The sequence below is a fragment of the Vidua macroura genome, chromosome 11, assembly GCF_024509145.1.
Source record: "Vidua macroura isolate BioBank_ID:100142 chromosome 11, ASM2450914v1, whole genome shotgun sequence".
NCBI classification, from domain to species: domain Eukaryota; kingdom Metazoa; phylum Chordata; class Aves; order Passeriformes; family Viduidae; genus Vidua; species Vidua macroura.
In genome coordinates this window covers 2,282,246-2,397,818 of record NC_071581.1, presented here as the reverse complement: position 1 = coordinate 2,397,818, position 115,573 = coordinate 2,282,246, and the positions used below count along the sequence as shown (strand labels likewise).

General features: G+C 43.2%; 3 protein-coding genes and 1 long non-coding RNA gene across 5 annotated transcripts; 1 reads left to right on the top strand and 3 right to left on the bottom strand.

Moving 5' to 3' along the window:
• Nucleotides 1-2,259: 2,259 nt before the first annotated feature.
• Nucleotides 2,260-7,428, bottom strand: LOC128813005 (uncharacterized). Its single transcript, XM_053987748.1, has 3 exons — nt 7,144-7,428; nt 5,927-5,962; nt 2,260-4,916 (listed from the first exon to the last, which is right to left on the bottom strand). Exons 1-3 carry the CDS (start codon nt 7,426-7,428, stop codon nt 3,456-3,458), a joined length of 1,782 nt encoding a protein of 593 aa, XP_053843723.1. The 3' UTR covers nt 2,260-3,455.
• A 277-nt stretch (nt 7,429-7,705) lies between these two features.
• On the top strand, nt 7,706-10,766 carry LOC128812998 (uncharacterized). Its single transcript, XR_008438888.1, has 3 exons — nt 7,706-8,538; nt 10,103-10,236; nt 10,679-10,766. It is a non-coding gene; the product is annotated as an uncharacterized LOC128812998 (long non-coding RNA).
• On the bottom strand, nt 9,221-64,683 carry BEAN1 (brain expressed associated with NEDD4 1). 2 transcript variants are annotated; one of them, XR_008438885.1, is made up of 5 exons: nt 34,971-35,176; nt 31,945-32,031; nt 25,291-25,500; nt 23,038-23,179; nt 9,221-12,622 (listed from the first exon to the last, which is right to left on the bottom strand). XR_008438885.1 is itself a non-coding variant. In XM_053987735.1 (5 exons), the coding sequence occupies exons 1-5, from the start codon at nt 64,598-64,600 to the stop codon at nt 12,526-12,528; spliced, it is 549 nt and encodes a 182-aa protein (XP_053843710.1). In that variant the 5' UTR covers nt 64,601-64,683; the 3' UTR covers nt 9,221-12,525. The 2 variants fall into 2 exon arrangements, 1 of the variants encoding a protein (XP_053843710.1); XM_053987735.1 differs by lacking the exons at nt 31,945-32,031; nt 34,971-35,176 and adding exons at nt 63,361-63,435; nt 64,576-64,683.
• Nucleotides 64,684-86,210: 21,527 nt separating this feature from the next.
• CDH5 (cadherin 5) lies at nt 86,211-114,479 on the bottom strand. Its single transcript, XM_053987676.1, has 12 exons — nt 114,372-114,479; nt 99,791-99,992; nt 97,248-97,536; nt 97,045-97,161; nt 96,181-96,345; nt 95,601-95,788; nt 93,647-93,900; nt 92,933-93,075; nt 91,812-91,936; nt 90,202-90,310; nt 89,643-89,888; nt 86,211-88,863 (listed from the first exon to the last, which is right to left on the bottom strand). Exons 2-12 carry the CDS (start codon nt 99,977-99,979, stop codon nt 88,370-88,372), a joined length of 2,319 nt encoding a protein of 772 aa, XP_053843651.1. The 5' UTR covers nt 99,980-99,992; nt 114,372-114,479; the 3' UTR covers nt 86,211-88,369.
• Between the last annotated feature and the right edge of the window lie 1,094 nt (nt 114,480-115,573).

The window sequence follows — 115,573 nt, the reverse complement described above, 5'->3', positions numbered from 1 at the left end:
GGAAATGATTCCTCTTGTCAGCTCAAACACTGAGGCCCATGCAGAGCCCTTGGGTGGAGCCTCCCTGGCAGGAGTCAGGGGCATTCTGAGGCCTGGGTGGTCTCAGTGCCCCTCTGGCTCTTGCCCACTCGTGCTCCTGTGCTGTGTGGGCACCATGGACCTGAGCAGGAATCTGGCTCCAGGAAGGTGCTGCCCTACCCTCTGCTCCTTTGTTCCCCTTTCCAGGCACATCCTGAGTGGCCATCAGGTGCCTGAGGCATTGACTCCTTCCTGCCCAGGCTTTACACATTTCATACCAGAGGCGGGATGTTCATTATTTTATTATTGGAGGCAGCAAATGAAGTACATCGAGTTAAAGTAGCTTTGTTAAGCAGATCTTACCAGTTTGAAATGGTGTTTTGCTCTAATCCTGCCCACATTAATTGCACCTTCATTGAGTTCAGAAGTTCTTTCTGCTCTACGGGACATCACAATATAGCTTAGTTCTGAAGAGAACTGTGCACTGGTAGTCCCACTGAATTCAGTGCAAAAAAAAAAAAAAAAACCCACAGTTTTTGTAAGTGACTGCAGAATGGCCATGAGGGTTTTTTAGCTTTTTATAGAGAGCTTATTTTATTTGTTCATGAGAACCCCAGCCCTGTTCTGACTGAGCTGAGGAATAGTGAAAATACAGGGTGCATGTATTTGTTTGACTGTGTTTGTTATTCTTTTCAAATGTTTCTAAAAACATCCTAGAATTAACTGATTTCTTAGCTGGTTTGCATTCTTTGATTTTACTTCTTTTTATAAAGAAAAACACAGGTGTTGTTTTGGGTTTATGTTACAATCAGTTTATTATGACCTGTAAGTACTTGGAGAGTAGAGAAAACCAGTGGGGTTTCATTCCTGAACTTGTCAAAAGAAATGCAGAGTTGCCCTTCACTTGTGCTTTACCCTCTGGGAGTTGCCTTCAAGGGAATCCTTTCCCTGCAGCACTCAGACTGCTCTCACATTGATTTTCTGGGTAATTTTAGGGGAATGATCACAGAAGTACAGAATTTATTATTCCCCTACTGGTTTTGGTTGGTTTAGCTGGAACAAGCAAGGCTTCATTAGCACTTTGATCACTTTATACAGATATTTGTCAGGCACTTAGTGCAGGACAGAAACAGTTATGTGGCTTTTCAACAATATGTGATGGTGCTGCTTCTGTAGGGTTGTGGTTTGCCTAAAACCCATTGCACTGAAAGAGCTCCCAGTCAGGAATTGCAGCTCCTGTCCAGTTATTCTGATCAGCTGTTTCTTTTCTAAATCTGCAACTTAATAACAGTAATTGCACAGAGAGAGCATTTCCTAGTGAAGTACTAAGCTAATACTAAAGCTTGTGATTCCAGGAATGCCATTCTCCTGCTCTCTTGTAAATCTTTAGAATTCCAGCTTAAAAGTAAGATTTTGTGTGCAGTTGCTTACTGCAGCTTCTTTGTAGGGGGATACCAGATATTCTTGAAACTTTCAAAACTTCTTCTTCTCTAAGAGTCCAAAAGAACGACTTCTTTGGAAATGGTTCTGTATGTTTGAAGCTCAGTCATCTGCAGCTTGTTCTGAATTCTAATTTCACTACGGGCACACGTTTTGCACAGCACAGAAGATGTCACTTAATGGTTTAGTACAGAGAATCTTACAGCCCAAAGGATGCCACTGTTATTGTCAGGACACAGCCTGTGAACACTTTTTGTTCCTAACACCCATTTCTCACAAGCCCACCCAGAGCTGAAGGCAGTCCTGTCCTCTGGTGTTACCTTGGGCAAATTCTGTTTCTCTTAACATTGCTGGAATCAGGGGATGACAGAATTTCAACCATTAGTTCTTCAAAAAGCAAATCTTTATATTTTAGTTCCTGAGGTTTTTCTAGTCTAATCCATGTGTGCTCCTCTGAATTTTTCTGGGATGAAAGTAAGTTATGAACAATTCACACAAAATTAGTTTCAGATAATATTTTAACTGTACATGAAAGGCATTTTTCGGCATTTAGAACTGAGCTCCATATTAGCCACTGTGAAGAAAATTAACTCTACCCCAGCCCAAATCAGCACGCATTTCAGTGCTACTGAAAAAGCTACTTGAAGCAGTATTAAAGTGTCTTTCTAGGTAACAAGTGTATCATAGAATCCCAGAATTTTTAGGGTTGGAAGGGGCCTGTGGAGGTCACCCAGTCAACCCCCCTGCCCAGGCAGGTGACACAGGAGCGTGTCCAGGTAGCTTTGGAATGTCCCAGAGACTCCATAGCCTCCCCGGGCATCTGCTCCAGGGCTCTGCCCCCTCCAGGAAAACAAATTCTTCCTCTTGTTGGGATGAAATATTTTTGTGTTTTAGTTTAGGAAAACTGCTCCTTGTCCTGCTGCTGGGCACCACCCTCTGACACCCTCTGGAGGTATTTGTATAAAGAAGCACTGGAGACTGTGCCTAAGCACAGCAGCAGTGTGCTTTCCTAAATTCATCCAGAGCTGTGTGTGACACAGGCTTTCAGTGCTGGGACCCTAGCTTCCAGCTGATTCAACACTCCTGAGCTTTCCACACAGCACTCCCACATGCAGGATATCCCTGATCCTGCCTCTGCTGCTTACTGGGATGCTTTTCTGAGCAGATTTTTTCTCCTGCCATTAAAATGGTGAAGAATGAGACTTTTTTTCTCTTCATTTTAGTGAGATCAACTGGCCTGCAGAAAAATTCTGTGCAGAATTAAGTGTCAGGAGCAGGGGCAAGGGAAATGGCAGCTGTAGCTGGACCTCTCCCTGCTGGTGGCAGTGAACAGTTACAGTGCTCAAGGCTTCTCATGGAAATTGTGGTGGTGGCCACAAAATACTTTGGTAACAAATGGTTGTATATTGATAAGATATAAAACCTATAACACAGGTTAATCCCTCTACAAAACAAAGTGTGCACAGTGCTGTTTCCCTCTTTAAAGCTAAGGGAATGTTATCAAACTTTCTAAACCTGTTTTCAACTGAAGTCAGGAGGAAGATTAGCTCAGACAGCTTCAAAGGAATGCAGAGAGTTAAGAGAAGCACAGTCCCGTATGGCATTTCTAAACTTCTTCCAGTTTAGAAGAATTTACCTTGTACTGGAAGAGTATTCCAGTAATAGGTCTGTGAAGGGAAAAAAGAGAAGTAGGATGTGCCCAGCTGAAGAAACTTGTCTGGCATTAAGAACAGACAGAAGGAATCTGACTGATGAATTAAATGGATTTAAATTTATAGAAGTTTGCCTACCCTTTAAAAAGGTGACCATTCAGGTTTCCTTGTGAGAGGAACCATTAGGAATTTGTGTAACTCCTGCTATTTACTGTCCCAAAGCAGTGATGTGGTTTGGGTTTTAGAACTGTTGTGACAAAGCTAATCATCTCCCTGACAACAGAATCAAGGCCACAGATGAGAGGACAATCCCCCCCAGGTCATGACAGATAAAGCACTATGGACTCAGGTGTGATGGCACAGCACTGCCTGCTCGGTTCTGTCAATGATGACATAAGGCTCCTGGCTGTCAGTCTCTTGGGAATTGCAGTGCTCCAGCTTCCCTTCCCTGCCTCCAGCAGAGTCACCTGCAGGCTGCACCAGGCTCCTCCTGCTCCCGTGTGAGGGCGGCACATCAATGCTTTTGGGGGGGATGTAAGTGAGGTTGGGGGGCTCTCTGATATGCCTGAAGCACTCAGAAGCTGGGTGTCCCTTAGCAGGATCCATGAACAGTCTCTGGCTGCCAGAAGCAGCTGTGGAATCCTCTGTGTGCCCAGCAGTACAGCACAGAGCTGAAGGTGGCTCAGGGTGTGACGACGCTCTCTTGTGCAGCTCAGCATCAGTCAGGTATGTATGTTTTATTTGGGAGTGATTCAATTCTTTAATGTGCCTGTCACTTCCTTCTGCATAGGCCACTGCCTCAGGCTGGCCACTTTCCTCTACTGGATACATAAGTTCTTCCTGAGCATCCTTCATTTGTAGTTCTGTGAAGGTTAAAGACATCTTGCAAACGTCCTCTTCCCTGGGGACGCAGCAGTTTTGCACAGAGGAAAAGTCCCTGTAGGGCAGAGACTTCAGCTCAAAGGGTTCATCACCAGGGGCTGGGTCTATGCAATTTATGGCATCATTAATTTCTGCTTCAATTGATCCTTCTGGGACTCCTGGAGCTTCAAACTCCAAGGTGGTTTTGCTGTCACAGGAGCTGTCAGCAAACATGGCAAAGGCTGGGGGGCCGCTGGGTCCCGGGGACAGAGGCGCAGGCCCCAGGGCTCGTGCAGCCAACTCTGCAGCCCCTGCCAAGGCACACTCCTCACTCAGCCTGGCTCTTGGCTCCTTTTCCAAAGCCTTTGGAGAGAGACTCTCACTGAAGATTGGTGTTTGTGCTATGACTATGTCACTGTATTTGATCAGGAAGTCCTCGCTGTCTGAGCCCTTGCCCGGGAGATGCGCCTGGAGGCTGCCAGGGGACGCAGCAGCTGCTGACTGAGCCACGTCCCCTTTGATCCTTGCATTCCCAGCAGCTTCAAAGGATGCAGCACAGGTAGCTGAACGCTTCTGCTGGGGGACAAGGTACAAAGGTGTCTCACTGCTCCCTTCATTTCCCAGGCTTTCAGTGTCTCCTCTCTGGGGTGTCTGATGTTCCTCATCCTCCTCTCCTCGATGCCGATGTGTCTGTGTGCCCTGCTGCAGGCTCTTCTCCAAATTGCCATGTGTTTCTTCATTTGTCATCTCAAGGATGGCTTCACACTCGATTCTTGCCAGGAATATCTCAAATGCAGTCTGCTTTGTCTCCTCATTGTTTCTCTTTTTGACAAGTGAAAACTCTGTTGGTGTAGTTGCAACATAACCTATTTTCTCCAGGACTGCTTTCACAATGTCCTCTGGCAGCACTGGCTGGATGTAGTAGACAAAATTCCCAGTGAAGGTCTGGAACAGAACACAACATGGAAAAGCTGGTGAACACTGGGGGAAGGGGTGCAGGGAGATGTGAAACCGCTGATTTCCTAAAGATCAAAAATACTTCAAAACTTGCTTACAGCTTTAAAAAAAGCCGTGTTCTACAAGTCTGAGTTTTGAATTGCAGTGAGTGAGGCTTTTCTAACAGCACTGTTTTGGCAGCCTCTCGAGCATTGTAGCTTTTCTACAGCACATCAGTTCCAGTGAAGCTGTGCCAGTTTAAAACTGCTGGGGTCTTGGCTAAGAGTACCAGTATTCAAGAAAAGGAAAAGAATAAGGAAATAATTTTAGTCAAACTAGAGAAACTCAGAAATAAACCTTTTTGTGTTCTACTGAACCTAAGCTTTTGAAGCAAACAGAGATTATAGAATGAATCACTGAGGTCTTTTCCTAAAGAAAAAGACATGATGCACTCACTGTGAATCCCATTTCCGAACTGCAACATTTTCTTTTTCCATGGTTCATGCTGTGAACTTTACTACCCTTGAATTAAACTGCCATTTTTTAAAAGCAGCTTTCTTAAGAGAGACTATTCTAACAGAAATATTGTCCAAACACCTCTCATTGCACAAGCTGTCTCCAAAACACCAATAAAATGTTGCTGCTGTGCAACAACTTAAAAACTGTTCAAAGTTTGCTTGGTTTTAGAGCTACCCCAGGCACAAGGCCTAGTTTGTAACATGGAAGTGGTTTTTGGTTTTGTCTGAAACCAAACAGTGGTTTCAGTGACAGAAGAGACTATTCTGAGCTGGGCATGACCAACTCCTGGCAAGTCAGAACAGAACAGAGGTGGGAATGCAAAGTCAGGATTTCCAGGAGTGGAGTACCTTGTTTTCAGGCTGCCCAGCTTGGGCCAGACCAAGGCTGACCCCTGAGCATTGGTGCCACAAGCAGGAGGCTCAGGAGAACAAAACTAACCCCCAGAATAGCCACAATATAATTCTCAAATAAATCTGTTAACAGTGCCCTGCACTCCTCACCTTCTGTTCCTTCTCGAGGTGGGGCAGCTGCAGGCACTGCAGGGACATCAGAGCAGGTGAGAGGCAGGACATGGGAAATACTATTCCATGTATTTCAGTAGCTTTTAATCAAATCTGTACATGCACAAGGTACTGGTTGTTCTCCAACTTGTGCCTTGCAATAGAATTATTTCAGGCCTGCAGCAGGCTGTCTTACACTTTGGGTTGCCCACAGTGGTCTTCAAAGTTTAATTTTAATGCAGCCTAGGATTCTTGTGTTAGGAAAAGCTGAACCCACTAAGTGTAGACCTGGCTATCTTATGTTTTGCCCTGTTTTAGGGAGATGAATGAGAAGAACAGGAATTTACAACTGCTGGAAAATCCACAGGTGAGACCTAAGTGCAGGAAGAATCAAAGAAATGGCTTTTTTTTCCTCACCAGCACTTGTTGTCAAAGCAAGGGCAATAAGTCAGCATTTGGGTATTTGGGGAGTCTGTTTAAATTTGGGATGTGTGAAGACAACTGTGGCTGTGTCTCCTGGGCAATGAGACGTTCTCAGTGTGCTGGGGAAGTGGGGTAACCGTGACCACCCTGCTGCAAAAACCAGCAGCATTTCCTCTTTCCAAGGGGCTGTCCCTGCCCACTCCACCAGCTACAGGTTCTGAGCTGGGCTCAGGGACCAGAGAGGCACTGGCTCCCCTGGCCTTTGGCACCAGGCCACTGCAGATGGCCACGGCTGAAAACATCCCTGCTTATAGGCAGATTCTGGTCAGAGCTTAGTGTGATGAAAGGCAAAGCCTTTCAGAGTAGCTTTTACCTTCCCTGCTGTCTCACCACAACGAGGAGCTCCGCTCCCAGCTCCCGGAGCTGCTCAGCACTCAGGGCCTCAGCAAGGACAAGGCCTGCGAAGGCCAATGAACACCTCAGAGCAGCCCTGCACCGCGCTGGGCACCCTGCCCCGAGCTGGATGTGTCCCTGGCCCCGCTCCCTGTCCCAGGCTGGATGTGTCCCTGGCCCCGCTCCCTGTCCCAGGCTGGATGTGTCCCTGGCCCCGCTCCCTGTCCCAGGCTGGATGTGTCCCTGGCCCCGCTCCCTGTCCCAGGCTGGATGTGTCCCTGACGCCGCTCCCTGTCCCAGGCTGGATGTGCCCCTGGCCCCGCTCCCACCTCGCGGTGCCGCTGCCAAGCCCTGGCCCGGGGAAGCGGCCCTGTAGCCCCGGGCGGGCGGCAGTGCCGTACCTTGAGGGAGCGGATCTCCCGGCGCCAGGGGCACAGCAGGAGGTTGACGCAGAGCAGCTCCAGCAGCTCCAGCGCCTTGAGCAGGTCGCGCAGGGCGCGGCCGCCCTGCGCCCGCCGGCAGCGCTCGGCCACGCCGCGCACGTCCAGGGCCCCGCGGCGCCCTGGGCCCAGCAGCCGCCGCGCCCGGGCCTTGAGCGCAGGGTCGGCACAGGCCGCGGGCTGTCCCTGCGCCGCGCGGGCCGCCAGTGCCGACACGTACTCCCGCAGCAGCGCCGGCTCCGCCATGGCGCCAGACCCGCCCCGCGCGCCCGCTCCGCGCCACCATTGGCCGGCACCGCCCGCGCGCCGGGCAGCCATTGGTGCTCCCGCCTGTCAGTCAGGCCGGGGGCGGAACCCCGCGAACCGAAAGTGAAAGTGGGAGGAGGGGGAGGGTGAGGGCTGCGCGCGGGGCGGGGCCGGGCCGGGCCGGGCCGGGCCGGGTTTGGCCGGGCCGGGTTTGGCTTGTCTTGTCGCGACAGGGGCGTTGAGGGGAGGGCGGAGCGTGGGAATGTCCCGGGCCGTCGGTGGCTCCGCGGCGCACAGCGGCAATTCTCACACCGCAGGGCGCTGTTTCTGTACTTTAACTTGGTTTGCGCGAAGCAAGAAGCTGCTGGTAACTCACCAAAAGCTCCCCAGTCATCAAAGTTTACGCTATTTGTACATTTTATCAGAGGTATCAGCAGCCATTGGTCACAAATGTATAACTCCTGTGTTGATTAGTCCTCAGACCCCTCTTTGCTGGTTATGTCTCTAGCTGGCAGAGGTTTGTGCCCTGCCGTGGGGTTAAATGAGCTCTGTGCCTGTGACAAGTGCCCTGCACTTGGGTTAAATGGAGCTTGGATCCAGCAGCTGGAAAACACACCTGTGTTCCAGGTGCTTTTCTAACCTTGATTTTTGGAATCTGAATTTTCAAGTCACCACCTGTGGCCACCATGATGTTGTGCACCTGTGTGACTTCACAAATTGGGAAATGTTCTCAGATATGATGATTATTATTTTAATTCACAGAAGTCTATAGTCATAATTTCACATAGAAATTATTTCTGTAGTTTAAGGAGGGGAATAATTTGTCAAACTGTACCAAGACCAGTTAGATCAGTTGGATGTAGTTTCCATTCAGGAAATATATCTTTACTCACCTTGCTGTGCTAAAAAATGATCTGTTTGAATGTTTCTGGGATGATTGGCGTATTATTTCCTGGCTTTTCATCTTTTCCCTTGGTGATACGTTGCCATTTTCAGTGTGCTGACTTCAGTAATTTGACTCTGCCCTTCTTGAGCTTGGACACTGGCTTGTCCCCCAGAGCAGGAGGGACCTGACTGCTCCAGTGCTTATTCCTGTGGCCTCTGACAAAGGTAAAATCCAAATGTAAGTGACTGAAGCACAGAGTTGCTTCCTCAGCAGTTGCTCAGTTGTGGCTGGTCCCAGAGACGTAAAATAAAAAAGCACAGAAGCCAACCCAGACACTTGTGTGTTCTTTACTAAAAGTTCTGTATAAGATCAGTATACTAAAAATTGAAGCAGAAGAGATGACTACAGAAATACAGGGTTGTTATCAGGTAGCAAGAAACAGCATGTCCAGGTTTCTTTCTGATTTTACCCATGTAATAAAACAAAGGCCTGTGTTAAGCCTGGGTTTTAGCACTGGTATTTGAATTATGCAAGGGTTTAGAATAATTGCAGGAGATTAATTTCTCAAGAGCGACATCACTCTGCCAACGTTGCTGAGATTTATCCAAGAGCTGCAATATTTTCAAGAAATGAAAGCATGTTCTTACTGAGTCATTACGAGGAATTTCAACACTTGCAGTAGCAGCACTGGAAGCTGTTGGAGCAGCTTCAGAGCTGCAAACTCTCTGTAGTGTTTCACAGCTAATTTTTTCCTTTCTAGTGCTGTCTGTTTGGATTTATAAGCTTCGCCCACCCCCAAGCTGTTCTGGATATCACTCAGTTAAAAAGATTAACAAGAGCAGAAAATGCTAAACCACTCCTGCAAGTGATGGTGGTAAGATATCACAGAAGGAAGTGCATTCTGCCTTCAATTCAGTTTGGTTTTTAATTATATATGTTTGTAATGAATCACAAAACCCAAGTATTCAGTGGTAATTCACAAAAATGCTACAGTGTGGATGTGGATGTTTTGGTTGGCTCCCATATCCATGTGACAGCAGCTGGGATGATTTGGATTATCCTGTGATAACAGGATGACAGAATTTTGTGGAGTGGTCCACACCACCAGAGGGAGCAGGCAGAGGTGTGTAAGAAATGCTGCCAAACCCAGAGCACAGTGTCAGGGACACTTCACTGTTACTGAAGGAAGAAAGAAAGACTTGGATTCATTTTTACAATTTTACCAATGCATTGCTAACATTAGGTAAAATGTAAATCTCCCATTCTCATCAGAAGTCTACTTAAAGTCAGCTCGTTTTGTAAACCACAGATACAGAGTTGGTGGAAGGGCAGGAAATCCCTGTTAAAAAGGTTAAAAGTCAAACCAAAGGGTTTCCCACCGTGCAGAGAAACTGAGCATCAGTAACGGGGTAGGGACTTGTCTGCCATATGTGAAAAGCACTCTGTGCCTGTCTGCAGAAGAGCCTGCAGCTTGGTCATGTTACTTGGAAGAGCCTCACTTTCAGGGGAAAAAAAAATCCCATTTCCCTTCTAATAGGGGTTCATTGGATTCCCCCAGCCCCCCCCAGCAGCAGCCCGAGGTCCCAGAGCCTGGCCCTGCTGTTCCAGGGCAGGAACAGCTCTGCAGGAGCCACAGGCAGAGCCAGCCCTGAAAGACAATCCCATTCTGCACAGACCACCCTGTGCCTCCCTCTCTGCTCACTCCCCTGCCAATAAACCTGACTGGGGCACTTCTGTGCATCTCTGCCCCCTCAGAGCTGGGGTAGAGGGCTGTTTCTCTCATTGCAGGGTGCTCTGCATACCACAAAACTGTTTAAAGGAATACTTTATGGAGAGGAGCAGTTCTCTCTGTTAAAAACACAAATGTGAAATAGAGCCTTACCTTCTAGCAATGCCTGCCAGCAGTTCTGCAATGGAAAATGGTGAGTTTTTGTTCTTTTGAGTATAATATACTGAGAGTACTGAAAATCTTGCTGAACTGCAAAAGAATTGTCTCATTTTAGCAAAATACATATTTACTGTCATCTTCTTAGCAAAAAATGCATGCTTACCTTATAGCTCATCATGTGCATAATTCTCAGTAATGGTATAATTTATATAGCAGTAAGAATCATATAATTACTTCCCATCTAAGTATTAATTATAATTGTGTCAATCTTTGGAGTGTTGAATTATGATTACAGTTGAAAATTATTCAGTATTTACAGAAAATCCAAGTGCAATTTTAATAATTTGGATGCTGCTTCCTTTTAAACACCATTATATATTTACTATACTCAGCTTTACATATCCTTTAGTGGGGATAGAAAATGAAGTCAGTTTTCTCTGTGTAAAAAAACTTTTTTTTTTTAAATTTTATTTTAGTGAAAATGCCTCTAAGAAATTTCCTGGAGCTGAGCCTGTGATAACTCTGCTCCCCTGCCACAGGTCCTTGGCTCCTGTCCCGGTCCCAGAGGGAGCCCAGGCTTGTGGATGCCCCAAGGGCTGGCTGGAGCTCCATCCCTGCTGTTGATGTGCTGGCAGTCATTTCTGCTTCCTGCTAGCACCCAGACTCACCCAGGGGCTTTCCATTATACACAGAACTTAAAAATTACTTAAAAATGTAGAGTGCAAGTGTTTCCTGCAACAACACGTTTCAAAACAACACAGCAAAGAAGTTTTCCAGGGGAAAGTCCCAAGGAAAACACAGGTTTGAGCTCTCCTTGCTCTCTTGTGGGTTGTGTGTCCTCAGCCAGATACACAGAAGCTTTCAGATGAGGACTAGGACTATTTCAGATGAGGATTGAGACTAGTTCAGATGAGGAATGGGGCTTTCCAGGCAGAAGTGAACAACAGGATCCCAACTTTGTTTCATTTCAGGCAACATTTTTTTGCTGGGCCATACAAAGGAAGTGGGGGAAGTAGATCTTCCTGTCCCACACGTGGATTTCCCCAGCTCGAGGTGAGCAGACAGAAGCTCTGGGGATGCGCTGTCTTTCAAACGCGGATCCAGCCCTGGGAGCTGTGCCCAGGCGGTGCCTGGCCAGCGGCTCCCGGGAGGGGAAAAGGAGCAAGGGGTGCCCATGAGGGGCAGGGTCCCCGCTGCCCTGCCCGCCCCAGAGCCAGTGCCCGCTCTGGGAGCCCCTCGGTGCCACACTCGGTCTCTGGCCGGGCTGGTGCAGGGGAGGCTCCGTGGGAGCAGCGAGTGCAGCCCCGGCCGGCGCTGGGGACAAGGTGCTGCTGTGCCCTGGCCCTGCTGTGCCTGAGCTGAGCACCCACTGCCCTGCCTTCCCTTGACTGCAGCAAGGCCCGTGAAGGACGCGCAGCTCCAGCGCACACAGCTGTGCTGCAGCTCCTGCCGGTAGAGCCAGCTGCACTGTGGGCACCCACTGCCACCTCTCCACCATTTGTGGATGGTTTCGTTTGAGGAAGGCTTGCAACAGGCTTTGCAATGACCTGGAAAGCCTTCTACCAAAGGAATAATGTGAATATTAAAATATTATTATTATTTTCTTTTGCTTCTACATGGTACTGATAATATTTTTTTTTTGCCAGTGCTTTGCCTACTGAAACACACAAAGAGTTTTTTAAAAATGCTTTGTTGTCAATACACTGAATGAGCTGTACTAGTGACACCTACAATGACAACAAAAGCCTCTTCTTTTTCCTCCTGTTCTAAAACATGCAAAGTATCATAAAATCAACAAGTAGGCTTGACTCGATAACACTTATCTTCATTATGAGTGGCTGATTTCAATGGGTTCTGCAATGCTTCAGAAAGGTCAGATGCACTGCTTGTCTCTGCTGCTCTTTTATGCTGTGTGATGCCATGGAACACTTTGAAGCACAAACAGGGAAATTTAGGTAAACTTGCAAAATTCACTGTAAAAAGAAAAATCCCATAGTTTAGAAGATATAAATTTGGTAAAACTTCCAGAGGTTTTATTCTTCCATTGGTCTGAGTTCTTCAGAAGAATTGAAGGCAAGAGCCACTGTCATTGCCATGACCTGGGGTCTGCTGGCCAGCGGGACAGGTTCCATGTTCCTGCCGGAGCAGGCTGTGCTCACACGCCGCTGTCCCGCACAGTGGAGCAGCCTCCGCACTGCGAGATCACCGCGAGGGCCGGGCTGGGCTGCTGCAAGTCCTGCAGCCTCACTGCAGCATGTGCAGCCCGGCCTGCAGTCCCACAGGCTGCTTCCTCTTCCTGCCTGATACAGATATTTCTGGGTATTTAATTTCTTTGGCAAGGGTCCGTAAGGGAATATGGGGGGGGATCATCTGTGGGAATATATATTTGTGTTGCTCCGGGCCCCACACATTCGTCGTAGCTGAAAGAAAAAAAGAAATATTCATTAAATTCCCGGGAAAAAAATGCCACAGTACATTACTTCAGCATAACAGAGGCAAGTAAAGTGAGAAGAAAACGAGTGTCTGGTGTTTTGTTCCTCAGCCCACATCCTTGCTGACCCTGCCATGTCAGAACTCAGGAATATAGCACTTAAAACCAGAGATAATCCCAGAGGGGCACAGTCACCGTAAGTGCAAAGCAGCCAGGGCTCATTCCTGCTCTCACCTGCCTGTAAGAGCCGCGTTAGAAAAACCTGGGGGAAAGGAAGCGGTGTTGCTGTTTCAGTTGTGAAATGAGGCACGGAGAGCTCGTGATGGACTCCATAGCAGATGCCACTCTGTGCTGTCCTGACTGCAGCCTCTGGAGCTCAGCCAGCAGCCCTGGGTGGGCAGTCCGGGTGGGAGGTGAGTGCTGCCAGGGGCTGTGCTGGATAACCTGGAGAATGGGGCTGGTCACTCTGGGACTGGGCATGGTGCCCATCGTGTTCCTCCCAAAGCAGCTGGACTGGGGGGGTTTCCATGTGGAGCCAGCTCGGGGGCACCCAGGCTCTGTGGTTCTGTGTGTGCCACCAGGCTCAGCCAGGGAAACTGCTCCCTCCTCACTCTGCTCTGGGCTCCCTGGCTACAGGCAAGAGCCCTAAAGAGTCATAATATCATGATGTTAAATGCTAGACCTGCTTTGTGGCTGATGTTTAACCATTCCAACATCATTTTTACTCCAATCCTGAAGAAGGAAATGTTTCCTATTAAAAAAAAAAAACCAACAAACCCTTTCTCTACTGAGTTAACCTGAAAAATGTTTCTGCTGGAGCCAGACAAATTAAGAACCTATTTCCTCAGCCACACTAACTGCAGAGCAATTAAGGTCTGGGATATTTACTGAAAATTGGAATATTGAGCATGTGTCTTCTCAGCAGACTGCAGGCACACCCTGTGCCCCTGTACCTGTGTTATTGACAGGCTGCACCAAGGTCCCAAACCCCAGTCTGAGTGATGGAAATGGTTCTTGGGGAGGGGAGAGGTAAGAAAGTGAAATCAGAGTGATACATAACTAAACTCAAATATCCATGGGTGTTTTTATTTTTACCTCCATTTCATCTTACTTTTATATTCATCAGGATAATGGCTTTAAATTAAGACTAGAAAATTTCGATTTCCCAATCAGAAAATAACATTTAAGAACCCAAGTCTGTTCTGAAAACCCTGAATAGGACTGCTAGATATTTCAGAAAAGTCTCAGCATGTTAGGAAGTAGAATTGAGTTTTTTTACAGCATGTGGAAAAGATGTCACTCCAGCATCTACTGAAAACACTGAAGCTTTCAAACATACATGGTATTGTTTGAAAAGTTCTTAGACCTCCATCAGAGATTGAGGACCTGATGTCCTCAACTCTCCTTGAGCTCCATGAGGGTAAAGAAAAGCCACTTCTTGCAGGATTCCTGTGACCTGCATCTTTACTTAATTTACATTTTGCTGGCCCAAAGCCCAGTGACTTTATTTAAAATCTCTCCACAGGTTTTGACTGACTTAATCAGGCTAACAGAGAGCACTCACTGGGTCTGTTAGCACAGGGGAAATGTTTCCATTCAGAAAAGCCCACAGCAATGGGACTTTCAAGGTGGAGAATTTGGAATCCTTCTGCCAAGACACAAAAGGGAAGAAGCTTCTTTGTCTCCTGCTTCTGGGAAATCTGCCACTGACCTAAAGGAGAATTGGGCACAGTGGTGACTGTTTCCTGCTGCTGTTACCTGATCATCTGCAGATGATTCCTCTGCCTTGGGTTTAATTTAATGCCTTTCCTGGACCACAGCTCAGATTTGTAGAACTGAACTGCTGGCTGGGATAAACAGGAAAAAGATCCCTTGGGAAGGAGACTTTGAAGGGTCAAATAAATGGTTGTGAGTTATGGTATTGAGGAGTTGGCATTTTAGTGTTTAGTTCTAAATACCAATGTATTTGTGTTGGGGCATTTTATTCTTCATACATATGATGAATAAAAATAATTATCTAGTTTTTTCTCCAAAATCAAGTAATGTTCTTTCCTCTCATTTTTGGCAATTAAGATCACATTTTAAAAACTGAGTAAGATAGTAAAAAACACATGCCAGACTTTCAATTAAGCAGCTTTTTGGCAGCTTCACAGCTGTGCCTACAGATTGCTGCGGCCACAGAGAGAATTACAAATAATTCAAATAGTTGTGGGGTTTTTTTTTTAATACCTTTTGTATTTCATTATCAGTTTATGATCTTGATGTTCATTTCCTGTTTCTTTTCTATGCATGGGATCTTTGCTTGTAGAGCTGACATTACAAACAGCTCCTGCTCTGTTTCTGCAGATAAGGTTCCTGGCGCTCTTTGGTGAGGGCAGAATGGACATGAATTAAGGTCAAAAAAGAGACTTCAACTGTATTTTTTCCTCTGTTTCCAAGTGTTTTGTGGGTTTTAAAATTTTTTTTGTTTGGGGTTTTTGTTTTTCTTTGTTTGTTTGTTTTGTGGTGTGATTTTTTCTCCCCTGTAAGTTTAACAGCCTTAGTACTTTGGTTGTGCTTTCTGACTGCTGTTATAGAGGCATTCCGGTAGGATAAATAATGCATTATCAACTCTATGAGCATGAATTTTATTTTGCAGTCTCTCCTTCAAAGAGACTTCAATATGTAAACTTATATGACTTTACAAGATCTTTTTTATTAAGAGAATCTAAGCAAGTATTGTAAGAAGTAACACCAAGTTGGACAGGCATCCACTGTATGGTGGTGTTTGGGAAACCATTCCTCAAAAGATTTGAAGGATTACTTAAAAAAAAATTTCAATAGCAATAATTTCTTGCAGATGATTAGCAAGTATTGATGTGAGTGATGCTGGACTAAAACCTCACTGCTATTTTAAAATAAAGCCAAACCTTGATCCCTAATCTGGAGCTAAAAAGACAAAAAAATTTGGGGGTGGTGGCATGGGGGGGAAGGTTGGGAGCTTTGTTTTGGTTTGGTTTTTTATTTTGTATTTTATGTGTGAGTTTTTTGTGGGCTAGATTTTTCCTGGTTTGGCTGTCTCAGTCAGAAGCTCCCAGTTTAGCTGGGGAGCACCAGGAACACCAGGGAAGTGGAAATGGGGGAGACAGAGGAAGGGGGGGAGGTCTGAGACTGCAGCTCACAAATCATCAAATTGCAACCTCAGGAACTGCTAAGGGAGTGATACCCACAAAGGGGTGTGTGATGTGTGTGTGTACATATACATATGTGTGTATAGGTATATTTATATGTTTCTATGTGTACATTTACATATATATATATGTTTTGCAACTGAAAATGCAGGACAATGAAGTGGAAAAACAAAAATACTTGTTCATCTTTTATAAAACCCACCACAATAGTTGTATTTTATCTGTCAGATTCACTTCTGTGAAGATATTGGACATGTAAAAAGTAGCTCAGGCTTGAAATTCACTACAGCAGTCACAGGAAAATCCTTTTAGACAGCAAAGAAAATGCTTTTGGAAAGTCTTGTGTTACCATAACATAAATAAAGGAGCACAGGAACTCATTACACTGCATCTTGTGGATACCAGCCCTGAAAAAATCCTTGGCAGTAGTATTTGTGGTGAATCCACTTTAATCCACTGCTTTCTAAAACTTGTATTATCTGGAGGGATAATTATCTGGGGTTCAGTATCAGCAGGCAGTGGTGAGAAGGAAGGGGTTACTGACCATGAAATGTGCTGCTCTCAGCATGGGTTTGGGCCTTGTTTTTGTTGTAATACCTGCACTGCTGTCTTTAGACACATGATTGAGTTTTTAAGGGATAATTTCCCTAGGAAAAGCAAGGAAGGCTGATGTCTGTGTGCATCCTACTGCAGGTAAATGTGATCTGCAGGGAGGGGAATGGTGCTCAAAAATGGCAGCAGCTCTCTAAGATGACCTTGCTGACTCAAAGCATGGCAGGATAGGCAATAACTTTGTGAATTTGTTGGGTCTCATTGCAGTAAGTATCAGGATGGGTTTGTTGCCAGGGAAATCCCAAAAAGCTTCTTTAACTGGCTGTCATTCATAAATTAAGAGCCCCTCTCTGGGGCAGGAAGAAGGTTCTGCTGACAGAAATTTTAAAGATGCAAACAAGAAGAAGTGAAAAAAGGGCAGAGCTGGGAATGAAGAATTCTTTGTGCAGTAGATGTCTCGTGGTTGACTTTGTTCGTTTGTTGTACGTTCTGACTCTGCTGAAATTGCTCCTGTTGCACTATTTCCATTTTGTGTTCTTTTGAAAAAGGCAAACAGAACCCCTGAATTTGGAACATCTGTGTGCTGGCAGGCTGGAGTTGTGATGGAACAGCACAAAGGATGTTTCCATGATGTTGTTACCTACCAGAAAACCCGAAATTAGAACAATTGTGCTGTAACTCTCTGCAAGAAGGTTCAGATGAAGAACGCAATGATGAGTTTGATGCTCGTGTAGGCAGTTGAGCTGATGATGCTGAACTCTGCTTCTGTGATGGCACAATTTGCTCACAGCCAGCTTTGTAGGAGAGCAGCCTGGAAATCTGTCCATGTGTCCTTTGAGGTGTGTTTTCCTAGAATACCTATTTTCTTTGGTGATTTATTATTACCATGGGGAAATGTATCAGTTTTGACAGAACTGCTTCTCTAATGACATTGTAATGAGCTAGGACATTTTTCTAGGTTTATTTTTGATCCTGACACTTTCCATTTGAGATTCTAATTATATACATATTTAGATACATATTTATTTTAATGTTTTTAAATAGTAAAAAATGTAACCCAAGGTGTTGTTCAAGTAAACATCTAGGGCTTAATTAACTTAACTATTGAAGAGACAGGAAAGGTGGAATTTAGGTTTTTCTGTCTTTTTTTCTGTTCATAGTTATTTCTGGAATTTTCAATTCCTCAGAACAACAACAGGACTAAAAGGCTGCATCTCTGTTCTGCACTCTGTGTCAAGATAATCTTGAGGAAGTTATGACTTTGATGGATAAATATTCCTGAGGAAAAATGAAATTCAATGTAAGCTGTTTTCATGAAACCATATATCAGACAACATTTGGAACCAATATAAAGCAGTTTCATCATAATTGTGCAGCTTTAAATGATTGAAATAAATGTTTTAAATAAAACAAGTCATTCTAGGATGAAGATTTCATATGATACAATTCAGCCTGGCATTAATTTTATACACAGTAAGAACTACTTGATCATCAGCAGTGTTTGGTCTCTGGATTTCTGTAAGCATTATAAAATCAAGGATGCTGGGCAGTGACTGAATAACAAGAATCAGTTAAGTAAAAATTTGTAGCTTCCCAAGCCATGGAATTAATCCACAAACAGGATTCTGAACACCACCACCAATTCTTGCGTGTCACCAGAACCTGCTGATGTCTGAGGAAGTTTTCCATTTGACCAGTTTTAGGATCATATTCCTAGAAAGGGCTTTGCTTTAATTATTTCAGGAATGAATTCTGAGCAGGTGAAGGAAATACTGGCTGCAATATGCAACTGGGAAATCAGAGAAAAATACTCTGGTTTTTAAGTACAGTCATTAAAGATTTGAAAGCTTTAGGTTGTGGTTGCTCTGCATGGCAGTGTAGATTTCTGGTTAGAAATCCTTGGTGCTTCCCTTCCACCAGGGGTTGCTGCTTTCACTGCTGCAGGGGTTTTTTATGCAGCAATAATTTGCAGTGGAATTGTAAAGAGAGGCTGGTCAGAAGGTGCAGCCTCCCCAAAGACTTTTGTGATGACAGAAAGCAAAAGGAATTTTGTGCCTCAGCCTCCCAACACACAAGCTGAGGTGTGAGAGCATTTTTGACTACAAAGACAAGAAAAAGAGAAAGGTATAGATAATAAAAAGGAATGGAAATGCCACAGAAAGAAACGCTCATAAAACATCTGTAAACAAAGTTAAGCTTGAAATAAGAAATTTGCCAAAATAATTAGGAATTTATTTGTTTCTATCCCTAATACTGATGAGGAACAGCACTGGGATGTGAAGGGAGGGGCTTTAGAGCGTTTGGAATTTGGAATTAAAAGAATTGAGCGTTTTAGCTCATGTCATGATATCTAACGGAATAATAAACCTGTCATATTTCCAGTGGCATTTTTTACCTTACTAACTGAAAATCTCAGTGGGGGTATGGAAGTAAGAGCTGAACTTAACCCCAAATGTCCATCTCATGCTTTGCCAGCTGTCACTGTAATGTGGCAAAAGCTCCTCACCTGGTTTGCAGTCAGGAAATCAGCCTTAGCAAAGGAATACAGCACAATATAGCAAGATGTTGTGTCAGTTCCCTGCAAGCCTAATTCTGCCTTTCATGAAAATCCAGGAGGCTGGCTTGGCTAACTTGTATCCTCAGAAGTGGGGGATGGAAAAGAATGTCTTAAAAAAGAAAGTCCCTTAAGTAGGCTTTTTAAAATATATATTTAAAGGGAAATTAGTGTCTGACTTTAAGACAGGAGCATTTCCTTTTGCCATTTTAAAGTAATTTTTAAATTGATTTGCCCATTTAAACAATGCAGGCTGACCGTGGTTATTGAGAATACTGGGATTTATCAAGACTAAATAAGACAATTTTGTCTAGAACAGATCCTATGTAAATTAGGCAGGGTGACCAGCTGAGGAAGAGTGAGCCCACAAACAAACCCTCACACAATGTGATTTAAGATGAATGCTGGGATAGAGGGGGCTGAATGGTTTTTATCTTTGTGTGCTCTGTGGGGAACATTCAGTGTGAAGTTTGGAGAGGATTTCTGTGGCTTCCATTGAAACCATTCCTGCAGGTGAATCCCTGCATCCTCCTGAGCAGTCATTCCTCAGCTATGTTCTGTGTCAGACACTCATGAGTCTCAGATGCAAAAGGCAATCATCTTGGTTGCCTAAAGCTCTGTACATGCCCTTAATATCCAATCACTAAGGAGTGAAAAAGCACTTATGCAGTGGGGTGAAATGCATTTTCCCTGGCTACAAGGTGAGAAGTTGATAAAATTCCTTTCCTGCTGTGAAATCTCCTCATTGCTTAGATTTTACTGACTCTCCTCAAGAAAATGTAATAGCTTTTAATTTACTTGGACTTTGGTTGGTACTGTAATTCAATCCATTTCAAACATGTGAGCTCAACTTACTTTTAACTAGCTTTCTTATTACATATTTGTAAGAAGATAATTAGCAATGCTCTCTACAAGTGTGTGTTACAAAGAACTCAGCACAGTGAACATGAGCTCATGATTTCTGTCTATAAAGGTTTCATCCCCACAGTGTCAACAGTGAATATTGAACAAAATGGCAGATAATGGATTTACAGGCTTTCCAGTGTTTCTTTCCAAGCCATATTGATCCTGATGATAGGTAAGATGTGCCAGGGAGATCGTGCTTGTCTTCTGTCCTGGTTGGATGTGTTCAGTTTGCTCATTTGGAGGGATTAGAATTCTGTGTTTTAGAACTGTTGGGAGATCACTTGGATCATCTTTCTCACACTGAGTTTCTTAGAAACAAAAGCTTTGCCATGTCTGGTGACACAGACTATGAAACATTAACTTCCAGCCCTGCTGCAAGTATCTGTACATATCAGAAATATGCTCTGAAATACAAACCCTTCATATTCTGAAACTCTTTGGCTCATACCCCCTGTATTTTGTCTTTATATTTCCCATCTACACCTCATGTAAAATCAATGTGACAGATGCTAGCACAGATCTGAGATTCATTAAAAAGTCATTAACTGTCCTAAAGGGATGTTTATAGATAGCAGCACTGTATATTTTGGGCTGTCAAAACAAATTGACCAAATGGCTTCTCTGTAACCACCCTGCAACTACAGCAGGCTAATGACAAAATTCCATGCCTGGCATCCCTCTAAATCTAATGCAAGAAGGAGGTTCGTGAAGTGTCTGTGGGGATAATCACATTGAGTCACAAATGAAAATTGTGATTCAGAGATCAGAGCAAATACTAATATCCCAAGGCATTTTTCATAGATTGATTTACCAGCAACATTTTTTCTATAAATAGTATTTTATATAAACAGTTATTGGACTTCCAGCTGGAGAGCTGGGAGTGGACAGGCCTGAACAGGGAGCTCCCTCAGCCACAGACATGGGGACTGACTCTGTATTTCATCAGCCCTGCCCTTAAATCCCTCTTCCACTAATTTTGTGGTTTAAAGCTCAGCTATAAAATCTAACTAACCACCCCTTGGCCAAATAAAGGTGTTGTGCTTTCTCCTGAAACCATTTCTGGAGTGTGGTCTGGCAGGAGTGGTGTAAGGAGCTTCACACTCCTGTCTGGGTGCTGGAATGCAGGTGGCCTTGAAGCACCAGGTGGATAAAGGAAATTATCCTGGCAGCACCCACTGCTTTTAAGTCACTGAACTCTCTCACTTCCAAGATTTTTAAGGGTTATTTACCAGTGCAGTTGCTTTCCTCGCTGCTCTTCATTTCTGTTCTGCTGATGCCACAGCTGCATTATTAGCTTTTGGCCATGCTAGTTTAGCTTTAAATTACATCTTGCCCTCCAGGAATTAGGAGGAGGAATTACATTCATTTAGGCAGTGCTATGTTTCAGTAAACCTACTCTTCAAAATATTATCATATGCAATGAGATTGATCCCAGGGAGTTAATATTTTAAATGCACAAGGTCACGCATGTCTTATTTCTGCTTCCAGGCTGTGTTACACCATGCAAGAGAATATAAAGGGAGATGTACAGGAATTTTTCAGGCTTTACATAATGCAGTAATTCAGACAGTGCCTCTCGCCCAGTGCTTTTCTGAACCATTACAATGGTCTGGAGAATGCATTAATAGCAAGTTTGAAAGTGTCCATGTAGCTTTGCTTTCAGCCATCTGCTTTCCCTGAAGTTCCCCAAGTTGTGTTGCTAAGATATAAAATTTACTAAGATTTTGATGATTTGCCAAAACTACTTTTTCTAAAATATTTAACTGCAATGGCAGTGAGAAAACAGCCAAACCCTTCACAATAATCTTTACTTTAGACCTGTGATGCAGAACTGTAATTACTGGGATGAGCAGTGTTTTCCAGTGTGGCCAGAGTGGATCCTCAGGGACACAGTCCACTCAGCCCAGCAGGGAACCTGGAGGAGGCAGTGGCTGGACACCTTTGTGTGTCCCAGAATATTCTGAGAACAGGTAGGACACAATTAACCCCTGCCAGTCTTTGCAGAATTTACTGCAAACTGTGGGTAATCTGTGCTGTCCTGTGTCACTCATATCTCCTTCAAACACAACTCCACAGAAATGTAAAAACCTTCTCTGTGTCTGTTTCAAACTGGAAATGGAAGCAGCCTTTGGTATACTCTTTGATGATCTGTCTGCTAAAGAAATATATTGTCAGTTTGTTCTCAGGAATCTGGCCAGCTGCCCACTCAGAGTCTTGCTTAGGTGTCAGCTGGTTGCCTTTTATTAGTAAAGACTTGTAGGTGTGGGCCCAAAATCCAGTCTAAATTCCTAAGTGGATTTATATGAAATTCTACACATTTAGATGCCAGGCACTGAGTAATTTCTCACATGTGAGCTTTCTGCTAAAATATTTACACACAATCCCTAAAAGCCCACTAGTTATATAGGATGAGTTGGTAATACATATCTGCTGCTTGTAGAACATGCATAGAATAAACAAAGCGAAGATCCATGTCTGGTGTGCTCATAGTGCTGAGCTGCTCTATATCACACTCAGAAAAGGGCTGGTCTTATAGTGCTTTGACTCAAAAAGAGTCTTCTTAAAAGGAAGAAAAAAAAGAAAAAGAAAGGGGGGCATGGCTGTTCAACCTCTGTTTGCTGATTGTAAGACACAGCACTACAGAAAGCTTGAAGTGATGTTCTGCTTAAAATGATTTCTGTTGGTTCATTGGAGGGAGTAACTGAATTCCTTCATTTCTGGACCTCAAGGAGCCTGAGGCACATAAAGGAGATGCCCATGGCCCAAAGTGCAGCTCCTGTGGCTCAAGAGGCTGTTTCTGTACCCTGTGAATGTGGGCACACCATTTAGGAGCTGCTGTATAATTTCTGGAATTTTGTTTTTCTGTTTCCTCTGAACACTCTCAAGGTCAGTAATAAATGTAACTTGGAAGTTCTTGGGAAAAGTATGCATTTTTTGACTTTGAAACTTTGACTTGTAAATGCATTTCTTTCAAAGAAAGATTTTAAGTAATTCCACTTGTGTGTTTCATTAGTGTATGATACATTTTAATGTGAATATCACTGAATGAGAATTTCTGTCCACATCTTTATTTAGTAAAACTGTATTCTGCTAAGGAAAACTTGAACTTACACTCAAGCTAAACAAGGTCTGTCTGTATTCAGAGCTTGTGTGAGCTGAATTTTTGCAGTAGGCTTTGCCAGTGCAGGACTGTAACCCTGAGAATGTCAGGCAAGTGCTTACCATGGAGGTGGATCAGGATACATGATGTTCACCTGAGAAAGTACATCCAGGTAGGAGTCAAAAGCACAGGCTGGGGGGAACTCCTCGCTGCAGGTGGATCTCAGCTCTGCAGAGGAGCCGCCGTGGGAGAAACCATCTGGAGCTGCAAAACAAGAATTTATATTGGCTGCTCTTCCCCTCTGTGCTGGATCCTCTGTCACTCATTTATAACACCACCACAAGTCAGAAAACAAACCCTTTCTGAGGCAAAGGAGTTGTGGGTATTTTGGAACAATCACTTTTCATGGGATGTTCTTATTTCTTTAGGAGTAAATGAAGCCCATCTGTAGATGAACTGTGGTGTTCCAGGCTTGGCACAGGGCCTGTGCCTTTAGTGCTGTTCTGCCACGCAGCTGGAAGTTCCAAAGACTTTCTTGGGCCTCAAAGGCCAAAAAGGAGTGTGGGTTCTACCATGTGCAACTTCAGATGTTTGGGGGGTAGCTGAAATTCCAGCAGTTGCATCCGTGGGAAGTTTGTCCATTCTGGGAGGGGTGTAAAAGGAGGGGCAGGGGTTTAATTGCTGAGAAAATGTTGCTCTCAACAAGCACCAACAAAAATGGGGAAAGGTGGAAAGTAGCACAGAAAAATCCTCCTGCTGCCTGCTTCAGGGATTTCTTAATGCTTCCATGCAAGTGCTTCCCAGCTCCACAAATACTGAGAGTTTAGTGCTATTTTCTGTGTTGGAGGATAATTAGTGTATGTGTGTGTCCATGTAACATAGTGTGGCACAGTTTAGTTTAGGATTATTCTTTTGAATATCTCCCCAAATATGCTTTTCTTTTCCATTTCTCTAGAATTGTTATATCTAACAAGGAGTTTGAAAATTTTCCTTTCTGTTTTTACCTGGCTCTAGGCTTTTTCAAGGAGATTAAATTATCAGAGTAGTAGATTTAAGCACAGTGATTAAGCTTAATGGTCATTATTTTATCATGCCAAAATATTGGGTCAAACAGTAACTCCAGTTTGGGTTTAACTATTTAATCCTCAATGTAGCTGCTGAAAATTAGGAAAATTGATATTACTGTAATAGTAGACATTAGTTTTCTGGATTTTGTTTTTATTTTTCCTCTGTAGGTTGCCACGGGAGTTTGCATTTCAATTCTTTTGGACTCTAAATTTTATTCCCAACATATAGACATTATTAGCTTATCTAAATATTTCTGGAAAAGCCAAAAAGAAATTATTCCTTGCTCTAAGGGGACAAACTGATCCTAGGAGATTTGTTTAGTTTAGACATAAAAATTCCTGGTCCAAATAATTAAATGAAGTTCAATTTACTTCAATGAATACTTAATTTACCTCAGTGAAAACATGATTTAAGCCAACGCATTTTTATGTGGCTCACTATTATTGGCTTTACTATATAAATAAAAAAACCCTCAATGATATGCACAGAACTGCACTCATTAGAAGCTGCAGGTAGAGGAGCTTGCTCACAGTGGATGTGGCTGTTGATGCTCCACCATTTATCACTGGAATTTTTACTGTCTGAAGAATTACACAGTAACTTTTAAAACTGTTTTTTCCCTTAAACAGAAATAATCTTCTGTCATTTCCTTGAAAAAGCAAAGCCCAAAAGGGCTCAAAAGACTACTCTAAAAATATATTGATATTATTTGATATTCCCCTTGATGTCCCTTAATATTCCCAAATTATCTTTAAGGTTTTTTGTTATGTGTTAGTTTTGTTTCATGGGTTTTATTTTGGTTAGGAGGTAGGAATTGGCACTTTTTTGAGTCTCTAACGATGATGGCTGTGGTTACACGGATGTCATCAATGACACTGTTAATGATGGCGACAATTTAATGATCTTTGGGTGCCCTGTTGTTCTGTTTCCAGGCAGATATTCACTTTTGCCCTCAGACAAACAGCATTTGCCCAGTGATTGTTGTAGGCTGGCGCACTTGGCTGAAATGAGAACAGCTCTGCCTTTCCAAGAAATAGAAATTACAGCAAATGCTGCACCGAGGCTGTAGGGGGATGTGAAAATGCAACAGAGAATAAATCTCATCCCATACCGAGGGAAATGAGCTGCTCAGGAGGTGCTGTCAGCACTGGCCGAGTTCTGCTAACCACGATCTATGTGGAACCCAGCGCAGAGCTGCCATTACCCCGCCAAGCTGCCGTGACCGATCCCATGATTCGATGTCATTTCCCAGCCCTGCCCGCGGCCGGCTGTGCTCGCTGCGCTCGCTCCCGGTCAGGCTCCCTTACCGTCCGCAGCGGCCCTGCCCGGGCGCGGCCGGCCGGCCCTGCTGTCCCTGCGCAGGCTGCCCACCACGATGGTGGCGGAGGACAGGAGCAGCACCAGCCCGATGACCACCCCTGCCACCAGCAGCGGGGACACCAGCAGGCTGCTGTCACCGCCGTGCTCCCCGCGGCTCGGGAAGGCGCTGGAACCGCTGCTCTGGTTCGAGGCAATTGCTGTGCAAAAGAATGAGAGAGAGAGAGCGAGAGAGGAGAAATGTGTCACTTGTCACAGGGGTCCACAGAGCCTCACACACAGCCACTGCACCGAGCCCTGCTCTTGGGGAAATCCCGGCCATTCCCTGATTCCTGGGGCTGCCAGGAGCTGACTCCAGGGGGACACGGGCAGTAGCTGCCCGGTTTATCGGGAGTATCCAGCTGGAGCCAGTGCTGCATGATCCGTAATTCCAATGGCTTCTTCTTGCCAAGATTCCTTGTGCCATGGACTGACCGATGCTGAAAGAACTGAAGTGCACAAGGAGCAAAGTGGAAATTCCAAAAGGTGAGCTGCAAGAGGAACAGAGGAATTGCCTGTTGTCAGGGGTATAAGAAGGCTCCAGGGTTTTGCAGAGAAAATTTTGGGCAAGAATGAGCCACAGGAGCCTGCTTTTGTGGCACACAACTTGCTTTGGTTTGTGAGAGGAATCAGCATCCCAATGAACTGATCTGTAGTGCGGGAAGAGACTCATCCAGAGTGGGATTGTTTGGTTGCAAATGCTTTACTCTGGTTAAAAAAAATCTTTAAATGTATTATTCGTGTTCAATAATAAATCTTCTTAAAGGAGAATAACTCCAGTAATTTATTGCCAAGTCAAACATGCTTTTGAGACAAGCCACAGAGACAGTATCAAAGATTAAACAATAGCATTCCCTTAGAGAAACAACTGATAGCATGATTATACATGGGAATTAATCATCAGGGGATGTATTTATGGGGGATTGCATTACTAATGAGGGGAAGGTAAATAGAAGAAATTATGGGGAAAATTATTCAGGATTTTAGCAGATAGAATCCCCCTCTCACCTCCTAAAAAAGAAAAAACCTCCCATTAGCTACTCAGCATCAGTTAACCAAAATTCTATTGATGCAGAAAAATTGCTGGAGATGCTAGCTACCAAGCTTGGCTGTTGAATCTGGCCTGGATGTATTTTTTTATCTGGCTTTGTGCCAGTTGAACAGATACAGAATTTATTTCCTGATGAAATCAGGGATAACAAAATTTTCTCTTTTGAGTATTCTGTGGAGTGAGTATGTGTTTGAGGAAGTGCAGTGCTGTTTACAAGGATAGATGTTATCAGAGAGTTCTCAGTAAGGTTTGCTCTTTTCCTTTGGGAGACACCTCTTGATGTTTTACAGCCACAATAAGTTTAGAAAGAAGACAATGGCTCCAAGCCGATGTATGCTATCATCAGCTGATGCTTGAGACTGAGAGAACCAACTAGAAACATACACATGACACCAGGGGAATTAGCAGGTAGAGGAGTATTGTTAATTTTCTGGAAGCACTTGACTGTTAGCTGAGGATCTTCATAGGATCTGGCATTTAGGACAGACATCAAAGAAATGTGCTGAGCTTTCACCAAGTATCTTGTGCCAAAAACCAAGACTGAATTTTCTGAGAATTGATCTGATGCTGTAGTGTTAAATCAAAGGTTATGGACAAATGTCCTACTTAATACTCAGTGCAAAGAAGTTTTGGGTATGGGATATGTTTCAGGGATAAGGCCTTGTGCTAGAACTCAAATTCCAAAACTTTGCAAAATTGGAATTGTGTTTCTCATTTGTACATTTTTTTTTTAGCTATCTCTGTTGGTAAGGTGTCCAACACCCTCACTGGCTTTCTATGGCCTTGTTTTTTTCAGATTTTTTCAAATTCTGCCTTTGAGAGATGCAAATATCACAGCAGTGGCAGTTTAAATCCTGGCTGCAGGATTAACACCTGAACTGGAAGTAGTGGCAGGTAATTTATTCGTAATTTTGGCTGACGTTATAGGTAAAACAAGAATCAACTTCATTGTCAGCATGATGAGAACGTGAGCCTGGGGTGTGAGGTTGCCCCACACACTGTCAGGCTTGCACTCGTCAATTTAATGTCAAAACGCAATGATATGGAATTGGTGGTAACTGCTGTCAGGTGGGGAGGAAGGAGGCTGCAGTGAGTGCTTTCAGATCTTTAAAAACTTGGGACAAATTTGGAATGATCCTTTAAACAGGAAGGGCCTGGCTAAGGAGATTTATCTTTTATTTTTTCCAGTTGTGGAAGCCATCTGGAATATCTACACTCTGACTGTTTGGGAGATTCCTGTGGTGCCACCCAGTGTGAGCACTTATATTGGGACCTGTTTCGCTTTATAGAAGTTTACAGCTTCAAACCACTTCAGACAGACAATACTCTCTTCCACTAGTATTGAGGTGGTGTGGTTTAGTTCAAGACACCCCATTTATCCACCACATTCTCAGGGCTTCCTTGGCTGTCCCAAGTCCTGTATGTTTTATCTATTGTTTCTCACCAGTATGAATCTTTCTGGGTTTTTTTTTATGCTTTTAATCTAACTGAACCCAGTCCCTCATATTAGACAAGTTATAGTGCAACATTGCTTTTATTAGAAGAAATGAATGAGTCCCCTTAGCCCAGCTCCTGACACAAAATGTACTTAATAAACTTCTCCTGTGGCACCTTTTTCAGTTTGACACTGTGAGTCTGATCCTCCGGACTTTACTACTGTGACAAACAACAGCAGAATGAAATGCTGCATTGATATAAATTCTTTGGGTCTGAATTTTGGGGGCGTGAAAAGAGATATTTATATTACTTTTGGCCAAAAAACACATTGTAATTTTTCTTCTCTTATCCAAAACCATCTTCTTTTGATAAACTGTGCATTTCTCCATGTATAAATGCTATGGTTTTCCTTCAGAATAGAAGTTCTGCAAATATATGTGAAGCCCATAAATACAACATCACTAACAGAGTGCTAATACTTTTGTTTTGAGGTAAATTGTATCTGTTCTCATGAAACTGTAAATTATAAACAATATATACATAAATATGAATATTTTATATCCAATCCTCTAAGTATGAATTATGTTGGATGTACACACCATGGCTTTTATCCATGACAGGAGCTGTGTACTACTGTACACAACTGGCACAGGGCTGGCAGAACACTGACTTTAGAGTGTGCACCAGTGCAGAATTCCTGGACTGTCCAGTATCAGACAATAAATTAGCATTTTCAAAAATCCCGTAAATATCACAATATATTACTTTACTCAGTGCTCCTGCATCTCAACAAACCAATTGGAAAGTAACTGAAGGAGCTGTAGAACAGCCTGACTTTTTGGGTGCATATTGTTCTTTCTCAGTCCTGCTAACCTGTCTTTGAAGGGACAGTGAGCCCTCTCTAACTTGGCCATAAGTAATGGGGAAGTTTTAGCTGGGTCAGATCTTGGCAGGGTGAAATGTGCAGATGTGTCCCGGGGGCTTGGCTCGCCCAACATGCAGCCCTTTATTAGGAGTGGCTTCTCCCTTCCTCAGTGCCTTTCACCTGCTTGTACCTCAGAGGAGAGAGAAGGGAAGCACTTCCACACAAATGAGTCTCTTCTCTACACACTTAGTTGAGTTTGGTGGTGGTGTCTTGTTCTGTTTCCTTTTGTCCTGAAGGCACATTGTTGCCCTGATTATCAAGAGTTTTCTAAAGCCTTCTGAGTTTACATTCTTGTAGAGAACTTTCCCACACAACTTTCTGTAAACAACCTATTGTTTTGCATTCTTTCATAGAGGCGGAGAAATTTGATGTACAGGTAGTTTGTCCAGTGTCCTTGGAGAGGTGGCACGTTCACCCTCCAATCCACTGGCACCTTTTGAGAACTATAAAAGATTGGAGTCAGAGAAAATTAATTAGTCTCTTCATTGTGACCAAAGCTGTGGTGCGTCGTTTTTCCTTGTGTCATCTGGTGACAGCACATCAGCTCTAGTGAGGATGCAATGGGCTTTGAGATGATTTTAGAGCTGGATCCTGCTAAGATAACCAAATCTCTTCCCCTGGTTTCCAATGTATCATCTTAATAAAGATGATAATTCATGTTATGACTGATGGAGAGGATGAGACATGGAGTGGTTTTGTTTCCCAGGCTGAAAAGTGCATTATCAGCTCCTGAAGGAGTGCTGATGTGTTGTTCTGGAAAGATTTTGTGTCTAGAATCATCCATCTCTTCATCCCTGCCAGCCTGGGATTCTCCTTCCTGAGGGTAGGGTGGGCTTGGTGCTTACTTGCTGAACTAGAGCTGAAGCACATGGACAGAACAGGAGTATTCCTTGTACCCCCTGGTCAGTTAAACTGTTTGGGATGGTGATCCAGCACCTCCCAGCACCCTTAAATGCACTGCACTGACACAGGTTACAGGGCTGGGAAGGAGCAGTGGGAAGGTCAGTTCAGGATTGTGCATAGCACCCTCTGTAATCCTTTGGTCTTCAAATGATTGCAGCAAAGCATCTCAAACACCAAATCAACTTAAAGCACGTTTCTGATATCCTTCCTTTCTCAGTCCCTTGGATTATGCAGTCTCTTTATCCAGGGAAGGTGAATGACAGATGTCAGGAAGGAGCTGAGAGCAGATAAACTAAATCAGTGCAATGATCCATGATTTTGTTGATTCTGCCTTTATGAACAGTTCCTGTTTGAAGATGGTTTAGTTTGGCCAAGACTGACCAGCTGGACCCTGCCCTTGCTGCTGCCCTGGGAAATAAATCTCTGGAAATCAGCAGAAATTGCACTGCTTGTTTCTGTGGCACAGGAAAGGAGTAAGAGAGGTGTAGAACAACAACAACAACAAAAAAACTTAGGAAAGGGTTTGGATCCCAGGAGCATCCCTGCAGGCAGGGGGAGAGGGATGTTACTCAGGCATTGAATCCAAGGGCCCACAGGAGCTGAACCTTAAATTAACTAAAAAGAAATGTCTCTGTTGGATACAGAGCTATTCCACTGGATCCTGAGGAAGGCTGAAACTTCACTTAAGCTTGATAAATGCCAGGGTGTCATCTGCTTATGGGACTAAAAGAATGCATGAGGATGCTCAGAACAGGGCAGGCTATTTGTCCTTTTGTATTTATCTTATTCTCTTATAGAAAAGTTGAGAAATGAGTGGATGACCAGAACTGTCTGGGAAATGCCCTCTCTATAAAGCAGTTTTACACCAGCCAGACAAATAGTATGGGAAAAGGAATTTTCAGTTCAGGAGGCCCAGGAGCATGTTTGGTTCTCTCAAACACAGTTCTGTTCTTCAGGCTTTTCTGCTTTCCACACAGAAAATTAAACTGACTCTTAAGCTACAATGGATGTTCAATAACAACTCTATAGGGAGTGCTTCAAACTTTTACCTCTTATCTTCTTATCTGCTGGAACTGACACTTAGCAGTTATTTGACAAAGTCAATGAATAAATAATTTTTTCCTGTCAGTTGCTGCACCAATGATACTTTAACAGTTTCCAAAGCAGATGATATTCATTATCATTTCTAAATTTGAGGTAAATCTTCCTATACAAATGGTTAGCTAATCTTGCCTGTTCATTGCTGCTTTGGGAGATACCTCAGCATAATCCAAGCCCCCACAAATGCCATTAACCAGGCAGCACCTGTGAATTCACACTCAGTTTCTCTGCTGCTCTCTGCAGATCAAGAGTATTTGAACTTTTTTTACTGCATATATACCTTCTAATCAGAATTAAAACTTTTCACTGATTAATAGTAAAAAATTAAAACCTTATTCAGACCTGAGACTGTGCTAGGGATGGCTCAGTTTTATCTGAATGTGGGACATCCTTCCAGGAACAAAAGCTACATGACCTTGAGGAGCTCCTCCAAGGCAGACAGGGTGGCCTCTCCCCTGAAACAGCAAACTCTGCTTTTCATCCTGTCTTATGCCTATCAGATAACGACTTTCTCTCTTCTTGCATTGACATCCTTATTATAGAGCCAGAATGAGGAAGATTGGATCACCAGCAGCCTGCAAATTGAGAATGTCAGAAGCAAAGAGAATGTGGCTGCAGAAGGGCTCAGGAGATAAATCTTTTCAGCTGCTGTGGCTTTAGGGTATTATGTTGATGTCACAGCAGCTTGTATAGGTGCTGTTTCAAATTAACAGGAAAAATCTTCCAATTTTCAGATCCATGGTCTCTTTTATCAACATGATAAATACCACTGCAGGGAAACAAATCACTCTGCAAATATAACAGCCCATTTTCTGATGGACAAGGAATATTTTCCCCTATTTTCTCATATTCAAACAACTTGGAACTAATACAGTTTTATAAGCAGGACCCAAAGCTATTACTTTTCTCAGAAACTCTGTACTGGGGCTTCGAAATAGGTATGATGAGAATTCTTTTTTATCCATTAAAGTAAAGTTACCTTCATAAGCTCAGATCCAGCCTAGCTTGGTAGTGACTTGAATAGGGCAAACCCTGTAATTTTTGATTTTTCTTATTGTGGGAAACTCCAGGTTTTTTTTTGGCACACACAAAAAGTTTTCTCATATAAAACTTTGGAAAAATGTTGCAATATAGTAATATTTTTTAAGGTTTGAAAAAATATAATGGGCAAATTATTTTATATTTTACCTTATCAGTCTGCTTGAACTGTGATCTGGATGTCTCATGTCTTGTCTTTAGGAGGCTGAGCTCTGTCTGAACTGTATTCAATATAACCTAAAGAGGGCAGGTAGCAGCTCATGAGACATGGAGCCCAGGTAGTAAACATAATCTATATTGGGGCAACAAAAAACCAACCCCAAACCAAAAATCCAAACCCTTCCACAGAGAAGTTCCTTTCTTTACAAACCTTTCTCTCAACCTCCACAGAGAAAATGGGAAGGAATGATGAAATTCTTGCCAGCTTAAACAGTCATAACTGGCGAGCACCTGACTTGTGCACTATATGCACTTATGAATCTCCAAATCAGTTATCCACTTCTGATCACTATTAGACTGGCTCACATCTATGACTGTTTAAATGATGGAGTTTTGTATTTTCCTGGTGTTTCAATGAATTGTTCCACTGGCTCTATTAGTCATCTTTAGCAATCCTTACCCTGCTCACAGGGTTCAAAGCTCTATAATGAAGATCCATCTGCAACTAAATGTTGAGGCTAAACTGAGCTTCAGGAACCAGATCCACCTTCTGTACATAACCCCAGCACTCCTCCTACAGTGCTTGTGTCCTTGTGCTGTTTCTTATTTAGGGCTTTTCTTATCAAAATTAATCCAGTTTCTTTTTCCAGCTTCCTTGCCAGTCTACAGTAGGAGTAATCTACTGAAAAAGCACATAGAGGAATGACTGATTTTTACTGCTTAGAAAATAATGATGACTGAAATACTGATCCAGGGAGTTGTGTAAGGAAGAGGGTGCTGAGATAGAAACCTGTTAACAAACACTGGGATCCCAGGATCTTCCTTTAGGAGGTGGTATCACATGTGATCTATCTTGGCCTTTCTTTCAAGGTGACATGAATTTTTAAAAATAATTAAAATGGTTTGCAGTGGTGTTCTGCACTCCCACATGAGTTATGGTGATGGTGTTGCAGAGTACATAAAGCCTCTAGTGTGATTTACATCATCATTTGTATCTGTGAAAGCTCCAGCAGTATCTGCCTGCATAAATCAAGGGGTTTTCTCATACCATTAAGAAATTATTTAATTCCTTCAGAATTCATCTGAACAGGACTAGGATGTGTGCTTAGACAGATGCAGGGATGTCAATAGTGCAAGTCAGATATTGATTCTGGAGACAATTTCAGTCACCTGGGTTCTTTGTTGCTAAAGGAGCCACTGAAATACAAGGACACAGAGATCTGTGGAAATGAAACACTCAAACATTACTGTTCAGAAGCCTGGGGGGAAATCCCTGTTGCTACTGTAGAACACCCATTTGGTGCAAGGATTGGTCACTGGGAGTGCAGGACTGGCCACATGGCCCAGGAGCATTCCCTGATGTCTGCAGTGTCTGGGGTGTTCGATGCACACCCTCCAACATGCCCTGTGTGTGTCCAGCAGGGCTGAGCCAGGCTGGCAGAGCAGAGGAGACTCACCCTGAGGGGCTGGCAAAGCTGGCAGGGAAAGCTGACAGGCTGTGGGGTGTCTCCTGGGGCAGCAGAACGTTCTGCTGCCTTGCACACAGAGCTCCTGTTACAGGCTCCACACAGTTCCTTCCTCTAAATAATGTAATGATGGTTGCTTTTCATTTGAGGTTGGCAGGGGAACTCCAGGGGAACTCCAGGGGAACTCCAGCCAAACCAACCAAAAACTCCCCTTAAGCCAAGTGTAGCCTTTAGGAAAGGACATTTATTCACCTCCAATAGAAATTGTAGTGTGTATATGTGAATATTTAGAATAGGAAACGCAGTTCCCACTTCAAGGCCTGTTTCAGCAGGGAGTTACCACAAACATCTGCATCAGCTCCAGCAGCTCCGTGTGTGCTGGGAGTCAGAAGGGCTCTGAGCTGTCCCCAGAGAGAAGGCAAGCAGAGAAAGACTGAGATTTACAGATCCCTGAGAATCAGCTGTGCTTGCTGCACTGTTCCCTCTCCAGGCAGCTGACAGTCCATGCTGTAGGTATTACAAACTGTTCTTAAAGGGAAGCTGTTTATTGTTCTCAAAGATGATTTAAACAAGGGAATATTTCTAAAGGAACAGGAAGTGCAGTGTGCATTGTTCTACATTGCCATCCAGTCAGACTGAGAGTCATAACTGAGGGATGCAGAGTCAGGCTGGAGCAAGAACTTGGGCTTTTTCTGTGAGAACACTGTTCTGGAGATTATACTAAATTTAAATAATTATATATGATTGGAAAGTTGATTAAATTTCGAATCCAAAGGATTTATAAATCCTTTTGTAATCAATGGTGCTGCACATAGATGAGAACCCTTGTGATGTCCTCAGAGCACCCTGGAAAATGCCTTAACCTGGAACACTGGCTGGGTTTTGTGGCCTTTTGAACAAAAGGCACCAGAAAATGGTTCAGTCCCAGAAAATTAGTGTGCCCAGCAGGAGTGCTTCTAATAAAACTGTCTAAATAAAAGCTCTTGTAGGGATACTGCCTGGAAGTGTCCAGGTATACCATCCAGCTCCTACCTTCTTGAAGTTCAGTCTGTGTTAAAGGTCACTAACTATTGCTGCTTTCTATTAATATTCCCAGTGGAAATGTGTCTGTTAAATTGTTCCCATTTACCCACTGGAAAAAAAAAATAGAGAATTTTTGAACAAAGCTCTGGGATTTTTGGTTGAGAAACTGGTATCTAGGCTGATGTTCTATCCCCTTTCAAGTGCATGGATAGACACGTGGAGAAAGAAACAACTTTGTAATAGAAAAGAAAATAATTTCTGTCCCTGTTGTCCTGATCCCACATGATCACAAAGGGATTTTAATCCACATGCTTGCTAACAGCAAGGGCTTTTACATTGTGGATTGCCAAATCTGAAAAAAATAGAACCCTTTCTTCAGTTTCCTCTCACCTGCCTTAATTACTCATTTTAACTCCATGCTGCAGATCAGGGTTACCTTGTTAGGTGCTTAATGAGGCTGAGAGGACCCACATGGTGTGGCCAGTTAAGTAGTTCTATCCAAATTACCTAAATATTCTTCTTCCCTACCTGAAGGCAATCTTGCATTACAGGAGAATCAGAATGTCCTTCAGTATGAGGGCAATCCAAAGAGTTTGCATCAGGAGATTGATAAACCCCATCTCAAAGAGATTGATAAACTCAAGATTTGTAAATTGTATTCTCCAGCTCTTAGGGGCACTCAGAGTTGCTGGGCACACTGCTCTTCAGTTCTGGTGGGAATGGATGAACCTCTTCAGTTTCTGTGCATGAACAATCAGATTAAGAGACATTCAGTTTAAAAACAAGCTGAAATTTTCTATTCTTTGCATTAGTAGACAAAGAGTTTTTTGTGAAGAAACCGACAGCATGAAAATAGCTCCTGTAGAAACACAGGTGTGTGAGCTGCAGAAAAGTGAGTGCTGTTCTGGAAAAGGCTTGTTCATGGAAGTGATGGAGCACTGAAAGGAATAAAAGGGGGAAAATGGTGCCCCAGGGTTACTAGAGCACTATCAAAGGCATGCACAGCACATGGGATATGTGCTCTGAGCTGGACATGCTGCAGGATAACCTTACAGGAAAAGGCTGGGGGAAAAGCCTGTCCAGCAGGGGAGTCCCAGGCTCTGAACAGCAGCAAGGACCTGGCCCTGTGCAAAGGTGCTGTGGCTCCTGGAGGGGACCAAGAACAGGTCCCCAAGCAGGAATTCACTTTAGCCCAGCCATCTCACAGCTCTCCTGAGCAGAGGCTGGTGGGAATGGCTGAAACCCGAGGCCTCCAGCAGGTGACCAGTGAGGGAGGGGTGGCTGAATGGGAGAGCCAAGGAATGCCAAGACATTGTGGGAACCTTGAACCTCAGTGCCTAAAGCACGAGCAGTGCAATGACAGCTTGCTGAGGCTGCAACAAACATCAGTCTAGAAAAGGTGGCTGCTTTCTCTTCAGAGCTCTTGTGCTTTAATGTCAGCAGGGACTCCTTTGGGCATTGTAATTGGGAAGTGAAATAGTAAAGCAGCTGAGATGAGCCTCATAAATTATTAAGAAGTTGACAGTCAGTGTGGATCTGCTGTGGGGAAGGTGTGAATTTAGGATGACCTGTTGCCTCAAAGCAATGTTTAAATCTGTGTTACCTCTGAGAAGTAGCTCTTCACCTGCTCCTTCAAGGTTATAAACCCATAAACTTCACAGTCTATCCTAAATATAATTGTACTGGCAAAATGCCCTGTTAGAATGGCAATGGGAAGTGGATACTTTTTTGGTTGCTTTAGTTATTTCTGTTTTTTTAAAAATCCAAAGTGCCCATTGTCCTGAAGCTTGAGGAAAACCATGAGAATGGGAAAGGCTTCAAATCTCTGCATATATCAAACAGTTCCTTCAACTCCTCATTCTTGACTTCTGCATCACAAGGTTCTTTTGAGGAGTACCAGTGAGGTGGTGGCCTCTTTAAACTGTGCTACAGAGCTGTGGGTTCCTGACCAGGGGAAGGGAGTGTCCTGCCTTCCACTGCAAGCTGGAAAGGAACGTGACAGGGAGTCTGGTGTTTATGGTTTGATAGCTTCTCTGGGTCAGTTTTTGGTTATTTGTGTATGGTTTTGGTTTCTGTTTGTTGGGGTTGGTGTGTTTTAAGCCTCTTTTAGCTGCTGAAGATGAAGGACGGACTGCAACGCTTGGCCAAGGAAGGTATGAACTGTGCAACAACAAAATCCTGTTTGAACTCCTCCTGCCTTCTGGATGGCTCCTGCATTGGTAGTAACTGGAGAAATGTGCTAGAAATGTTAACAAGGGTGATCATTGTGTTTTATAGGGCTACATCTACAGCTTTAGAATGTTCAGCCAGTGGATGCTGACCTGCTGCAATTTGTTCTGTACAGCACCTGGAGCAGGAATGGTGATGTCCCTTGTGCTGACAGCACAAGAGACAAGAAATACCCTGCCATTTGGATTATTACAATAATGGATGGATTCATATGTACTGTGCCATTTGTTTATACTATCCTGTTACATACGTCTGGGAATGAAATCACAGATTTTTCTAAGTAGCAGCTGCTGCAGAGTTTCCTGAAACCCCAGATTTTCAGGCTGGGCCAAGGCAGGCAGGGCTGAGGATACAAACAAGTGCCTGGTTTCAACAATATGAGCTAACAATACCTGAGCCTGCAGCCTTGAGAAGGTGTGGGCAGCCTCGGGGATTCAGGGAGTGCTGAGGGTGTTCAGTGAGCTCTGTGGTTCAGAAAGGAAACTCACTGCTCCTGCTCCCCTCCTTTGTCCCTTGGAGAGAAACCCTGCATGCAGAGAGGCTGGAGATAGCCCAACAAGGGGTGTGTTTGTCCCCATGCTGCCCTTCATCAGTGTTTGGTTACCCAAAAGCTCTGCAAAGAGAACCATGCACGCCACCCCTAGAAAAATCTCTGTGACTGAGGAAAAAATGAATGAACAATGACTGATGCATTAATTTACATCTGTCAAGGTGATTACTGACTGGTTCTATTTCCTCTGATTAATTTAGCACAAGATTCCTACTCTTATTCTTTCCCTGCCCACGGGGTGGATACCCCTGATGAAGCACAGGTTCCCTGGAATGCTTTTTGCAATATTATTCCTCTCTCCAAACAAGTCCTCCTCACCAGCAGCTCCTGAGTCATTGCAGGAGGAGCCAGTACAGTATCTGGTCAAATTATCTGCTGCATGGGCTGTTATCTGCTCATGTCTCAGTTACTCCCAGAGGTGAAATTACAAAGCAGCTGCCAGTTCACTGAAGAAGGATTCCAAGGGAGCAGGATGTCCCCAGGATGAGCTGGGGCAACGCTAGTCCTGGGGCAGGCAATGTAGCTGCAGAATGATCATGGTATGAGACCAGATTAATTACTCATCCCTGCATGTGTCTGTAAGTTAGGAACATATCTTTAATCATTATTTGCCATCTTATTTAACTAAATTGGAATTATACTTTTTTGTTATGGTTGCATTTTTTCAGTGAGGTTTTAATATTTCTTGAAATTTTGGAAAATTGTTTTTTGTTTTTAGTAGTAGTATTTTTTTCCCTAAACTTTAAAAGCAACTTTAAGCAGAGAAATCTAATGTAAAGGTTTTATTTACTCTACAACCACTGTCCTTTGGGTTCTGACTCAAGATAATTCAATATGAGCACATCAAACCCATCTCTGTCTCCTACAAATATATATAAATCTATATTATCATAAATAGTTGCTTGCTATGATCCCAAATCAAGATTAATACAAAATCAGTTTGCCTAATGTTGGCCTTATTTTGCCTTTAATGAAGAGCTCTTCTAATTCTTGTTGGCAATTTCTACTGATAAAATTAAGGGTTTTTTCCCCACTGTGACTTAGTAGAATGCAGCAGGATTTTCAAGTTTCCATAACGTGGTAGGAGAGATGCTGACTTTAAGGCTTGTTTTATTTCCTTTTGTTGGATGCCAGTTTGCTGTGGGTCAGGGAGGGGCTGCTGGCCCAGCCTTTCTTCTGCCAGGACAAAACATCCTGGAGGAGTGTGCTGGGAGCAAAGTGTCCCCACAGAGCTCGGGGGCTGCAGGTGCCCCTCTTCCTGAGGAACATGGAGCAGAGCACTGTGGTTTCCTGTGTAACCAGTCACGTGCCTTTTGCTGGGTTCCAACAGGAAAATCTGTGGGTTTATTTTCTGTCAGCTCCCCTGTTCAACAGCTCTCCACTCAGTGGGAGGAGGTGGCCCTTGCTGGGCTACACTAAAGGAATTTATCACCTGCAGAGCCAACAGAGCTTTTTCTATCCCAGCAGAACAGAGGATGTACCAGGAACTTGGCATCCAAGTGCTCTCTGCCTTTTCAGAAGAAAGGGATGGTGTCAATGCCCAGGAGCAGCCCACACTGGATCCACAAGGATGCTTAGCTCATGAGACAAGGCAGTTGCTCAAGCACCAAACAATAACCTAAATGTGCAGGATTTTAGCACATGCAGACTTCTTTTGGCTTGTTCACTCCTGAAATTCCACACTGGCCTCTGTTAGGACACAGTGTGGTGGGGACAGGCTGCTGGGCAGGCGCTGGCAGGGCTGCAGGGACAGTGGGACACTGGTGGTACCCCACTTGTGTGAGTGGGGCTCTGACTGGAGGCATTTCTGAGGGATTGTCCTTTTGGCTGGTGACTTAACTCTGCCCTTCCCTGGATTCCCTTGTGATTTAATTTAAACCCCAGTGGCCCTTTCTGTGGCACATGGTCTCTGTCATACTCTGTGTTCAGTCACATCCCATTTCTGCACATTTTTCCTACACTTGCTGTGACCTGTGAAGAGGGATGAATTACCAGCACACTGTTTCTTAAGCTGAGCAATTATTTTGAATGAATATTACATGGGTTATGTGAAGATACAAAGTGGGGATAAAGAGACTTGCTATGGAAACAGCTTTTTTTTTTTTTTTTTTCACTTTTCTTTTTTTGATGCTTTCATCTCTTCTGCAGTGGGGATTACTGTGCTATTTATTCTTTATGGTGAAATAACAGTTATGTCTTAGATTTTTCATAGTTTTCTTTATATTCCTTAAAATGTAAGAAATGTAAATTATATTCCTCTACTATCTTTGGATATTTTGTTTTTATTCTGATGATGTCTCCTTTCTCCAGGCAACAAAAATTAAGATGTTGCATTATGCCTGTCTCATTCATGCACTTTTTTCATGTTCCACAGAGTATTTCCAGAATGGAGGTTCTCTAGAACTTTGCAAAGCCCTGCTGCCTACTGTCTCCAGTGTGGCATTTACAGAAAGAAAATGTTTAAAGCCCAACAGAAGCTTGTGGATTGACCTCTCTGTATTTTATTGAAGTGATTAATCTGTCTTTTATTTTCATTGACTGATCTCTGTATTTCTGCACCAATTATTCAATGTGTTTCTGCTGTGCTGCATAAAACATTCCCGAGTAAAACAGTACCGAGAATCAGGAATCCTTCAGCAAAGTACGTGTGCAAAAGAGGCACCTGAGAAGCTCAGGGATCCACACTTTATCCTCTTGGTATTAAACGAGTTATGAAACAAGAAGGAGAAATGAATCTGTGCATTGCTGGCACTGAGCCAGCAGTTTCAGTCTGAGAGGAAGAGAGAGAACAGTGATATTTGTAATCCAGAGCTAAATGCAAATAAGTTCTGTGTCTCTTCGGGAGATCCTTCCCTGAGTCACCGGGGTTCATTTACATTCGGGTGATATCTACAAGAATTTTGCCAACACAGCTTATTACTACAAACATTGTGTCAGTTCTGACATTTCTCTTCACTGGAGAATCCCCAGAACCGCTCTGTTTGTTCCTGGTGGCAGACTTGGAGTCACACAAGGAGCGGTGCCAGCCTCAGCCGCGCCTGCATCCTGCTGAGCTCCCTTCCCCGAGCTCTGCCTCCACAACCCTTTGTGGCCAGGCTGGGAGCAGAAGCTTTTCCCAAAGCCTGGGATCAGCACCCAGATCTGGCTCCTGGAGCACCACAGGCAGGTCCCAGGCCTTCTTCTGGAGCAGAGGCACAAACACGTCACCACCATGGGCTGGCAGAGCGCCCTACGGGGCACCCAGCAGGTCCAACCCCAAACAGGAATTCAGATGAATTCAGCACTCCCAGGGCCAGACAACTGAACCCATGGAAAAGAAAGGTTGTTTTCATCCCTGTAGCTGCATTGAAAGGATGCTTAATTCCCAGACCCTTTTTCCAGTCTAACTCCCAAGTGTGTGTTACAAAGGAGTCGGTGTCAGGAGCATTATCTGAGTTCCATCTTCAACTCTTTGGTCTCCTTTTCCCAGACCTTGCTTTGTGCATTTCCCTGGGTATCCCTCCCAGACAAAAGGATTGAGGCAGGTATTTCCACTTCCTTCCTCAGACAGGGTGTCCTCAGGCTTCCTTTCATTTATAAACATCATTTACAGGTTCTGGGAATTGCTCTTGTTAATGGGAGTCACCGGTGATGCTTAATAAGAGACATCAGAATATTTCCTTGCCTACCACTCCATACACTTTTCTCCTGCCCTGTTTATGTATTTACATGTAATAGGCATTTATTTGTCACTTCTCTCTGGGGAACAAAGCCTGGCAGCTATAAACACTTCCCTTGCAATGCAATCAGAACAAGCCTCTTCTGGAAGCCACCTAGATGAAACCAGTTGCATTATTTCAGTTATGACTCAAGGCAGATTTGAATTTAGGATTTCAAGGAGGTATTATGTCCCCTGGCCCTGCTGGCTGTTTTCTATTCACTCTGTTCACTCTGTATTTTTCATCTTATTCTCAGCTCTACAGCATATATGAGTTTTCCACTAACTCATATTTCATAAAGATAACGTGCCAAAAACTGGAGTTTGCTGTTTTTTATAAAGGTAGTGAAGCTGAGCCTCAGTTCAGGAAGGTGCTTATGTGCATAATTTGTGCTCTGTAAATGCATCCTTGATTTTATTCCTACAAAATTTTCAATTCAGGAGGCACTAAGATTTGTGTTCTAAAACTGTCACTGTTCCACCCCTTTAGATTGTGGGAGAGGGTTTTGCCTTGCTGATGGGCTTGTCTTGTTTTCAGAGTTTCTATTATAGAAGTGTTAAAATCAAAATTACCAGAATGTTGGAAAGTGCTTTTGCTGAAATTCATAGATTCATATAAAAGATGAAGGGAAAGGCATAACAAGGTAACTGTATTAACAAGAACAGTTTCTTGGCTGTGTTTGTGGGTTTATGGAGCAGTCTTCACAAGCTGCCTTGGTAGAAACTTTTAAACCTTGGCTTCTCCCCTGAAAAAGGGCAGCCATTCAGAGAACTATGTTAATATTTATTTCAGAATGTAACAATACTACTGATAATTTCTCACTATGAAGCAGAATTGGTCATTCTTTATATCCTGTCAGATACTTTACTGTGGTTATGTCTATCGTGAAAATGGCTGTATTTAGCAGAACTGAGCATTTTCTATGTTCATGGGACAAGGGGAGTCATCATCACAATGCCTGTCCCATGTCAGGAGGAGCTCGCACTGCAATCTTTGCTTGTCCCTGCTCTTCCTCCTGTGTTAAGGCTCCTGGCTTCCCTCAGCCACTGTCAGTGCTTCCATGGGGAGGCAAAGGGGCCCTGCAGGTTTGTCTTGTTTTCTGTGGGCCAGAACTCTGTGCTCAGTTGTTATTCCTAAGCCCTCTGCTCCTTTTAGCCTCTGAAAAGATAAGCTGTCAAATTAGAGATGCAAAACCAGATAAAAGTCCTGCTCTGCTTAACAGTTACTCGAGGGCTATTGCAATTATATCCTTTGTCATTTCTGCTTACAGAAGTTGGTAGTGTGTCAGTGCGATTTTCTGTATCAGGCAAGATCAACAAATACTGACCCTCAGCAGGCAGTAAAATACTCATTAAATAAAACCCAGTGCTAGCAAATAAAAGAGGAAGAATATGCTGAATAAACATAACTACTGGAAGAAGCAGTCTTCCAAATGAGTCCTTAGAAAGGATAAATAAAAGCTGTAAAAGAAGAGGATAATGTTGTCAATAGTGTTGATAATCCAGACTAAGGTATTCTATTAAATTTATAACCAGCCCAGCAGCAGGATTTTTGTAGGCAGAAGGAATTTTGTTGTGACAGGGAAACAGTAGATAGTGATTTCCACAGCAACCTAAACTCTCCTACTAAACACTGATACATGTTGTGAATGCTCCAAAGAACTGAAACCTGTCTGGAGGTCACAGCCTGGGACTATGCAAGTGGAGAAGTAAGAGTTTCAAGTAGCAGTGAATTCAGAACTTAAACTGCCTGACAAAATTGCTTAAACTATCAGTACAACAAGCAATGTGATACCTTACAAAGCCTGAATTAGTCAGTGTTTATAAAAACTGATTTATTAAGTTGCCCCCAAACTGGATGCTGATTGGGTTGTTTTTTACTTTCCCCCATCACTTTATATTTTTCTTTGGGATGTTTGAGTATTTTTCCTAATAAAGAAGATTGTATAGTAAAGGTATTCCTGAATATAAGGAATAGAATTTTGTTTTTTCATAGACATGCTAGGGTACTATGATACAGCAATTTGCCAAGGTGACAAGTACAGTTACATTCATTTGCTGAGTGAAGAAGTGAAGTTAAAGGCAGCTGAAATGACTTCTCAGAAGGAAATTGGCAGGCATGGGGCAGTCTGGGCATCTTGAGTTGGGATTTCCTGTCAGTGCCTCTGATAACCCTTCCATTTGTGTATCCTTCAGTGGTTCCTTAAAACTAGGTTTTCCCATCTCTTTCAGTGGTGTGTGACAGTATCCCACATATTAAGAGCAAATATTCCCCACTTCTGGAACTTCCCTTTGGAGCTTGTTTCAGGAATTTCTGGCTCTCCCATTTGGACAGTAGGAAGAGCCAGGATGCACCTGCAGGGAGATTGAACCTTTCTGAAATGCCCCTCCTGAGAACCTGCCTGTTTCTGACAATCTGGAGAAGGTCTGTGTGCCTTCCCTGGAACTCCTGGCAAGGACTGGAAGAAACCTGGGTACAAATTTGCAAGAGAACTGTGAAACTGCACATTCCTTTTCTTCAGCTGGACCAGCTCTAAAAGGGTGTGCAATGAAATGAATGAAAACAAAGAATGCAGTAGTTAGGTTACTATTTAATGTTTTCAATATTTAGTATTTCAAGTTCTGCTGTGTTTATGCAATAGATGTTTAAATAACAATACTGTGCCTCTCTTGAAATCAGCTTTTTGGACAAGAACTGTCCAAAAACCAAGTCTGGACCGTGGTCGAACATATCTGCCTCAACAGTCTCCTTTTTTGTTTCTTGATTCTGTTCATCATCCTAGTTGACTCCAGGCAGGATTACCTAGATAGGATTTTCCATGGGCAGGATTATAGACATGACTTTCTATAAAGCTGCTGGAGAGGGATGGAGGATGGAGGTTATGAATCCCCAAGGCCTGAGGTGCTGCCCAGAGAGGCAATCTGGGGGCTTGGCTGTGGAGATACTGCTCTTGGAACAAAGAGAAACCTCCTGTTAAAGTGAGCTTTAAGTAAAATCTTCATGACAGAATAATTTTAAGCTCTTGTGCAGTGTTTAATTACTCTACTTATAAAATGAGAAGTGTCAAATTACATAAAACAGATTTTTTTCAAGATGAAAGCCTCCACTCATGTAACCCTTGGGACTGGGAGCAATGATTACACAGGTTGTGATTCTCTTTGGTTTCAGTGGGGTGAATTCTTTGGTTCCCATGAAAATGTATGTTTAAACCTGAAGCAGAATTTTACCCTTTCCATCTACTTTCTCATGGTTTCAGGAAAGTCTCTAGGTAGAAAATACAGCCTAAAAAAAGGAGATAGGTAAACTGAGACACTAAAAGCTCAAATCTTTTTGTGCTTTAGCTTCATGCTAAATGAGTGGTGGAGGAGGAGGCAAAGGGGAGATGAAGGCAAGAACATCTTAAGTGCTACAGGTCAGCACCACTTTTCCAAGAGTAATTTCTGAGAAATGTCTGGCTAACCCTTGAGCAAAGGTCATACATTTGATTTCCTCTTCCAGCCAGGGAAATTTTAGCTTGTTTTCTCAACTGGAACAAATCCATGCATTGCTTCTGAGGACAGTTTCCCCTGAATGCATGCAGGACAATGCTTTTGTTAAGTCCTAGAAGTGGTTCTACTTCCCATCCAAGAAGATTTAACAGCAAAAAACACCCTCAATCAGAAAAGAGAGCAGAGGAAAGAGAAAGGGAGAGGAAGAAAAAGACAAGAATGTATTTTTTTTGTCTAGGGATTCTGGTTGACGGAGCAAGAAAGGACTAGGCAAATATATTCATACTTGAATATACACTTGAAACAGTTAATACTCTTTCCCATTAGGCTGAATTTCATGGTAGGTGCACATTAAATGCAATACTTTTATGCCAGGGCTTTGCTTCCTAAATGCTAAAATTAAGCTCTCAGAGTAAGCTAGGAAATAATGATTCTGTTTCTGAAAGCCAGGACAGCTATGGAGGGTAAAGATTAACTGAATTCTGGGAACCTATCCTGCAATATGAAATTTTTATTTCAACATTTTTTTTTTCTTTTGAAATTAGTCAGCATGATTATAACAATTTATTTCCTAAGCTGTCCCCGAATTGCATGCTGATGGTTTTTTCCTTTCCCCCCTCCTTTATCTTTTTCACCTAGGACTTTCCATGGGCAGAATAATATACATGACTTTCTATAAAGCTGCTGGAGAGGGATGGAGGTTATGAATCCCCAAGGCCTGAGGTGCTGCCCAGAGGCAATCTGGGGGCTTGGCTGTGGAGATACAGCTCTTGGAACAAACAGAAACCTCCTGTTAATGTGAGCTTTAAGTAAAATCTTCACAACAGAATTATTTTAAGTTTTTCTATGCAGTGTTTAATCACTAATAAAATGGGAAGTATCAAGTTATATTTGATTGTTTTTTTTTTCTGCACGAAGCCCCTCCTGTGCAGAGCTGTGTGTGTTTGTGTGTACACACTCAGCTGTGGGAAGCACACACTGAGGGCTGCACTGGAGTCCTCTCCATGAGTCACACACGTGGCTTCTCAGGCTGTTGTTGGTTACTGTGATGCCCTAAACAGCCTTTCAGGAATTTTGGAGCATCGCTCAGCACACCAGGACTGATATTCTTACATAGCTAGAATGCCCAGGAGCCATGGCTGGGAAACTGCATGTGTGAGGTGCTACAAAAAGAACAAACATTCCCTCCTCCCACATTCGTCTTGTTTGCTCCACCACTTGTTCAGGCTCTTCCTGTGCTATTGCCTGGTTTGTGGCAATAGCACAGATGTTTTCCACCTTTCAGCAATATGCTGAACATATGATGGAAATCCATCCTGGAATCCAGCCTCCCTGGGAAGTCCACTCTTACTCTCAGCTGATACTGTGGATGCTAATTTTGAAGACCCAAGTTTTTCTTCTCTTCCTTCCCTGAAAATTCACTTCACTGTGGCTGGCTACAAAGCTTTTTCTGCACATGCCTAGGTCTGAAAGGATGTGTAAAATACTGTGGATCCTCTTTGTTTTACAAGTACCATTCTCTGTGTAAGCCCTGGGGAATGTCTCTCCCTGTCTCAAACAGAAGACATGGGATGTCTCTGCCATTTGCTCATGATTGTTCAAACAGCACTGCCAAGAGCCCCAGTGTGACCAGACTGCCCCCAACAGTCGTGGATCTCCTCAGAACCCCGTGGCTTCATTCTCACAGCTGTGGCCTGAGATTTCCATGAGTTTTGTGACAGTAAAATTGGTGTGATATGGCTGAGAAAGAGCTGCCAAGTTTGAGTTTCCCCTTTCCTCAGGATTTATTTCTGAACTCCTTCCTTAGCATGTCTTTCTGCTTTGCCCTTCTCATTTCTGAGATCCTGCATGGCTGATACAAAGCAATCTCTTATCTAATGAGTGCTGAGGCCTCCTGGTCACTGCTGTAGACACACCAATGAATCTGATTTTATCACTACCAGAACAAAGGGTTTGATTCCCTCCGAGGACCAAGAACAGGAATACAGGATATTGGATTAGGCACTAATGGCACAGTGGGCAGGAGGTTTTTGAAAGACATTTCCCTTTCCCTCTATCATTATTTTGCTTCTGTGGCTGATGAGCTGCCAGTGTTCTAAGAAGCAGATCTCATAAGTATTCTTTAGTGACAGGCCAATCCAGAAGCCCCTGCAGTGAATGCACTGTGGACACATGTAACAGACTGAGGAACTTGGCCATTTATGTCTCAGTTTAAAGAAAAAAACTTTCTCAGACCAAAAATGGAACTGGACTAACAACCTTCTAATGGGTATACAGTGGGAAAGCTTTTTGTTTTCAAACCTGCACAAAGCACAACCTTCCATGCGTTGGGATTCTAGAATCTGAATTTAGGGTTTTGTTTAAGGGCCTGAATAATCACACAGCTGTAGTTTAAACCTAAGTACCATCAGAGAAGATCTAGTCCAGTCCAAAGGAAAGCCCCACCATGCTTCTGTGATTAATTTTTAAGAACTCCAGCAGTGACAGGAATGATTGACCAGTTTTCAGACTAATGGGGGAGTTTTCTTGGGGCAACAGGAAATACATCCCAATACTTTGGTTCCTGTATTTTATCCCAGTTCTCTGGGTGACTGGTCTGTTCTGTTAGTTGATAGCTGAGACTAAATTGTTGGGTTTTTTTTCTAAATAAATTTGCACATGGTAAGCTTCCCTGGGAAACCCTGTACAGCTGTAGTCCACCAAAAATTCCATGATCTCAAAAGCTAGTGATAGATTTGCTTGTGAGTAGAAACAAAAAGCACTTAAGTCCTGCTTGTAGGCATTTGCTGGGGGAGTAAACAGTTTTTCAGAAGCACCTGAAATGGTCCTCATTTCCCAGTTTAATGTATGTTTGAAAGTAAATTTATGGTACAGAGTTTTCAACAGGGTTCCACAAGATAAAGGAATTCTTTAAGGTGCTGCATAACCACCAGTTGCCGTTACTGTTCATAACACAAACTGTTTTAGAAGTGCTGTTTCAGCCTTACTGAAAGATATTTGGGTTTCTGGAAAGCCAGAGGTGAGGGAAAGAATTGGAACAAAATTGAAATAGAGCACACCAACATAACACAGTAAAGCATGTTATCAGCATTGAAAGGCCTTGTGACTTTGATAAATATTCCAGATAATGCATTTAAGAGATGGAGTTCTGCACACCATGTGGCTCTATCACCATCTGCCTGGCACTGTAATTAATTGATTCTATCACAAAATTGCTTTGCTAATTAGATGGAACACAGTCTGGTAGCAGTACTTGAAGGGTTCATTTGCTGGCCTGGTGAGTGCTGTGCAATATTTCGGTGTCCAATCCTTCCATGAGAAGCAGGGATTGTGATCCCAATGGCACTTAGGGACACATCCCTCTCTGCAGAGGACAAGGTGTGGGCCTCCTGTGTTCACACATTTTTAGGCCAAAGAAGTAATGTCAAACCTACTTAGTCAGGCTCAAGCTGTTAGCAAGAACAGATGCTGGTGAAGATCTTCTACCTGATAGTTCTTCCCCTTTTACTGGGGGTTATTCTCCCTGGAACTTTTGAGGTTCACAGAAGACTTCCTGATAAGCTGCAGGGAAGATCTGAGGAGCTGATTCAGCCTCCTGTTGAAATACAAAGCTGTCCTTCCTGGCTGCTAATGAAGAAGAACTTTGACAAAGACTGTTTTCACTGGCAGCTCCAAAGGTGGAACATGGCTTTATTCTGCTAGATTTTTACAGTGTAGAAATTATTGGTTTGTAATACACTGAAAATGGAAATGTTAACCTACCTATGCACTAGTTTTACATTATGATTTTATGATGAGAATTACAAACTTCCAGCCCAGTAGAAATTAATTTCTAAACATCTGCTTAGCATCCATTGAGGCACTTGCAGTCAAGGAACACCATATTGCATGGCAGAGATTTGGACTACAGGTTTTGTTTGGGTTTAAAAAAGCCTAAACAACAGCTGTCTTCTTCCTCCTCCTTTGCAGTTAATTCATCATAACTGCAGTGAGTAAGAGGTCCTGCTGCTCCCTGCTACTGTGAGTCAGAAACACACAGAGCAGTGGGAGCACTGCTGGCCACCAGCACTGGGAATCAGAAAATATTGTGTCACACCTTGCCCTTGAGGAAACAGCCATTTAGCAGAAGGTTCCAATTTCCACTGGGAATCTGAGTGTGAGTGTGGGGGATGCAGATATGACCTCTAAACAAATGTGGGGAGATGATGGCTGTAGGGTTTTAGTACTGATAGTCTGATAGCTGTAACTTTATATAGAGTCCTGCACTTGCCTATTGTTAAAAAAAAAATTAAAGTCACTTAAAGCCATTTATCAAAAGATTTTTAGCTTGTTGAAGTAATAATATGAAAGTAAATTTTAACTATCTATCTATCTATCTATCTATCTATCTATCTATCTATCTATCTAATCTATTCCTGCTTTTATCTATATAAAATCCTTCTCAATTGAAAAAAGGTGACAATCCCCATGTCTCTGAAAATCTCTAAATAAATAAACAACAATCCCAGGTGGTAGATCTAGTTGTATGCTTAATCAGCGCCCTTTAGCAACATGAGGAATTGTCCAAGGACACACAAGTAATGGATAAGTGATATGACTGACACAAGCCTTAAAGGTATCTATTGATAATGATTTAACAGAAAAACATGCTATAATGAAACTATACTCTCTTCTTGGTTCCTGGTTTTTATTATTTATGGGTTTCATAAGAAGTAGATGAAGATTTTGTTGGCCAAAATAAAAAGAAAATTAAATTTCTGACTCGAGATACCATTAACTGTAAAGTAAATGTAACGAATCTAAGATGAGAAAGAATAATGATAACTAACATGTAAAAGTCAGGCATTTTCATTCATGCTTTATGGTTCAAGGATGTAGTTCTTTAAAATGACTGTTGCTGTCAGAGGACAACACAAGCTGCTTGGATCCTGCTAGGGTGTCCTAAATGTCCTAAAATATATTAGGATGAAACAGGTGTATCAAATATACCAAATACCAGATCTATTCTGAAGGAACCAAGGTGTTTTCTACCCTGTGGGCTAAATGTTTAGATGCCAGTATTACAAAAGCAGAAAGTCAGAAATCAGAACAGTGAATGATTCAAATTGAGTGCCTCTATCCTGCACACAGATAGGAGGAAAAGTAGTAAATATGATAAATATATATATGTTTAGATATATACTCATCCCCAAGATATTAGGTAATAAGTATGGTATATAATTATATACCATATATTATATATAAAAATACATATAATATATATTTATTATAGATACTATATATTTATTATATACACATATATATTATAGATATAAAATATGTAAGGTACCTGACATAATGTTACCTATACATTAGTCACAAAGGTGGGGTTTTATACATAAGTACTTTTTCATGTGCTGATTTGCCACATGCTCATTGATGACTCCCTAATGTGAACACAGCTGCTACTGAAATGTGCCTGGCAGCCTTTGGATTCTGTCTGGCTCTGTCCTGCATTCCTGGGCAGCAACAGTGCTGCTCTGGGCAGGCTGGTGAAACAGAGATTTTTGGAGTTCACTTAAGTTAACAAAATGAATTAAGAATTTATATTCTAGCTTGTAGAGTTATGTGTTAAATTTTAACCTTTTACTTAAGAAACCTTTGCCATGGTACAAAGGGCATAAGAAAATGCAAATTTCTGAAGCTTCTTGCATAAAGAACAATACCAGAAAGGACCGAAGATGCAAAGAACCCAGATAAAGAAGCTCCCCTGTCTCCAAGCCTATCAAGACTGCCAGACGTACACGAGAAACACTGAAGGACCGAAAGCGCACGCGCAGAGAGGAAAAGTTCAAAAGTTCAATCATGAGGAAGACCACGATCTTCAGCCTCAAGAGACCACCAGAGACCCCCGTGCGACCACCACAGCAAACCACGCGTGCCCAGAAGGGCGTGGACCTATTTAGCATGAGAGGCGGAGACAAGCGGGGCCAAGTGTTGAATATGCATGAAAAAGTTGTGCAATGCATTGGATATGGAACACCTTTGGGAATAAAGGTGTGGGTCAGCCTGAGGCTCGGGGCACAAGTTTTGGAGAGCTGTCTCACTTGTGGCTGGCGCTGACATACATACCCACTTCATAACTACCCCAGGGTGTGGAGTCTATTTATTTATTCTGCATATCACCTCACTGGCACTGAGGGAATGCTGCACCAGGGTAACTCAGGGGAGCTTTGCTGTGGCTGCTGCTCTCTGACAGGTCTTGCACGGTGCTTTGGCCGTTGCCTTGTCTGGAGTGTTTCTGTGTCTGCGGGGCGGCAGCTGCTGGTGCCTGAGGGGTGACTCTGCTCCCAGGGTCACTTATGAACAGTCAGTGTGTGAAGACTGAAGATCATCAGTCCTTGCACTGACAAACAATGAATTTTCCCCCAGGCAGTTTCTGAGTTCTGTGTACTCCTGTAACTACTGCAAATGCTCTGTTGGTTTGGAGCTCTTAGTGGCTGTAATGTGTTCAGAGCAAACCTGTGAGTACTTGACTCTAATTTTGTCAGGTGTCATTCCTGTAGATTTTTACTAGCAGTGAAGTGACAGCTTTGCATTTAGAAAAAAATATATTTACATATATTAAGAAGATTGTTGCCAGTCACTACTTTATGCACACCTTTACAGAAGGGCAGAAAATAACACATTCTTATGTGCAATGTAATTAATTCAAGGTTATTATGGGATCCTGGCAAAATGCAAGATCATCCAAACTGGTGTTCCCATTAAACCTTTCACAGCTGCACCCAATATGTTTTCTCAGAGGAAAAACCACAACCCCATGTCTAGCTGTAATCTCTGCTGATCAGGTTATGAATTCAGAGTGTAAGAACCTGAGATCTTGCCTAAATTCAGGTCTCATGTTTCTCCCATGCACATTAACTGTAATCCCTAGGAATTCTCAGTGTAAAGTCATAAGCTTTTGTGCTCCTTGGATCTAACCTACTTGGATGCTGCTCTATTGTCAGAGTGTTGTGTGGGGCTGGAACTGCTCTGGGCAGCCTGGGAGTGGATGGTGCTGAGCAGGGATGGCGGTGAGGGCCTGCTGTCCACACTTTGCACGTCCAGAGGGTTTTACTTGGCATTTTTCTTCCATGTATCTCATGCCCATTTGAGGATGGAGGGTACTAGGCTCACCCTCAAATCTCATTTTTTGGGTTACTTTCACCTGAAGTGTCTTTACAGGCCACTGCCATTGTAACCTCTGGTCCTTCTGCATAATTGAGGCCACGCTCTTCTGTGTAAAATGTCATGGTAACTGAAATCCACAAGTGATTAGTGACAGCATGTGATCAATGCTATTTGAGTGTAGAACAGAGGTCTAAAAGCAGTTTGTCTCTTAGATGCTGTTAGTCACAAAGTGGGTATGCTAAAAGGAAGGGTTCAGTGTTAAAACTGTAGCTTGACATTAACGTGTAAACATAACAAGGCAGGAACTGAAGAAGCTGAGGTGGTTACATCTCCAAGTTTGCTTGTAAACAGCAGCTGCTGAGACTGCAGCACCCTTGTGTTCATCACAGATCTTTCAACACCTCCTTCAACTCCTTTGCAACGAATCTGGTTTTAAAACAAATGGCTAAAACTGTCTGCACTCTGTATCAAAAGTACCCCATGACTCCTTTAAATACACTGAATATCTCTAGCAGTAATTCTGCCCTCTCCCCTGGCCAAGCATCACTTGAATCAGCTGTGAGGTGGTTTGGTTATTCACATTCCACTTCCAAATGCAGAGGCCCAGCCAGCAGCCACTGCTCTGCAGAGCTGCCAGTGCCTAATTGTTTCTGGCAATGGAAACTGCCTTTCTTAGGCTTTTTTTCTTCCTTCTCCCTCCTCAACTGGCATTTCAGGACAGTAGCTTTCATAATACATTAGCTTAATGCACTCTGAGCTTGACCACAGCTTCCATTCCCACTGCTGCCTGAACCATACATGGTCCTTGAACTCAGCATTCAGTACAAATTATTTAGACAGATGAATAAATAAGCCTCTAAATATCCATGTCCTTGCAACAGCAAAACCAGATGAAACCTATTGTTCAGAGCAGCCTATTGCTGCAGACACTGAGTTGATGAGCAGATGGATTCACATTCACAGAATGTGGGGGCATGATTCAGGAAAGTGAAGGGTAACTCACTTGAGCAGAGTTTCAAGGACATGTGGACTCTGCCACAGTCCCTTTTCTAGTGACAGCAGAGCCAGTGTAAGAGGCAGAATCTGTCACCACAGTGGGGTTCATTTTTACTCAGCAGAAGGCTCAGTTCATCTGAAAGGAGGAGAAACAATAGATGATTGTGTAACAAGCAATTCCTTCTGAAAGTCAATCTTGCTGCTTTTGAAAGGCCCAGCTGGATGACAGCTTTCTCTGCTTTGTCAGACCTGAAAAGGGTCTCAGACTGAAACAAACCCTTCCTCTCCTGTTGTTCCAGGCATTTTCCGTGGGTTTGAGCCAGATGAGGTCCAGGTGAAGCACATCAGGGAAGTCACAAGGCTGCAGTGCCTCTGAGCCTTCTGGCTGCCTGACATGCTTGAACACCCAAACAAAAACAATGCATCTTCGCCACAGCTGAACACACAAAATGGTTAAATGGGAAAAAAAAGAGATCTGTTATTGTCTGTAAACCTGAAGGACTGGATTAAGACCTCCTTAGCCGTAAGCGTAACTGTCATAGTCCCTTTCCAGTTTCACAATTAAGGGTAGGAACTGAGTCTGACAGAGTGGGGAAGGATTTTTTCAATATTCTTAATAAAGCCTTGGGTGAATTTATGGAGACATAAACTCAGGGCTGGTTTGCAGAGACATGAAATCCTATCCAGTAAGGTCTGCAGCTCTGTCTGAAGCCAAATGTTTTACTGGCCCCTCAGTTAAATGATTGAAGATGTGTTCCAGGGTTACTCTTGATTTTGGGGAGCTGAGAAGAAAACTGAATCACTCCTCTCTGCCTAGAGAGGGGGAAAAAAGTAATTTTCTCTTGTCCTTTGACAGTGCACTGGGGTTCCTTTTATCTTTATGCACAGAGACAGCAGTGAACAGACATTTCCTTCTCTCAAAGGAGAGATGGTAAGAGCCAGAAAAGCAGTTTCAGGTCATGCTAATATTCACCTGTACAAAATATATTTGCATTGAGAAATGGGAGTGTGGGTGGGACTGGTGTCACTAGTCACATCTGAGCAGGGCCACCCCTTCCCATGCCAAAAGCAAAAAGGTTCGCCTGCAGCAGCAGCAGTTTGGCTTTTCATGTCCATTAACATTCAAACAGCAGCTGCATGACATAAAGTTTAATGGGAATTGGGGTATCTCTGAAAGGAAGTATATGGGGCTTTCTTCTATGTTTTACATTTCACAATACAAAATGGAATTTCCATGGAATTTCAGTGTCCCACTGAACCATCTAAACCACTGAGCAAATAACTGAAAAAAGAACTTGTCATGTAAATATATTCCAGTTTCTTAGGTTACAGATCTATTAACATACTATAAGGAACAAACAAAATTATGGAGATCAGGAAGTCAGAAAATTCTTCAGGAAAAGAGAGGTAAAAACTTCCTACATTATTCAAAGAATATATTATTTTATAATTTTTCCCCATTTCACCAGAAGAGCTATTGAAGGTGATCTTGTTTGGATGGTACAAAAAAAGCAAATAATTGTCTGACAAGTGCATCTGAGTGTGCACTGCCACATGTAGAGTCTTCCAGTAAAGAAAAAGAGAAGTAAGCCAGACAGAAAATTATTCATTAATGACTAAATTAAATATTTTTAAGTTTGGTAAGGAAGAATTTTGTGCAGAAAGATTCTTTGGAAATCAGCTTTACTTTTCAGCAGAGTATAATGAATTCAGATTGCATCCAGGCCACTTCATGTGAGCAATCTAAAACATTCCAGAGGCACACAAAGGTTCAGGCCCAGCTTGAAGAGCACGAGCTCTGGAGCACACAGGCTCAGAGGTGCAGGCTGGTACCCAGCAGAGCACAGGCACGGCTGCTACATGAGCTTTGTTACCTCTCCAGTATTTTTTATTTGGAACCTTTTGTCACCTTTGCAGCTGGAAAATCCTGCAGTTTGGGTAATTGCTCCTGATTTCCCCTCCTGCACAGCTGCTCCAGGGGAAGATGGCAGTGTCCCCAGTTCATAAACATCACCAGGACTGCCACAGCAAATCTCAGCCTGAGCCCTTGCACTTGGCACCTCTGCCACCTCCCAGAATCACTGTGTACCTTCAGAACATTGTGCTGCACCTCCCAAACAGCCTCTGCATTTCTGGCAGGCATCTCAGACAATTCCAGGTAAAATCGCATGGAATTCCCAGCAATTAATCAATTAATGTTGTGGGAGTTCCTGTCTGTGCATGGGTTGTTTTGCTTGTTTGTTCGTGGGTTTTTTTAAGGGTGTTATTTGTTTGTTGCTTTGTTGGGTTTTTTGTTTTTTTTTTTTTTTTTTTTTTAGAGTTAATAAAATGAGAGAAGCAGCAGCTAAGCAATAATAACTTTGTGGTGCCAAGGGTAGTCCTTGTGTAAATGGGAACAACTTTTATTGGTGTTGGACTGGTTGCACAGTCATTGCAAATGTCAAACAGAAAAATGATGCAAAGGGAAAACATAATTTGTTAGGAAATTTATTGTCGTAATTGGTCCTGGTAATAATTGTCATAATAATTGTCATATTAATTTTCATATGTAAGTAATTGTCACATGTAAGTAATTGGTGGTATCTTCCATAAATCTGTTTAATTCCTAATCTAGTTCCAAGTTGCCCTAATGATTTTAAACCTCTATGAAGTTGCTTCAGTTTACACCCTTTTGTATCTTCACTGTGCCTGTTTTCACCAGTTCAGAACAATTCTCCTCTACCACTGGCTGTGATGTCACCACTTTTTGGACATATGAAAGTTCTCTACAGTTCCTGCAACATAAAATTCCTGTTTTACCTTTCACCACTTCACTGGCTCCACTTTGAAGGCCACTCTAATCCAAACACCTCATGTCCCATGAGGTAATGCTGTGTGCTGTCAGCTGTTGTGGAACTGGGAAAGTCACTTTGGGATCTGGCCTTTATGAGAACACCAGAAACCCACAGTGATGTTTTGTTAGCCTCAGGGAGAACTATTCAGATTGTAAACTGTAAAACATTACATGGGCAGATCCAATTTCCTTTGGACTGAGAAGCAGTGGGGTACAATGATGGTTACAAAAATGGGTGTGCAAACCTATCCCAGCTGTAGCAAGTGCAAATGATGTATTCTGTGAATCCAGATGATACAAATGTCCCATCTGTTCTCAAAGGGAGCTGTAAAATAATCCCCAAAATTATGAACACTAAAAATATGTCAGTGTTCTTTTGAGGAAGAGAGTGAGGCACAGCCAGCAGGCAGGAACAGAGGCATCACAAACTGACTGAGCAAATAATGAGCTTTCAGTTCTTTGCAATGAAAATTCTTTTGAGACTGATTGTTTCACTGGTGGAAAAATGCATTACTTCCCAAGGTGATCCTTCCGTACATGCTGCCAAAAGATATTTTGTCTTCAAAGCATGTTTTAAAACTAAAATTGATTTGAAACCTGTTTTTCCTACAGATGACAGGGAGCTAAGAAGCCTCTCTTAGAGGAGCCCTTTCTGGTTCTTCCCCTGTTCCCATCAGAGAGGGCCATGCAATGGGTGCAGGGTGTGGATTCTAAATCAGCCTACGTCTGATGGATTTAGCAAGTGGAAACTGGGAACTTAGGAACATCAAAATGGCCACGTCAAATTTAGGCTAAGGGGCAGTATTACATAGATGTGATGCAAAAAACTGACCCACAAGTTGAAAACTAATCTGCATCAATATTAAAATACAGTAAAAAAAGGTGATAGTTTGCAGCTAATTTCCCTGTGTCAGTAATTTTTTTAGCCACATGTCCTCTGAACTGTGTCTCTGCTGAAGTGGGTACCCAGTTGTTACCACAGCCAGTGAGTGATAATGAATGAACCACTCATGGCCCAGGTTGGGTTGCCATTTAATGTTCTGTATCTATGATCTAGAGGAGCATGACATAGAAACCTGTGCCAAACACAATATAAACACAATTCTTATCTCTGGTGACTTCTTGTGCCCGCTAGTTCCTCAATATTTTTGCATTGATGGCAACTTAAGAAAAGTACAATAACCTTAAACCAGAGCACAGACACATAAATGTAATTTCTGTACTACTACAGTACCTTGATGCCACCTTTATCCCTGCATTTTACCTTGTCCTTGGCTGTATTTGGGAATCAGAATTTGAAAATCTGGGGGAAAGTTCTTCTTTTTACCTCTACAGATGCTACAGCTCTCCTGAAAAGTTGCACATCTCATATCTCCAACTTCAGGAAAATTTCCAATTTACAACTTGCTTCATTCAGTAGAAATTTGTTTGTTTGTTTGTTTTTTTAAATCAGAAGCACATAAATAAAGCTCTGAATTAAGGGATTTTTTTTTCTATTTTTAGCTATCTATCAGGTTTTCAGATCTCTTTCAGACTGATTAATAGGATCAAGTGGCAAAAGTGCAGTTTCCACTCATGTTTCCTTTTAGGATTGTGCTGTTCTAAAACGGAAGTATTTTACAAAATTGTCTGTGTAGTTAAAAAGTATTGGTGATATTCTGCTTTTGTGCTCTCCCTAAACACCTGGGCATTTCTGGTTGGGATTGCTGCTCAGAGATGTGCTGTTCAGCCAGAGCACCCAGCGGGATGCATTGGAACTGTTTTCAGTCTACTATTTAATGTCCCACATCCTTTCTAAAGGAACATCTGATTCCACAAATGTGTTTACTGTGAGGAGAGTGATCATTAGTGCAGTTTGATGTACTCTTCAAATGATGCAAAAAAATCACCCCAAATAGCTCCTCCTTTTTGCTCCTCTTTGCAGAGTGTGTGTTCCTCTCTTAGCACCAAGTTCCAGGCCAAACCAGAAATCACTTTGGATTCACATTCCTCTCTGGATGTGTCTCTGACACAGAGCTGGAATTAAAATATCCAGTGACTAGATATTGTTGGGCTACTTGTCAACATGGCTGCTGCAATAAAGCAACAATTTGTCTTTAAATAAAAAATAAAATAGAATAAAATACAATAAAATAACCCCCAGTTAATTTACCTCTTAGAGCTTTTATTGTTCGGTCAAGGCAGCAGGGCTTTACCCTTTCTCTGCTGCCCAGGGAGTGAGGGCTCTGTGGTTCCCTGTATAACCAGTGCCCTTGGAACAAGTTTCAGGACATTACATTGAGGTGACAACAAGGAAACCTGGTTTGCAAATTTCTAGAAACTCTGGTCTTCTGTGTTGTGCTTTCTGTGACCAACTTCTTTAACAAAGCTGGTACTTTTTGCCAATTGTTTGGGCCTTATGTGCTGGGTATGTTTGGAGAATGAAAACAGCCAGTCTGTACCTCAGTAGTTTAGCTTGGAAATAACCAAAATACTGATTTCTGCTAATAAGAAGAGACATTAAAGTGTGGATTAGAAGCAAAATTCAGTATGAGGGGGTCTTAGTAAGAACTGGTCTTCCAGCTGGGACTAAAGAGCTCACAATTACTCTCTCCCTGAGAGAATCTCGGACCTCTTTTGTAAAGCTCATCTCTTTAAATCCTGAGGCCTTGCTGTAGAAATCCCTTCCCCAGTGGAATGGAGACTCCCCTGCATTTGTCATCTAACCACAAAAATCATTACAGGTCCTCAGTAACTGGAACCAGAATTTAGAGAATTCCTCTCTTGTTAGCAAGAGTCAGTGCCAGGGAATGGACAGACAAGAACCCAGTAGCCAGGAGAGCCAGGCTTTCTCCTTGAGCTCCTGTGTAATTTAAAGCAATTGACTTTTCTGGCAGCCTGTTCTTCCTCTGCCCACCTTTTGTGTTTTCTAGGCATCTGTCATCTGAAAGGACAAGGCCAGTTGTTTTGTGCAGAACCTGGAGTGATTAAGCTTCAGTTTTAGTTGGGGCTTTTAAGTAGAAGTAATCTTGTAGCAATTTTGCAGCTAAATCAAAATAAAGCTAGGATGCTGAAAACCTGTAAGGATCAGATGCTTACAGAGCTGCTTTTCTTAAACCATAAAACTAATAAAGATTACTTGTCAATGAAGGAAAAAACAATTGCTGAAAGACAAATCCTCATTTTTAAGATGGAAACAGAGTGATTAACACACTTGCAACTAAAAAGCGCAATTAAAAGATAAGAAACCTGGAATTAAAGAGCCCACAGAAACAAAGTGTCATAGAAGAACTGTTTGCAATAGGAGTAGACAGAGGTCATGGGGCTTTAGCTGTCATGTCCTTTACTGAATTAACTTCACACAGGTTCTTGAGGTCTGTAGGCTTCCCTATGTCATATAATGTGATTAAAAAAAAAAAAAAGTCAGGGGTATTTCAGGAAGTTCCAGCAAGAAATGTATTAAGTCTTGGAGCTAAAATCCCTGTTTGCATAAATGCTGTCAAAGCCAGCTGAATTGCTTCTGCCGGCTCTGAGCTGGAGGCAAACATCTGAGGACAGAGACTGTAAGGAAGCTTTACAAAGCTTTACAGAGGAGTCCAGCTCTCCTGGAGAGATGCTCTGCATAAAGGTATCTGGGCATGTGCCTGAACACACAGCTCAAACAGGATCCAAAACCTCCCCTCTGAGAGGAGCCCTCTTGGTAGGGCTGCTTGCAGCAGCTTGATGAGATCCCCTCCAAAAACGGAAGCATCATTTTATTTATTTGCTAGAGAGCAAGTTTGGACTAGACTCTGCATGTTTGCAATGCAGGTGCATGGGAACTATGCATCTATTATTTCCTAATCTATTATTCTGAGTGGAGAAGTGTGAGTTGGGAGAAGCTGCTTGAAATGAAAGCATTAAGTCAGTAGGCAGAATGGAAATGATTGAATTGGGAGTTGTCAGCCTACATCCTCATAGGAGGATGAGAAACTGTCAGGCTTGGAGAGAAATGGATCTCTTCTCAGTGCAGATTCCAATAAAAAGGTGAAGAAATTATTCTTCATGTAACAGGTGATTCCAAGCCATCATGAAGTAAGTTGATGGCAGAAAGATGCTGACTATTACTTAGTGGAGGAGAGGAACAAAGGATTCCAAGGTGTGGTTCTGGAGGTATTTGAGCATCCTTCGCTCCTGCACAGCTGGAGTCATTAAAAATGAAATGCAATGTGGAAAACTGAAGGGAGATATGGGGTATGCCCTTAAGGAAAAGGAGATAGGAACCTCTTCAGCAGCTTCAGAAAAACATCCACACTTGAAGAAGAAATAGAATGAAGAAAAGAGCAGATTATTCTGGGGATTAAATTTTGCTGTGCATTTAAGAGGAGATTACTGCAGTGCTTGTCCCTCACTGTCTGGTACCACAGACCTATGTGGTATCTGGCATTTTTGATAATGAGTGGTGCACGTTGGTGCTTTGATCACTGACACTTCTTAAGGCATCCCACAAGTGCAAGGGGATGTCCTGCTGTGCTGTGCACAAGTCTGGCTGCACATCTCTTAAACTCTCAGGCTCTCTCTTAAACTCCTGGCATCCTGTACCTTCCCAGGCCAGCAGCTCCCACCAAAGCTGGAAACAATCTCCTATCTTTCTGCATGTCTCAAATCTGGGACAGACAAGAGAACTCCTGAACGTGCTTGCAGAGACTCCAAATCACCCAGTCTCTTTTCTGGTTTGGCCTGAGGCACTGAGCTCCATGTTTGGGGATGTGCAGTTACATTCCTGCTGATGTTGTGCTTCCTGTCATTGGGAATTTTGTTTGTGCCTCAGACAACTGCACTAAACTGGCTGAGTTTGGAGTGGGAAAAAGACAGGATTTGCCATCAAGAGCTGCAGAGTCCCAAGTCTTCAGCAGTGGAGAGGGCATTTTATTCTTGCTGTGTGCATAAAGATTTCCTTGCTTATGAGTAGAAGTTTATTCATCCTTTCGCTGGGGTCTCAGTGCTGGAGTCAGTGGCAGCACAGCTGGCAGCCAGCTGTGCTCTTCTGCTGTCCCTGAGCCAGATGCTGAGGGACAGCCTCCAAGGTGGCTCTACTGATTTCAGGATGAGGATTTTCTGCACTTTTCCCTTCTGAGAACTGTCCCCTGGGCCTGTCTTAGGTGGGTTTTTGTGCACAGCCAGCCACAGTAGGAATGCTTCTGTTCCTTCTTGATTTGGTGAGAGAATTCTGTTTAGTTCGGACAAGTTTGTAGACTCTCTGAAGATTCTAAGACAGGAATCTTAGTGCTGGATTTGAAAATGATGTTTGTGTGTTTTAAAGCTTTGGGTTTTGTCATTCATGCCTGCAAATGAATGTTTTACATATCTCTGGACATTCTTTGTGCTCTTAGATATAAAAGCAGCGATGTAGTTGAATTGGACTACCATAAATACTTAACATTTGAATACATGGAGTCACTAAATAGCTGGAAATAACTATCTTTTTATAATACCACATATGTATTAGCAATCTGCATAATTGATTGAATATCAGTTGGTTTGACTGCTTTTACTTGTATCTACAACCAATTTCCTCAGAGATAAATCTCAGAAGTACTGGGAAGGAGGTGGAGGAGGCAGGCACATGCAGAAAGGGAAGGCAGTTTGCATAGAACCGTTTTTCTGCCTTTTTATTTCTCTGACAGCTTTTGGACCCCTTCATTTAAGCATTTGAAACGCTGACTGAGGTTCATGACTGCTGATTAATAATTTATATTCATCATCATTATTTTCTAGAGATAAATCTGAGTTTTTATTCTGAAAACCAACCAACCGTCCAAACACAGCTGACCAAAACCTAGAAACACTTTGAAAAGAAAATCCAGTGTTTCTCTCAGAAAAAACCACCTAAAACAAGAAAGTCAAAACAAATCTGTTTCTGACTAGGAAGTTCTGTTAATGCTGACCCTGCCAGCCCACCTTGGCCCTGTGTCATTGAAGTCACTGGGCTCCCTCCCTGAGTATTCTCTTGCCTGGACTTTGCTCGGGTCACTTTTCCCCTTTGTCCTGGACTAGAGCAGGATTCTCAAGGCACAGCTGTCTCTGTAGGGGGAAAGCTGCAGTCCTGCTCCTGCGCCTTTGCCCTTGCTTAGGAAATTCACTGTTTGGGCAGCGCTGGAGGTCCTACTCTACAGGAGTTCTTAGAGGCCACTGTGGAGTCTCCTTCCTGTGGTACCTCCAAATAGCCTGGGATAATTCCAGTCTCTCCACGTTTGCTGTAAAAGCATCCCATGAGCCATGGTTTCATTTCCAGCTAATGCCCACCTGGTGCTGTGTTAGTATTATCTGTTCCTGTCAATGGAACATTTCAGAGCCTAGACATTACAGGAATTAAAGGAGAGAGCCCTTCTGGAGAGGGTCAGAGTGTCAGGCCTGGCTGAGCTGGACTCAACTAGTTAAGGCCAAAGGAAAACCATGGTCTAAACCACTTAATTTTGTAGGCACCTGCATGGAAATGAGAGCAATCTTCACACTCCTCTGAACTGGTTGCTGCAATTGTTCTAGTACAGAACTCTGCTGATCTAAACCCAATGCAATACAAAGATGTCCTGCAATGAAGTGCTGGGAAACATCACTCTGTGCATTATGTAAACCCAACATTTCTGGGGGAAATAATCTCAGCATTCTTTTTGCAATATTGACCTGTAACAACACCAGCACAGCATGGGGATTTTCTTGCCAAGCCCACAGGCAACTCACTAACAAATGAAGAGACTGCCAATGCAGCTATACCAATGTCCACATTTTTGTACTGATATTATGTATTTTCTGTGACTTGGGTGATGCCAGTTGGCCATCTATTAGGCAGCAGCTACTGATTTTGCAGTTGCTCTTCAGCCTAGCTTTAATGTGCTTTTTGGAGGAGTTTAAGGGATTACCAGACAATGTGAAAGACAGCACTTCCATTTACTTGGTGTTGTGCTGTCTTCACCTTTACCAACCAAACTCTGCTCTCAATTACCAAAGTTACCTTAGGAATAGATCCTAAAAATCCCTGCTGTGGCCAGAAGCTGGTTCTGACTCTATGAACATTTCTCCAAGTTTGCTGTCACGATAGGCTGTGACAGTAAACATTAAAATGGGTATGATTTCTAGTCTGTGAATGACTGCAGCTGTCAGACTTTGTGTTCCTCCATGTGTGTTCTAAAGTAAATTAAGGGAACTTCTTGTCTGTTCTTCCTTTAAACTGCACCTTTAGTTGTATGATTTCTCAGCCATGATGGGCAAGAACAGTGTTACAGAGTCACAGTTCAATTATAACATTCCAGCACAGCTTTTCTTGAGCTGCAGCCCTTGCTCCAGGAGGGCTCTTGGTGGGTTTAATTGTTGTGCCTTTTTCTCATTATGCATTCTTCCATCCAAGACACTGGACATGCTGCCCTGCTTCTCTGCATGCACGTGGTTTTCTGCCAAAACAGGACCAGTGACATGAGGATAATTGGCTCCTATAATGCTGTATTTCCTTTTCAAAAAACCTTAATGTAATGACTACAAAAGGCAGTCATAAAAAGGAGAGTAGAAGGAAGTAAAACGTCAGGAATTGTTTTATTTCAATGACTGGAAGTAATTTTTAGCCACATTTGTTTCACTAGTGAGTGCCAAAATGATATAAATTTTGACTGATGTCAGTGTGCTCCATTTGTCAATTTGCTAGTTTGCTGTTGTAGGAGAAAATGCTGGAAGGAGGATTTTTTTTTTTTAATAAAATATTGAAGTACTTGTACCTGACACTAAATTTTATGGTCCTTTATTTCAGACAATTCTATAACTTCTGTGAGTTTGGTGTGCCAAAAGATGACAAGGTTAAGGACATTTCTGTTAACTCCATTTTTTCTCAGTCAGGAAGCTATTTGCTTTTTACTGGATTGATGTTTAGCTGCTAGAGAACTTTAAATATAATATTCCTGCAGCTGTACATGACTGCAAAGCATGCCAATAATGCAGTTAAAAAAAAAAAAGAGAGGTTACTTACGGAGATTGGAATAATTGCTGCCTATTCCAATACTGATGGAGCTTCCAGAGATGAGAGGAATATGGAAGAAAATAACTAAAAAGGGGAAAATGAAGAGAAAGTTTCTTAATAGCAGTTTGGTTTTGTTTGGTACCAGATATGAGTTGAAGGCATGTTAAGGTTCACCTGCTCTCTCTGGGCAGGATTGCACATCTCAGACCCAGAGTGCACACACAGATGCAGCTCGAATGGGGGGAAAACACCAAACAAGCCATTGCTTCATACTTCCAGGAATTCCTCTTGTTCAGGGAATGATATGAATGCCTCTCAGATTCCAAACCCCACGTACAAACAACGTGTTACATAAATATGCTAATTATTGTTAAGTCATTCACCAGTCTCTGAAACGGGCACCTACCACTGTAAAACCAAGTAACTTCCTTGATTTGTGCGAGTGCAGCTTGAATGCATCGGGCATGTGTGTGCCAAACTGGGTTGGAATAAATTTAGTCTAAAATCTCATACACATACTCCCCCTATGCACTTAGGCTTTAATATTTATAACTTGCTCTTCAAAGATTTATATTTACAGGCAACAAAATGTACACAAGTAAAATGTGTCCTAAATAACCAAATCTTTAGATTTCTTAAAAGATGAGCTCGTTTGCTAATACAGACGGATTTAAAGCCTGATCCCCGAGAGTCGCTCGCTGTCTCACGGACTTCGGCTCGGGGGCTCGGCGCTGCCCTGCCCTGCCGTGCCCAGTCCGCGGCGCCTCCACCGCTGGCACGGCCGGGAAGGGGCTGCTCCCTTCTCGGGAGGGGGCCCGGCCCACACAAAGTTTCGGGCAGGGTCCTTTGGGCTGTGGGATCCCCGCACCCCGCACCCGCGGCTGGGCGGCAACCCACGGGCTGCGCGGCCCCTCAGAGCCTGCCCGAGCCCGCTCGGCTCCTGCTTTACCCCGGCACGGCTCACGCCTTTCCCCAGCTCGGTTCCTTCCTTACCCCGGCTCGGCTCAGCTCTTTCCTTTCCCCGCTCGGTCCAGGCTCTGCCTTTCCCCATCTCAGCCCCTGCCTCTCCCCAGCCCGCTTCAGCCCCTGCCTCCCCTCAGCCGTGTTCGGCTCCAGCCCCTGCGTTCCCCTATCCCGGCTCAGCCCTTGCCTTCCGCCGGCTGCTGCCTTCCCCCATCCCGGCTCAGCCCGTACCTTCCCCCACGCCGCCCTGCCCTGCCTTACCCGCCGCCGTGCCCGCTGTCTCCATCCGCCCCCGCCGCGGCTCCCCGGGGGCCGACGGGGCCCCGCCGCCTCCTGCCGTGCGCGAGGCCAGAGCGGGGCCGGGCCGGAGCCGGCGGCCCCGGGCTGGGGGCCGGGGGGCGGGTGACCCCCGCCCCGCGGGCAGGGCTGCACATGTTGGGGGCAGCGCGGGGGGGCCCGGGGCCGCACATGCCGGGGCTGACCCCGCCGCTCATCCCTCCTGCGGCAGCGCCCGGCAGCGGCGAGCGGCGGTACCGGGGCTGCTGCGGGGATTCGCTGCCTGCATGCGGAGCTGTAGGCGGATAGCGGCTCCGGAAAGCCGAGTCCAGCCCAGCACTCGGGCTGCAAGGGAGGGACTGCCTGGAGTAAACCCACGGGGACGGACGGGATTATCCGACAGTGCGGAGGATATAATTCCGTGGGGCTGGATGGGCGCTAGGAGGAGGATGTAGTCGTGTAGTCCAAGTGAGAGCTAAACCCAGTTTATAGGAGTAACATCTACTGTTACCAGGGGTCTTGGGCACGTTTCTCACCGTGCTTGACAAATGCCCTAGTGCTGGATACAGAGGGAACAGCAGGTACTGAAGAGTATGAGCTTTCATAACTGGTTGTTTACCTCTAGGAAAAGGATCGTTAGCTTTTTAGGTAAAGAATGTGTGAAGCGAGCCCCCTTTTCTGAATGTCCTGTCAGCAGTTTGGGGTTTTTTATGATCCAAGTTCCATTGGCAGTTTCTGTCACCCACACGCTCATTAGCTCTGCAGTTCATTGCAGAGTGGTCCCACTGAGCCTGTTTGTAGGGCATGGAGCTGGAGCTCCACGGGCGTGCGGGCAGCCTTCTTTACTTCCCTATCCCCGGGTGGTTTTGTAGCAAGGTCTCACAATGAGAACAGCTTTGCTGTCAGTATTTAGGCTGTTCAGCTTCTCCATGGTTTAGCAGTGATGGATGCAGGGCTGTAATGAAGTTTGGGGTAGATGTAAAACATGTGGACTCCCTGGTAAAAAGTTTCCTGCTGTCACTGATCACCTTTTTTTCATTTCCTTTTCTTCTTAAATCCAGGTGAGCATTAAGGGAATCTAAGGCAATTGAAATGAGGGTTTATGGGTATTTACAGGTGTGTTTCCTTATGGATCACAGAAACCTGTACCTGTTGCCAAAACTACAGTACCTTGGTACCCTAATATCCCTTAGAATGCTGCGGCAGAAATTACCTTGTAATATATTTCTTCAACCCCTCAGAATGTCTGACGCCTTGAAAGACTCCTCATTTATAATTTCAATAAATGGAAACTGCATGGCTTTCTTTTCAGGGCTCTTTGTTGTTTGGTTATGGCATGAAGGTGTGAATCTGTACACGCATCAGAAAATCTGATTTTCTGTGTGTTGGGTTTTGGTTATGTGCCCTTGGCCTCGTTCTGCCTGTCAAGAATCATGTATGTGTAATAACACTGCACTTAAGGATTTCAAAATATTTTCTCCACTTTAAAAGTTCAGGAATTCCTATGTTTAGTAAATCTGCAAATTTTGATGATCACATCTTTGTTCAATGGCACCTCACATTTACTCACAGGATCAATATTAAGTTTAGTCCTGACAGACTTAGGGTCTTAAGTTTGACTGAGATATCCATACTCAGACAATTAAATAAGCTCACAAATTGTGGAAAGTGCCTTAGCAACTGACTTTGGATATAGGGGGATTGCTCAGTGTTTGCAGTTCTGAAGAAACCTCTCTCTCAGCTTGGATTTAGAGTCCTTTCTGTGAGTCTTGTCCCCTTGCTGCAGTAGGAGTTGCAACTGCTTCTGAGACAGAAAGCATTTGTTTCTGGGTCAGACAACACAGTGCCCAACAGGATCCATCAGAACCTGCAGGAGCATCCCCACAGCTCCAAGGACCTCTGGAGCCAGCAGTACTCGCTGTGCCCAGCTGCAGTGGACTGGAATGGTGTGGGCTTTGCTCACCCCACTGATTTCCAAATCTGCATCACATGAATGTGGAAATGGGGTAGATTTTTACCCTTCTTCCTGTGTGTTTTTCAGCTTTTAGACTTTCTAGTTTTGCCCCTTCAGCTGTGCAGCTGAGTGGAACCTGGCTGTGGAGTGGGGCTCGGGCCAAACTTGTATTTGCACAGCCAGTGCAGCAGTGCTGTGTTGTGTCATGGGGATACTGTGGGTAGTTTACATCATTAGTTGTTTCTTCTGGTAGCATCTGCTTTTCTGTTTTGGTAAAAACAGTTTAGTAAACAGTTGGTAAAAAAAAAAATGGTATGAAAGAAAACTCGCCACAAATAAATGATTTAACACATAGGAGTTTGCTTATGGATAGTATTTGGGAGAGCTGGAACAAAAATAAAAACTATTCAGTATTCCTGCTGCTCCAATCTATTGACTTGGGGTTAGTTTGTCCTTCTTGGGACATCACAGAGCAGGAGAGACCAAGGCAGTGTCTGTGTGAACCTGAGTGTTCCAGTCTGAATTCTGCCATCTTCTCATGGCATTCTCATGCTTCTCTTCCCCAGTCCACAGAAATGGGGATTGTGACTGACTGGGAGCCCAAGCACATTTAGGTTAAAGTCTGGAATGGTATTTCTTATGGATGGAGCTGCGCAGAGTTGCTGTCCATAGTGGCTGTTGCCCAATTTACTGATAAGGAAAATAACCACAGATAGATAATTCTATTCTTAGTTGATTTTACATTTTCTCCAGTCAAGGGACTTCATTATAAAGCTGCCGTCAGCGCAGTGACAGACGTTGGCTCAACTTCCCATCTCCTGGGGTTTGCTTTGGGATCTTTGGGGCTGAGTGGAAGCTGCAGTCTGGTAGCCAATTTTTGTAAGGCAAAATAAATTTTCTTGCTATAATGAGATCACTTTTGACTGAGATTTTTTTTGTATTCATAGCGAGACGTTTGGGGGATACCATTCACCACGTCTTTTTTTTTGCTTCATGGATATGGTGGTAATGTCAGGTTGATTATAAAATAAGTCATAGATAAAATGCTTCAGAAATGAGCAAAATCGATTATGGGAACAGGAAAGTCTTTTCTGCATGGAAAATCTGGGAGCAGTGAAATTTCATCACTGCTGTAGAGTCTGCAGAGCTTTCTGCCCTTGCGTCCCCTTGGGCCGGCTCATCCTGCCCCGTGCTGGGCATTCCCAGTGCTCTGGCACTGCTGGAAAAGCTGATTACACCAGGCTGGGCATTCCCAGTGCTCTGGCACTGCTGGAAAAGCTGATTACACCAGTCCCGGGCTCAGGGAATTCCTTGCTGGAGTCTCCATGGTGTGGTGGAGCCAGCTGAGTAAAACTGTGCCTGCTGCTGAGAGCAAAAGAGGTCAGGGGAAGAGGCTCTGGAGTTTGGTGGGAAGCATCTCATGTTTTCAGAGCCCCCTGGGATCTGAAATGCAATAAAAAGAGTCCTCTGAATGAAAAGTTTTCAAATTTTCTGAAAAAACTCAAACAGATGTTTGCCAGGTTTTAAATATTTTCTGAGTTTGGACTTATTGTAGAATTACTAACAAAGGAATTTCCTCCATGCTGAAAGATTTTTAATGAAAAGGGTGGAATTTTAAAGATATACTTTTACTGTAGGACATTTTTCAGCTGGCATTTATAGGACTGGTAAATTTATTTTGAATAATATTTTCTAGACTTTTAAATCAAGTGTTTTTGTTCTTCAGGCATAAAATCTGTCAAGAGGAAAAATAACTTTAAATTATTAATACAGATGAAACATATCAGTAACAAATATTTCACAGCAGCCTGAAGACCCAAAGGCAGAAGTCCTGTTGTTTTACCTGCCACGTAAAGGAAAGAAAGAGACCTGGAATGAAGAGGCTCTCTTTCTATAAATGCCATGACAGGAAAGGATTCTGTAGGAAGTTTTTGTCATGCCCAAATTCTCAGAGGCTGTTTTTCTGATTTTTAACTTGCCAACTGTCTTATTCTCTGGAACAAAAGGTGCTCTTGGGTTCTGTGGCCAGATTTAGTTTCTTATTTATTCACCTGCTTGCAGACCTTTGAGGGAGATGGGGAATTATTCTGTCAGTGCCTGCTGTGCATTTTTTTTTTTGATTATCTGTATATATAGTAATAATTAGGTCCAAGATTGTTATTGAAAATCCAATATTTCCCCTAAATGCATTCAATCTTCCTAATGCCAATTTTTAACGATGTAGAATGGAAAAATTCATCTCAGTATTCTTTTCCTTCTCATTCTCTGACTCCTTAATTAAATTTCTAGCTAATTATGCAATTTATTTTGTGTTGACCTTTGAAAGACCTTAGAGTATCTGATGGTGAATGTAGAGTCTGTGTTTATTTCCATGGGTCCTTGAATGAATTTGTTATAAAGGCTAATGGCATTTTCAGAATTAAGGATGGCCAAAAGATTACTAACAAAGAGTAACATATGTGTCCCTGGAGATACAGAACTATAAATATACCGAAATACATGGAAAGAAATGCTGAATTATGTCATACACAGCATTTAAAATTAGGTAACACCACTACCACCAGCACTAACAGTAAATCTGCATGTCAGAATAGTTAAATAATTAAATAGTTTTCTATGTTGTAGGAACACAGTTCTTTGACATGGATGTTGCACTTGGTGCTGGAAATCCTACATTTGGATGATCAGATCCACCTGTATCCATGAAACATGGATATACCTGTTCCTAAGGTGAGGGGTATCCATGGCCCTGTGGGGGACCAGGCTTAAAATCTGTTTTTTTGGTGCAGAGTCCACGTCCTGTATTGGCAGAGCTCTGAGTGTGCATCAGATGTCAGAGGAAGGAGCAAAGAAAAGGGAAATGAAAGGAAGCTCCAAACTGCAGAGTAGTTTATTGACTATTTAAAAGATTGCTGGTCAATGTAACCCTTGTAGAGGTTGGCAGTTTTATGATTTAGTTCTTATTTTTTACACTGAAGTATTCGTCATTTACTCTCAGGAAGGTTTTTAAAAGAGGCTTTGGATAGAGGGCAGAGGACAGCCCTGCAGTGCTGTTAGTGCAGGCAAGAATGAGAATCCAGACATGCCTTTGTTCACTAAACCAAAAGTACAAGTGAGAAAAAGGCAGCCTGGCAGCAGCCCAAAATGTAATTGTGACCCAACATTGATTTTATCTCTCTGACACCGTTGTCTACTAACAAAAATACTTCATTCGCCTTGAAGTACAAACCCCATAATTCATAGTTTGTGTTTTACCAATGAAAGTATAAGTCAGTATCTCTCCATTTTATTACTAGTTTATTTATGAAGTGTTTGTGAATCTGCAGAACCTCTGGAGGTGGTAAAAAATTTATAAATAAGTAGAGGTGCAAAGTTCCTCACTGGAACTGTGAACGTTTTCATGGTAGTAAGGAAGAGATGCAGACTGGAGATCAAAATGCCTGGGGAGGAGCCTTAGGGCTCATGAAACCCTTGTGCAACCTCAGCTTGGTTTAAATAGCATTGGGCTGGCAAAAGGGAAGGTAGAATAAGGCCCTGGGAAGGCTCCTGCCCCAGAGGAACTGCCACGAGATACAGAAACCAGTGGCAGAAAAGAACTTGCACAGGGAATGGTGCAAATACAGCCAGATTTCATATGAAACATGAAAAAAAAGAAAATCAGCATCCTCCAGGTTTCCTGACAGACTCCCAGCACTTATGAAATGAGACATGTATTTTTATAAACTATTTATTAATGGTTAAAGTAAGGGTGTAACCTATTCTCTTATTTAACAATTTTGCCCTGTGGGAATAAACGTGCAGTAGGATAAGCAGAATGGCAATTAGTTTAAAACCTGAAGAGCAGAGGAGTTCAGTGCTAGGAGAGAGGAGCATTGTGATAAATGATGTGGAGAGGTGGAAACCAGGGCAGTCAGGTGCCTTGTGCAATTCCTTTGCAGAGAAATATGAGGCAGGCTTGGGGACAGAAGGAACAGAGCAAAGCAAATGAGAAGGAGCAGATCCTGAGGGTTTGCAACACAAAAAGTTTGTACTGGGGTTTGGGGTAAAACTTGGACAGCCTGGTCAGGTATTTAATGCAGTGAGAAGAGCAAACAGGGTGGCACAAACTGATAAAGAGATACCAAAATCAACTCAGAGGGCCTGGGGTGCTGCAGCCCTCAGACTGCAACACTTTCTGGTCAACCTCTGTGTATGCTTGGGACAGAACACAGTGTTCCCAAAATTGCTGGTAAAATGATAAAGGAGCAGTTGTGAATTGAGCACTCTAAGGCAGAAGTGAGCCAGAACCAGTACAACTGTCTGCAGAGGGAAATGATGATGGAGTAGGTGGGAAAAGAGAAAGGAATTGAAGAGGAAGGAAGGCACAGGCTGCCTGAGTTGGTGATTTGTAGTTAGGACAGACAATTTTTTGTTCCTTAGTCCTTAAAAGGACAATTGACTTTTATCAGAAGCCCAATAGAAACAATTGAATGGTACAAACACAAGCACTAGAGATGTCTCTGCCACTCTTGCTTTCATTACTTTACAGCACAAGGTGGAAAGAGGAGCATGCCCTTCTTACTAACCCAGATTTGGTCCAAGCTTAACTGAAAATGTGCTGTGTCAAACAGGAATGTGGAAAGTAAAGGGCAACTATATATATATATATATATATAATTTGGTTGGTTATTAGCTTGAAAAGAGACCAAATTTGGTTTTGGAGACTTTTTTTTTTTTAATTATTTCATTTTAATACCTGTGTACGCTTTGTACTTTATTATTTGGAATAGGTTATATTTTAGAGGCTCCTTTATTCTGGTTGTTAAAAGTTCTTACCATTAACTATCTGTCATTAAGGATTAAAGTATAGCATGAACACAATGTGCAGATTCTCATTCATGAGCTCTGATGCTACTTTGCTTCAGATCTCTAACAAATAAACCACTCTCAAGGTCTACAAAGTGTCCCAAAATGAGCACCTGTTAAATACTAAAGTATTCACTTTACCCTCAGAAGCTTCAGAATTGAATCTTGCTGTTATGACCTGTTAAAATATTACTTTGTGTTTGAAATGTTAGCTAAATTGTATATATATTTTTATATATATATACATGCACCAGCAAGTTAGTTTTTCAGGTCTGCTACACAACAATGTAAGTGTCTTAGGGGAAAAAAGTTGTTGTCCCAATGACTGTATTGCTTCCTTTGGATCATCCAGCACCAGAAGCAAGGATGTTATCCAGAGCTGATGTGCCCAGAAGTCACTAGGAGTATGACATTTACTCGTGTTTTTGTTCTCTAGCATGAATTGGATTCCAATGCCTTACCTGGATGTCTTCCCAGCAGGTGAAGATCTGCATAAGAATATGAACATGCTAAGGGAACAAATCAAAATATAGTATGAGCAGCTGACTTACACACTCATCTACAACTATCTCACAGTAGTCCCTGCTTCTGCTAATAAAACACTCAGAGCTCATTTTACTATTTCTGAATAGTAATAATTTCTGAAAGTCACCTTTACTCAACCCATCTCTGCAGAGGAAAAGCACTCAACCTGTGCTGCCTTCTGCTTCCAGATACTGTGTGAGACTTTGGGAATGAGCTTGAGAGCCTTAAAAAAATAACAAAGAAAAAATCCAACACAATTGTTCAGGTGCTGGAATATAATAAGAAGGTCAAGTCTTGCTTATGCTGGGGCACTTGGATTGCTGATACCACCAGTAACAGTTTGGATATGAAGAAGTTATTTAAACAATGCTAGATTTTGGTATTTTATATGTAATAAATTAATTGCAGGTCCATCTTCAAAGTAATATCTGTAGCCAAAAGGTTGGTAACACATTTCTTTTAGTACTGAGTAAGGGTCAGGGTCAAAACCATATACCTATTAAATCTTAGAACTGAAAACATTTATTCATATATATATATACACAAAAATGGTTCTACATGATCTCTATTGTCAGACTTTGAAATATAATATAAATATCTATGAGCAATTGTAGCATGTTTTACCTCCAGAAATATTTGGTTTAAATGCCCAAGTTTTAAGAAGGAAAGAGAACATGTGGATTTGAAAATTCCAGATGCATTTGCTGTCCTGGCAAGGAAAATACCTTTTTTCTCTTATGAATACTACAAATACTAATAACATGAATGCAGGGGGTGCAATGCCAGTTTTCCCAGCCAGTTTCTAGTGATCACACTTTAAAATGGATATGTCTCCCCTCTGCTCTAAAATGTGAGATTGAATTGGGGGATATTCTCACGAGAGCTGTCCAGGAGTAGCTGATATCACCCCTCTAACTGCTGCCTCTGGTTCTTTGGCAGCATGAAAGCCAATGCCAGCTGACACACACATACACCTGGCTTGGCAAATACTGATAAAAATTTCAGTGTTGGGCCTTGATATTCAAGTCAGAATTAAAAAACTCTCTGTGAATATGTAGAGAGGCTGTTCTTGAGGAAGAAGAGGGGCATAAAGAGAGTTAGAGCATGCTTTAAAAAGGTGAGAAGGCCTTGTTTATGTTGAACACGTGGAGTTAACATTGCTTGCAGTGCCACAGCAGAGACCATGAGTCCTGCTTGTAGATCTCCTGGAAAACAAACACAAGGACTGGGAGCCAGCACTGCCCAGAGCCCAGCAGGAAAACCTCAAAGTGTGCTGCTGGGCATGAAGGTCCTTGTTCCCCTGACTGATGCTGGTTCTCTGGGGCTGAGTTAAACCCCAGGTGATGCAGGGAGAGTGCAGCTGAGAGTTTGCTGTGTGGGTGGCTGTTTCTCAGGGTATGAAATGCATGAAATGATCACATATTCAGTCAAAAGCCCCAGGGAAACGCATTATTTACCACCCTGGCTCCTGATGGTGTTTAGTCTGGAGCTAAGTGCACCTTTGGCTGCAATGATCAATGTGAGAACCCGTGGGGCTGCCAGGACTGGATTTGGGAGCCACGCTGAGGACACTGTTATTACACTGCTTTCCAAATCACTTTATATCTGACAATGTGAACTGGTGTTGGAATAAATCAGCCGAGACTCCATTTTTGTCATGCAGAAAGACAATTCTTTATTCATAAAGCTCATATATGCAGGAAATATCAGAAGGCACTGCGTTAAACCTAACTGGTCAGCAATATAGTGAAACTCAGTTCATTGGTCAGTAAAGGTTATTGTATGTGTCTATCAAATTTTCTCTCACTCTAGATATGTTTGCAGTTTTACTTTTTGGGTTCTCATGGGACAAATGTTATTGTTTACACAGGTGCATTTGTTTTTCACCCTTAGAATAGATTGTGTGTTAAAGAATCTTCTCATTTGCAAAATAGCTTCACATGGGAACTTAGAAATTACTTGTGAGCTGCACTTGGAAGAAATGCCAGGCCAGCTTTGGCAATTTGAGCAGAGCAAGGCCTGATTTCCTAAGGCCTTTCTTTTATATTCTTCTACCCATCTACAACAAACTGGCAGCAAAATGAAAATGTGTCCCACCCACTTAGGGCTTTCTGTACATGTTCTTCCTTTCTTTTTCCTTTAGTTGCCCCACGTGAGGGGCTGGGTGTAGATCTTACCCTCACTGGAGACCAAAATTCAGCTGCATTTAAATGGTGCAGACACAGCCCTGTGGGGGTTGGGGGGAAAGAATGGGAATTTATTGCTGCAAAGGGACTAGTGCTGCTGCAGAGAGATCTATTTACAGTCCTCCCACCTGCAAGGGGCTCTGTATGTGAACTTGGATTTGGGAATTGCAAGGTGCTTCCCTGGGAGGGCTTGAAATTGGCACCAGAGAGAGGGAAACCAGGCATTGTTATATGGGATTGCGCATGGTTTTAGAAGCTTATACAAGGTGCAGGAAAAGTACACCTTTCTCTTTGACATTCATTTTTTCAAGTTTTATTACATAATGACAGCTAAGCCCCATTAATTCAGTGAGAAATCCTCACTGAAGTGATCGGTTTATGAAAATTATCTTCCTGCCATTGAGTGGAACTAATTTCTAATGGAAAAAAAAAAAAGGTGCATCAAGACAAGAGACAACTTAATATATGAATAATGTATTTTTGCTGTATTTTGCTAAGTTAAGCGTGATAAAAATGACACAACTTTGGGGATTTGAACAAACATAGGGTGTTTATTAAAAGGGGAAAAATAAAGGGGAGGAAGGGATAAAATGAAAGGATTAAAAAGGGAGAAAGAAAAATTAAAAATCCCAGGTCAAAGGATTAAGGAATCCCCTGGCTGAACTGGCGTTTGGCCCCAAGGCAAGAACCCAACGCACTGAAGTGAGTGCTGCAAATCTGCCTTTGACTCTGTGGGAAATGTCCCTAAAAAGAGAAGTCCACCGAAGCCTGCAGTGTTGGGTGCCTTGCTGTAGCTAGCTCACAGCCTAAAAGCCACAGACAGAAGACAGCTCTTCCAGCCAGGTTACTCCTTTTACACTCTTGGTGCCCTCCGGCACTGCCGGCAGTTCCGCCCACATAGTCTCTGGTGATTGGGGCTAATGAAGGGGAGGGAAGATCTCCTCTCCAGTAGTTCACTGTCACTGGGGTGGGTGATAACGCTGAGGTTTTCAGTGGGAAATCTCTCATTACTATGCGCAGTCACCATGGAGTCAAGGCAGAAGGCTCCTGGAGGAGATTAAAAATCCTCTGTAAAGTGCTGCATGCTGGTGGTGAGAGGAAACTGCACTGCGACCTCTGAAAATGAGATACTCAAAAAAGATTATTAAATGTTGTGGATGCTGGTGAACCCAATGGGAAGAATGCTGATGTCTGACTCAGTTCAGAAGGCTGAATGATTTCTATATTATAATTATGCTATACTACATTAATATGCTATATAAAAGAGGATACTAAAAACTACATGCTACTTTCTCTAACTATCATATCTAACTCCCCCACAACTCGTGCCCCTCTCTCCAGCGTCCAGACACATTGGATTGGATTGGCCATCAGGCCCAAACAATCCTCACCAGAATCCAATCAAGCAATCACCCCAGGTAAACAATTCTCCAAACACATTCCACAAGAGAAAAACAAGGAGCAGAAATAGAAATTGTTTTCTCTTTCATTTCTCTCTGTGCACCTTTATGAAAAATCCTGAGAGAGAGAGAAATGTGCTTGCCACAATTAAACTTACAAATAATGTATTAACAGTAATTAATTTAAGAACAATGGTTTATAAAAATAGTGATCATGCTTATTAAAATTGTTAACTACTTTAACAAAATTATTTAACATTTAATTGGAACATACAGGTTAACTGGTATAACTTTATAGTGGCCTTTTAATATTTACTTCATTAACTTGAACACTTTTCATTAATTAAATTAGTAACTTTAAAACGGTTACAAATGCAAAGGCTAATTAACAGTCACAAATGCAAAAGCCAATTAAGTGGTTTTATAAATGACATTAAGAAAAATTCAAGTGATACGACTATATTTATTCCTTAGGTATATATATAGCCCCACAATCATCTGAGAAAAATCAGAATCCTGGAACAGCTGTAGCTAGAGATGGGATTAAACAAAATGTCTTAACACTGAAACATGGCATTAAGAGGCTGAGGATAAAAGCAGACAGTTGATGAGAAGGTTTGTATACAAACCTTGGCTTGGATTATGTCTTGCCTTCGAAGATGAGTCAATTGGAACATTAAAGCTCATGGACACTGAAAAGATCTGCTGTCTGCAGGTCAGATCTGTGCTGGGAGGCTCTGATCAGGTGCTGCTGTCACTGACTCTGGGGATCTGATGTGGCCATGGAGGGCAGGGTTACCTTGTGGCTCTGCTGCTGTTTTTCAGCTGTAGGGAGTGTCTCTCTCTGTAGAATGTAGAAAAACAAAGGAGATTTAATCACTTCAGAGAGGAACCTCATGATGTCCATTGGGATGGGTAGAGTGCAACAAGAGGGGTTTGTGCTCTTGTTTGGAAGGGCAGAGAAAGGTGCTGGGGGTCTGTGTGGAGGCAACAGTTCCCTGTTTGGGAAGGTGGGATGAAGGGATAACAAACTCCAAGCTGAGCAAGCAGAAACTGTGTTCTCAGAAGAGAGGACTCTCATTTGTTTTTGGCTTCCCACTGTTACAGATGAGTAAGGGGATGGTTTGCTCTCACAATTAATGGGTGAACATTATGTGTATGTTAAGAGAAATTTTGTAGATGTATAGTTATGTTACTGCAATGTGTCCTCCCCCTTGCATTGTTATCATGGGATGGCCTTGGTATTTGGGGCATTTGGGGAGGGTTGGCTTCTTACTGTGGCAGCACCTGACCTCAAATCAAGGTGTAAGGAAGTGATCTGCACCCCTGGACAGCATGGAAGGAGTCACTGACAGGACTCTAGGAGGAGCTAGAGGTATAAAAGGTGGAGCATCTGATGCCCCAGGTTTTAGCTTTTATATTTTTCAGATTCTGTACTGCTTTAGTGTGTAAGTCTAGACTTCATATGAGGGGATGGTGAGCTCTCTTCACAGAGCAGGGAGACAAAACAATTCCTTCTCCAGCTGGGGACACAAAGACAGCTGATCCAGATCTGAGGCCCAAAAGCACAAACAACGTGGGCTGGAGAGAGAAAAACAAGCAGGATGGATGGGGCTACATGGGCTAAAGCTGGAATTGGACAATGAACTCCAATGTGCAAATGGAGCAGAATTGACCAAAGTGAGAGACCCCGTGAGCGGTTGTCCATTTTTGTGGCCTTTTTGGGTAGTGCTGCCCAAGATGGATCTATTGAGGCCTCTGAATAAATCCCTACTTTATTCTTTAGCTCTGTCTAGTCTCTGTTCTAGGTCAGCCTTTACAAGACATCACATCCATTTTGTAAATGAGTACATGGTGGTTTATTCCATACTCTCAGTGCTGTAATTTTTCCTTATTTAGTCCTTTCATTGTATTTTTGTTAAGGTTTAATAAACCTTTGAAATCTTAAAAGTGAGCATTGTTTCTCACAACACTGCCTGATGCCATGGCTGGGAAATGTGTTTCTCTTGATGTCCCCCACTGGTTCTGTCATTCTGTCCATTCCTTCCTTTGGCTGCTTCTGGTGGGAGTTTAATTTTCTCAGACTCCTTGGTAGGGTAAGTGTTGCAGCTTTTTGTTACTTAGCAAGAGAAGAGTTTCCTAGGTGCAGTGCAATCACATGCACAGCATTCAGTAATCCAGGAAACCTTCAGTTTCTTCAAATAAATGAAATATGTGAAACAAATACTTATTTGATATTGAATGAAGCTCATCCAAGCTGAATCCAAAAATCACAACTAACTGAAAATGGCAGAAAAAAAGACAATTGTGCTCTCTAGAGACGAGGGCAAATGATAGGTGGAGCAGCAGAAAAAAACTTTTGAAATTAGTTTGTTGGAAGGAGTAAGATCAGCTGCTGTAATGTTCTCTATGTTGCAAAGCTGCTATTGCAGCTCAGGCTGTTCCCATTGCAGCAAAGCGCTCTCAAAAGCACTGGAGTAGCTTGCCCAGCAGAGCTCCATAGAGCAGGATCTCTGTAATTCAGCTTCCACCAGCATTTCTGGGCCTAACCCATCTTCAGGGCCCTGTAACTCAGCTTTCAGATCTTCATTTGGTGCTTGCAATGTGCTGTGATTTAACATTTGTCCAAACATCATGATGTGAAACTGTGCTCTCCTTAATCGTGGAGCCTTGTTCAGATCACAGCTGTGTAGAGTAATATATTTATATTATATATATTTATGTTATATATTCTATGTATGTATATATTTGTATTTATCCCAGAGGCCTGTGGCCATGTGGACTCCTTGCAGACTGTCCTGTGGGAAAATGAGCATCTGAGCACCAGTGTAGCCAACACATATTTTTGAGTTCACTAAGAGACTTATTCCTGCAGGATGAAGTGGTTGTGCTGTGCTCAGAGGAGGACAGGAAAATCACAGAAGGCCTCTGAACCTGGTGGTTGAGAACATCAGAGGTGGGTAGAAATTAAAAAAAATATAGTTTTAGTTATACAAGAAAAACAGGTGAGTGTTGGTTATTTATTGTGGTTTGAAAAAGGGTGATTTGGGCAGCTGCACTAAAGGTCTGGAGTGAGTACTACAAATGGCTAAGATAAACATGATTCTTAGAGGCAGGTCCAAAGGAGTGAAAAAGGCACTGAAGCTTGAATCCCTTGACTAAAAGTAAATATTTTTCCCTCCCATACGGAGCCACATGAGGTGTGTTGTTCATATGTTTAGCATCTCATTACCTTTATTATCTTTATTTCTCACCAGTGTTTTCTGCATGCTGTAAATACTCTTTGTGGCTGTGCCATGGATTGTAAATGCCTAAAACAGTAATTTTAACTGCCAGATGTGTGTGTGACTGCCTCGTTTTAACACTTCCTGATGTGAACTGTTACCCCTCAGCCTTGGTCACAGGGACCTGTGGAGCTGCAGGTTCCCCTCCTGTGTTGTGCTGTAGGTTCTTTGTTAATTGCAGTGGAATAATGCTGTATATGCCATGCAGAGCTGTAAATATGGGCAGGGGAGCGTGTCTTACTTACAGGTTTCTGTAGAACTTTTGCAAAATTCTCTTGTGCCTGGAAATTTCTTTAAAATGATGAGTGGTACTAAAAATTTCATCTGTAAAATGAGTAAACATAAGAGAATATTCCTTACTCAGGATGCTTTGGTGTGTGTTAACTAACCCTTGTAGTGTGCCTGTGTGGCTTCTGTGGCACAGAAAGGGGAAGGGCCTTTCAGAAGGGAATTCCACTTTGAACACTTGATGTGAAAAAGCAAAAATTGGCCTACCTGATGTACCCGAGATGGAAAAGAATTCTGTGTCACAGTGAGGGTACGAGCCCCGAGTTCTGCTCTTGCCAACAGCTTTATTAGTGCACGGTGTTTATAGGTTCTAATTTCCTCCTAAAATACCAAAGGCAGCCTTTGGTATAGTCAGTTTGGTCACCATTTAATGTTCTGCCAGATCCCCCTCTCCTAAAAGGCTGTGTGGTGCTTCCACTTCCCTCAGGAGGGACTGATGTGACAGCAGAGGGGTCACACACAGCCCTGCCCATGGGCAGCCTTGTCTGCTGGCCCAGTGCTTGTATCAGTGTGCACGAAAATCCAGAAGTGGTGATGAAATCCAAGAGGCCCAGTTCTGATTAGGGTTAGTGCTTAATCACCTATTTATAGGAAGGAATTGATTGTGAAGATTGTTTTACCAGGATTGAAGAGAATCGCTTATTTTTCCAGCTTACACAAAGCTCTTCCAGTGAAGGAAGAAGAGGGGGCTGGCTGTCCTTTGATGGCCCTTCAGGAAGGGTTTAATGCTTTGCACTTCCTCCAGGTGATTTCTCTGCCTGGCTTGAGCAGCAGCTTTGCCAGATCCAGGCAGGCCCTGAGGGGCACATCTGAGGCTGTTCAAGATGTGATTTCTCAGGCTGGTGACAAGTGGGCACTGCCAAGTAAACAGAGTGACAAAATTTTTTTTTTTTTTTTTTTTTTTTTTTTTTTTTTTTTTTTTTGCCAGCGTGCCACCTGGCATTTCTGACTGCCCAGTGTTGATCCCTTGGCTTTCCAGGTGTATTCCTTGGTGCCAGCTCTTTCACACAGTTGAGTTTCACAGTGGATCCCTGCTAGCCTGGCCTTCTGCTTGTGCTGGCAATTGCTGTTGAGTTCTAGGAGGCAGCAGGACTGGCCATGGCCATCTGAGCCTTGTCCTGGCAGCACAGGTCACAAAGGCTGTGGGTTTTGCTGCTCTGGGTCCTCACCTGGCTGCAATTGCAGAGCTCACATTATTCCCAGGCTTGGAAATTCACGGAGAGCAGGGCCCTGCTTGTCTCTGCAAGGGCAAAATGCTGCAGGAATGGGAGCTCAGCCAGCCCCAGAGCTGCAGGAGCCAGCAGTGACATTTGGGCAGTTTCAATGTCCGTGTGGATGGATCTTGCCCAGCTGGGTGACACAGAGGAGAGCTTCTTGTCCTCCTCAGCTGTCGCACAACCACATCATCCACCATTACCCATCCTCCCTCCTGTTCCAGCAGGAATTCCTCAGCCAGGAAGGCTGTGCTCCAAGGCACAGCAAACCCCAGCGGCAGGGAGTGTGCGCAGAGAACCTGCCCTTGGTGGCCTTTGAGCAAGCCCAGGCTGCCAGCCAGGGGCAGGACCTGCTGGCCAGGCTGGAGGTGTCACTGTGCCAGGACAGCAGCTCTGGGGGAGCCCTTGCTGCTGGCAGCTGCTGCTCTGGAGAGCAGCTCTGGCAGGGTGGGACCTGGCCAGGGTGCTGCTCACCGGGCCATGGACACTCTGTGGGGGCAGGATGGGACCCGTGGGGCAGCAGAGCTGTGAGCTGAGCAGGCTGAGCTGGCTCAGCTGCTGCTCAGCAGTGGGGGAGCTGTGTCCCTTCAGGCTGGCTCTGCTCACAGGGAATTTGCTACTTGTGTACAGCAGGACTTTTTGGATCAGAGGGAGAAATAATATTTTTCCCCTCTCCTGTTTTTGACCTACAAATCCACCTGTTGCTGTTTCTCTTTCCTCCTCCCTTTGCATTCTGTGTGCTGTTCGGGGCTGTTTGGGACACATTGTCAATGTGCACAGTCACTTAATTTGTAACCTTTGTCCTTACCTTAGCCCAGTGAAATGTCATAAACAGAGCTTAAGCTGACCTGAGTGCTTGCTGTTGTTCTTTGTGGCTGACCAGCTGGAGTTGGTCCTGATGATCTGCAGGTGATCTGGATCGCAAAGGCAGAGCCAGCCTCTCCCACTGCGCTCTCTCCAGAGAGCTTGGCAGAGCTGCTGGATCAGCAGGGCTGCACTAATCTGTGCAGAGGCGAGGCAGGAGAGAGGATGGAGGCTGATGAAGTTGCTGAACTGGATGCACTTGCAAGAAGTCTTTGACTTGCAGGTAGTTATTAACCTCTAATTGTGTGACAGGATTTCTGTGAATACTTCCAACTTCTAGGTGATCACTGAAAGGTTCCTGGTACATTTTTGTTGCTGTTTTTTTTCCTGCGGCTACTTGGGAAAGTCTTGCTGCATAGTTATAACATAGAAATAATTAACAAATTGTAACTAGTGGAAGGGTGTGTGTTTGTAGCCAAATGTTCTCATTCAAGGCAAAACAGAACCAAGAGTCAGAAGATAAAAATTATTTGGTGTTGCTTCAGAAAATCCTGTTTAGTAGTTGTAGTTTGGTTTGGAAAGAGAATATTCTAGAAAAGTAGGGTTGGACATGTTCATCACCCAAACCAGATTGCAGTGTCGTGTGACAGAGTAGCAGGATTTGGTGCTGACTCCTCCCGGCAAACAGGCAAAGGTGCCCCAGGGAGGATGGTCTGGACCGAGGTTGATTAAAGGAGACATCTGGAGATGGCATCCTCCCCAGAGCGCTTCCCTTGCCCTTCGTGCTCTCCAGAACTGCTGCCTGAACGAATCACTGCCTTCTCCATCAGAAATCCAAGCCTTGCAGCCTCCCTGGCTTCCACAAATGTCTGAGGATTTTTGTGGAGTCAGCACTAAAGAATGAAACGTTTGGAATGACCTTTGGGACGTTCCTGATTTCACTGACCATGGTCCATGTGAGGTGACACACAGGGAAGCAGAGTGGCCATCCAGCAGTGGGAATGCAGCAGGCACCCATCAGAGATCCAGCAGGGACCCAGCGGGGATTTATCAGGCATCCGGCGTAGATTCATGAGGGATCCATTGGGAATTCATGAGGGATCCACCAGAGATTCATGAGGGATCCATCAGGGATCCATGGGGGATCCATGAGGCATCCATGAGGGATCAGTGGGGGATCCATGAAGGACCCACGCAGGATCCATCGGGGATCCATGGGGGATCCATCAGGGATCAATGAGGGATCCATGGGGGATCGACGAGGGTTCCGTGGGGGATCAATGAGGGATCCATGGGGGATCCATGGAGGAATCCACGTGGGATCTATACGGGATCCATCAGGGATCAATGAGGGACCCATGAGGGATCCCTGCGGGATCCATCAGGGATCAATGAGGGATCCATGGGGGATCAGTGAGGGAACCCTGAGGGATCCATCGGGAAGCGCCAGGCGCGGCTGTGCCCAGCGCTGCCATCGGGCACCACCTGGCGGCCACCAGCGGTCATTGCAGCCCGCGCGGCTGCGGCGGGGCCGCGGATTGGGTGGGGATAAATCGGATAAAGGAAAAAAGGAATAAAGAAATAAAGGGAAGTGTCCGAGGGGCAGGGATAAATAATAGAGGGCAGTGTCCCGGGAGCAGAGATACGGGATAAAGAGAAGTGTCCCGGGTCCGAGGGCAGGGACACGGGATAGAGGGCAGTGTCCTGGGGCCGAGATCGGGATCACAGGATAAAGGGCAGTGTTCCAGAAGCGGGGATGGAGGGCAGTGTCCCGATGCTGAGAGCAGGAACAAGGCTCAAGTTCCTTGAAGTGCCAGGGGTTCCACACATTAGTGCTGTGGGACACACTAAGTGCAGCTCAGGCCTTTGGCATTTTTAGGTTCTTCAGGTTTGCTCTGAGTTTCAGGGGGAAGAGGGAAGCCCAGACAGCTGTTTAGAAAAGCCGTTTTTAAATGCTGGAGCTGGGAATTGTGTTTCAGGCTCTTTGCACTGCCCCAGTGCAGAGCAGTCCGTGGTCCCTGAGCCCCAGCTGCCGTGGGGCAGAGCAGAGGGGGCACCTGGGGCTGCCTTTGACCCTCCCCGTGTGGGAATGCTCTGGTTTGCAGGCCAGGCTTTGGGCTCCTGAGGCTGCCACGAGAGCTCCTGGGACCCTTTGCAGCCCAGCTGTTTCTGACTTTTTAGCAAATTTCACTGGGATTGTGTTTGCTGGATGTGTTTGCCTGGGGAACTCTGTCCTGCTTTGTTCTGGCAACTTCACCCAGAGCACTGGCTTTCCTTTTTTAATGAGGAATTTAGGAGTTCCAGAGATTTCTGACTGATTGTAGCATTGATGAAGGGGTTAACTGGATGAATTAAGAGAGTCTTGAGGGGAAGCAGGTGGGACAGCTCCTCACTGAGGATAAGTGGAAGGAGCTGCTGGTTTTTCCTTTAGGTCAGGCAAGAACAAAGGAAGGTGAGCGAGGTCAGTGAAGATCTGTGGATGTTTATTGCTCATAAAGCATTTTGCTGGTATTGTTTTATTTTCCTTGTTTTCTGATGCAGCCTGAAAGAATGTCTTTGTTGTTTTGTTTTCTGTTGTGTTTTTTTCTATGGAGAGGATTCAGCCTAAATCTTCCACTGTGATCTGATCAGACTCTTATTCATTTCCTGGTAGGACTTCATGACTTGTGGTACACTAAGATTGTGAAATAGGAAGATTTCAATGAGAAGGATATCATCTTGGTATTTCATTCCAGAAAGCTTGTGAAATAAAGCCAGCAGAGTTTTATTTCTTACTCTCTCAAACTTGAAACAACTATTAAAAAAGGGAAAAAAAGGGAGAATCGGTCAGAAAGGATGGTGATTATTTATTATATTTATTTATTATAACCTCATCTGAAATATAGTAAGTGTAACTATTATTTTTAGCCAAATAAGAGAGTACATCACCATATTTATTGCCACCAGAGCATTTTTCCTGCATGTGACATATGCTAGGGAGTGAAAAGATGTAAACTGAATGTATAGAGGTGGATCTGTACCCTGAACTCTGAGCTCCAAAAACCAGTGAGACCTTGCAGGCTGTCCCCTGCAGTCAGCCCTGGCAGGGTGACAATCCCTGTGTAGGGCAGGTGTCACTGCCAGGCTGGCTGGGCCCTCCTGGGGATGTTCCAAGCCCTTGTGGCTGAAAGGAAGAAACAAGAATGCACTTCTTGAAGAAAAAGAGCTCAGAAATGATGATTTGATATTTCCTCTGGTAACCAATCCTTCTGGTTTCACTGGGTTTGCTGTTGTAGTAGCACGGACTGCAATAGGATAATAAATCATAGATTTGTTCTTTCTTTCATTGACTGGTGTAAATTTGCCTTGATAAGGGGACCTTACCTCACCTGCCCTACCTGGGAGGTGCCACTGTGTGCCAGGCACACATTCAAACAGCTTTTCATTGCTGCTTTGATACATATCAAGGATTCTCATCACAAGCCATTGCTTCATAAAAAGTTCTAATGGGGTGGGAGTAAAAAAAAAACCCTTTATTAAATGGCATGAACTTCTGGATCTGAATGTAATAAAATAATAATTTATTATATATTTTTAGGGGCAAGAGATTAAAATGCATATTAATTAAATGAATAATGAAAACCTTTGTGAGATTCTCTCCCACACATTGCAAGTAGCTGTTTAATCAAATTATTTCTATGGAAAAATGCATTTCATTATAACATAATTAGGACATCTATTGTGTTTTTTATACAGCTTGTGCTAAAGTGTGTTTGATCTGGTGTTAGCTCATGGCAATTAGCAGTGAAGGAATTGAACTTTTTGCTTTATTCTGGGCTTTGTAAATTATAAGTGCCATATCTGGGAAAAATGGATGTGATCTTTTGTAAAGCGCTAGATTAATCTTGGGATTAATATATAGTCCTTAGCAGCAGCAAAAAAATAATGTGGGGAGCTGTGCTGCCTAAAGCTGCAAATTTAGGGGTGATTTTATTTTCTGGCACTGATGTGTTTTGTTGTGTCTGTCCTGTGCCAGTCCTAAGGAAGGAAGCTGGAGGGCTTTGTACCCTGGGGTGTTCTGTGCAGGTTCGGGTTCTGTTCAGGTTCTGTACAGGTTCAGGTTCTATTCAGGTTCTGTTCAGGTTCTGTCTATGTCCAGGTTCAGGTCCAGGTTCAGGTCCAGGTTCTGTTCAGGTTCTGTTCTGGTTCTGTTCAGGTCCAGGTTCTGTTCAGGTTCTGTTCAGGTTCTGTTCAGGTCCAGGTTCTGTTCAGGTCCAGGTTCTGTTCTGGTTCTGTTCAGGTCCAGGTTCTGTTCAGGTTCTGTTCAGGTTCTGTTCAGGTCCAGGTTCTGTTCAGGTCCAGGTTCTGTTCAGGTTCTGTTCTGGTTCTGTTCAGGTCCAGGTTCTGTTCAGGTTCTGTTCAGGTCCAGGTTCTGTTCAGGTCCAGGTTCTGTTCAGGTTCTGTTCTGGTTCTGTTCAGGTCCAGGTTCTGTTCAGGTTCTGTTCAGGTCCAGGTTCTGTTCAGGTCCAGGTTCTGTTCAGGTTCTGTTCTGGTTCTGTTCAGGTCCAGGTTCTGTTCAGGTTCTGTTCAGGTCCAGGTTCTGTTCAGGTCCAGGTTCTGTTCAGGTTTTGTTCAGGTTCTGGTTCTATTCAGGTTCAGGTCCAGGTTCTGTCCAGGTTCTGCCCCTGCTGCAGTCTAGGGGAGCAGGACAGGGAGGGGCCCGGGCTGGGCTCCGCCTGGGCTCCCGTGGATCCCATTCCCGCTTCCGCTGGGGCTCCCCGGCTCCGGGGCTGTGCTGAGCATGGCTGCCCCGTCTGAGAGGCAGCAAAGCAGGGCAGAGGCTCCGGGGTGATTGCGAGCCCCCCTGGAGCCCGGGTGCTGACATCCCAAAGCTCTGCGGGGCCGTGGGACGGGTCCTGCCCCGCTGGCAGCGGCCCCGCAGGGTCCAACCTTCCAACCCACTGCTGGGGCTTTTCTCTGCCGACGGCTGTGCAAGGAGCGGGAAAAAACTGCCTTTACAGAAAGTTCTTTGCTGAGCTGGTGCCTAGGCTGCGTGCACTTGGAGTGTTTTCATGGCTGGGTTCACTGTGGCATAAAGCCTGATCTTTTCTCCTGAGTGAAACTCGTTAATGCACAGAAAATCCAAACTTGAGATTGGCTTTTATGTAGTAAAAAAACAACATAATACAGTACAGGAATATAAAAAGAAACCATCCAGTGCAAACATCATATACATTGGAAATGGATACAGTGTTCCTTAAAATAACTTTAAAAAAAAATCAGGCTTAAAAACAGCAATTCCAGGTAATAGAATCTGGCTGACACCTACCAAAGTACTTGACTTACTGCACTAAATCATTTTATAACTAACTTTGCCTGCTGATAGCCAACAGCACAGGTACTGACAAAATCCTTAAACTGTAAGTATTATTAGTTAGCATTCCTTATAATACACAAATATGTGGAACCCCTAGAGCACATACTGCTGGCTGGATTAAGCAAAACAGAATGAGCCCACTCAAAATAAAACCAAGGCTGTCACCCCAAAATGTACTTTTCAAAAACAAAGGATAGGATCTAAGGCTGATTTGACCAATGGACAGAATTCTCCTCAGTTTTCCTTTAGTTCGTATTTGAAAATTTGAGTGATTACATTGTTGATGTTGTATTAGTGTCCAGCCAAGTATTGCATTGGACAACTTTTTACAGCAGTGAGGAGCAGTGTGAGACCATTATTGTGCATTGTTATTTCCTGCCAAGAAAACATTTTGGGGGAAGGGAGTGTGAATTGGAGATGACGTGAACAAGTAAAAAGCAAATTTGAGAGGTTCCACTATACTTGTTTAAGAAAAAAAAAAAAAAAAAAGATTTAGTATTATTTGGTTAGCTACCAGATTTAAATAATCAAATCAACTAAACTAATACATACAGATCCAGCACAGATCCTGCACAGTGGAGGATCTGTGTAGTAGGGCTCTGTTCCTGTTGGAGGCAACAGGACTCTGCACTGCTGGAAGCCAGAGACAGGCCATGGTCCCAAGGGACCTGCTTTTCCCAAAATGTTTTTGGCTGGGTCCCTTCCAATGTGGGAAGTTTCATTCTGGTCATTCTGTGGCTCTTCACCAGGTGGGAAACTGAACTCAGTCCCTTTGCAGGGACGTGGTGGCTGCAGCTCCAAACCATCCTTAGATTTGTGGTGCTTTTATGCAGCCCAGTGTGTGCGAGTGTAGCATTCTGGTTTGGAGGTCTACAGTATTTTCCTAGGTGGGAAATACTCCTGTTACAGTACCTGCTTAGAAAAAAAAGCACAACAGTTTCACAGTAATGAGGCCCTTCATTTTTTGTCCCTGAAAAAATGCTATTGCTTTAATAATGCTGAATAAACCCCCTATCCAACCTCTTTAGAAATCTAGAGAGACCTATATTTCCATCTAGAGAGATTTACAGTGTTGGAGTCTTGACATTCCCCTGATCTCCACACTTCCTGCCCTGCAGGATATGTTCCATTGAGTAACACTGAGATCCTGTTTACAGAGAGAAAAAACAATTTTGCTGCTAGCTAGAGCAAATTCTAGCATGCCAGAAATGTTCCTGAAATTGTCATCAGGCTGTTAAAAATGACAGATGAAACCAGATTGTGTGTCTAAAAATCCTGTCTAATTTTATCTTGAGTAACTCATACATGAAGTAGAAGGCTATAAAGCAAAAATAATTAATAGAAGGGAAAGAAGGAAAAAATAATGCTTCTTTTTGAGACTGATGGAATAATTTCTAATACTAAGTGATAGACCATATGTTCCTCCTCTCTTCTGCTGGATGAGCATAAGTGTGGAATATCAATAAAGATGTTGCAAGAGGGGCAGGCAAAGCAGCCAGCTGGAGATGCAGGGGGGTTAAAACATCCCTTCCCCATGCCACTGAACCTCTCTCTCCCAGCGGAGGGTGACCTTGGATGCATGTGGATGGAAACAGCACAGGAGGAGAGGACTGAGGGAGAAACTGGGGACAAAACCAGGAGAAGTGGGGAAGATGGGGAGAGGCGATGTGTTCTGGAAGACTTGAGCGGATCAGTGAGCAGGAATTTTGGGACAAAAAATGAATGTTAGCGAGGACAGTAGTGTTGGGGGAAGTTAATATGGGTGATCTCTGTGTGTCTTTTAACCCTACTGCAGGTTTTTTCCATGCCTATTTGAAATCCTACTATGGCTTGAGGGAAGAGCTGTGAGTTCCTCTTTGGCCACTGGCAGTCTCTTGGTGTCTATCTGTAGCAGGAGAGAGAAAACTCATGGCTAGTTTGAGCTTAATACACAAAATCTTCACTTGGTTCTGATCCATACAGCTCAGCTAACATCTTGAACCTGGGTCCCCAGTCACTGAGGAAGTCATAGTCAATGTCTGAGTCTGAGGAGCCCGAGCCCAGAGAGCTGAGGGACTCTGCAATGGACTCGGCGCCTTCGTAGCCATAGATGTGCAGGGTGTCGTAGGGCAGCAAATCCCTGTCGTTGTCAGCTTCATCCTTCTTCACCTCAATCATCATCTCCATGCCTCCAGCTCCAGGGGTGATGTTCCCAGGAGGTTTCTGGACCTGTGCATATGGAGAGGGAGCGGCCTCTGCCTTGAGGCCGTTCTTGCGGACGGAGTTGAGCACGGACACGTCGTAGCTGGTGGTGTCCATCTCACCCCCGCCCTCCTCGTCGTAGGTGACCAGCTGCTCATGGATCTCTGCCACGCTCCTCCCAAGCCCGCTCAGGTCCTTCTTGTGCCTCTTTCTCAGCAGAATCAGCAACACAATTACTGCAAAGGAAACTTAGATGAGCGCGTGTGAATAGAGAAGTAACACACTAAAACAAATTGCATTTAAGATATGTAACATAGTCTGAAGTGTCTGTTTTTTTTTTTTTCTGGAGTGTTTTTTTAACATATATTTATTTTAAAAATAGTTAAAATTTCTATTTAACTCTAGGATTAGTTGAAGGAGTTCAGTCTGGACAGGAATCGTCCCCCTGACTCTTGAGCTGGAATCACAAGTACAAATGCATGGTGTCACAAGGTCATTGAATCAGCTACTGCCTTGAACTCTTAATGCCAAGCATCACATACTACTTATGTGATACTTGTAAGACAGGCCAGTTCTCAGGCAAGGAAAAGATACTCAGCCTTCTCTGATAGATTTCAAATGCAGCAAACAGGTACTGGTCTGCTGATTTGTTACAGATGTATTTATGTTCACTGTACTGCTTCAAGGGTTTCCAGACCGGTTCTGCCATAGGAACCAGGAATCCTGTTGTTATTGCTCCAGCCCAAATTTCTTGTTTCATAGCTGTGTATGAGGCTGGTACCAGTAAATCAAGTATATTATACATGTGTGCAATAGCCTGTCTAGAGGAGCAGCTTTGCAGCTGAAGCTGTTCTAACAGGCCAGATAGGAAGAGCACGTGAGATGAATCAAATAAGTACAGCGTTCTAGCTTCGTGACCATTTCATAGCCACAAAGCTTTTGTAGATCTCAGCTAAAGAAACAAAACAATCCTCACACTGTAGTGCAGAGAACATTCCAAAAGTCAGATACTCACCAATGATTGTGAAGATGCAGATAAAAATTGCCACCAGTGCTTGTATGCTGACGCCAACCTGCTTTGCCCTCTCCTCACAGAAGGTGAAGTTGCCTTTCTCATTGCACTTGCAGACACTGATGACCAGGGTGTTTGTGCTGGTGAGGTCAGGGTCACCGTTGTCTGAGATGAGGACAGGCAGGTAGTGGAATTTGGCAAGTTCCCGATTGAACTGTCCATATCTGACAGTGATGTTAGCCGTGTTGTCTGGAAGAAAGGACACTCCATTAGGTGATAATCTCTACCAGAAGTAAGGACACTCCATTAGGTGATAATCTCCACCAGACTGTCCTCACAGATTACTAGTCAGCTGCTGCCTCTTCCCCTTAGACAGTGCCAGCCTTTTGGGCATGCAGTGAAACTTTAGTTTCATTAAACATATTTTTTTTTCAGTATGTTCAGCCTTTAAAAATAAAGAGTTACTTAGCTGAGCTAGACCAACCACAGGTCAGTGCTATACTTTTCTTCCCCGAGCCCTGGGGCCCTGCAGCTGAGGAAGGGCATTGCAGGGATACACTACCATAGTTCTCAATCAGGGAGAAGTTGCTGTCTTCTGTGGCCAGCGAGTATCTGAAGAAACCTCTGGGTGATGTTTCATCCTTGTCAACAGCTGAAATCCTGACAATCACCTGTGAGGATGGAAGAGGTCACAGTTTTCAGTGTACATTGCCTCCACTGATAAAGCATGTGGAGCGTTTGAGCTGGGCTGTGTGTCCTCTGTAACCCTTCAGTTTCAGGGCAGGATGCAGACATCTCAGAATACTCCTCTTCAAGTTTTTCTGGGTGAGAAATTTCTTTGTGGGTCTTCAAAAAGACCAGTTTTGCCTCTTCAAATTTTGTATGAGAGCACAAAAAAGCCTCATTTTTAAAAACATATGGTTCATTGAAGTGGCTAAGATGGTGTCTTTCTAAGTCCTCAGCCTACTCTGAAGTGTGACCGTCATTCTTGGAATGACATTGAAACTGCCATGCTTGAAGGACATGCTTGGGTTTTGAAATCTTTAACCTGATGTACATTAGGTGTATAAAATACAAAAAATGTGTCTGGTTATATCCCAAAGGGATTTTAAAAATTAAATTAAAGGTGAAATTAATACCTTGCATGTTCTATCAGATAGTCCTGGCAGTGACAAAATGTCCTGGTTCTGGCCAGGAAAGAGTTAATTTTTTTCCAGTAGCTGGGAGGGGGTGCAGTGGTTATTCTTGAACACCTCATGTCATTTCTGGGAGAGGAAAGGAACTCTCTTCCTGGAGAAGGAGTTCTTTCTGTTTGAGCAGGTGTGGAGGGAGTGGTGGGATAATGCTGGTGCTGAGCCAGAGGGAGCACATTGGTGGTGTAGCTGCTCTGCACTCTCTCTGTTTCTTTCTATATATATATTTCTGTTATGTATATTGTTGCTATTACTGTTCATTTTCTTATCTCATTGCTGTTTCCAGTAAATTGTTCTTATATCAGCCCATGATCTTTGCCTTTTGTGCCTCCAGCTCTCCTCTCCATCCTGCTGCAGGGGAAAAGGGGGTGAGTGAGTGGCGTGTGGTTTGGGGTTTCCCACTGTTCAGTGGGAACACTAAACTGGGGAGTACCTCCCCTAAACCATGACACAAAGTGCTTTAATCAAACAAATATTACAGTATGGGCTGACCACTTGTGTCTGAGGCCAAACACGTAAATCCAAAATACCAACACTGTGCCAAGTAGTAACAATTTGTGTGTGCAGATCCGTGGACTCTATGACTACAAAATAATATTCCATGCAGCAATGTTTCTCTTACTAGTTTGAAATGGTTTCCTCCTCAGTATCACATTCAAGCATCTGTGTGATAGAAATGAGTTGCTGATTCTTGCTGTGCAAAGCTTGACTGTCCTTCATGGCTCAACTGTTAATACACAGATGTGAGAGCCTGGGGGGAGAGAAGCAGTGCAGCCCATGTGTCCAAGCAGATAAAAGTCAATATTCCAGCAGTGCAATATCCTTAAGAGATATTCCTGACCACTGATGTTTTGGAAATCAGTAAAATGTTTGGGTGTTTTGGCATGAAAACTGAGACTCACTTTTATTAAAAGACAACTTTTCACTTGAGCTGACAAGCAGTAATTCAGGTTTCAGGGAAAAGCTCTCCCTGTCTCACCTTTCCAGGTGCAGCATTTTCACACACTCGGGGTTCCTCAGGAGAAACAAGTTCTGGAGCATTATCATTGACATCATCAACGATGACGTGGACGTGGGCGTGTGACTCTCTGTCGGAAAGTCGGCCTGGAATGACAGCGGGGTACAGGTCACAGCCTGGAGTCCCAGTGCTGGCTAAACTCCCCTTCCCACACCTTGTGCCCCCTCCTGTGCCCTCCAGATGTGGCATTCACATTCTCTGGACAGAGAGACACAATTCTGTCTCTCAGGAGAAACACAGAGAGAAGAGGAGAAAACAATCTTTATCTGTACTCCTTTGTTTTCCCCATGTAGCATTTGGTATAGAAATTGTTTACCTGAAGTGATTACTTAATTAAATTCTTGTAAAAGTTATTTAAGTTCAATAACCAATCAAATCCAGCTGTATCTCAAACTCTCAACAAGCAGTCACGAGTTTATCAGTTAGTTAATAAGTAAATAAGAAGTATATATAGAGAATAAAATAATCTCTACTTAAATAATATATTAATGTAATATAATATTGTTTAAATAAAACTATCCTTCAACCTTCTAGTCTAACCAGACATCATCATTTCTTCCCCGTTGGGGTTGCCTTTTTTTACTATACTCCTATACTTACTTTACTATACATGATAAAGAATTTCTAGCTCCATCATAACTTAAACTTTTCCTCTGAGATTTAGACATTTTCCTAAGACCTCTCATAGTGCTTAAATCACCAAGGATCTTTCAGGAGTAAAATGACTGTAGATTATGGCTTCCTCATTCTTCCCACTGCATGCTGATGGATTGAGCATCATTCTCTGACACTAAAGCAACAGGCACAGAACAGGCCATGTCTATATTGTGAAATATCAAACCAAGCTGGGACTGGCCTGCCTCCCTGGAGCTGAGCAAAGCCAGGGGTCAAATCTTAAAATGATCTCTGACCTATTTGTAGGGACTTGTTTGATTGGGAAGATGATGATGTGAACCTTGAAGCACTCCTTTCATTCCTAGCTCAGCAGGGACAGGCTGTCAGGTTGTGCCTTTCCTTTTTGACAGCCCTGCTGGAAAGGTGTACCCAGATTTCTTTCAAACTGTGAGATGGGTGGCACTTACCATCTTCGAGGATCTCCACAGCTGCCACAGTGATGTTGTATGAGGAGCTGAATTCTCTGTCCAGAGGCTTGGGAAGTTGAATAACTCCATTATTGGATACCCTGACGTAGTCTCCATTGGGATTTGCTCTACGCTGAATATATCTGGATTTTGTTTAAAACAACATATGTCAATGCATGGCTGGTAATGCTGCATTTCGTTTCATTTCTTCTCAGAGGAAGGTCAGAGAGTTCTTGTGCGACAAATTACATTAATATCTTGACCAGGATGGCTGAGAATATTGCCCTAAAACTATGGGAGAGTGAAATACATCTGTTGGAAGAGACTCCATATTATTGTACTTTGCTCTTTTAGAAGTCTATTTTCTTCTCTAAGCAGATGATTGAGAAAACTCTTACAATAAAAAAAAACCCAGTAAATCATAACCATGTAAAAATTTCCAACTTTATATTTTTTCCCTAAATGTGCAAATATTAAATCAGTAAGTCCATGTGGTAATTACATGGGTAAATGAAATTTATGTTCAGCTTTTGGTGAGCATATATATCCATGGCTGCAGTGCTGGAAAAATTAAATTGGATTTTTTTTTTGGTGTTGTTTGGCATACAGATTTAAAAAAAATAGGGCCAAAGTCTGGGTTCTTTGTCAAATTCTTGGTGCTATTAATGGATTCTGCACTTTCAAATAGAATTGCTAAAGTTGGTGTTGTCTTACCTGATTTTCCGTTTAGCTGCGTCAGGGTCCTCGGCATGAACTGAACCAAGTGTTTTTACTTCTGCGTGGTTTTCCCTCACTTTGAATTCGTAAGAGGGTTTGGTGAAGACAGGAGGCTCATCCACGTCGGTGACCTCGATGGTGACCGTCGCGATGCTCCGGGGGTTGCCGGGTTTGAAATGCCGAAGGTTCACAGTGGGGTCTGTGGCCTCGATGCTAAACCTGTATTCTGACACCGTTTCGAAGTCCAGGGGCTAAAAACAATAAGACAGTTACAGATATTCTTTCATTGCTGATGTCTAAACAAACTTTCCATTGGCTCTCTGTGCAGATTTAATATCTGTGCTTTATTTCATGTTTGGCAATGTCACCAAATTTCACCTTGGCTGGACCCATGGGAGAGCATTTCCCAGCTGACCTCTATCATAGTGTGGCTCAAGGTACCTCTGATGTGGAACAGATTCATCCAGTAGTTTAAATTCAGCAAAATAATTTTCTTTTGAGTTAAATTATTGTCTTTTTATGAATCTGTAACTCCCAAAACTTGGTTAGCTCCTGTCCCCCAAAGGCTGGGGAAGAGATTCTCCTCTTGGCTATGCTTTGTGTTCTGAAGGCACTCAAGGCAGATTGCAGATCTGCACTGGCTGACAGCTGGGGCATTCAGTGATAAATGACATCCTCTTCCCTGTTTTTCCCTTTGCCTGAGACTACAAAAGGAATCACACAATGGGAGGAAGGCCAGGAGCTCAGGCAGTAAGAAATGCTCCTTTCAAAGCTTCCTTTGTTCTACCACCTGAGATTCTATAAACGCTGAGATGCACAGCAGTTATGGTGACTCTTGTTGTCCTCTTTGAGTAGACATTGCAAGGGGAAGTGATGGGACTTATCCAGCAGCTGACATTTTATCTCACATAGCTGTGTATTTAAAATTATGACGTGTGCACAGCCAAAATCACACTGAAAACAGGGTGAACTTTGCCCACTGCATGCTAGAGGAAGAGCTGGTTCCAAATCCCTCTGGGAGGGTGTGTGGGGTCTGTGACTGCTGCTCCTGGGAAGCTGGGGAAGAGCTGCACCCGATGAAGGAGAGCTGCTCATACCCAGTGTGACCACAGCCAAGGATTTTACTGTCAGTCTTGAAATCCTTGGTACTGTTTTTCCTGAAAGTTTTCTCTTCTTAATGACATTTCTAGTTTCAGCAGTTACAGAGAGACATTTGGAAATGAAAAACACATTCCTGTCAATCTGAGGATTACAGGAGCTGATTTATAGTCCTCTCTCCTCTTTTTTTTAACAGCAAATCAATGAAATCAGTGAAGTCTCAGTTTAGCAATGCTCTGCAGCAGTCCCCTGGTACAAATCATGTGGGTTTGAGAATTTAAAAAAAACAAAGAACAGACCCTAATAAAGGCTTTGAAAAGTCTTAAAGACATAAGAAATTAGTGGGAAACTCTTAAAAAAAGGGGCTATTTCCTCACCCTGAGGAAAGTAAGGGAGCAGTGGCTTGGATTGGAGCAAATGCCAAACTACAAAGAGACTTTTAGAAAGGAAGCCAGGTGGACATGTTCACATTTTCTGCTTTGGTTTCAGGTGGGCTTCAGAAGGGAAGGATTCTTTGACTTGGCCAGTTGGTTCAACTCTTAAATCACTGCCTCTTTGAAGCATCCAACCACTTGAAGTTTGAGAGGAACCCAAAGCACCTAACCTGAATATCTGACACAGCCCCCACTGCCCTCTGCAGTAATTCTGGAGTTTTTCAGGTCTGGAGGTTGAGAAGGACCAGACATCACCAGCTCTTCTTCTCCCAGAGCTCGGAGAGCTGGTGTTCAGGATCAATATATTTCATGCTGACTTTCATGTGTTTCTGTTTTTTCCTGCAGCTAGTCCTAAACCAAAAAATCACTTGTTACACATGGAAAACCACAAAAATCATCTTTGTTATGGAGAAAAATACCTTCTTTGGCCTGATGATTCCTTCATTTGTGTATGGATTTGCTACAATGTCAAAGGTGTCCCTGAACTCTCCTTGGATAAAGCTGTATCTTGTATTTCTGTGCTGTGGTTCATCAATATCTTCTACCTTGACTCTGCCAACTTCTCCTCCTACTGAAATGTTTTCAGGAACTTTAAAGTGAAATGATGCTGTTAAAAAAAAAAAGAAAAATACATAAGGCGTGTGTACATGGAAGTTAGGACTTAGTTAAAACTGTTCTTAATTGACAGATGCACATAAAAATACTTCATTGAGAATTTAGCATTGTGTATATTTAAGACATGTAAAAGTATAAATAATACCCGAAATTGTCAAGATCTTTAGCAAAGGGATGAAATTAATACTGATTTTCATGTTCTGCTCTAGGTGTACATTGCCCAGGAAAAGTGGCTCTGGCTGAAGCACAGAAGAGCTTCTGAACATGTAAAGTTCTTTTGGCCGTTTTTAAGGAAAGCTGAATTGTGCTGGACTGTGAGCTGAACTCGTTGTGCTTGTGCCAGCCCTTGGTTCCAGGGTGGTTCAGGGGTTGTGTGGCACTCACGGTGTTTGAACACTGGGAAGTTGTCGTTGATGTCAGACAAAGTGATGATCACCGTGGCTGTGCTGGAATCCCCAGAGAAACCCGGAGCATCTTTGGCTTGAACAACAATCTCATAAGTTGACTTGGTCTCTCTGTCTAAATTAGGCTCTTTGGTGTAAATCACACCTGTGAAAAAATAATATTGGATACAATAAGATTTTGCAGTGCGTCCAACAGCTCTTCAATTTTGATGGCAAATTTTAATCTTTTTTTAATCTCCACACGTTCAGCTTTAAGTATCAATTTTACAGTGGTATTTTTCAAGAAATGTTAGAAATTTACCTGCATGATGGAATATTTAGGGGAGCTCATGCAGAATATTCCTTTTTAATGGATCTTTAACCTCTTTACCTGCAGTCTTTGCTCTAGCAAGCTAGTGTGGTTATAAGAGATATTGACATTGGTTTTAAAACTGGGCAAAATTTAAGCTAGAAAGTTTAGGAAAGCAAATGATTATTGATACTGAATGCTGCTTCAGAATTTGTGTAGTCCCTTTTCCTGTTTGGTCACTGGAACAGTATCTATGCTAAACTGAAAACATGAACTCATTTTAGCTCCTGGTCAGTCTTTCCATAGTGGGGAAAAAAATGACCTTTTATCTTCTCTTTGTGCTTATGGCAGCTGATATCCTGGTTTTATTAGTTCATTTCCAGATGCAGACAGTGGCATTGTAGAGTGTGAATGAAAAACCTTTCTAAATCATGTTTAAAATTATATTTTTGAATTATTATTCCTCTTTTTCAGAATGAAAAAGCCTTAAAACTGTGTTTTCTTCAAAGGGTAGGGTATGGACAAAGTGTAAGGACATTTGTCTGCTTGACTTACCAGAGTCATCAATGGTGAAATATTCACCTCCTGTGGTGACTTCGTAGGTCACCGTGGCATGACCTGACACTGTGGGGTCATCAGCATCCACAGCTGTCACTTTGGTGACTGAGGTTCCTAGAGAAGGATTTTTAAGGTGCATATTACTATAAGTGGTGCTTTTTAAGGCCAGTGTGAAGGGAGGTGAGTGCTGGAGGACATACCTACTGGTGACATTTCTGGGACAGAGCCATTGAACACCTTCTGCACAAACACGGGGGCGTTGTCGTTGATATCGTACACCTTGATGATGAATTTGGAGGGGCGCTCCAGGGACCTGTTGTTTGTTCTGTCGATTATGAGGGCTGTCAGCTCATACTCTGCCTTCTTCTCCCTGTCCAGCCTCTCGAAGGCATAGACGTCCCCGCTGGTCTCCTCCACCTTGAAGATGGTGTTGGCGTATTCCCCCTCGATGATGTACTTGGCGTTGTTGTTCCTTACGCTGGATGTGATCTGGGAGGGAAGTGTAATTCAGAAACATAAAGATGGGCTCTGGCAGCTGGGTGCAGCAGTCTCTCCCGGAGGATTCACACAGTCAGGAATTCCTCATCCCAGTGGGAACCCTCAGGACTTTTGCTGTCAGCTGGGGCAGCGCTGAGCAGCACCATCCTATAAGCAGCTGGGCTTGTAGGATGACACTTGCACCCACACTGAAACTTGCTTGCTTATACAGAACAAAACTTTTTGTAATCACCCCTCATATTTCCTAAAAGTATAAATTGTTCATGTAGCCAACACTTACAAATAATTAACTGCATTATGTCTGAAATAACATGAGCCACCTTCAGTCTTCAGTCTGAGTTACTCTTGTTTGCAACTTTCTGGACCTACCAGGGGTTTTTGCTTAGTTTCACAGGATTACAGGAGGAAATCTGTACTCACAACTCCTGACATTATTCAGCATTAGGCTCTATTCCTTAGCATTTAGCAGAATTCCTGCCATAGCTGACAGCTTTCTTGTGCTCAGTCACATACAATCCTTTAATAGGCAGTCTTCAGGCTCATGCTATGACAGGAAGGTTACATTTCCACCCCATAGATTTTAAAATTTAAGGTTATATGCAGTGAAAAAGGGATGTGAGAAGAGGAATGAGCATTAATCAGTTTTAAAATATAATTTAATCCAATTCTAAATGCTTTTGCACACTAGTTGATTTGCAGATAATATAATGATGCTTCCTTTCTATACCCTCACACATACACGGTCACTGCTAGAAGGTTTAAACCACAATTTTCCATGCACTATATCAGCATTCTTATTTCAGCCAGCTAATTATCAAGGGTTACTGGATTTGACCAAGTACTTCCAGCCTTTTGTTACTGATGTTATTATAAATGTCACCTGTTGGGTGTTCAGGATTTGATTTATCCTTTAGTTGTCATTTACTGTTGAGCATTGTTTAAATTTCGGTTTTCTCTTTTGATATGTGTCATTAATATTTCCACCCCTCATTCCTTAATCATGCTTCTGGCTGCTGGAACTGCTGGAGAGCAGTTCACAACTCTGGAGATGCCACATGAGAGATAACCCCACCCTTGTGTCAAAGATGGGATAGTCTGAGCCTTCTTCTTAATTTTTGTGTACCTTTTCAGTGTAAAAAACATAAACCTCTCAGAATGCCTTTTCTGGTGCTGAGGACAAAAGGAAAGCACTGAGGTAGTGCAAGATAAAATCCAGATGTGTCAGCACACTCCTGCAGCTGTCACTCAGCTCTGCCTCCCTGCTCCTGGGGCCTTTCTTTAAAGGGTTAGTCAAGGGCTCAGTGCTGCAGATGCAGCCACTGCAGGAGCCTTCAGGAGATCGTGCTGCTGAAACACCCCAGAGCTGGACAAAGAAATTTACTCTTATTTACGACATCTCCAAGAACAGAAGCTGCTCCTCAGTCTGGGGCTGAATTGGTCTGAAACGAGGCAGAGATACCCCGTGGGAGCTGAGAGGACCCTGTGGCCTCTGTGCTTACTCTGTGGTGCTTTTTTGGCAGCCCAGAGCAGCCAGCAAGGCCTGTTGGACTCTGCTGAGACAGCCCTGACAGATGCGAGTGCTATGCAGGGCAGGGAAATGCTCAGCTGCATTTATCTGCAGTGTCACATCCCTCTGAAAGACTGGATTGGGAGAACTTTCCCTGGGCCATACACAGTTGATAATAGACTTTTATGAGCACTGCCCTGAGGAAACTGAGTTTGCAAGCAGATCAATGCTTGTTAGTATTTTTAAAAATTCTTTGCTTTCGCTTTTTGCAACAATATTTTTGATTGTGTAACAGTATTTCGAAACACAGCACTCGTGCTTTGAGTACAAGCTGAGAGATGTAAATTCTTGTTTTTTAATACATTTGTTTTTATTTGCTGATCTCTGAGGTTTCTGAAAGAATCTCATGCTGCCAGAAAAATCCTAACATGCATCAGGCACCAGACTTCCTTCCTTACCATGCACCTGCAGGTAATGTGGCTATTCCTGCATTTGGAATCTCCAGACCTGCTATTCCCTTAAATTTACCTGTATTCTTCAAAGGCACTGTTCCTGGCACTGTATTCCCATGGCACTGTTCTTCATTTACTCTTTGCCCACATTTTGAAGATTTTAACATGTTAATGTCTAGGTATTAAGACCCCTTTCTATTTCCTTTTCATTTCTCCTGCCTAGACTGCTAACGATTCAAGATCCTCATTTGCTATTTTCAGTCATTGCTGACAGTTTGCTGCTTACCTTGCCAACATGGTGTGGCAAAGGTGTATCAATCTCTTCTTTGATGTGCATTTGGTTCCATATCCAGTCTCTCTTCTGGCGTTTGTGGCTGACATCATTTGAACAAAGGTTTTGGGTTGATTTCTGGCTTCCTCCGTCAGCAAACGCTGGAGCCAAGAACAACGAGAAAAGCAGAAAATGGTGGCTCATCTTCCTTTGCAGCCTAGAAAATAATATAGAAATGCAAAAATATAAATAACAACAGAATCAGATTCAGCAGAGGGAGCACATGTGGAAGTGCAAATGGACATTCCTTCTATTGGGAAGTTTGATCACTTTCTTTCTTTTCATTTGCCTCAGCATCAAAATTTGGAGGCTTCTTCCTTCTATGAAGTAGTTTTAGCTGAATGAAAACTGTAAAAACCAAGACAAAGTATTTCAATTAATTAAAAAGTGAGCTTTGAATGCTGGTGTAAGAGCCAGCATCTCCCTGAGTGACTGTCATTGCTCTGAGGAGCAGATTCAGAGCCGAGCTCCCCGTTGTGCACAGGGTCAGGGCAGCCTGGCACCACGGCTAAGCTCGAGTTAACTCCACTTGAAATGGAATGTTCAGGCCTGACAAACCTAAATGCAGTGTTTTGGCATGCCCCGACACAAAAGATGCTCTAGTCAAAGTCTTGCTATGGAAAATATTGATTTAGAATAAAATCTGGGTTTTTTTTTTTTGGGGAGGAAAAAGTTATTAGTGTGAAATTTTCAATCCATTCCAAGTACAATATAGCAAATTATCTCTCTTTAAGGGCTCATCCATTGATTCAACTCCTTGTCTTCTGAAGCTTTTGGAGACTCACATAAAGTTCCTTTATCCCCTGTTCCCAGACTTTAACATCTGCAAAGTGATAATTTGTGAAATAATTTTCAGGTGAAACCATATTTTTGCATCCTGTGTTAATATTAGCAAACTTTAGGCCTGAGTTTCATATCAGAGGAGTTATTTTAATGTTATCAAAGCTGATTCATTTTCTACTAAATTTCCCATTCACGATATAAAGGACTGTCAGGGAACTTTAACACTCAAGTAATCAGACTTTAAATTGCACATAAATGACTTTCCATTAGCTTTTAGGAGCTGTCAGCATGCACATCAAAAATAACCCCGCTAATTGTGATGAGAAGTTGACATCACACAGGCTGCTGGATGCGAGATTAAATTAATATTTTCATCAGGAAGATGCTGAGACATTTCCAAAATTACTCTTTGGTAACCAGGCAATCAGTGTTATCCCATGGTGCAGCATCAATGTCAGTGAAAAAGATTTTATTTACCATGAAATGTTGCTTTGCTGTACTTTTCTGTCTCTCACATTGTTGTACATAACTTGAGGAATGTTCCTCCTTTGTGGCTGGGTAGGAAGTGAATGAGGTGCCTTTGAATTTGCTTTCTGATAGATAAGCTGTGTTTGATACAGTTTTCTGGATTCAAACAAAGCTTTTTGATTTAGCTAGTTTTTTCTATTCTATGCCCTTAACTTGACTTTGAATATTTTTAGAAAAATGAGTATAATTTAGTTGTTTTTCTACACTTTGTGTAGATGAACATTTTACAACTGGAACCTGGAAGGCAGTGATACAATTCTGTTCTGATTGCATAAGTCTGACTTTTATCCATAAAACTACAAAACACAATAACCAAAGGAAGCCATTGGCCAAGGCCAACCAGCACAGGCTGTGGTTTTGCCAAGGAGCAGGCTGAAGTGTTTCAAGAGCCTTTTTCTCTGGTTCCTGTGCTCAGTGGAGCTCTCCTGCAGTGATGAGCTGCTGCCTGGAAGGTTTAAGACAGAAAGTGCTGACTGAATCTATTTACATACATGTGCATTTCAGCTGACATTTAGCTGCCCCTTTCACTCAGCATGTCCATCTTTGTGTTTGTAGATTTTAAGGAGGCTTCAATTCATTTAACTCCTGATTAATGGATTCCCTGTTAATATTTGTCCAACCTCTCTGGGAAGTGAAGGGTTCCTTTGGCAGTGGTTTGGAGGTCCTTGGCTGCCCTCTGGCAGTGCAGCTCAAACACAGACTGAGCTGGGAGAGCCTCTTGCAAAACCTGATTTCTGCTTCACCTTTGGCAACTTTCAAGCTGCTCATTTTGGGAAAATGATGGTGCACACTGCAGCTCTTTGCTCACTCTTCTGCAGGGACATGGCAGTGCCTTGCCCTGTAGGACAGGCTGACCCTGAGGACACTTTCCCCAGGGCACCGTGCTTGTTTTCCACGTGGCAGCCCTTGCTGCTGTCACTGGATTCCTCAGGATGTTCAGGAATGCCCTTCCCTGGCAGCACACACAGAGCAGGGCCCTGTGAGCAGCGGTGGCATGAGGGCTCGGTCCCGGTGGGAAGGCCACTTTCCCTGGCTGCCAGGTCCTGACAAGCTGTACCAAATGCTCTTTTCTGGCCATGACAGTTTTCCTTCCCAGCAGCTCTCACCCAGAGTGCCAGAGGCAGCAGCAGAAGGGGACACTGCCATGCCTGAGCATTCCCACAGAATCAGGAGCAAGAACGTTTCTGAGAGATAACAGGGGTTGCTAACAGGTAGGATCAACTTTTCCTTTTTTCCCTGTAGGGATCAGCTTTTCCTTTCTTCTGTGTCTGCTGGGCAGCCAGGACTGAGGGATGGGAATCAGGTGCACCCCTTCAAGCAAGGACCCCCCAGCTTCCAGCCCAGGTGGGGATGCAGGTGGATCTCTGGAGTGCTCCACTAGTCCCTGCCCTGCTCTGGCTCCACACAGCCCCCTTATCCCTCTGTGCCTGGCTGATTAGTGCAACAGCTCCAGCTTCTTTTAGTCTAATCAGGGACCATAAATGTTCCTGAAAGTTAGCAGGGAGTGGTTTATTCAAGCAGTTGAGTTTTTTGCTTTGCTCTTAAATTTTCTTCCAGCAAATGATGGGTTCTCCTGCCCATATTATTCATTTGATGAGTTGAATTATTTTAACAAGTAACTCTTGGTCTGCAGGGTACTATAGACAGTTAACTGAGAAATTCCAGTATTCAAAGTGATTTGTGTGACACATGACTCATATAGTGCAGTTTCTTCTTCCAGACTGGGAGTAATTATTAAAAAATTTCGGGTGGAGATACAGACAATACTGTACTAATTAAAAGTTTGCATTTTACAAGTTGTTTTGGCAAGTAATCAACTGTAAAGGTGATGAACAGCTGATATAAATACAGTCTCCACATAATGAAACAACATTGGAAATAATCTTATGAACATTTGTGGAGTTTTTTGGTTTTGTCTTTTTTTTTTCTGCTACTTGCCTCTTACCTAGTTTACTTCTATCTCTAAAAGTGTGTATTAATCCTTATGCAAGGTTAGTTTAGATGGCAAAGAAATTTGTTCTATGCCTGTATGTTAAACAAAAGTCAAACCAGGCTTCTATACAGAGATTTTAGGAAATGAGGGACAGGTGCCTCTGAAATGATGTATTTTCCTGGTCAATCATACTAAAACCTTATGCTTATCTTTGAGAATTTTTCAGCATCCAAGAAAACCCAAATGGACAATGGTAGAGTGGTGATAATGAACATCCTGAGAGAGAAATTTGCTAAAAGTGGCTGTCATACACGAGAAAACCAACACCTTTAAAAGGGTCATGTCCGTGTCGTTGAGATAATTTGCATAACTGATTGTGAGAAAGGCTGGAAATGAAAGATTATTTTCTCTTACTGGAATCTGAATGATTCCAGTAAGAATCTAAATGATTCATCTAAATGAAAATGAAAAACCCCATAGAACAAAGTTTGTTTTTCTTGGAGCAGACAGCACTGAAAAATTATTTTTCAGATGGAAAAAATATACTTTTATGCACTATCTAAACATCTCCAAAATTGCTGTGCTCAATGAAACCATGGAAGATACAGAGAGCAGAACCTGACCTGGTCTCAGGGAGCAGAATGACTCTGAACAGCCTGGCCATACAGAATCCATTTTAACATTAATTTCTCATCTATAGGATGGGTAAGACCAAAGGTAAATGAGTGAATGCAGCAATCCCTACGGAACAGAAAGTTAACACACCAAACACAGGAGGGGGATAAATTATCTTTTTCCTTTGCAGTGCTGTAGTTTTGGTGAGCAGGCAGAACATTGTTAAAAGGAAATAGCCTTAGCGATACTTAATGCTGCCGTTCAGGGGCCACAGAGGCTGTGCAAACCTGGGCTGATAAAGCTCCTCATGTCTCTGACAGCCCTGCAGGCAGATAAGAAGCTTTATCTGTTCCAGAAGGGGCACTGGAGCACAGAGGACTGAGATGTGTCTGTGGTGTCCTGGCAGGGACCAGGGCCAGGAGTGACAATGCTCTCAGGTTTTGGTGTCCCTGTTCCCTCAGCTCAGAACTGCTGCCTGTGGCTGTGCCCAGCTCCCAGAGGAGCAGCAGGAGGTGTCCCCATGTGTATCCCCAGCTGTGTCCCCATGTGTGTCCCCATGTGTGTCCCCATGTGTGCCCCAGCTGTGCTGTTTCCTCAGCACTGGTCCCCACAGTGGTGCCCAGCTCGCAGAGGAGCAGCAGGAGGTGTCCCCAGGTGTGTCCCCACTGTGTCCCCAGTGTGTTGTTACCTCTGCTCCCGCTCCCCTCCGTCCTCCTGCCGCTGCTGGGGCTCCTGTGGGACAGGAGCTGAGGGCACCCGGTGACAACAGGAACTGGGGAGGTCCTCAAACCTCAGTGACACTGAGATCAGCTGCCTAAGGAAATCGTGCAATTTTGACTCAGAGGAATTTTTTTTTTTTTTTGCATTTTCAGATGTAATTTGTGTCAGGGCAGAACTCAGTGTTTCTGTGTCTGTCACATGTCCCAGCAAAGCACAGTGTTCTTTCCTGAGAACACTCTGCTGCTTGTTCCTTTCCACGTTGTTGAGCTGATTTCAACAGGCCTTGTACCTGACTACCTGGGGCTGGGTTTTTGATTGTCCTTGTGTCGATTTTATGCATGTGAGAAGTGATTTCCACTGATAGCTAAACAGTCTGGAGTGCAAATGCCTGCCTGGAACTGGTTCTAAAATGCCATTTTGTATGCAGTGATGGTACCTTGAAGCAAATAGCCACTGTGAAGACTAAACAATCTGGAGTGCAAATGTCTGCCTGAAAACTGATTGGAAAATGACATTTTCTACTTGGGTTTGTACCTTTGAATGAACAGATGCTTGAGCAGTATCTTAAGCAAACCTGCTACTTTAAAAATATCAGTGTGGTGAGAGCACTCGTGCTGCATTTGGTGCTGCTCAGTTCTTGGTGTTGATGCTGCAGCAGTGTATAAACACAGGTGAGTACATAATTCAGCACTTTCCATTTGGGCTCCTCATATTTTCTTTCCAGGGAAAAGGAGAATTAATTCTAATCTGAAATAGCTTTGTGATTTGAGCTTCAAGTTTCTGGTATGCCTGGGGAAAATTTATTAATGACTTATTTTCCTGCCTGTTCAACTCACCAAAAAGTTTTTCTTGGATAATGCAAAATACAGCTTGACCTCATGGGGGAATGGAGTTCTCAGCTGAGACAGATTTCTCATTTGGAAATGAAGAAATTTGACTATAAAAGACCTGTAAATACTTGCTTTGTATACATTAAATGTTTATTGCCTTGGTGGAAAGCAGGCAGCCAAATTGTGCTCCAAGTCTTTCTGTTATCTCAGACATAGAACTGGGAAGAAAATGAGGGAGGCAAGACCTGGTTTGGTGGGTTTTTTCAAATTTTCCCTTATTTTTATCCTCCTTTTTTTTTCTTTTCTTTTTCTTTTCAAAGAAGCAAAGCCACTGTCCAAGTCAGTGACTGACAACTTCTGCCCTAAAGATGGATGAGCAGCAAAAATGAATCTACCCAAGGGTCCTCCCAGAGATCCTGACAGCTGAGTTTCTTTCTTGTCAATCTGGTAATTGAGAAGCAAATTAAGTATATGTTAATGTTTCAGTTACTGGACTGTTCATGGACCTTAAGGAAGGACTATTTTTGGACTAGATAAATTAATAATTCTTGAATACTTCTGTTGTTGAGATGACAGTACACTCTTGAACTGAGGGCTGTTTGCTGTGGATGGCATATGTGATGGAGGTAAAACAATGCTTTGGAGTCATTAAAATGAGCAGTGACAGAACAGAATTTCTTCTCATCAAACTGGTGATGCAGCTAATTGTTGTTTTAGGGCATGACTGTTTTTCTGTGACCATCCTTGTATGTCCAGCAAGAAATCCCATCTTGGTAAATCTGCTGACCTTCTGCCCAGAAGAGAAACAGGTGAAGGTCTGTCAGAGCCACACTCAGTCTGAGTAAGTCTTTAACAATCTTCCTCATTTCCCACTCTCAGCAGGCAGATCTGTCTCCTGCCAGGTGCAGAATCCCTGGCTTTGCTCATGGTTCATGATAATGTTAGCTGTCACCACAGAAGCTGTAGAGACACTTGGGAGCTGGTGAGAACCAGTTTGGAATGGGACACATACAAAGCACGAAGCACTGAAATGTTCTGGTGCTGCTTGAGGGTTCTGACGCTTTCTCCTATAGTCACATAATGCTTTACTTTCCCTGAAGTATTCCCAAAATGGATTAGAGTCCTTTAAATAAGTGGTATTGTCCAGTCTTCCCATGCATAAAGACTTTTACTTCATGTACAAATTTGTCAGTCCAAAATATAACGAGGGATAAAATGTGTTTAAGCACAGTGCCCAGTATAAACACAGCTGCTGAAATATTTGTGATTAAATTATTAAACCAATTTTTGATTTTGTTTCATAGCAAATAAAAATATCACCATAAACAGAAAATTTTGGCTTTCCCATAGTTGTTGACAGCATTAATCCCATGGAGTTTAAGGTCCCTACTCTGCTGTAGCTTTTTACAGCCTCTGGTCCCTGGGAGCAGGTTTATGAGGGCTGAGTGAGGAGCAGGGGTGTTCTGGTGTTTAGGGAATGTGCTCAAACCCACAGGCAGAGTTTGGGGGTTGGCACAGAATATTCTCACCTCATCATCACTGTCACACAGATTCTGTGCTCTCTGGTTTAGAGCATTCCATTTATTACAGTCACAAATCCCACAATACCTGTGACTGGTATGATTTATTTACTTGGCAGATGTTGCAGGGGTGAAACAAACAATCAAATGACAGAAAATTTGCTCTTGGCCACATGTCTTGTGGTGACAGTTGTCAAATGCTTTTGCAGCCAGAGCCATTGTGGGGGTTAACTCTGGGTTAAGTGCAGCCCTTCTGCTCTGAAGTGAGCTGATAAGATGGGTGGGATCACCCTGCATGCATAGTTTGGAACTGCAGACATTTCCCTCTCTAAATTCCTTGTCCAAGATAAAGAGGAAGATACCTGCCATCTGGATTAATTATTGATAAAGACAGATGTTGAAAATAGTGATGAAGTGCCAGTGTTGTAGACAGGCAAAGAACTTATTCCCTTCCTTGTATCCAAAAGCAAATCCCAGGGATGATCAGGTGTGCTCCCCCTGGGCAGGGGCTCTCTCTCAGTTTCAGTCACATATTTACCTGGCTGTAGATCCAGCTTTTTTTCTTGCTTTGTCTGAGCCAATTTCCTTTTGCTTATGCCAGACTGAGGTGGCTCAGTGGGACAGAGAGAGGTGCAGGAGTTTCCCTGATCCCCTCATCCCCAGCACCCCCACTCCGATGCTGTTTGATTTTGGGGGAGCAGGAGGACAAGAGAATCCTCCAAAAAATATTTGCTCATTCCAGTGCAGAAGTGGAATAGTTTGGGCATCTTGGAGGTGTTTATGATCATTGAAAGGATTTCTCCAGCCTCTCTGACCAGGAGCTTTGCTGCCTGCAATAAATGGTGTGCACCTTTCAGACTGGGCCTGTTTCGGTGCTTCCCCTGGTTAGCTCAGCTCTACAGAGCTTGGCTGAAGCTGCCACTGGGTGTTCCAGAGTTTGGCCAAGCTGAAGGAATACAAGGATAATACAAGAAAAATGTGTTGAAGAGCATTCTCCACTTCCCCTTGGCTTCCACATAAATCCTTAATATCAGACAGGCCTCCTAGCACAAAGGTCCAGCTGAGCCCCCCTCATTAAGGAAAAGTCCCTGTCCTCTGAGGAACCACTTGCAATAAATATGATTTTTTTAAAATGTACAATGTAGCTGTGTTTACAGCAGATAAGATTTTTTTTCTCCATGTTTTTCTTTAACAACAAAAGTTTAGGAGCAAAAGTACCTGTGTGGAACATGAGCATCGTGCCCAGGTCACAGTAACTGATATTTACTGCCCTGCTAGTAATCTGCAGCAGAGAAACCCTGCTTAGTTGCCTGTGTGTGCTCATTCCTTTGTCCAGAGTGTTCTCTGGGGTAGCTGAATTCATTAGTATTTCCTCTGAAAATTAATGTTGTGGCAGATAAAGAAAGCATGCACATATACATAAATCTCTTGTTTTCTCTCTGGGCAAGAGACTAAAAAAACAGGGTGTGTCTGGATAGATTTTGTTTAGTGTTCTGTATTTTTCTCCCTTTTTAGAACGTCTCATTCAAATGTCAGTTCATTCTTCTCTATTTCCTGCCCTTATCCAACAGACTTGTAGACCAGGCTTAATTAACTTTAAGACCTTTTATGTCCATCCCTATAGTTGCAGTCCTTTCCTGGAACACTTCCATTGTATTATGTGCTGTGAGATGATGCAAATTATATTATTACTGCTCTTGTGAATTTACCATGAGTCTTCCACTAGTTTTAGTTACAGCTTAGCTCTTCAGGAAAATTCCATCTTTAAATCAAAATAGAACTAGGGCAGCAAATTTCCTCCTTAATGTGCTGATAAAGGAAAGCTGGAGAGCCTGAAAATACAGTCCCTAGACATAGGGAAGCTTAAAAAAATGAGGAAAGCTGTTGTAAGTTGTGTGACTTTCTTCTGTGTGGATTTGTTCCTATGTGGGAGTGGTTGTGATTTAACAAAGATATTTCTTAAGCTGTGGTGGAACTTTTTTTTCTCTTCAGAGGCTGTGTAAGTGGAACATTTATTTCTGCCACAGCTCACGTTTTAATCACAGGCACTGAAAACCCATTCTGGTGTGAATAAACCCTTTCTCTTAATCTGAAGAAGCTGCAGGTCAGTCCATATTTGGCTGCTGATGCAGCTCATCACTTCACAGCAGGAAAATGAGAAAATATATTCCACAGAGAATGCGTCCCTTTCTTCCTGTTTGTGAGTGAAGTCATGTCCAAGTGTAACTCAGCAACTCAGTATCTGTTCTAATTCTAAACTTTTACCAAAGCTGCTGCTGGCAGGTCCAGGGTACAAAGCAAAGAGTTTGTTAAGTGGTGCTGTAGAGGATGGAGCTCTGTGAAAGTTCTGTCCCTGTGGAACACATGTCTGTCTTTGTAGAATGAACCCACTGCAAAAAGCATTCCAGCTCTCCTGCTCTGCTTTCTGCCCTCCCTTCTTAATTTGTGTGCTGGGTAAGTGTCTGGAGTGCCCTGACCATCTGAGTGATACTAAAATGTGCAATCATTGTTTATGTTTTAATGAGAGCCTAAACCCCTAAATTAACAATATACACAAACTCATTGTAGCTTTGGGTTCCTAGAGGAGGTATAGAAAACTCTGATACATTATGATTAATATTGATTGCTTGGCCTAATCCTAACATACAATCACAGAATTGTTAAAGTTGGAAAAGGCCTTTAAGATCATCAAGTCATGGGTCAACTGATTCTCTTGCAGACAGACCATTTATATCTGAAAGATAATGACAGCAAAAGCCAGAAAGAGAATGCAAATCCCTTCTGAATTCAGGTCTAGGGTTGAAGGTAGAGGCAGGGACTATCCCACAACAGAATGGAGAAGCCAACCTAAAGCTCTGTGCTAATGGAGATCCTGCTGATGGAGCTGAGCCCATCACCATTCCCATCAATGGCAGGATTTCCTATCATCTGCAGGACAGCAGCACCAGGCTCTTGGTCTCCTCCAGCCAAATGCTGTATAGCAGGCTTTGTGCTTCTTGAGGATTCCCAGAGCACAGATTCACAGCAGATAGCATCGTTAAAGGAAGGGGAACAGGAAGACTGGGGCTACCAGAGCATGGCTTAGAAACATGGACAAAGGCAGCAGAAGGAATTTGGCGGAAGTGGAATTTCCCTTCCCACTGTCATGCACAATGAGGTCAAGGGCCCTGTGTGCTGCATGAACCCACCTTGTCCCTGCTGAGCTCTGCCAAGTGTCAGGGGCACGCTCCAGGTGCTGCTGGTGGGGCTGGGAGGGACAGTGCTGCAGGGAAATGGGCAAAGGCAGAGGTGGCACTGCTGTTTGTGGCTTTGTAACAGATGTGTGACACAAACAGAGGCCTCTGCTCCTCAAGCTGTGGCAGAGGAGGCTGGGGAAATGTCAGGAACAGGAAGGTCTTAGTGACAACTGGGACAATAAAAGTGACCTCTTTGGGTTTCAGAAATGAGGAATTGAAAACATTTTTGCCTTTTTGTCTACCTCTAACTATGATGGTGCTCTGTAAGTCCTTGCATTTCAGGTAGCAATCTTGGGGCAGAAGAGCACTCTTTTCTCTCTCCTGCTCTTTGGGAAGGTACCTGTGCCATTTCCCTAGTTTGTGCAGGTAACCATGCTTGCATGTCTCTAAAATATCAGTTATTTTTCACTATAACTTCTGGATTTCTGTGGATGATACTTGATAAAGCTTTCAAATGCAGCTGCTAATCTATTGTAAGAGTTTTGCTGTCTGTCTCACACAAAAATACTTGTCTGGAGAAAAGTCTTCCAGAGTGTCTGTTCAGCTCTTGACTCTGGTTTACAGATTAGAAACCTTTGCAGGGGTATTCTCAGAGCACCAAAACTGAAGTGTAGGCAGTGCCATGGAGGGAGAGGTTGCCCTTGTGCCCTTCTCCTGTCTTTGCCAGCCCTGGAAATCCCAGGTCTTCAGCTGCTCCAGGTCCTGGGAATGTCCTAATTAGCACCTGGGAGGGCCCCAGATCTCCCTGCCTGCCCAACAGATGTGGACAGCAGCAAATGCACAGATCAGAGCCATGGCACAAACAACTTCCTTTCAGGAGATGGCAGAACTTAGCATATTCAGCAAAAGCTTGCATTCAAAAACCAGCCAGTTCCATTCTTATTGACAGATCTGAAATTCAGATGCAGGTGAGTGAAAATCAAATGAAAGGGGCTAATTTGTATTCCTGCATTGCAGAACTGCAAACAGGTTCTTCACAATTTTTTATTAATTTTTCACATTCCAAGGCCAGCCTCACTGCAGAATTCAGGAGGTGCAGTGGTGTGATGAAGAATTCATTCTGTGCAGGTCTCTGGGGCAGCTCAGAGCCCTGGGGATGGTTGGAGCCCTAGGAAAGGGGCACAGCACAGGGCACAGGGAGCTGTGGCACAGCCAGAGATGTGGCAGGAGCCCAGGGCTCAGCAGGGAGAGCCAGACTTTGGCACTCTTGAACTGGGAGGGGATAAAAGCCCAGGGGTTCCTTGGCGGGGATCCCTCCTGGGAGGCACCAGCTCGGGCTGTTCTATGTTTTGGGAATAAATGGCTTTATGGAATGAGATGTCTGAGACTCTGCCATGGGAGACCTGGGCTGGAACTGGGAAGGAATCCTGGTGTGACAGAGGGTGTGTGTAGGGAGCCAAGTGGGACCTGTTGGGTCCTGGAGCTGGAAGGGGCTCCAGCCCCAGCAGGGGCAGTCTGGGGTGGGAGTGGGGCTGCCCAAGTCCCTCCTGGATGGCTGGACAGGGGAGTTTCCTGAACTGGTGTGCCTCCATTTCTAAACCATGCCTTCATTTTGCACAGGGTTATTTCCCAGCATGTCTTGGTGGGACCCCTGGGTTTGCAGGGACTCTGTGCCTGGGCTGGGGCCAGGCTCTGGTGCAGGATCCCTGGAAATTCCTTAGCAGCACAGCTGGTGACTCCTGGCCATGACAGTGACACCAGAGTGTTTGTTTTCTGTGTTTGCTACACCTGCATGGCCCCTAGCAGAGCAGAGCCCTGAAGGGAAGCCCACAAAAAACCTTCTATCATGGCTCAAAAGAGTCCAGCTCTGGGCTCACCAAGCTCTGCTCTCCTGCAGCTCTCCAAGGCCTGTGTGGGCACTGTTCTGGTGGCTGTGGGCTGGGCACCTCTCTGTCCCAGCAAATCTCCAGTCTGCACCAATAATCCCTGTCTGCTGTGCTCCGGGGAGGAAGGGCAACCTCTCACACCAGTGCTAGACTCTGAGGGGTTTTCAGTTTGTTAACTCACAAGGATAACAAGGGAAACCCATTTGTAAAAAAAAAAAAAAAAAAAAAAAAAAAAAAAAAAAAAAAAAAAAAAAAAATTTCATGCCCAACAAATTTCTCACAAAGGGAAACTCTTATTTTCTTCTTGGCACTAACATCAGAATGTCTGAATTAAACTTGTAGAATCTGAGCAAAACCTGGAATTATGATGAAAATACAATGAGGATTCCTTACAGAAAGCTCAGCTGCCAGAAATAATCAGTTATCTTGATTCTGTGAACCTCTGCTCTTTTAGAAAACAAAAAGTATTTTCTGGCCTGATTTGAGTCTGTAGTTCTGTAGACACATACCCAGAAAAGAAAAGGGAGTTTTATGAAAGTTTTTCTATTTTGAATTTGAAATATTAATTGAAGGAATTGATTTATGGAGGGACAGTGAAGTCCTTTGTTCCATAATTCCTGTAAATCAGAGCGGTTTCTGAACCATGCCCTGTGATTTTTACCTCTATCCTGTTTTCAGAGCAGGATGTGAGGCAAAGCTGGCAGCAGAGCTGTTAACTCTGCCCTGCCTCTGTGCCCCACATACTGCAAGCTGCATGTTGCTCAGGGACATCCTCTTCTTCCAGGACTCAATTTCAGTGTTAACATTTGTTTTTAAAATGTTCCAAGAACTATTTTATGGTCTTCTGTTAAAGAGCAAAGCTTTGGGAAATGTTTCCTGTTGCACTGCAGTGCAGGTGTAGCAGTCTGAAAAATAACCCAGGTTTGTGTCTTTGTGGGCAAATTAGGAATGATTTTTTGGATTGAGTTTATCCTTTGCTTTCAAATTAATTTGTTTTATTACTTGTAAATTCACATTCTTCTCTCTAGCATACTGTACTATTCTAAGGCTTTCCTATGCTAAATGCATCCTGTGTCCTTTTCTCCCATGGGTCACCCTTTATTTAAGGATAAAAAGTAACTCCTGGAGATACCAGAGATAAATTTCAAGTCAGCATTTCTGTGATTTGTTTCTGGTATGTGCGTTGTTGTTACCAGGCACACATTAACCTAAGATGAGAAGCTTTTGTAAATCATTGGAGCATCCTTGCTTTTGTCTAATATATTTTCCTGCATGAACATCTATAATACTGTGTGCTTTTACAAATGCTGATCTAATGATTTATATTCACAGGAGGCAGGGAAACGTTGATTAACTATACTTTTGTTAACTGCAGAAACAGCCAACTTGGATGTTTTTGGGAGCTAAGAATGGAAGAAATTATCTCACAGAAATTAATCTTCTTCCATATCTTTTTTCCTTGCATTTCTTTCCTTCCTTTATCTTTATTACAGTGTGACAGCCAGCACGGTGAGGTGCTGTGCACACTGACAGTCCCACTATTGCAGAATAGATTTCTTACAGAAAAAACACTATCAGCTCATCTCTTATGCATAAATGCTTTGTCTCTGCAAGCTGCACATCGAGTTAGTTCAGGGACCTGCTACACCTGCTCTAACAAGCAGACAAGATAAAAGCCTTTTCAAACAACTTTTTGTGTCAAGCCACTGCTCATAAAATAACCCATCAGAAAAAAGATGGGTCTTTTTGAACCACTGAGATCAAGAAAACTCTGGAGTAAGAATTATTGGTCTTTTAGAACAGGGTCTGTGAAACCTGGCACTCCAGAGTTATGGTGTTAAAGTACGTGGGACTCTTTAAACTTGGGAATTAGGAGACCAAATCACTGACCTGAGTTTGTATAAACTCCCCTCTCAGTTTTAAACAGATATGCCAGAGCTGGCCAGTGCACACGGTGGCTGTCGCCTCTTGGCCCTGGGCACAGAAAGGCCACCCACCTTACAGACAGACCCCAAATCCACCCCACTTCAATAAAACATTTGCATCAAATCCCAGCCCAGTGCACCTCTGCTCACTGCAAACAGTCCTGGAGCTGCACCTGTCCACAGCAGGAGGGAAATCCCTTCCTAAAGGCTTTACAGGTCCAATTGGCAGCATAATCTCCACCTTTTTTCCATTGTGGATGAACGTCGACAACACAATCTAAATATTACAAAGCAATACTCAAAAAAACCATGAAATGCTTCTCTTTTTTTTTTTTTTTTTTTTTTTTTTTTAATAATCTGGGATTGTTATGGTATAGCCCAACAAAGCCAGAGATTTTCCTCTTCCAGTGTCCATTGTAAACAGCTCTGCCATTTGTACTTAACTTGGTGCGGGTGCCATCAGTGTAAGGCCCAAAGGATTTGGTGGATAGTATAAAATTCACAGCCCATTTGCTAGTATTTCTTAACTTATTTAAGACATTAGAAAATAATTTGGAGGTAAAAAACCCTTTGAAATGAACTTCATGGCTGAAGAACAGAAAATAACATTTGTCTCTTACCCGAGTCTGAGGCGGTGGAGCTTCGGTGTGGTACCAAATCAGGCAAACTAAACCAAACAGTATCCCAAAATGTTAAGCAAAATACAAAAAAACGAAGATCAAATAGAAAAATCCACTTCTCTTTTCGTTAAGCAACACTGGGAGTGTTCAGCTCTCCAGTCTCCAAGGTTTTCCAGCTGGGAGTCAGCCTTTCCCATCCTGCATCCCGGCATCCTGTTATTGTTCCAAGTCTTAGTAATGCAGTGAGAAAAGGGAGTGGAGGAAACAAGATAAACTTAGCCTTATTATTGCTGTATCTACTTATTTGTTGCTGACTCCTAATGAGGGAACTGAATAAAAGGAAACTGGCTCTGAGAGAAACACCAGAGTTGGTCTGTTATTTGGTATTGTTTTAGAGAGAGTTTTAGGAGCTAGCAAATTTCTGAGAGGAACTTTTGGTGTCTGATACTTGATCAGCACAGACTATGCCTGCTTTGCACAAACAGGACTTTCAAAGCAGTTTGGAAGTGTCCTACCTATAAGAATTTTTATACCTGGAAACCAAAAAGGTAGAGCCTTCCTGTTAATGAGACTGGGTTCCTGCTAAGCTCTGCCAGTGCTGGGTGTAAAGATGAAATTTCACGGTATTTTTCATGGGTAAAGTGAAGACCTGAGGAGCAAGGCAGTGTAGGCAGGCCTTTCAGAAGGGGAAAATGTTCATAGCATCTTGATTATGGTGAGTTCTATGTCTGGAGACCACTCAGGGCACTCAGAAGGGGAAGCTTCAGTGTTAAACTGAACACAAGGGTGTAGCCCTTGGCATTGTGCACTACAAATGAAAGAGGATTTTTTTAATTAAATAATGCAGAAGAAAACTGAGAAGTGTGGGGTTTACTCAAAACACACTCTTTGAAACCACTTATAATAAATGTAGGCATATGTTCAATGTATCTTAAGTATGACTTTAATAATTTTAATTATTGAATTAAATTTGTAATATTATTCCACAGTTAAACACTCTCTTGCCCCTATTTGTCATTACAGTCCAGCACAGGTGGTGGGATTGATTTCCTGCCTTGCCAGAAGGGTGAGGTTGGTCAGATTGTTTCACTTTTTCACAGTGTACAGCAGTGAAGATGAATGGCTTCTGAAGGAATTTGTTACATTAATTATTAGAAAAAAAAGGAGACATTTTTCTGTCTTGTGTAAGGAGCTCAGAGAGT

Bases quoted from the DNA above. Each gene is read 5' to 3' on its own strand.
- BEAN1 (XM_053987735.1), bottom strand. From the start codon at position 64,600: ATGGAGACAGCGGGCACGGCGGCGG. The intron at 63,436-64,575 runs GTAAGGCAGGGC...TCCCCTTTTTAG, and splicing joins GACAGCGGGCACGGCGGCGG to TTATTTTCTTCCATATTCCT. The intron at 23,180-25,290 runs GTAAGGGAGCCT...CTTGTTTTGCAG, and splicing joins GGGCAGGGCCGCTGCGGACG to CTCCAGATGGTTTCTCCCAC.
- LOC128813005 (XM_053987748.1), bottom strand. From the start codon at position 7,428: ATGGCGGAGCCGGCGCTGCTGCGGGAGTACGTGTCGGCACTGGCGGCC. The intron at 5,963-7,143 runs GTACGGCACTGC...ATGTCCCTGCAG, and splicing joins GGGAGATCCGCTCCCTCAAG to TGCCTGCAGCTGCCCCACCT. The intron at 4,917-5,926 runs GTGAGGAGTGCA...GTTCTGTTCCAG, and splicing joins ACCTCGAGAAGGAACAGAAG to ACCTTCACTGGGAATTTTGT.
- CDH5 (XM_053987676.1), bottom strand. From the start codon at position 99,979: ATGAGCCACCATTTTCTGCTTTTCTCGTTGTTCTTGGCTCCAGCGTTT. The intron at 91,937-92,932 runs GTAAGTGCCACC...CTGTCATTCCAG, and splicing joins TGTGGAGATCCTCGAAGATG to GCCGACTTTCCGACAGAGAG. The intron at 89,889-90,201 runs GTAGTGTATCCC...CCTTTCTTCCAG, and splicing joins CTCCCTGATTGAGAACTATG to ACAACACGGCTAACATCACT.